Below are 110,866 nucleotides of genomic sequence, written 5' to 3'. Positions count from 1 at the left end.
AATGTACTGTCATGATGTACTCAGTGCAGCAGATGAAGTGGGCTTCCCTAGAAAAAATAGTTTGGGGCACTGTCATTAAAGTTGCATTGTAAGAATTGCAGAGAGGGGTCTAAATTAAGATTCTGAAAGCAAACTTCATTCTGTAATCTCCTAACTTTTAAGTGATTTGTTTTGTTTTGCAATTATGCAAATGTCAAGTCATTCTTAAATTTATGGGAGGGAAGTGAAAATACTGTAATCTAAAAATATTCTTGCCTTGGTTTTGAATTTTTTGTGTATTTATTGAAAACATGGATTTTTGTAAAGAAATGGTAGACTGTCAGTCCATCTGTTTATTCAGTATGTTATTACTACAAACCCATATTTTAAGCATTTAGGTTATGAATGGAAAACTAACTTGACTCACAGTAAATGTAGGCAAATTTCAAATTAAGGACAATGTCTTTTTTTGTAATTATGAAAATATAGGTTGTGGTTCTAATAATAAGGTCTGGTTTGGGTTTTATACATAAATAATGTTGTGATGTCCCTATCAATATTTTTTCCACCAAATTATGAGTGATCCTTACAAGTACAGATAACATACTCAAAAATTTTAAAGCAAATTGGGTAGTTTACAAGTAAATCGATGCTTTAAGAGACATCACACTTTCTTGTGTTCAGTAGTGGCACTTGAAATAATAAAAACTCTTTAAACTTCACATCCTCTCCCACTGTGACAAGGTTAGGTTTTTTCCCGCTTGCACTCACATTTATGGAGTTTCTCTGGAATTTTGAAAATGCAGGACAGTCATCTATGACTGTCTGAGGTTACATCCTTGAAAACTGTCACAGCTGAGCATATGGTGCTTTTCTGATAAGTTCATGTTCACTGATAAGAGTAAATTAATTCATTCAAAACAAGATGAGGAAGGCTGCACTGTCAAAGAAAACATACCAGGTAAAATTTGTATTTTAAAAACTTGTCCAGATCATACCAGCATATGGAGGACCCACAGGGGGATCTGTTGTACTAGCTCACCGATGTACACTCCAGGCATCTACCTGTGACTGTCCCAGTGCAACACATTTGAAGGGAAGAGCACAGTTTTAAAACACCAAACTAGAGAATGCTGTGCTTTGTGTGTGTTTTCATTTTCATTAAAGCTCACGGAGTATCGCCTTCCTGTGCATGTTTCCCTCTGGCATTATGGTTAATGAATAACTGCACCCTAACTCTCCAGATGTATTTATTTGGAATTTGAAATGATTTATTGAACCCTTAAGATCTTGGGAAATAATTCCCCAGTCCTTTCATGACAAGAAAAAGACTGAGTTAGACCTTACCCTTCTAGATGTGATAGTTTTGATAGAGTTCAGCAAGGCAAAATACAATTTTCTGTTTGAGAACTTTCAAAACTGACCTCCTGCTTATTCTGTTCTGGATAGAGAATTCACCTGCAGATTTCATTACAGGAAGAACCCTCCCAAGTCAAATTTAGTGAAAAATTTAAAACAGAAATCTATCTCTCATATTAACAACTCCTTTGCAAGCAGTACCATAGAGATGGAGCAGTTAGTTCCAGACAAAAGAACAGAAAGGCATTTGAGGCTGTGGACCTCTAACAGTTCTATTAGGGGTACTCAGTTCCATGGTAGTTGTATGTGTTGCTCAGACATCAACTACGTTTCACAGTTCCAAGAATGGAAAAGAATGCTGTTCTAATATGCTTACAAAAATCAGAGCTTTGAAGTCCTTTTTGCTCCTCTGTGATTAAAAGGAATGTTAAAATAACATTTGATCTATACAACACAGGTAGTCACTTACCAATACTAGAATTTCTGCAAACCAAAACCAGTAGCTAATTTTAAGTGACGAGTGAGGAGATTATTTTGCAAATGCTCCAGTTACTTCAGCAAATACTAACTCTGTTGCAAATAAAACTCAGCGAAAGTCTGAGAGTACTGCAGAAATAAAAACTCTCTGATTACTTTCTCATATGTGATCAGTGGTATATGATTTTCTGACAGGATTTCTGGATGTTTATTTTTGGAGAAGACAGACTTAAAACTGAGCTTGATGAAAAACCTGTGTCAAATAACATACTTAGTTTTAGCAAATAAATAGTAATAATAATGTCCAAGTGTGCTCTTTGGACTTGAGCCTTAGTGCACAAACTCAGTCTAGATCTAAAATTTATACTTTAAAATATCTCAAAAGTCTTGCATCGGCAATTTCTTGTCTTCAATAATTATGTGTTTTTCATCTCACTTTCCATAAAGCTCATGAAATGTGCTTTGACAGTAGCTGCTCCTAGGACAACAACTTTTTGATTGCAGTATTTAATCCACCATGAAACTACTCGGATGATCTAAAAACTGTCAAAAAAAAGGGCTAAATGCACCATTAAGCAGCATCTGTATTAAACCTCCATGCTCTGGGACACACTGGTTTTATCTGTTCTAGCAATTTTGCCAGCTCCTTGTTAACAGCACATCTCACCTTCTCTTTCTCACTTTCATCACTCTACATGACTTTTAGACTAGCAGGTAATCCAGTAAGCCCCTATTTTAGCTGTATGAACTTAAACCAGATTGGAACTCTTCATTAAGCATTTCCCAAAAATGCACTGTGCTTTGCAGAATCATAGATACATTATATGAATGACTTTTCTGCTGTGTTGTCTTCCTTTTCTATTCTCTAAAATTTCCTGTGATTGATTTTGGGGAGGAGTAGTTTGCCTGGGTTTCCAAAATCCTCACCAAAATGGGAATTCAATCTCAGAGAGCATACGGATGGGTGGACCAGAAGGTACTCCCCATTACTTAGCTGTTCTCAAATATCTTTAGTAATTGGACTACAAGAGAAAAAAAAATTAATTCCATGAACCTCCTCTTCATTCTGCTCCTATCAGTGTCTCACACAATTGTATTTCTTAGCTACTGCTTCTGGAGTGTTTCACAAATAAAAGCTTCAGCATAAAATTTTGAGAACAAAACTTAAATTTCAGGTGCACCCACAGTAGCTTGTTGGAAGAATGCAGACATAAAGTGACAGCACTACATACCTGTCCCAACACAGTTCAGTAAATGTCCTAGTTAGGACAACTGAGACCAGTTCATCAGGGTATGGGTGTAACCCAAAACTGTGTATTCTATAGCCTTCCATGCCATTTCCCAGAAACTGTTATCAATGAACCATTTACACCCTCTGCCCATAGAGCCTGACTCCTCAGGCTATAAACTAGGTGTTAAGAGGCCTGTGAGATAGGAGGATGCTCCTGTCCTCACACCCTTTGTGGAACTCCCCGCCCTGAGGGAAGTGCTGAGCATTTCTGCCTGAACTGCAGGATATATAATCTTGGAGTCTTGGAACATTTGGAACCACTCTGTGGGATCCAGAGAAGGACTGCGGCTCATCGCTCTCAAACAGACTTGGATCACCACCCTATACTGGACTCCAATCACCACTTTGACCAGACTGCAACAGCTCTCCCACCAGCAGGTTCTTCCCCTCTCCCTTTACTTTGGACTCAAGCGGGGCCCAAGGAACACCACGTTGTTCATGCCCCAGGGTACTGGGTTATACATTTGGGTTTTGTGGGTTAAGACCAATTGTTTGTTTGTATGATTGTACTTACTGTATTATTTTAGTAAATTGTTATTCTGACTTATAATCTCTCCTTTGAGTTGAGTTCATTTCCCCTGCTGGTTAACTCTTAAACCAGTACAGTAAAACAAACCTTGTTTAGTACAAGTGGATGATTCATGACCAGGTATTACTGATCTTAAGACTTACTACTCTCTAACAGAAGGAAGCAAGAGATAGTCTGCATTTATTTTTGTAAAGGACTTTATTTCAGCTTAGTACACAAAAATAAGCCAGGATTTAATTAATTTGTTGGTCAAATAAAACTAGATCATGGAGAAGATTGCAATAAAATGTCTCATCAAGACGAACTCCGTTAGTGTCTTCAGTCTTGCCAATCTTTCCAAGTAATGGTGAGGTAATTTTCTGCCGAAAATAACTGTTGCCACTGAAGACAACGCTAAACGTAACACTGGAGATAGAAATAGCTCCTTAGAACTGCCTTGCTACCAGGCTACTTCACTGGGATTTTATAAGGCAAGTGGAATCCTGCAGCCACACAGCAAGAGCTGTAGAAGTGACAAGATCCATTTGTGGATGACAAACTATCACACAGGGACAGAGCAAGCCAATCGAGATTCAGAAATAGGGAAGACAGGCATCAAAGATACTCATCAGGGAGTCAGCGTCTCAAAGGGAGGTGTGGTGGGTCTGGCTGAGCAGGAATTTATTCCCCATAGTAGCCCTCACAGTGCCATGCTCTGCATCGGTAGCTAGAGGAGTGTTGATAATACACCCATGTTTTGGCTACTGCTGAGCACAGCACCAACACTGTAACATTTCTTCTTCAATCGAGGGTGAGGTCCTGGGAGGGGACACGAGTAGGCCAGCTGACCCACACTGACCGAGGGGATATTCCAGACCATATGACATCAACCCAGGTATAAAAGCTGAGGCAAGGAGCAGGACCAGAGGCATTAATTGTCTCTGATGCCTGCCTGCTGACAACTGTTACGTGTGCTGGAGCCCTGCGTCTCAGAGAAGTGGCCGACCATCGCTGTGTATGGGAAGGAGAGATTAACCACTGGCTTCTGCTTTGTGTGCGCGCACATGATGCTTTTGCTTTCTTTTTTGCATAAATATAAATTGCCTTATCACAACCCATGATTTGTGTTTTCTTTTCTCATCTTACTCTCTCCCCTGTCCTGCTGGGAAGGGGAGGGATAGAGCAGCTGGGTGGGTATCTGGCATTCAGCCAAGGTGAACCCACCACAGGAAGTCAAGGCACTCTCCTTCTGTAGGAGCATCATGTTCCTGCAGGTTCCTCTTGTGGTTGGTGCTTGAATCCTTTCCAAGTCCTGTTGATTGTGGTGAAAGGCTCTCAGGACTCAGGAGCTGAGTGCTCCTCAGACACCAGGACATCTGCACTGAGAATCAAAATGGGGAAAACACAGAGCAGCTGCGAGCAGGCAAATGATGGTCACATCATATCACAGCCCCTGACAACTAACAGCAGCCTGAACGTGCATTTCCCTCTCCTTAAAACTAAGAGCAGCACAATGTTTTTTAATGTGCTTTTTCAGACTGACCAACAATCTATTCTTTTAGGTAGTACTGGGAATGGTAGACTAGAAATATGCAACAGGATTAAGATGGAAATCTTAGACTTCCACGTGTGGTAGATGACACCAGAATCTTTTATCAACAGCTGTCTGAGGAGTTCTCTCGCAATCATCAGAAATCTTGCTTTCCAAAACCTCTGATAGGCAACACTAGTATCTGATGGATGCTTCAGAACTTGACACACTGCTTGGAGACTGTTCATTACAAATGAACAAAGGAAGGATCAAATTTATGTGCATTGACTGAATGATAAATGTCTCATTTGCAGAGGATATGGGATTGAATAGTAAGATACACCACAACAGGCCTCATAAGCAATGGACTATCAAACTTCCAATCATCATCATGGCTAGGCTTTGAGAATGAAGATTTGGGAAGGGCTCTACCCACACTTGCTACAAGCGCGCTGGTGGCTAAAAAGGCCAATGTGAGATAGGCAAGACAGGCTGCAAAAGGCACAGCAGAAAGACTCCTTAGGTGGTACTGACAAGACACGGTTCTTTCTGCGTTGTCTTTTCCAATACTTACAATTTAATGGAAAACAGAGGGGAAAAATTAAATGGAGGCAAATGCGATTTGTGTATCTGTAAATATGACTGAATAAAAGTTACAAAGCCCAAGTAGACTAATTCCCAAAGATCTACATAATCAAAACCACCAAGTATTTGAGAGACCTGAGGTATCTTCACTGCAAACATCTGCAGACCAACCACAGTGACGCTGGTCACAGTGAGTGAGATCACAGTGCCATAACAGCTGAACTGGTGTAGGCTTGGGGGGATGCCCTGTCTGTGCTCTCCTGATGGATCTGTACAGCACTTCCTGAGCAGGGAGAACTGGGGCAGGGATCAGAGATACTCCTGCTTCTAGATTTTCCCCCCTGGAAGTGGAAGGTGCACAACCTTATCAGACACCACTCTGCTGCCTAAACACTGCTGCAGCCATCAAGCTTGAAAGCAGAACAACTCAAACCCTCTAGACCCTGTCATGATGAGGAGTTAAGAAATGAAGCAGCATTAATTAACCAAGTCCCCAGCCTACACACTAAATGAGCTTAACACTTAATGTGCCTACACTGAGATCTAAGAAATACTCCATGGACAGATTTTTGATTCTATATTGATGCTTTCATACAAACCTGTCTAATTGGAAAAAATGTTAAACATTGCAAGAGCGGAATAAAACTAGAGCAACAGACACAGCTCCTGCCAAATGATGCCAGGCTAGGTATTCTCCCTACTTGTCACAAGGATTAAAAATTTAGTACTTTTAATGTTTTTATGGGTAAATGTGAGAAAAAGTAACACTGTAGAGAAAAACATAGGAGAAAACTACGAGACCCACATATCCTTTTAGTTTAAATTTAATTTGTCAGATAGAAGTTATCTATGTACAATCAGTGTGCATTGTAACAATTCTGTCAATAAAGTCATAATTCAAATCTTCTAAAATATTAACTAGCTGCATAGCACATTTGACATTATTGCCCATGTCGAAGAGGGAACACAAATGAATTTACAATGAATTTTGACTGATCTGGATACTGAAGTCTTCTGATACTTAACATTCCTCCTTTAAAACCAATGCACCTGAAAAGCTTTCCAGAGCACAGTTTAGCTGGGTATTTCTTACCATTTCATTACAAACAATCACAACACTGACAATTTAATAGGGAAAAAAAACCCAAACAAAACCCAAAAAGTGTTTCTAAAGTATCCAATAAAGGGAGCACTAAGTGGAATAAAATGTTCCCTTTCCCCATTTTTACATTCTGAGGAGTGGCTCCATCAAGATCTTTTATTGAAACATATAAGTACACTGATTTTATTTCATACTTGTGACAAGAAGGCCTGAGTTGGTGGGGAAAGGAACAGTCGAAAAAAGCCTGAGGGGGGGGAAAGCTCATTTAATAAATTTACAACAATTTACAGCCATTTGTTTGTGTTTTGCTTTTTTTTTTTATTATTTGTTTGTTTGTTTTGTAAAAAGGCATTGTAACTGATCACAAACAGGAGAAATCCTGGCTATTTTACAGTTATAGGTACAGAATTTAAATATTCAAGCTTGTGATGAAAAGCGGCAAGGTGGTCGCAGTGTACAATGTAAACAAGTAGCTTTGGAAAGTGAACAAAGTCCTTGAGAGTTCTTTACTAAGAAAAAAAAATAATCTCCCCATTCCCTCCTGAAATATGAGCACAGGTCAGTGTTTAAAAGTTCGTTTACAAACATAACTTAAAACATTATCAGCCTCAAACCACTTTGACATGAAGAGTTTTATAGTAAGATCCAGTCTGAAATGGGCAGTGTTGAGGTCCCTGTAAAAGTAAACATCTTCCATTTCTTAAAAAAAGTGCCACAGCATTTGCAGCACAGTGCAGCATAAACTTTAAATACAAAAATATTTTTCTTCTGTTGGGATAATAGACCTTGCATCCTGGAAAGAGTAACAATACTGCTACTGATAGAATATCCCGTCTGTATCTTTCAAGTCATGTAAGGCAATTACTGTGTTAGTTTACTGTATATGGCTAAAAGAAGGTCCAGCAAGTGTCAGTCTTTGTTATGTTTTCCGGCTGCTCCATGTATGTTCAGGTGTACTTTTGTGATCTGATGAGTGTTCAAATGGAGATCTGTGACCTAGGGGAGATCTTGAACCATAAGGAGACCTCTGATCCAATGGTGACCTTGGGCCACTACCCGAAGCTCTGTGGTCCATTTGCCAGTCTGAGTGATACCTATAGTCTCTAGGTGATTTATGATGGCTGTATTCGGAAGTGGAACGATGATCCAAGTGTATCCTGTGGTCTGAATGGGAACGGTGATCCGAATGAGCCCGACTGTCTTTTAAACTTCCCTCCAGGTTTGACCTGTGGTCTCTGCTCCTGTAGTCATCTAACTTTCTATGTTTAATATCACTGTAGTATCTATAAAATATGAAATTGTTCATATTAGAGTTACTGAACACATTAAGAGCCACAATTATGTCAAATCGACAGACCGGCATTAGAGACACTGTTGCAACTTTGCATCACTCAGAAGAGACCGTGCAGTGCTTGCTACAAAAACAGGAAAGGAATTCTGACCAGATTTCAAAACTGCTTGAGAAACTGACCTGCTGTCTTGTTTGTAGTGATCCCACTCTCTGTGATCTTTTCCATTGCTGAAGGCTGAATAGGGCCTTTTCCTTGAGTCGCTTTTCTTATAAGTGTCCCCCTGATGCCTGTCTTTGTGATGATCATGGTATTGTGACAAATGTCTGTCAGAAGAGTAACTGTCCCTGCTACTGTCATCGTGGTTTGTATTCTCCTTCAGTCTTTCCACATCTGTTTAATAAAGCAGAGGTTAAAAGGAAGTCTCATAAAGTCTTTACTTCACCTAATTCAAACAGCACTGCTACCTGTCTGATGCAAAGGAGTATGAAAGTGACACGATTTAAAGGAAACAATGTCTAAGCAGTTGAAAGACAAATGCACTAACGCCAGTGAATGGAAAGAAACCTTAAAAGTAAGAGGGAAGCAAGGTGGAATGTAGATGTGTAGGACTTGGAAACTGAACTTCTCAACCTCCGCATTCAGCCTATGAAGCAAAGTGTGGTCCAAATGAGCAGTGAGTAGAGGTGCCTCCAGCAGAGCAATTTTAGATAGAACAGCAGCAACCTCCCCTCTAAGAAGGGAAGGACTTTGTACGGGTAACAGTTTTAAAGGTACACCTTGTCAGCAAAAGAATTCCAGTGGTATTCCCAAAATAGACGATGCTGATTTTAAGGCCATGAAAATTTACTCGAAGTGTTCCGTCACACCAGATAAAAAGAAGTATTACATACGAGAAGGCAGGTGTGCTAACACAGGAAAAAACCCAGTGATTTTGTCAACAATAAAAGACAGCCTATGTAACTAATGACAAACTACGACTGCAAGGAGTAACTTGCCTTCTTACACTGGAGTGACATTACAACAGCTACAAACAGGCACAGAATTTCCAAGAAATTTACAGGTTTTGAGCAGACCTCTCATCCTTCCCAAAATTTAAAACAAAAAATGTTTCTGAATTTTTTTAAAGGACAGTCAAAAAACCCTATTAAGTGCCAGCTTCAGTCTACACTCAGCTGGATTTCATCAGCAAACTGGTGAAACCAGTGAAATCTGGCTAATCGGCCTTTCTTTACGGTACTTAGCAGTGTGGAAAACAGACCTAGGAGACATGTGAAATGAAATAAACATGAAAACTTAAGGTATCTAACACAAGATTATACTTAAGGTTATACTTAAGGTTTCTTACCTGGATTTCTAATTACATGTGTATTCACATTGGTACTAACATTCTGGTCATTGTGTTGCTAAAAGAGACAAGTACAAAAGCATAATGGTAAATCCCAAAGTTCATCTGGATACACTAGAAAAATATCCTAACAAAAGAGACTGCAATGACACAAACACAAATGCTACTTGAACTGTATTTCTGTGTTCCTTATAATCCTTTAAAGATAATGGAAGAGTTATAAAACTTAAAATATACATATATATATATAAAATATATTACTTGAGACTCTTGGCGTTTTTTGATTGCATGTTTATACAGTTTGTGCAGCTTTCTGGCATCAAATTCCGTAAACTTGGAGACAAAAATCCACAGATTTCTGAGGAAGAAGAAAGGAGAGAAGTTATAATTCTTCCATAAATTTATTTTCCCTATATTATGCAACAGAACATGGATTTAACTGAAATAATCTGAACAGTACTTCCGTAAACCAAAAATACTATGAAATCTACACAGTATTGCCTAATTGCACAATAAATACTATGAACCTGAAAAAGAACCCATTTGAAAGACTAATTCCTTTAACGATTAGTCACTTCTTAATATTTTTTGTAAGTACTTCAGACTGCAAAGTGCATGGAAAGTAGTGCTAATAACAATTCTGTTAATTTTCGTGAAATGCTTAAAAATGTAGCTGTCAATCTAAATATGTCTTCTAAATGCTTGTTTGAGTTTTGAGTATTTACCACATTGTAAATAAAAAAATTAAGAAAGAAAAATTAGTAAAAATTCTTTCAAACTTGAAATCTCTTATCTTGACGAACAAGCTTTACTATATGAGAATATTGGGGAGAATTAAGTCTGGTCAAAGCTTTTGAAACCAAGTGAGAACTGTGAAAGACAATGGAAGTCATACAGAAATAAATTTGTGCCTAATCTGTGCTTGAAGGAACCAAAGAAAAACAAATCAGGTCTTGTGTTGTCAGGATGTCAGAATTGTTAAGGAAACATTTGCTTCTATAATCACAGGTATATATATATATAATCTCTTTCAACAGATACAGAATTCTTTTAGTCAAATTTGGAGGTGGAATGCTTAAGAGTCTACAGAATACTGGTGTTGAGAAATATTTGAAGTGTGTAGGCTCAGGAAGCAACAGTCTGCTCCTTCACTGTGATTATTTAAACATAGTAATTTCTGTCTAGAAGTTTGCAAAAGTAGACAACCAGTCAATGCTGACTCTAATGAGACCATTATAACTTTATACAAGTTACACCACTTCTTATAAAGGATAGTTGAGATACGTATTGTATTAATCTACACATAATATTGTAGCATTATTACGAATAATAGCTCTATTTCAAGTTCCCACTTAAAAAATATAACATTTACCAAAATGTAAGACATGGATCTTACTTTTGTATCTCAGATCACCTAAATATTTTGAAGTAAAGATATTAAAATCAGCAGAAGCATTCTACACTAAAAGAAGTCTTCAAGAAAATGCAACCCTTAGCAGAACGGAAGCACAGGATGTACTTTAATCTCAATAAAGATATTAAGTGCACATTCTGATAGAAGCAACTCAAATTACATTAAGAACGTAACAATGAAATATAGTTTACAAAGCAAGATTTTTTTTTAAGTTGTCACCTCATAAAGATGTAAACTCTTCTCTCACGTTTAAAATGCATCTGAGCACATTATGATAAATACTTTTATCAAGTCATAGTTAATATGTAACATGTAATTATTTTAGAATACATTTTTAGAACAATAAAGAATTCTGTAGCTCAGAATCATAAAAAGTTCAACACAACTGTAGAACTGTGTATTTTCAGCAGGAATTATAAACCACCAAAACCATTTAAAGTTGAAAGTTGAAAAAGTAGATCTTTAAGGGTAAGAATGCTCTTCCACTAAACACAGCTTAGTGATGAGTTCCTCAGTGTCTGCTTTCAGCATTAAGTAGTGAGATGTCTCCACCCACTGAGCAAAATGCACTGATGTGCAGCAAATGCTTAATGTCAATCCATTTAAAGTCAGAACAATGTATAATCACCTTTCTATAGATTCCTATTTAAAAGAGCAGAAAGATACAAGAAAGAGAGGAAAAAAAAAGGAGAAATAACTATTCTGCTTAATAGAAGCAACTACAGATTTCCCTTTTTCAAGCAAACCTAAGGAGAATAAATAACTTACTTTCTCCACTGTTTAATTTGTTCAGGATTTGTGTACTCTTTTAGACATTCAGTAATGTGATCCCCAATTTTGATAAGACACTGTCTAGTGTGTTCCAGCTGCTCTCTTTCAGAAAGGCCCTTCTCTGGTCGATCCAGCTGTTTCAATGCTGCTTTGACAGGTCTCATTCTTTCTTTGCACTGTAAAACGGAAAAAAATTAATCAAATGATTCAAAATTCAAAATATCAATTCAAAAGGAAAAAAATATTCTAAAACATGATCCACCTTTTACTGTGATATATATATATGCAGGTGAAGACAATATTGTCAAATGAAACACAAGACTTTCTCACAGCTCCTGAAAATATTTTGCAGGTTTCCTTTGGAACAAGTTGTATTATAAACCAAATTGGAAATTTATTATCTATGAAAGATTGTATAAAATACAGATATCAAGGTGTAGAAGCCTGGAAGATAAGGGTGCTAATGTGTACGTCTCAAACACCGGTAGCTGGACAGCTGTGGAGCCAGCAAAGGATTGTTGTGGCTGGAGAAGGGACCCATACAGAGTTAGGGCGGCACTTTTCTGGGACAAACATCCTTGTTCTGGCTCCTGAAGATAAGCACAACACAGTACTGTGCAGGCACAGGAGTGAAGATGAGGCATGGACTGTCAAGGGGGCAACAAGACCACCCAAGACCCCCAGAGCCCTCCAACCCATTTCCAGTAAGGCCTGGAAGGACTGACTGCCCATGGTAACTGATGTGCGTAGTGAGAAACTTAACCTCCAGGGAGGGAAAAACTTATCTATAAAAAGGTTGCCCCACAAAGCCCAGGTGTGTGGGCACCCCAAGGGCCCTGGATACCTTGCTGGATCAATGCTAGAGCCAGGACTGCTGATAGCTGTTTTTCCTTCCCTTTCTCCCCACCATCTGTTCCTTTCTCGCTCCCTCCCTCTCCCTTTCACCCCACCCCTCTGTACAAAAACCCCTGCAGTGGGTTTATCTGGCAGGTCACGGACTAACATACCAATTTCCATGTCAAGGGTATAATTTAGTAAAAAAATATTGTAAACTTTTGCAGACCCTCTGACTTCTGTCATTCTTTTTGACCACGAGCATCTATGAATCTTGCGCACTCTCTTCCCCTTAAGGGTGGGATGCCACGCAAGCACTGATTTAATATACAGGATTTCTGTGGAAAATTATTACATTATTACAAATGGATTTTACAATTAAAACTTTAAGCACAATCATGTAGGACAAGATTTACACTTTTTAGCACCTAGAAAGCTATACAAACTCAATGGCAAAATTAAATATGAGAGTTTTCAGTACATTTCAAACAAATACTTTCTGCAACAATTACACCTGGCATCCAGCAAAGGATCAAAATCGCTTCTATAGACATTTTTCAAACCTCACTCCTATGCAGATACTAGCAGAACTTGTGCTACCTAGAGGAAAGCTAGTTTGGGTATAGAACCATAAAGATAAACAACCTCCAAGATCATTAAGTCCCATCTTTAACCGAACACCACCATACCCACTGAAGTACTATGAAGTCCCACATCCAGTTATTTTATTTTTGAACACTTCCAGGGATGGTGACATCACCACCTCGCGGGGCAGCCTGTTCCAGTGCTTAACCACTCTTTCAGTGAAGAAATTTTCCCTAATACCCAACCTGAACATCTCCTGGCACTACTTGGGATGCTTCTTCTCCTTGTCCTGTCACTGGTTGCCTGGGAGAAGAGACCAACCTCCACTTGGCTACACTTCCTTCCAGGTAGTTTTAGACAGCAATAACGTCTCCACTGAGCCTACCTGTCTCCAGGCTAAACACCCCCAGCTCCCTCAGCTGCTCCTCATAAACCTTGTGCTCCAGACCCTTCGCCATCTCCATTGCCCTTTTCTGGACACACTCCAGCACCTCAATGTCCTTCTCAAAGTGAGAGGCTCAGAACTGGACACAGCACTGGAAATGTGGTCTCATCAGCACTGAGTAGAGGGGATGCCTAGACCAGCAAAAACAGTGATGCCAACTCAGATAAAGGTTGCGCATTCTTCAGTTTTCACACCTGGAATCCAATGTTCTAATAATAAATCCAGATAAACCCAGTTGGCAGGGTTTAAATTACAGACACTTGCTTAGGAATAGTATCGAAGTACAGTGGCATGGTAAACGTGACATGCATTTTCTGCTTGTCATAATGAGTGAAGTAAGTTAAGCCGGAACAACTCAATTCGATTTAAAAGTGCAGTTAAATGTTTAATTAGACTGCACCTGACCATGGCAGCTGATGATAAACATACCTTCCAGAACACTCCCCCCCCTTCCCAGTGCCATTTTTGTATACGCTACCAAACCTAGAAAATCAAACAAATATCTGGAATGGAATGAAATGAAATATTACGATTACCATGTAAGCATCTAGGGACAACTCAGAAAAATTGGGGATGCTGTTCAATTGCCAGCTCATGCCACTAAATTAATTAAGCATTTGGATTACATACTGCATTAGCCACAGATTAAAGTAGCCTTTAAAAGGACAGCTTAAACAGTGCACTTCTTAAATAAAGAAGTGATCAGAAAAATATAACTTATGATTTTCTGTCATTAGCCACACAAACATATCCACCTGAATTACTGAAGGTCAATGCTGAAAATCACAAGTGAGTTACTTGGAATGTTCAGAATAAAACCATCGACCAGTCACTACCATACTGAAGAGAATCCTATTGGCACGTCACAGCCAGCACCCACAACAGCCTGAACAGATCTGGCTGGCAAAAACACACAACTGTTGCAATCTGAATGACAAAAGCATCACAGGAGAACAGCTGCTCAAAGTAACTCATTAATACTCTCCCAAAGGCCCCAGCTAACCTATAAAACTTCACATAAACTGTGTGTACATACATTATTCTCAAATGTTAATTCAGTTCTTAGTCAGAATTAGTGATTAAACAGAATTATTTTAGTGTCATAGACATTACTTCAGCAAGGTATTTCTAAAGGCTTTAGCATTTTTTCCTTCCTGTGTCTACTAAATGAAGTTTGCAGACAAGTGCTGAAACCTAATTTTTCTTGCTATCTAACAAAGAAGAAAAGTATATATGATAAGGTGAAGCCAGAGACTCCATCAATTGCTTTTAAGTTCATTCATGTCTCCTCTTTAAGAAGAAGGATACACAAGTGACTCCTGAGGATATATCTGTAGAGTTTATTCATCACACAAACCATGGGATATTTTTTTGTACTATCCTGAGTAAATACAGTAAAAAAGCAAAATAGAAGTGCTGGAATGCAGTAAAAAATTATTTTTGTACACTGTCAATAGCATTCATTGATCTGAGACTTTATCTGGGAAAGATCACCTGCGCTACTGTGCTCAGTAAGAGTATCAGGAATATCAGAAATTGTCCTCATTTAGACTATTAAGTATATTAAGTATAAACTTATGTATAAACATAAACTGACTTATCGAAAGGGGACTTACCACACTAAAAGTTTTCTGATCCAGTTCTTCAGATTCTTCTGATATGGGAACTGGTTCACTAGTTGCAGTAATATGAACTGGAGTATCCAACAATGGAATTTTTTTAGTTTTTTCTTTATTTTCAGATTTGATTTCATTTACCTAAGAACAAGATAAAAAATATTTAAGTACACTTTATTCTGGCTCTGGAATTACCTTATAATATATGACAATCCCCATAACTACTGCATTCTCTTCAGTAGTAAGAATAAAATTTATGCTGACATTCAGTGACAGTACGTTTTACTTTCTCTGGGATGGAAATGGAAAATGGAAAAGGAAAAGAATAATTTTTGCACACACTTGTACTATCAGTCCAACTAAGGGATGTATCATCGAAGATGTACTTTCCCATTTCAAGTGCCTGTCCTCATGGTTTTAGGTAGGAAAAATAAAACTTCAAATTATGTAAAAGACTATAATGAAATGACAACTGATCAGATCCAAAACACCTTTTAATCTCAAAATCATTCACATAAACCTAGTGGCCTTTTCTAGTGCTATGTAAGACAAGTAAACCTAGTTACCTTCTCTTCCTTTACTTCTTTTTCTTTCTGTGTGGATTCTTTTACTTTGTTTTCTCTCTTTTCTTTAATATCCTTTTCTTTTAATTCTTTCTTATCCTCTTTTTCTTTTTTCTCCCTTTTCAAATCCCTCTTATTTTCCTTTTCTTTTGTCTCTCTTTTTTCTTCAGCTTCCTTCTTTATACCAGTATCTGGCTCAGGCTTTTCTTCATTTTCTTTCTCTGCTTTAAATTTTTTATGCAGATGTTTCACTGAAACAATCTCATCCTGCAATATGCAAGCATATATGTCACATCAAACTGAGTTCCTATCTATACAGTTTCACAACTATCAGATTAAAACACTTTTTATCTGTTCATTCTTTCTTTTGGGACACACAATTTAACATCTATCAAATAGAACTGAATGCAGTTGCAAAGACAGATGAGAACTACGCACTCACTTCCTTGATGTGACAAAGCAAGTACTGACTTGGCACAGGCACTAGGTGTGAGAAATTGTGTCCATTTAACTTAGAATTAACTTCAAATTCAGTCCCTTTAAAGGTACTTAGACTGAAGAGCTAAAATCTAAAAAGAGGTACGTCTTGCAAAATTGAGCTGATTGGTCAGGACACTCAAGTGATGGGGATGTTAGAAGACCTCTGATCTAGTTAGGTTTGTCCTAGTAACTTTTTACCAATCCCATATTAAACATTCACAGGAGAAGGTAACAGAGTCCCAAATTTCTCTTTTCCAGAGCTGTTTGTTTTTATTAGGCTTTAAAAAAGCATTAGTTACAGACTGTCTGATAGGGGCCCATTCAACTACTTGAAGGTGAAAATCTCAGTTCATGACTTCAAAGTGTTCACCTATAAGGCCGGTGACAGAAACTAAAATCCTTCCAGACACAAGAAAAATATGACAGTAAATAACATATTGTAACACAGGTGCAAGAATCATTATCATCTCTTTAAACACACGCTGGAAGGGCACATATAGAAACTGTTGCAGAAAAGCAGGCCAAGGAATGTCCAATACCTTAACTGAACAAGTACTTAGATCAGGTATGAAGTAATCAGCCCAAACAGGACTCTAATGTTTAGGTATCATGGAAACCTTCTAGCAACAATCCAGTGACTTCAGAAGTTTCCTGATAATTCTAGCAGTTAAATAGGTAAGTTTTAAATCATGTATGCAGTATGGCAGCTAAGTAGCTGAGGCCAATCATTTAGGTGTCTCTTGTATATAGTCTAGTTTTCAGGAATGCAATTGATACTCAATGTCCAAAGGTACTGAAGTGATGAATACCTGTTATTAAATACACAAAAGGGGACAGCATTCTAGGCAATTTCCCAAAACACAGTAAGTCAATCAACTGGCTGGCAGTGTCTTCTGAGTAGAGATGAAGTCTTAACACTTATTTTTAAGTGGTATGAACCCTTTAATCTGCTTAGTTTTAGGGTTTAGTTGCCCGCATTAATTTACTGAAACTAGTTGACACATACAGTTCTTAAGTCTTTTCATTCCAAGCAAATTATTTCAGCTATAAACATAAGACAGTCTACACTGATTTTTTTTTCCTCTGGCTTTATATTTTGTTTTCATTGTACAATTTTAATACATACAGGAATGCTTTAGTTAAAAATTACTATAATTTTATAAATTTATCATGGTCCTTCTAACACTGAATAAATTTTAACTTTGTTTTTCTGGAAGTATTTTTTCCTTTAGAACAAGTAGACAATTACAATGGTTTGTAATAGTTTACTTTAAAACTAGTAGGGAGTAAATTATTGGTACATATAGATTTCCACTGATTTATTTCAACTACTTTCAAAATCCCAAAGTTAGCTGTGACATAACCCTAACTTTTTATGTCTACTGGTTTTCCTGTGTGATAAATGACAAAAATAAAAAGATCTAAGAAAAGCAGAGGCCTAAAGAAATATCAGAAGCAACAGAACACAAAAAGATTAAACATTTGATTAAACAGTCTTTTTGGATAATGAGAGCCGTGATGTATACAGGAGCTCTGGCGTGCAAGCCTTGAAATATAATTTTTTCATGCTGCTCTTTCTAATTGAGCCTGATGATTTTCCAGAGCCCGAATAAAAAAAACTTTACTTTAAGAATCACTGTCAGTAGTTATAACACACTAGCCAAAACACTTAGTTTCACAACTGTGTGATACATTAGGCTTCCATTTCTATCAAATGCAGTGTTGAAATCCGTAAAGAATGCTGAAACTGAGCAATACCACCAGTAACTAGACAATAACATTTTTTATAAAAATTTGGAAAACTACTCATAACTTCTGAGTTATGGCTTATCATTAGAACAGATACAATTTTCCATGTGCCTGCACTGATACAACATCAGTCGTAGTGGCCACAGGAAAAGGACGACGATCAGGTGCTTTAATTTTATTAAGCCAAGCAGAAGACAAAATACATATTGATACTAACAGGAAAAACTAAATAGCCATCTTTACCATGTGAAAGATACTCACCTTATTATCCTCCTCATCATCTTCATCAGATTTTTCTGAGGGCTGTGGTGAAGAATCACTTTTTATTTCTTCTTTTATTTTTGCGGCCTTTAGCATCTTATTCTTTTTAGTTCTTGCTTTCCGCCTCTTTGAATTGCCCTGAAAGCAAATTGACCTCTTTAACAATGTCAAATGACAAGCATGTTTGCACAACAGTTGCAAAAAAAGTATTTGTTTTTACATCAAAGAGAGGGTTCCTTTTATTTATTGCCACTAATGACCACTGCTTTTTTCAGGACTGGAGACAGAGCATAGTGCAACAGTAGAGAATACACACAAATAATAAGACAATAATATAGTGTGAAACTTGCAATAAATTTCCTGAGTTAGTCTCATGTACTATGATTAGCAATAGAGTAATACTACACAAATAAAAAAGAGCAGAACTAAAAAAAGAAAAGGATCAGCAGACACGACTAGAAGTATATTGTTTTATTTCACTATTGAATGCCAAATTTTACTTACTGCTCCAGCAAGCCTTTGTGCTTCCTTCCTTGCAAGGTCTTTATTCAGTAATTTAATGAGGTAGTCTGCACGGGTCTGCAACTGCTTGGCCTGGGGTTTCTTATCGGGATCATCAGGCAAAATCTGAGGAGAACAATGGTAGTTTCACAGCTGTGAGTACATATTATCAATCTTAGATGTTAGCCTGCAGCACACAGAACAGAAAAACCTCTGCAAAAGGAAGTGGTAAACAATTCACTCCAACTATACCTAACAAATATGCCAGAATGCTTGGAGCAATGGAGAATTTCTTAAAGTTTTCACTCCTCTCCGATCAAGCAACTAATGTAGAATCTTGGAAATTGTCTCACAGTCTAACATTAGCTCAAAAAAACAGACTCAGATTTCTGTCTCCACTCTGACAGTTCATCTAAGAAATTCTGGGCACCTATACCAGTCAGTCACTGAACTCCTGGCTCTGACTCATTCATCTTCTAAATGCAGAACTCACTACAGTATATTGCAGATGCCAAAAATACAAACATATGGTTTCAAAAACCAGACAAATTAATGGAAGGCGGGAGTAGGTATCATTATTAAACAAATGTGGACAGAGACCTGGCTCCTCACATCCCAGATCTATAGGCCGGTGCCACAAAATTTACTTCATTCACCCCAGTCTTTCCCTCAGTACCTGTCTCTCACTATTGCTAAGAGGCTACTGCACTAATTCTAGCATGGCTACTCTCAATGTTGGGAGAGAAAACAGCTTCAACTGAGGAACCTGGGGACTAAGTGGAGAGAGGGAAACTGAATCAAATTTCTAGAAAAACCTCCCTTCTCAAAAGTTCAAGAACACAAAATTAACAAAACCAGAACATCCAAAACAGAGAAGGAAAAGACTTGAAAAGAAAAATTCAAGTGACAGATGACCAGCCCCATGAGAACATGGCAACATAACTGACTGCAAGAAAGATACTGTAACCAAATACACGAGACCCTAAAATATAACAATATAGAAGAAGGGTGATCTGAAGTATAACTGATGTATAATATAACTGCAATTTCATTTATTATAAAATAAGCTCTTTCAGTAACTCTACTTAATAGTATCACTACTTAAACAAATAGTCCTTAATGAAATGTTGTAGATGACATACCTTCTGTGTCAAACTGAGATCAGGATCCATTTTTATCATTTCCCAGCTGCCATAACCATATTCATAGATGCCTATTAACAAGTTGGAGTCATCTTCCTTACCCCATTCTATATCAAAATGAGCAGCCTTCGTGTGGCATGGGATGACATATCTAGAAGAAATGGATTAGAAAGACAAATAAAGGATTTTTACATCTGAAACTTAGTGAGGGAGAAGGGAACATCCTAGAAGTGATGTAACTAGATTTATTTTCTCTGCTAACAAGCTGGTAATTTTAAGAAATTAATCCAAGTGTTTATTATTATATTTTATTAATATTTCCATAAAGTATTTATTGAAATCAGCACTGAAATGTCTTTTAAAGTTTATTAAGACTAAAATATGAAAAACAGACATCTGTCTGTTGCCAGAAGCTGCATTACAGAGTTTCTTAGCCATGAATAAAAGCAAAAATCATCATCCAACTGTAACCGCTAACTAAGTGGATAGTTTGGAAATTGTGATACACAAGGTGGCAAGGGAAAAACTTCAGAGAGCAGAAACAACTACTGCTATGCTTTGAACATTCCTCCCAAGCAGAGGCATTTAGCAGCACCTGAGCAAAGCTGCATTCCAGTCCTAATTATTATTAGTAACTGAACACAGTTCCTAGTGAATACAGTTGAGAAGTCAAAGCTGTTACTGGCTTCTATAGCAAGGGAAGAAAGGATGAAGTACCGATGTGGAACAGGTTACTGCTGCCACTTCTTACGGGGATTAGAGGGACAACGCTTTTAACAGTCTGCATTGAGTCCAAGTTGTCAGAAAAACAGTAATAAAATTTAACAAGTTTTCTACATTACTGCGCCCTTTAAAAAATATAAAAATCAATACCTTTTTCTTTCTTCTGGATCTGAAGGAATGGATTTGTGCAATGGTGCCAATTCTTCTTCATGAGAGATAACTAGCTTTGCATTCACCTGCACTCCTGAGATTCGGAATGTTGGGCCTTTAACCTTCCCAAGTCTCCCTCCTAAAAATAAATACAAAGCTATTAAATTATTTACCTTTACAAATACCATCAGAAAAATGTAAAGAAAACAATTATACCAAATGACCTTTTCTTAACTAAATGCTTGAAGTAAGCTCCAGAATGAAAGAATCTTCCAGATAACAGGATTATTTTTAAATTTCACAGCAAAGCAAAAACATATTGCATTCTCCAGTGACAAGTCACACACAGAAAGGGAAAACAGTCACCTTACTATAACCCCTTTTTTAAATCACCCAGTATGCCAACATTTTTGTATTTTCCAACAAAACTGTTTTCTGTTATGATTAGAGTGTATGAGTAATTCAGTCTTCTTGATGCCTCTCAAGCCCCCTGAACACTGTACCTGCTCTTTCTTGTCCAGATGAATTGTCCTTTAAGGCTTTAATGCATCCATTATGTACAAGCTCCCCCAAACGTCTAAGATCTGTCTCTGATTTATCAACTAGCTCAGCATCTCTAGCTACAGCATCTAACCTGTAATAAAACAAATACACATTTTTATACCTCTGAAACTTTGGCAACTTTGAATGACTCCTTCAGACTTTGGTACTAGAAAAATGATCAAATAAGTTACCAATAATAATATCAAATAAGCCACCTGTGCTTTCTGCACTCTGTACAATTTTGAAGCAAGAAAAAAAAACTGTATATGATTCAGGTAACAAAGGGTGGTAAAAAAGGAAGTGTAAAGGACACTAACCCTAGTGTTGAGTTAAATTACTGCACATTTCTTTAGAAAAGGAATCATATCATATATATATATATATATATATATATATGTATCATATTTTCATATGAACTATTAATATTTTTAATGAAAATAAGGTTGGGAAGTTTTTCTTAAAATAGGAATAATGAAGAAATATGAAAATTTCAATATGAAAAATGCAACATTGACAGTGGGTAAACTGATAGGCTTTCAACAGGTTATCAAACATGACAACTGAATGACTATCACAAATGAAGATAAATCAGCAGGTAAACATAAAGAAAGAGAGTAAGTATTCCTGCAAATGGAAAGGTCTGTTGGGTAGCTGTTTGCACACATACCGTACACAAAAAAGTGAAAGACTGCCAGCTAAAGTCATGCTATATTCAAGGCAAAAAACTAGATGATGTATTTTCTCTACTGCCTAACGTTTCATGGTACATTCCAATTTTTATGAAAACAAGATTCCAAATTGCTACACAAATAATCGTCAAACAACTTTACCTTTCAAGAGGGCCACCAAATTTCTTGTAACTCTTGATAAACCTAGTAAGAGAAAATAATTTTGCCATTTAAATAGATTCTTAACAAACTACATTGCTTTTAAAATTGTTTAAAAATTATATATTGGCAATGGGGAGGAAGGTACAGTGAGTAGGGCAGTTTCATATACTTGGATAACCCAAACAAAGTCAGTTTTATCAGTTTAAGAAATGATGTAAATAAAACAATAGAAGGTATAATTTATTTCAGAAATTACTTTATTAATTTCAAAACTCCAAAGATTCAGCAGCTGTATGTATCTAATCATAAAAACTGAGTGCGGATTTACAGTATATCAATGTTTCAGACATTATGTTATGCATTATATAGTGATATAGTTCTTAAAAGGAGCAATCTGCAACAGGTTAACTGGAAGATTTTGGAAAATGACATGAAAAATACTCTGTGTTGAAATGTCTAAGTGATGGAAAGAAACTGGAGATACCCAGAATAGAAAGACAATTAAATAAAAATAAATAAAAATAATTTAAAAAAAGAAAGAAAATTTCCTCAATAACCAAGGTCTCAGATTGCTACTGCAAGCACGATAATAGCCTTGAAAAAAGTCCCAATTCGTTGTCTTGTCAGATGACATGGAAATGCAAAAAGGATTTTAAAAGTTATTCTTCAAATCAAAATATTTTGAAAGCTTTACAGCATTTTAGAGAAACATGCATTTCAGAAGTAAAGTAGCATTTCACAAACCCAAAAATGTAAAGCAAAACAATTCCTCCTACTACCAAAAATATTTTAGCAAATATTTAGCAAATACTGAAGGGACCAATAGTAGTACAAGTTTCAAATAAGATTTTATATATTTTAATTTTAAAAAGCATGATATAACAATTCAATTACAGTGCCAAGAATTTAAAAAACCCACAAAATCCACTCAATTTTTTTTCATTTGTCACCAAATAGATTTACATATTCTTTCAGCACTGCAGTTTTTAGATAAAATGGTGAGAAGCAGACTATTTTGCTTATTTTTTTACAAAAGAAAAGTTCACTCATTGTAAAATCACTGTCAGTGATCACACAGTGAAATCACTGTCTTCATGCGTTGCAGGAATTAAAATAAACCGATCAAGAGTATTTTTCAAACCTAATTTTATACCTCATTAAAATGGGTTCAAATTCTTGCCATGACATTTCACTATGTCAGCACCACAAAGTACAAAAGGTAAAAACATTAAATGCCTAGAATAAAAAAATTTCAGACAATTTCCATAAAAATAGACTGCCTTCTGTATTTTCAAGTCTAATAATAATAAACATGTTAATAATAATGGTAATTTCTTGCCCCTTCAAACATGACTTGTGGTCCTGTATCTTACCGCCTGATCTCTGCATCGCTAAATCCTTTAATATTTTCTCGAGGAATAGTTCGTGGTCTTCCACGTTTTTTTGGCCTTTTTCTTTCTGAGATGGAATCACTATCAGATCCAGAGTATCTTCTGCTCCTACTGCGCCTCCCTTCACTTCCATTAAAGCTTATCTAGAATTCCAGAATAAGTAGTTAAAAGCTATGTGATTAACAAACATAAGTAAATTTTACTTACCCTGTCAAAAAAATGTGTTCAGAAAAGGAAAAGAAAACCCAAATCCCAACAGCAACAAACTAAACCAGCAGCAACAGAGTCAACAACAAGTCAGAACTAAGAGACACCTGTTTTGCACAGTTTCTCATCCTTGGGAGCATGTATATTTCTTCAAGTTCTTTCTGTCTTTCTTCCTCTTCTATTCTTCGCCTTTGGACCTCTGGAATTATTTCTTCCCAATTTCTTGAATTTCTTTCTGGTTCCAGCTCAATATCATCTTCATCCATATTGGAAAAGTTGGCCACCTTGTATGTCAGAATATACATATTTTCATCAAATTAACACATGACTCTATTTGAAAAAGACTGATCAACTACTATTTTAGGAACACAGAGTTACGGATGGCATATTTTATGCATTTATACATATTAGATATTTATAGTTCTATTTATATATATGCTCTTGTTTTATAATCTACGTAAAATTTACACATAGAACTTGCTTCATGAAACAATGAAACAAGTCTCTCATGAAAGTATTTTTCTTCATTTAGGAAAGATAAACTCCTTTCAACATGGGTTAAGATGAGAAATGAGAATCTTTTTCTTCATTTAAAAGTTGACTAATATGGATGCACAGTGAAACAACTCCCTTGTGGCTGTATGATTGTTGTTTAACCTCAAAATAGGGCTAACAACATTTGAATGCCTGACTTAATGTGAAACTATAACAACATAAAACTAATCAAACATTAATACACTGTAGATATCAAAATATGTTGTGAATAAGCAATCAGCAGGAGAGTTATTTAATAATCTCCGGAACTAAACAAATATATCATGCTTTGCTTTTTTTTTCTGTACACATATTTAATGTGTTTAACTGATAACACTCAGAAATACCTGATGTTCAAGTTTACTTCAGGGCTAAAAGCTACTTGGAGAAATTATCAACTACGAAACACACACTATATATTGCATTCAGTGATACTAGAGCTGCTTGACAAAGGCAGTAAATAAAACACATAACTACTTAGAAGTCTAATAATTAACACACCCATAAATATATCTTTTTATTATCAAAATACAGCACATATTTTTAATTGCTTATACTGGTGGTAGGTACCATGTATTGGTGAAGATATTTTATTAGGAAGTGATAGAGAGTTGACTCACGCATCTATTTCCTAAGAATGAAGAGACAGATAGGTACACAAAAGAGAAACGGTACTGTTTATAAACGAAAGTATAATTACAGTAGGAAGGAGAGAACAAAGCCATACCTTGAACTGTGAGAGCAACTCATCTCCTACAGTTAATGGACCTGGCTCATTTTCCCGAGTTTCAGCTCTCTTCAAGATTTCATCTATATCCATTTCCTATGGATAAAAAAAAACCCAAAAAAACACAGAACCCCAGAGAAGTTTTTCTTTACAGTTAAATAATTCATACATACTTTTGGCTGTTTTATCTATCTAGTCCAGTAACACTGCTTACTTGGGGCTCCTGTTCTTCCCCTTCAGGTTCTTTAAAAAGTTCCTCAGCACCAAACTTCAAGATCGCTGATAACTCCTCCTTATTAAAAGGTGTTGAGCTGAAATAAATGACATTTCAGGAAAAACACTTTAACTTATTAACTTGAAAAAGTTCTCTACAATCATAAGTCATTTAAGACTTTTCACTGTTAAATAAAAACTCTCCATATATTTAAGATATATATTTAACATGCAAATAAAAATCTACAAAGACTTTGCATCTAATTTAACCTTATTTTGCCTTTCATTAACAGAGTGAAATATTCCTAAGGGTGGGTTGGTATAGAAACAAACACAAATATACCTTGAAGGAGTAGAGCCAGTATGTAGTACAGTTTTCCCTGTAGTGTCCATTCTCTGAATTACTAAATGATCTAATACCATCTTTTTCTTGGCTCGTTCAAGAATATCTTCTTCCACTGATCCTTTTGTGACTAGTCGATAAATATTTACCTGTGTGTATTTAAAAAAAAAGTAAGCAACAGCAAGGAGAAATCTCAGTCTTCACGGCATATCTTCAGAATTTATTGATGGGTTTCAAATATGAAATACTGGTTCAATCATGTTACCACAGTCTTTAGAGAAACATTTAAAAAATCTCAGATAAGTAAACTCTTACACCTATCTTTCATTAACTTCAGTGACTCCACACAAGCATTGCTACAGGCAATAATGTCATATTTCTAATTGTTATGGTATGTCTTCTGCAAGAAAGAAACAATCCTGAAGAGAACTAAGAAATTCTTAAGCAAGGGGGATTTGTCTGATATAGCAGCTATCTTCTACAATGACATGATGCCAAGACAAGCCCACAACTCTTCTCCCTCTCCCTCTCCCATCCAAATACCATAGTTGCCATATGATTTGTCCCTATATGGAGATTTAGAAAAAAAAGTGAGCACTCCTAATAATATTTGGCCAAATGCAGAAAGTATTAGTTATTCTCAAAAATACATGAAGACAGAATAGTGCAGCCAGAGAGTAAACAGCTAATGTACATAACCCTGCTTTAGGTCTGGAGCTTAAAGCTGAGTGTGTATACCTGTTTCTTCTGTCCAATCCTGTGTGCTCTAGCCTGTGCTTGCAGATCGTTCTGGGGATTCCAGTCAGAATCAAATATAACCACAGTATCAGCAGATGCCAAGTTGATACCTAATCCTCCAGCTCTGGTGGACAGTAAAAAGCAGAAGTCCTGAAATCATAAAGTAAGAAATAGTTTTCTATCCAATGACTGTAATATTCTTAAAGGAACCAATATAACACTTATTTATGCAGTACGTAGGGTAGACTACAAAATCACATACTACCAATTCCATAACTGTTTTATGGTTAAAGCTTTTTTAAGTATAAAGCAAACACTGATTATCATTTTCTTTCATAGTTAGTTACTGACTTCTCAACAGTTTAAAGGAAGTAGCATCCTAGAAGATGACCACTGTCATGGGTTTAACCTGTGGCTGGGTTTTAGTAGCGGGGGTGAGGGGGCTATTAGGGCGGCTTCTGTTAGAAGCTAGTAGAAGCTTTCACTGTCCTGTGAAAAGCCAATGGTAGCCAGTTCCAGGAGGGATTTCCTGCTGCTGGCCAAGGCTGAGCCAATGAGATGGCGCTTCTGTGAAAACATATTTAAGAACGGGTGAAGAGAAGGTTGTGGCGCAGAAGAAATTCCAGTCCGGGAGAACAAGCAGTCACCAAGGCTGGTGCAGCCGGCGGGGGGGAAGAGGGAGGGATTTCCCCCCCTCCCCCAGAAGCAGGCCAAAGACTTAAAGCTGAAGACCCTGCAGCCCATGAAGAACCATTGGGGTGCAGAAAACCTCCTGCAGCCTATGGAGGAGTCCATGCTGGAGCAGGTAGACATGAAGGAAGCTGTGAGCCCCTGTGGGAGGCCCAAAATGGAGCAAAGTCCTGCTGGAGACCTGTGGCCCGTGGAGAGGGAAGCCCATGCTGAAGAAAGCTTTTCCCAGGTAGGACTTGTGGCCTCAGTGGGAGACCCACATTGGAACAGCTCAACCCATGAAGGACTGCACCCCCTTGGGGAAGTCATCCACGGGGCAACAGACTGAAAAGAACAAGGGGTGGATGGACTCACTCTGGAGAGGTTCATCAAGGACTGTCTCCCGTGGGAGGGACCCCACGAAGCAGGGAAAGGACTTGGAGTTGCAGAGACACCCCCCTGTAGCCCGTGGTGAAGACCATGGTAACACAGGTGTCCCCCTGTGAACTACGGAGGACCTTCGGACTGTAAAGAACCAGCTGCAAAAAGCTGCTGCCCAAGCGATGGACTCAAACAACAACAACCCCTCCTTTCCCTGGGGTTCCCCGGCTACCTGCACAGCAGGGGGAAGGAGGGAAGACCTGAAAAGGAGGCAGGGGGGAAGGGGGAGGTGTTTTAAGACTGTTTTATTTCTCACTTTTTAGCTCTTATTCTGTTAGTAATAAATTTAATTTTTATCCTCACTCTGAGTTTGTTTTGCCTATTAACACTGCCTTCTTTCAATCCTTATCTCTACTCATGAAATTTCTTTGCTGGTTTTTTTTCTTCCTTTCTCCTCTGTCCAGCTGCAGAGGGAAGGAGGGAGGGTAATGGAGTGGTTTTAATAGGCCCCTGGCATCTGGCCAGGGTCAAACCATGTCAACCACTGACCAAAACATCCCAACAAAACAAAAGACTGGTCCAAAAGTACAAAAACCTTACTCTTAAAACCTCGAATGTCACAAAGACCCCCTCCTACCCTCTGCCCCAAGCCCTGGAAGACTAGGCAACCATGTCAGAGCAGGGAAGGTGCTTGAGCCCACACGTAACTGGTTAAGAGATAGGAACTAGAAGTCTTCTGCCAGGTTTAATGCTGTTCAACACACTCATGAATAATATGAAAGTGGGATGAGTAAAGTGAAAAAAACCTGTGACAATATGGAATTACTGAATCACAGATAACTATGAAAGACTGCAGAAGGATCTTGATACATTGAATAAAACAATATATGAAAACCAAGATGAAATAAAACAGGTTAAAAAACACAAACACAATTTTCAGTACAGTTACAGGAAACAGCAAACGATTACGCTCAGGAAAGAGTCCTGAAAATTGTTTTAAACATTTCCAGGTACCCTTAGCCCAGTAACATAAAAACTACACAAAACCCATACAAAATGTTATGAAATTTTAGGAAACAAATAAAAAATAAAATTAAGAATGTGATTTTTTTTGTTGCACAAATGCATAGTTTGCCTCAATTTTGGAAATGCATGGTTTAAATTCCTCTTCATTTCAAAAAACATACAATGTAACTGAAAAGATTTCAGAAAAAATCAACAATGTCTAGGTAAGAAATCTGAAACAGAATTAGCTTCTGCATTTCACAAATGGAGGTCAGTCCTTCTCCCTCTACAATGCAGAAACAAGCTCAGAAGCAACTAACAAATGCTATCCTTCAAATACCAATTAAAAAAATCAAACAAACTGAACCCAAAACCCAATGACCAGTCAAACCAAAACAACCTCCCTTCCCCCAAATCTGCAAGTAGGACAAAAGATTAAACCTGAGCAAAGGTATGGAATGGCTTGCATAATAGGAATGCTAAATAAGCTGCCAATGTTCAAGTTCAGAATCTAAGGAATCACAAGAGACACCTACATATTCACAGGCTGCTCACAAAGGACTGCTAAACATCAGTTCTTTACTAGATTTCTTCCAGGGCAAGTAAACAGGTGGCAACAACAAAGATAATAGAATTCATATTTGAAACTATTCAAATATGGTTGTCTGTGCAAGGATATATGAAGTCAGTTCTGCCCACTGTCAAAGGAATTTTTTGATGCTAACTGCTTGCCTAAGTTCAATGCTCTTGTAAACACTGTTAAGTTCTACACAGGAACAAAGCTGAGGTTAAAATTCTGCACCATTTACAGAGTACTTCGCTACCATTTTCCTAATTTATGTTTTCTACTTAACCTCTTCTTAATAAAAGAGTTTATATAAACCTTATATGCTAGGCAGTATCAATGAATTTTCAACACTGCTGATATATTCCTCACTCTTCTCAGCCTTCCTTTTTTGTGAAATGTTTTCTTGTACTTCTTGGGAAAAAATAAAACAGATCCCTCAGGAAAAAAAATACCATACCTCTGATCCTTCTGCATTAAAATGATCCAGTGCTTGTTTCCTCAATTCCCCTTTTATTGATCCATCAAGTCTCTAAAGAAATGAACAATTACATTTAAAAAGTAATTCTTATACTATATTCAAAATCAGAGTAACTTAATTCTCAGCTGCTAAAGCTGCTATGTGAAGGGAAAAAAAAATAATCAAACACTCCACATAATTTTTAACTAATCTGTTAAATTTCAAGGTACTATTTATCACAGAGCAACAGCCAGTTAGAAAAAGAATACATTTTATTCCCATGTTTTCTTAAGCCAAGGGGTAAAGGTCAAAAATCACAAACAGTTTAGGCTGGAAAGAACTGCCAGGGTTCATTTTGTCTAAATGCCCTACTCAGGCAGGGTCATGTCCAGGTATCCTTTGAACCTCCAGAGGGGATGGGGATTTCTTAACCTCTGGATAATCCTGTTCCAGTGCTTGGGTACCCTCACAGTAGAGAAAAGATTTTTCTTATATTCAAGATCAAAGCTTCTCACTGCTACTACCACCAAGATTCTTACCTGAAATGGGAATTGACGGTATTTCAGATATTCTGCCAGGATGTCCAGCATCCTCACCATCTGTGAGAAAATCAGAACCCTGTTGCCGCGTTCTCGCAGACGAATCAGTAGTTTGTCAAGAAGGATTAGTTTCCCGCTGCTACGTATTAAATGCTACATAAAAACAAGAAACACATATTGCAAAATAAATTAATCTCAACACCAATATACTCTGAGGTTGGTTATAAGGTTTGCTTTTCTTTCTATTACTGTGAGCAGAAAAAAAAAAGGCAAATTTCAACACTCTTAAGACTTCTACAGTTTAAAACATTTATTATGATAATACGTAATTGAAACTAGGGAGATTTATTGAGTCAATTCTCTGTTAATTATTCAGTTCCAATTAAGAAACAAAAATTACTTCAGTGTAAAAACCCAGCATAAACATTTTCCAACTCAATAAGAATTAATAAAGTGCTAGAGCACTATAAAATTGTGTGATGTAAAACGTTTCTTTTTTTTTTTAATTAAAAAGTGACATTACCTGTAAGGCCTCCTGTTTATTATAGAATTCATTATCATCTGGTGGTTTAATGAGGTAGCAATGGTTGCAACACTTCTTGAGTTCCATCATGATGTTCAAAAAGCCTGAGGTACTGCCTTTTGAACCTTTGCTGAGGGCTTTGTAATTTCTGGTTAAAATCCACCTATGATATAAGAGGTACAATATTAGTAACTTCTAACCATATGTGGAAGCAAGACAGACGTAAACTCTCAAAATACGAACAAGGTAAAGAAAAAGAGCAGCTCCTAAAAGAATGTCTAAATATTCCAAAGAAAAGAAACTACGTGAATAGACATTAGACCACCGTAATTCCTGCGCCCTTGCTTCACAGATTTGTCTTGCTGGGAAACCCTGCAGAAGCCTTGACTTCTGTACAGTATAAAAACCATTATAATTCAGGAAACTGCAGGTAGACGTATCACTGAAACAGCACAATTTACAACGAAATGGTACATACTTGTAGTATTGCTTCTGCAACGCACTCATTTCCATTCTCAGAATTTGCTCAACTTTAGCAGGTAAAGATTTTTCTACATCTTTTTTAACTCTTCTCAGCAGAAATGGTTCAAGCTCTTTGTGAAGACTTGCATAACCATACTCTCTCCCTTTGCCATGCTCCTCTTCAAAATCTTCCCACGAGGAAAACCTTGAACATAACAGTGCATGAGCACAAAAGTGACATACTGTAAATAACATAAGGTAAGAAAGGTAACATAAACACACAACATGCATAAATATATCGTAAGAGCACACACACATTCAGATTTCTTCCCTACTCCCTTCTGTTTTGTTTATTAATCTACTTATGTGTTGCAGCTTGTAAGGTCTAGCTGAAGTGTAGCTGTGGTCTGTGTTAACAGACTAGGACAGACTTTGTGATCAAACGAAGCCACTCAGCCACAATAGCTTTGCTTGTAAAGTTCCAAGAAGTCAGTACAATCCATGGCTCCAAGAGAGCTATGGCGCTTGGCACTTACAAGATGTCTGACAGGAACACGCGCTTTTACACACAAGTTCTAATTTACCCTAGGTCTAAACAGATCAGTACAAAATAAGGTCAATACAGTAAACTTACTGTATGCAAAACATATGGGAAAACCAGTTATCTGACTGAACCACAGGATACTGGGCATCTTGGTACAAATTTGTTTTCATTAACAGTGCTAACACAGAAAAAATTCCATTCTGCTTCCCCTGAGTAAATCCATGCAGTTCTCTTCTTGGGCTAAGATGAAGCCTTTTTTCTAGGTTCTGATTCATCAATCCATCATTTTTGTGCACTTTTGATAAAATGGGAAAAGGTGACAACTTCTACCAGCGTTATTTACTTGAAGCAGCATGAAAAGATAGGCACCTACTTTACACAAAGATTATTTAAATTACCTTTCAGTAGAACTCTCTACCTCTACTGATTCTCAAATCACTACTCTACTTCACAACAACAAACCTGACAGAAAACTCTTTCTTACTTTTCTGGCATGATGAAGTGCAACAAAGACCAAAGCTCTTTGAGGGAGTTTTGCAGAGGGGTTCCAGTAATAAGAAGACGGTGGTTAGACTTGAAGTCTATTAAAGTTTTGTACAGAAGAGAGTCGTCATTTTTTAAACGATGCGCTTCGTCAACTCCTATGAATGCCCAATTCAGACCACCCAGGAATGACTTAAAGAAATGGAGAAGGGGGGAAACATTATACAAATGAACATATTACATAATTTTCCACACTATATAATCAAGCTATAAACAGCATCATTTCTTGGTTTATTTCAATAAATTATGGACAGCTATATGTTTTTAGTACTAATTATGGCTTTTACACTTGCCAGGTTCAATGAAGAGCATACAGACATCCCAAGAAAGCCAAGTTAAATTTATAATTTAAAAAAGTGGCCAAAAGTCTGACCCAAAATAATATTTACACAGCGGGGGAAAAAAAATCACTATTGACTACTACTTCCCAGCATGTACAAAGGAAAAATGGTCTGCTTTCTGAGTATCTGTAAAAATTTTCACATACTGTTAGGAGGATTAACAATAACTCTGTGTGCTGCCACTACACAGACAGTATTAATAAATGAACATGTATACCGTTTGCACAATATCACAGAATAACTATATGTGATTTCATATTTCTGTATCATATTTGGGGCTAGGGGTTGAGTTCTTTTTCAGCTCCTTGAGAGTAGTCTGCAAAGAAGTAGAGCTTGAAGATGGGAGAGAATTATCACAGTAATGAGACTCAAGAAAACTGGAGAAAACAAAGTGTTGCCCACCTCACAATATGGAAAAGGGCTGAAAGCCTTATCATACATACATAAAATCCTGAAGTGCTTAAAAAAGAAAAGTCCTTCCAAGAAATAAAACTCAAAACCCCAAACACTCTCCATAAATTTAATGATCCACAAACGAAATACATGCAGGTCTAAAGAGAATTCTATACTAGAGAAATTATTTTATCTCCCCAAAGAAGTGCGATTACCTTATCCTTCAGCAAAATCTCATATGTTGTTAGAAGTATGTTAAACTTTAATCTCTTGGTCTGTGGATGCATCCATTCATGAGTTCTTATCTACAAAAAGAATCAAACAACCTATAAGCTACAGAAAAAAGGTCTTGTTGACTGGAATCAACACTGCAGTGATGTAGATGTTTAGTAGCGTACATTAACATGATAACAAAACAGAAGGCCAAAACACATATTTACATTTTATATATATATATGTATTCACACACACACACACATATATGACATACACAATAATTTTTTACTTTCATGGATAGGATTACTAACATTAAGAAAACAAACCAACAACCTTTCAGAAAATAAACTAAGCTCATGACTGGCTTTCTTATTTATTTTTACTATACCCACCTAAATAATCACACAAAAGAAGACAATTAGTTTTCAAATGCAAGAGTAAATTTTTAATTCTGTTTATTATTAAGCAGAAGAAATTTCTCACACACATTTACATCAAATCAAAATCTAAGCTTTCAATTTGCATCTTAAAGTCAGGGAATATTTGCTCAGTCCTAACCAAAAAGGTGAGTCTTTTTATGTACAAGACTTTCCAATGATAAAGAGAGACACTCACCATATTTCTGCTAGTTATATCTCCCAAGTAAACTACAGCATTCATCTGAGGAGCCCAAGTTTGAATTTCTCTTTGCCAAGATGTCAAGGTAGAAAGTGGCACGACCAGTAAGAAAGGCCCATACAGCTGATGTTCGTGAAACAGGTAGTTCAGGAAAGAAATTGTTTGTATTGTTTTACCCAGACCCATTTCATCTGCGAGAATACAGCTATTCCCCCTAAACAACAAAACAAAACAAAACAATTCAGGGGATGTGTAAAGAGGGGGAAGGATTGGATAAGACGAAACTATTCTCTTTTGAGTGTAAGACCCACTGATGATCCACGTTTTCAAGATTTTGCAACTATACATTCTGAAGAAACTTACTTCCATTCTTTTTCCATAAAAGCTAATTCCAATCCCCCCCCTCCTTAAATTAACAAAAAGCTTGCAAGTATTCCCTGTGAGTATTATTTTAAAAGTATAACACTAACGTTGACATTTCAGAAGAGCTTGCTCTGGGTTTTCTTGTTTTACTGTTTTAGATTTGTTTGCTTTTCTAAAAATATGACATCATATAGAAACTAAAAGCAAAGTAACAACAGATCTTAGTTGGGTTTTTTTGAGAACAGCTACAGAATGGTAAGCAAAACCACTCCCCTCAGATCTGTACTTTGAGCTTATGGTATGAAAATGTTTTACAAATGCTTACAACTTACAAACAAACAAACTCATTTCAGACTATACTTACTTGCACCATGAATGAGCAAGCCAATTCAATCCATTTAACTGATAATCTCTTAATTCTAGATTTTCATGTCCTCCAATGTAAGACGGTTGCTTTTTCAGTGCAACAAACCGTGGCCTCTGTTTTAGAACCTGTGAAAAACAAATTGATCACCAGTCCTAGTACTGGCTGCAGTTACCAAAATGACTTCCTACAGAAAAAATAACAGTAGGTATCCACTAGGTCATCAACTCTAGTTTTTATCCATCAAGGCCATATAAAACCACCAAGTAATTTGCAAGTTGAAATTACTTTGATTGCTAATCTAAATTTCACAACAGGAGTGACTCATACAAAGTCTACTTTCAAAATACACTACGATACTAAACAAACCCATCTTTGAATGCTAGTAAAAATGCAGGGGACTGGTATCTACGAAAAACTACCCTTAGTGGTGCTATTTTCCATACGTAGTACTGTACATCATTATTGCTATTCTGAAATCCTTCCAGAAAAATTCATAGTATGTATCTCATATCTACATTCATAGAAGAATTTCACCCTTTTACTATTGCAACTGGTGTGTTAGCTTGAACCTGGCTAACAATCTGTTGGAACCAAGCTGCCAACCAGTTGCTTGGTTTTCACCCGAGAGACAGGGGAAAGAACTGACAAAGTGAAAGTGAGAACAAAATTGTGGGTCAAAATAAGAAGTTTACCGGGTGAAAAATAAACCACCCACGCAACCAAAATAAAAAACCATGAAGAAAAGAAAACCCCACAAGTGACAGAAGGCAAGTCACACATTAATTCACCAGCAGACTGATGATCAGCAAGTCTCCAAGCAACAGCCACCTCTTGCTGAGCCCACCCAGTTTTACTGCTGACAATAATAGCACCAAGTGTCTCTGGTCAGTTGGGGGTCAGTTGTACTGCTTTGTTGCCTCCCAGCCCACTCATGGTGAGGATGACACAAGGCACAGAGAAGGCCTTGATACAGTGCAAGGGCTGTTCAGCAGCAGCCAAAACACTTGTCTGTTGTCAACCCCGTTTAGGTCACGAATCTAGAACACAGGCTGTAGAAGCTGCTCTGAAAAAAATGAATTCCATGTCAGTCAGACCCAGTACAACTGTTTATAAATCCATTGTGAATTACAAACTCACCTTGCAATCCTTAAAGGGAGTGGTCTTGGATTGATTTCTGCTGAAGTACTCATCAATGCGTGCCTGAAACTTTTTGGCAATGAGAGCTCCATCTTCCCAGCTACATTCTGAGTAAGGGAGACCCTGCCATTTACAGTAGTAGTCTGGATAACCAGCTGCTGATTTCTGATTTGAATGAGCTGCAGAAAAGTACCAGAGAGATCTGATCAGCTTTTTACTTCTATACTCTCATGAACACGTTCATTTTAGGTAACAATACAACAGAAGCTAGCTTCACGGCACAGACAGTATGACAGCTTTTCTCTTTATCTGAAGTTTTGTATTGGATTAGAAAGTTAGTGATACCCATATTCTAAATTTCTTAACTACCAATACAACATAACCTGAGAACATACAGAATTCTTGACCTTGTTTTCTGGCTGCAAGTTTGTAACATACCAATTATTCTTTCCACTATCTGATATTGTTTATGTAGATCATCTGTAAGCTCCTGCTGGCAGTTGTAATATTCCACATCTTCTGGAGATGCATTTTTCAGCCTGTAACAGGAATTAATTTACAACACTTAACATGCTGTATAGTTCTAAAACTAAGAAAAATCAGGAACTCTATAGCTCTGAATGTAACCATCATAGGGAGTCTTCCTTATAAAGCTTTTTGGAAGGGACAACATAAAAATTCCTACTACAAAGTGGCTGCATCTGGCCTAGGTGCCTCATCATTAATGACTGAGAATACTTATTGTTGAGAATAAGTATTCTCCATTAGCTGCATGACTAATACCACTGGTAGCTGCAGGACTTGAATCTCTTGACAAGCAGTGTACTTTACAAGGTATTTTCATGGAACAGTATTCAGGGTGGCTCACTCTGTAAGAATCCATCTTATGATTAGTTGCCAAAAATCCCACCAGCATTCACTGAATATATTAAATATAGTAATAAAACTGAACATGAAAAAGGTGACTTTAAAATGCATGGACTTCTTCAGGTTTTTGTTCTCAGGCTTGAACCCCAGGTTTGAGCCAAGAATTCTTCAAAGTAATCAAAAATGGCTAATGCACCAAGAAAACACTGAGCCCTGCAGCAATTCCTGGAGAACTCTGATCAAAGTATAATGGAAATATTAGTAAAAGGTACAATTTATTATTTATTTTTAAACATTTACCCTTCTTGTTAAAAATCCATTTAAAACACACAAACACAAATCAGGTTCAGAAAATTATCTTACAGGAACATATTAAAGAGGCTTCAATTTTTAAAGTTTTTGTCTTCCTGTTGCACAGACACTCAAAATTATGTCCTCAAAACCAGGCAATAGGTCTCAGAAGCACAACAGAGCATCTATATTGTTTCAAAATAAGTATCATGGAAGTCTACATAAAAATATTCACCATCGTTTTGTTTCTTGATCCTTTTTCTTATAATTGTCCAGTTTCTTCATTCCTTTAACATTTTGTTGCTTCAGTGTTTCCTCAGTTTCCCAGGTGTTATGGATGTGTGACCAACCTTTCCATTTAATAAGATACTGTATTTCTCCTGGCTCCTTTGACTTTTCAAACCCAGCATTTGGGTCACCATCTGCTTCAACTGCATAGATGGTGGTTGCAGCACCTGTGGCTGAGAAAGAAACCACATCATAAGCCTTGAGTAAAGTGTGCATTGCCATAAGTTAACCAGTTAGAAATGCAGCAGAGAAAGTAACCGATGATACTTTAAGACGAGCGTATAATTCACTAGCATTCTACAGTACTCGTGATTATTTGAACAATTATAATCTAGGTGTGTCAACACACACACAAGTAATCAAAAGACAACCAAAAAAGCAACCAAAATTTCTACACCTATCCTGCAATATCTTATCTTTCCTCATGAGAATTTTATTTGGATTCCTAGTTTCTAAAGAAGTCACCAGGGAATGCTCCACTAACACTGTCATCTTCTGTTATATTACTCCCATCTCTGAGCATACAAAAGATGTTCTGCTTGGTCAACCTTGAGACGTGGCAAACCTACTACCAGAGACACTAGAAATCTGTTTCTTTCTAAACATGTTTCATTACTTTTTCTGCCTCTGTTATCTTACTGGGGAAAAATGTAAATTAAGTGCAGACTGTATTGCAGCAGCAGTAAACAGGCTCCTTTTTGTGAAAACAGCCTGATAAGGAAATGAGCCCCAGCTGCTGGGGCCAGATAGTCACAGAGAGAGGCAACACCAAAAAGCATCACAAGCAGCAACATTATCCGGGCAGGAAGAATGTGAGAAGCTTAGTTCTTAAGGTTTTGACCACAGTAGTAACACTAAGCACTGGAGGAGGATACGTTGAATTATGGGACAGCATTGGAGAAGGAATTTGAGAGGAAGATTAGAAGTTCTGAGAGCGGTCAAAAACTTTAGATAGTCGATATAACTAATGCAGAAAGATAGCCCTGAAGTGCAAGGGGCTCAGGGTTTACATGGGAGGTTTTTTGTGTGTTTGTTTTTGTAATTAGAATCCTAGTATGGACCCTCAGGGAGAACCAGTTACCTAGGACATGGAGAAGGCAGAGGTAACTCAACAACTGTTTTGCCTCAGTCTTCACAAGCAAGTGCTGCTGCCACACCAAATGAGGCAAAGGCTGGAACTGGTAGAATGAAGAATCACCCGCTGTATGAAAAGAGCAGGTCTGAAACCAGTTAAACAAACTGAAGGTGCACATGGATCAGATCCATGGGATCTGATAAGATACTTTGTCGAGTCCTGAGGGAACTGGTGGAAGAAGTGGCTAAACAAACCACTATCCATCATCTTTGAGAAGTTATGGTGTTTCAGTGGAGTTCCCACTGACTGGAAAGGGGAAACATAAAACTTCATTTTTAACACAGGGAAAGAAGGAAGACACAAGGAACTGAAGGCTGGGCAGTCTCACCTCAGTGCCTGGCAAGATCATAGTGCAGATCCTCCTAGAAACTGTTAAGGCACGTGGGAAATAAGGAGGTGACTAGTGACAGCCAACATGGCTTCACTAAAGGCAAATCACCCCCAACAAGTCTGGTGGCCTTCTACAACTGGGGTTACAGCAGTGGTGGAGGAGGGAAGGGCAACAGACATCTTATAGCTGGACTTGTGCAAAGCATTTGACACTGTCCTGCACGACGTCCTTGTCTGTGAACTGGAGAGATATGGCTTTGACAACTATACCATTTGGCAGATAAAGAAGTAGGCAGATGTTGCATTCAAAGAGTTGTAGTCAACAGCTCAGTGTCAGCTGAGGACATGGAAGAGTGTCATTCCTCAGGAGCTGGTATTGGGAACAATGCCATTTAACATTGTCGTCAGCATCATGGACAGTGGGATTGAGGGCATCCTCAGCAAATCTGCCCATGGCACTGAGCTGTGTGGTGCAGTTGACACCAAGCTGGAGGGAAGGGATGTCATCCAGAAGGAGCTGGACAGGCTTGAGAGATGGGCCTGTGTGAACCTTATGAAGTTCAAAAAGGCTAAGTGCAAGGTCCTGCACCTGGCTCGGGGCAATCCCAGGCTGGGCAGAGAATGCATTGAAAGCGGTCCTGGGGAGAAAGACTTGGGGGTGTTTGGTGGATGAAGAGCCCCATAGGAGTCATCAGTGTGCACTGGCAGCCCAGAAAGGAAATCGTGTCCTGGGCTGCAGCACAAGCAGAGTGGGCAGCAGGTTAGGGGAGGTCATTCTGTCCCTCTGCTTTGCTCTTGTGAAACCCCACCTGGAATGTTGCATTGAGCTCGAGCCCCCAACAGAAGAAGGATGTGGGCCTGCTGGAGCATCCAGAGGAGGCCACTAAGATGACCAGAGGGCTGGAGCACCTCACCAATGAAGACAGGCTGAGAGAGTTGGGGCTGTTATATCAGGAGAAAAGGCGGCTCCAGGGAGACCTATAGCACCTTCCCATTCCTAAAGGAGGCCTACAAGAAAACTGGAGAGAGACTTTCTATATGGGCATACAGTGGTAGGACAAGGGGTAAGTGGTAGGACAAGGGGTAATAGCTTTAAACTGAAGGAGGGTAGGTGTAGGTTACGTATTAGGAAGAAATTCTTTACTGTGAAGGGGGTGAGGCACTGTAACTGGTTTCCCAGACAAGGTGTTGATTCTCCATCCCTGGAAGTATTAAGGCCAGGTTGGATGGGGCTCTGAGCAACCTGGTCTAGTGGAATGTGTCCCTACTGATGGCAGAGGGGTTGGAACTGATGATCTTTAAGGTCCCTTCCAACCCAATCCACTCCATGATTCCATGATTTTAACTTGCAGACTCTAATACAAAGCAGAACTGCTAGACACTCCATCCCATTATTACTGGAAATATTACATGCCTACCATTATTCACATACAAGTGCACCATTGAAATTTTAGATGCATTTTGTAGCCATTCCACACATTGTTCTGCATTTGTACAGCAATAACTGAATTTTTTTTCAGTTTTCAGACTATTAGTCAGCTCTCCCATTTAGTCCACATTCTCCAGTCCACTGCATATAATTTATACAGATCAAGTATCACTGAAGTGTACAAACAGTGGCAAAACAATATGGTGTGCATTTATGCAACACAGAGCTATCTTCAATTTTTATTTTCTACTTAGGTATGCAATTTTTCTATATTTCTCTCTGCAATACTTAGAAGGGACTTTAAAAAGGAACATCTTTATGAATATGAAAGGCTAAACAATGTGACTTTTTGGTATCTTTAAAATTATTGCTGTTTATAAACCTCACGGGTGACCTATAGCTGAGAAGATTTGCTGAAGTTACTACAATGCACACCAGGATCTTAAGAACACTGAAAAAAATACCTCCTTTTCGGCCAACTCGACTATCCATAAACTTTTCTATAGTTTCAAATTCATCTTCTTCAGGTTGTGGGACATCTTCTCCACAAACTTCTAGCAAATCATCAGAATCCGTCTTGGTTTCTTCAGCTTCTTTGTAACTGATGTTGACTGTTGCTTGGCGACGAGATCCCCTCTTATCATAATCGTCATCATCATCATCTTCCTCCTCCTCATCCTCCGACGAATCAAGTTGTCTCTTTTTTGGTCCTGTGCTCTTTTTGCCACTTTTTGGCTTAATTCTTAAAGACAGTAAGATATGACACAACAATGCATCAAAAGCGACAACAATAAATCTGCTACATTGCTTTCTGAATACCCATATTTCATGCACGCTCAGTTACTCCACTTTCACTTAAAGCAGACAGGACAAGATATTCACTAAAAAGTATTAACATGTTATTATTATTATTATTCTTTAAAAAAAGGGTACTTTTTTAAAAAATAAACATTAATGTTTTCAATCACATGTATTGTGTAAATACTCAACTGCTTATTAGAAATAGTATCAGAGTATCCAAATGCCTGACTTCTTACCTGGTTGGAGGTTTCCGGCTTTTGACCTTGTTTTTTGGCTCATAGTCAGATTCGCTCTCCTCACAACTGCTTTTCTCATTATCTTCTGCCGATTCAGAATCAGAACCAGTTCCTGATACCGACCCGGATCCTGACATTTGCCAGTCTTCACTGTACATATTGAAAGACAAAACAGTAATTTACATTATTGGGTTTTTTAGAATAGTCGTTCATCCACGAGGGATCTGCTGTAATTTCAACATTCTTCCCAGAAATAAAAATCTCGTAACAGTTATTTCAGCTAAAGAGACAGAAAATTGTCATCAATAAATACTAGATAATTAAAAAGTGACCAATGGGAGTTGGACTAAGTTTTCTGTTATCAAGTAGATTTAAAATCTAAAATAACAACAGTGTAAATTTAGCATGACAAATGAGTTAACATGACATTAAGAAAACAGCACTTAACAAGTCAAACTGGAAAGATACACAGTAATCAGAAATAACATGTGTTCAAATTATAAAGTCCTGTCATATTATATTCTGGAGAGACCCATACTGTCTAATGCCTATGCGACCCATGTGAAGAATCAGCAACTTTTGCATGAGAACCAAAGAATAATAAAGGCAGTTTTGAGAAACACTCAGAAAAAAACTGAACTGCAGTAACCTGTGAGTGGCACTGGCTCCCAAAACTTCCCACTAAGCTCCCACATCAGCCTTTCATAGGCAGGCAAGGTATTATGAGTAAGACACTTGTGACTGACCAGCAGGATCTCCTTATTTCTGCTTAACTGAGATCTTCTACTTCACAACAGGAAAGATGTACCCAGTGATGACAGTATCTTGACTCAAACTCTGACATTATACAGGTGAATTTAATCTTAATAGCTTAATGTACAAGAAAAAACAAAGAGTTGGGCATACACTGCTGAGATACTGATAAATCTTTATACTAATATCAGGTTTAGGTCTACTTGACCAGTGTGCTAGAGCAGTAGTACTGTTCATCAAAGGTGGAATATTACTAAGAAACATCTTCCTTAAATTTCGCATTGGGAAGCCTAGGAATGAGCATTTTGATCCCTCCTCCCTTTCTTGTCTTTCAGGACGTTGTCTCCTGGAGGAAATTACATTCTCATTGTTTCAGTCATCCCAAATACATCTACTGTACAGATGACACATGAACAATGATACAGAATGTCTTAATAAACAGAATGGTTTGGATTGGAAGGGACCTTAAAGATCATCTAGCTCCAACGGACCTGCCCTGGACATGGACACTTCCACTAGACCAGGCTGATCAGAGCCATAACCAACCTGGCTTTGAATACCTGCAGGGATGTGGCATGCACAGCTTCTCTGGGCAACCTGTTTCAGCACCTTGCCACTCTCACAGTCAAGAATTTCTTCCTAACATCTAATCCAAATCTACCCTTCTTCAGCTTAAGGCCATTTCTCCTTATCCTATCACTATATATGTCCTTGTGAGAAGACTCCCTTCAGCTCTCTTATAGCCCTCCTTTAGGTACTGGAAGGTGCTATAGGGTATTTCCAGAAATCTTCTCTTGTATGGGCTGAATAGCTCCAACTCTCTCAGCCTGTCTTCATTGGTGAGGTGCTCCAGCCCTCTGGTCATCTTAGTGGCCTCCTCTGGATGCTCCAGCAGGCCCACATCCTTCTTCTGTTGGGGGCTCGAGCTCAATGCAACATTCCAGGTGGGGTTTCACAAGAGCAAAGCAGAGGGACCTCCCCTAACCTGCTGCCCACTCTGCTTGTGCTGCAGCCCAGGACACGATTTCCTTTCTGGGCTGCCAGTGCACACTGATGACTCCTATGGGGCTCTTCATCCACCAAACACCCCCAAGTCTTTCTCCCCAGGACCGCTTTCAATGCATTCTCTGCCCAGCCTGGGATTGCCCCGAGCCAGGTGCAGGACCTTGCACTTAGCCTTTTTGAACTTCATAAGGTTCACACAGGCCCATCTCTCAAGCCTGTCCAGCTCCTTCTGGATGACATCCCTTCCCTCCAGCTTGGTGTCAACTGCACCACACAGCTCAGTGCCATGGGCAGATTTGCTGAGGATGCCCTCAATCCCACTGTCCATGATGCTGACGACAATGTTAAATGGCATTGTTCCCAATACCAGCTCCTGAGGAATGACACTCTTCCATGTCCTCTACTGTGACACTGAGCTGCTGACCACAACTCTTTGAATGCAACCTCTATCTAATTTTTTATCACATATCCTTCCTGAGAAGGCTCACATTTTCCCTAGTCTTTCTTTTACCCCTGATGTACCTAAAGAAGCTTTTTTTGTTACCATGGATATCCCTGGCAAAATTTACTTCTGCTGGTGCTTTAGCTTTCCTAATCAGACCCCTGGCTGTTCAGACAATTTTTCTTTATCATTCCAAGCTACCTTTCCCTGCTTCCATCCTTGGTAAGCTACCTGTTAAAGTTTGTCCAGGAGCTTCTTGTTCACCCATGCAAGCCTCCTGGTGTTCTTCTCTGATTTCCTCATTAGAGGGATGCATTACTCTTGAGCCTGGAGGAGGCAATCCTTGAATATCATTCAGCTCTCCTGGGTTCCTTTTCCCTATAGGGCTCTGTCCCGTGACATTCTGCCAAGGAGATCCTTGAAGAGAGAAATCTGCACTCCTGAAGTCCAGTGAGCTTGTTGTGCATCCTCTCTGCTGCCCTGAGTATCTTGAGCTCCACCCTTTTATGGTCACTGCAGCCCAGGCTACTCTTGAGCTTCACATTCCCCACCAGCCCCTCCTTGTTGGTGAGAGTAAGGTCCAGTATAGTACCTCTCCTTGTTGGCTTCTCTATCACTTGGAGAATGTGAGGCTGCTCCTCTTTGCCTGTAGATGGCCTCACTGGCTTGGTCTTTCTGGTTAGGCAGCCCACTATAATGGGCAGACCCTCACTATAATGTCACCTGTCCTTGCCCTCCCTTTGATCCTGATCCCTAAGCTCTTAGTCATCCATCTGCAGGGGGAGCTCCATGCACTCCATCTGGTAATTGACATGGAAGGCAACAGCACCTCCTCTTCTTCCCAGCCTGACCTTCCTGAAGAGCCTGTATCCTTCCAATACTCCAGTCATAGGAGTCACACTGCCAGTAAGACAGAGCCCTGCAGGTGTGCACACATCTCTCATTTCTCCCATTTGTTCCCCACACTGCTTATGTTAGCAGATAGGCATTTACACTGGGCCCCCAATGAAGCTGTCTTTCTGTCTGGAGTGACTGGAATTCCTTGGTGCTGTCCTTAAAAAATACTTTTTCTACAAGCAGTAAATTAAAAAATAACATGAATCCACAACCTGTATTTCTTTTGAAATGTAATAGACAGAAAGCACCATCCTCTAAGGCTTGAACATGGACTGATTTATATATTGAGAAATCTCTGATCTGTCTGTCAGATAACAACTACAGACAGACTTTCTCATGTGAGCCACAGGATAAACATTCGAGCAATGGATACATGAAGTGATTTGGTTACAGTTTCCTAAACTTTAATATCTTTCTTGAATGGCGTATGCTATTAGATGCAATCAAACTCATAACTAACAAAAGAGTGTGAATAACAGCTCATTGCTAAGGAAGTACTATTTTGCAGAGTGCTTTTTTTTATGTCTCCTTTTTTTTTTCCACTCAACTAACATTTCCTGAAGACATTATACTGGCAGCCCTTAACCCTGAAGTGATTTATGAATTGGGAGACAAAGAATGATAGAATGGCTCAATTTTTACACACTGCTCATAAAAAACACAGGTCACTGATTCTCCATAACTGTCACAATTACAACATATAACCTATCATTTAGAAGGAGCTACTTTCAGTAAAAGCAGTTTGCTAGTTAATAAAGTTATTTACTATCAAAACTATAAAAACTTTTAAACATACCAGAGAGGGAAAAAAAACCCAAAACGCAAACAACCCAGCACAAATCCAAACAAAAAGAATCTGGCACTAACTGAGGGATTATAACTTGAATTTCCTGTGAGACAACCCATTTCTACATGAATTTTTAGGGAAGGCCTTCAGTTCAAAAACAAACTGCAACAAAGTATTTTAAAAATAAAAGCGTTGATTAATGTTTTCAACAGTGTAGACTCTTTTTATAAGAAACTAATATGATGTTCATTTGAGAGTCTATTTTAAAAACTGCAAAACTGGATATGAAAGATCAAGACGAATTAAAAAGGGAACATAAGCACTTCAAGGATGAGGAAGTGAAGCATAAATTATTAGCACATGTCTCTATGATAAAAAATCTGTGCTATTACTTATGAAAATATCTTACTCTTTATGTTTTTTCTTCTTGTTTTCACTGGATGAGTCATCTGCTGAATCTTCACTACTTGAAGAGTCCTGCAGGTGAAGGAAAAAAAATCCAAACCCAATTCATTACCACAAAAATAATTAAGTACTTCTAACATTTAAAAGATAAATCAGCTTTTACCTCCATACTGGAGGCATATGATTCATGTTTTACCCTATTCATCCCCCGCAGTGTACTGTTAATACAGAATGAGATAAAGACTGCTATTGTTTTTGCATTTATCCATCTATGAATACATTGTGCCACCACAGCTCTGGAGAACATCAGAAAAAAACCCCTTCTTAAAAAATTAACATTGTGACTACACACATGGTCATGGTTTAAGCAGCCTCATGTTAATCAAGACGATTCTATCAAAATTCTAATAAAATCTCCTACTCTGAGAAGGAGCCTTCTCACCTTCCATATTCTTTCATATTAAAATAGCAGTTTAAGAAAACTCTCAGAATAGCGTGCTTCTTCTTTCTTTACACTCAAAGAAAAAACAAGAATCCTCTTAAACTTAGATTTTGCTAACGCCAATCTCATCAGCTTAAGTTTAGATTTAGATTAACTTTTATCCTGAAAAATATCTTTCAGGAAGAGAATGCTTAACCGGTGTAAATTAATGTTTTAATGACAGGTGATTAAATTTTAAGTTGAAATGAGGAGCTGCTAAATCACATAGAACTAGAAATCCAACCAAATGACTGCAATATCTGGCATAGCCTTTGTAATGAAGGACAAAAAGACTGCTTTGCAAATAATTTCCATTTCATAGTTCAGACTAGTGTTCTTAAAAGATGTTCATATAGCATGAAGTTAACATTTCTTTAGCCTATGATTTAGATTTTGAAACACCTGAAACACAGGCCTCACTTAAAATACAAGAATTCTTTTGTGGTAACTATTAGAAAATTTATAAAACCGTAGTTTTCTACTCTACATGGAATATTTGAAAACTGCAGCAGCCACTTTATACAGAAACAAACTGAAAAAATACTTTAGCATTTTTATCTGTCTTTACAAAACTCAAGGAGCCAAATATTCAATGTAAGGCAGTACTGTGTGGCTTAAGACAACACAGAATATCTATCTAAAAATAGCATGGAATCGAGGCTGCTCTAATTTTGAGACAACTCACTTGAAAACAAGTAACTAGAGATATTTTTATTTTCCTTATAAAATTGCCAGTTATTTGAATATTACTGTTACAGACTAAACCCAGACTTGTACGCACACTCAGAGAATAGCAATTGGCCCTACTAATTTTATTCTAACATATAAGACAATAAGACAGGCATATTTACATTTTAAAAATCTAAATTATGCTAATCACCTCTTCTGAAGCACTGTCTGACGAGGCTGCCTTTTGTTGTTGCTGTTGTTTCTTGAGCACTGCTGATCTTTGCACAGCAAGTATACTCGGACTAGACTTCCAAAACTAAACAGGAACAGAGATGTCAAGTCAGTTAAACATACTGAGTATCCAGTTTACCACATATTTACTTTTCCTAAGTAGCATCCTATTAAGACTGATCTTTATCAATTAAAAAGTTCATTACAAAATACTGTATTAACTAATAATATCAGCTAGCTTTTTAAAGTAGTAAGATTTCTGCAAAATAGAATGTTATATGCTGATTGCCAGGACAATTACTACAATGATTTAGCAACAGTTGTGTAGGTATTGTTAAGGTAAAACATTTAAAAGTTTTAAAGTTAAGTTTTAAACTGACACAGATGAATTCTTTCAGACCACTTAACTGCTAAGTTTTTGTTTCATACAGTAATACCAAAGTACATAAAAAAAAATAACAGAATTCTTAACAGTCTTCAATTCTTGTGGTAACTAATAAACTACTACCTTTCATAAAGGTACCTTTCATAAAGTCCATACAACATAGGAGAATGCAGGTAACTCTGACCCACTGGATTAAAGGGATTTCTAAACACCACTTTTTCCTGCCTTTAGCTGACTTACTGATAAAGATGGCCAACGGTATGTAAGCTTGACATTTTTATACCATCATTTACTGATGCAAGGAAACCAAGCATTAGAGAAAAAAATGTAAATTATTGATACAAGGAAACCAAACGCCGGAGAAACAATGTAAAAATAGAATCTCAGAAATAACATTACATGTGTCTTTGTCTTCTGTAAATTCCAATAAATTAGGGTATGCTTCACTCTGATGAAATTTAGGTAGGCTTTTAACTCAAAATACTTAAAAATGTGAGAATTCTAAAAGCACTAATTCAAGTATTTACACATGAGAAACTTGCCCAATGTTTAAGGCAGATAAGGAAATGCATTCACTAATCCAATCAAGTTAAAATCTAATTAAGAACACTTCATTGTGTTCTTTTATTTTTTAAATGAACACTGCTCTTGAAACTAACTGCACAGAAAGATTGTTTTTAATATTCCCCCGTCCTTTCCTCCAAAGGGTTCATTTCTGTGTCTTCTTTACCTCAGATCCATCAACTTTTGGTGGTTTAGATTGAATTTGTTTCTTCTCTCTAGATGTGTCAGACTCTGATTCTGACTGAGAGCCTGACTCTGAACCAGAGTCAGAGTCACTGCTGCCTGACTGGCTGCTGCTTCCATCACTGCTGCTTCCAGAGCTTGAACCAGATCCAGAACCTGATGCTGACCCGGAATCTTCATCTGATCGGCTGCAATGGCAAGTTAGTAGGATATTACACAACTGCCAAGGTAACAGGATTAAAAGGAAAAAAAAAAGTTGCCTTAGCTTCACCTATAAGTCAACTGTTAAGTTAGACCAGACATATAGGTAGCACAAAAATGGATGCAGACGATTAAATAAGTTCAGATGAATGAAGTTAAAAATATACAGGATATAAAAATTCAAAGTGTAACCAGATACTCTCTGTGAAGCCAAAAAAAGGAAAGATAATGCAAAAACATTCAAATTAATATGGCAGAGTCAAGCAAGGAAAATAAAATGTGACAGAAATGTTTTTTACCCACACAAACTGTCCACCTTCACCCCCTCCAAAATCCTTGCTTAGCTTCATCAAACCCCATTTTAACAGTTAAATCTACTCCATAAAGACCTGTCCAACTAAAGATTGTTTTCAATCTTTACAGATTAGCAGTACTCCTTAAAAAAAAAAACAACCAAAAGGCTACACAGACCATGTTTTTCTGTTAAACAAAAAGACAATTTTCCCATACAGACAATTCTGAATTTGTCATGTGTGCTATGACTTGTGCCAAGGCACTTTCCTTGGCATACACTTGAACTGTCAGATTATTTCACCTGTATATTTGTTTTACACCAGATTTAACATACTTAGAATGCCCAATATTTATTTTATGACCATTCAAAAACTTTACATTTGTTTGTCTAGAACAACTTCACAGAGTAGCTGAGTTAAAACTTCAGTAAGATTTCTCAGTGAATTAATACTACTAATTTCAAAGATATCGTGAGAAAAGAAACATCACATAGCAAAACAACTTTAAATTATGTACACATTGACTGAAAATGCTTAAAAACCAGAGTAAACATGAAGCAGAATCAAACATGTTAAAAAGTGGTATCAAAGCCCAGCCAATCTCTGCCAGCACAATTCATCTGACTGACAGTACAGTCAGCTGGACATGGGGCAGGGGAGAGGGAAGACTGATCATCTGCCCTAGAGCACACTTAACTGACAACATTTTAAAGCTACAAAACAAAGCAAACCCACTCCTCTTTCTGCTTTTGCTGGCACCAACAAAATTGTGCCAGTGCAGAAGAAATGAAGCTATTCATAAACAGACCGCTGCAGGCTGCACTTCCATCAGCCATCTGCAACTGGTAACGCTGAAAGAAAGAGAGGCAAACAGACACACCATGGTGAAACTTCCTTGCCCTGGAGGGGGAGATGTGGAGAAACACACTGCTACTGGGCTTCCTTGCACCTGCTGAGAGGAAAACTGGGAAACAACAAGGCTGCTCCCAAATTTCCAGTTTCCTTCATCAAAGGCTTACTTCAGGCATGGTGCTGTAACACTGACCTCACCTGCTAATAAAGCAGGTCATCCACTACAGAACATGACTGGAGGTTAAACTGTGCCAGAAATTAATGGCACTTGATGACAATTGTTCAAAGAGATTTTCATTGTAATAATGTTTCTGTACACAAACGTTGCCTTACCTTAAATACTGGGTAAATCACACCATTATAAAACAACTGCATTTCTCAGCAAAACAAAGTGCCATAAATGTCAGCGGGACTACAGAAGGCAGCACTAACTATAAATGAAGAGAAATAGAAAAAGCTCAGCATGAAGAGACACAAGTAAATACCAGCCGAAGTTACGGTGATAAAAAGTCACCAAAAATGTGTAAATCCTACATAACCTTGCAGGAGGGGAAAGGAATCAAATACCTCCATGCAGGACAAGACTTGCTTAAAGAGGACAATAATAACGTGCAAAATACTAAGCCATATGGATGGTAATTAAGTCAGCTTTCCATACAGCAGTAAAATAGTTCACACACATCAATGCAGTGCTGACTATAGGTTCAATTACTCAAGGAGCCTGAGGCAACCAAAACAAGGTAGTGTTTTCTAAGGTAGCATGGGGAAACTAACACTGGAATAAGCCACCTTGGTCAACTTGCTAACATTATGAGAAACATGTGAACAGGAGACAATGGTGGAGGGAGAACAAGGAAGAAAAGAAAAAATAAAATTTACAGTCTATTTAGATAAGTAAGCAAAAATTACACTGACTAGACAGAATCATAGAATTACCAAGGTTATAAGAGACCTTCAAGATCATCCAGTCCAACTGTCCACCCAGCACTGTGACTGCAACCTCTAAACCACTAAACCAGAACACCCAGATCCAGACCGCTCTTGCACATCTCCAGGGACAGACAGTTGATGAGAAGTTTTGTTTGTTGTTCTTCCCAGGAAGAACTGAGTGGTAATTTCAAAACCAAATGGACTGAGATAAGGAAAATAAAAGTCTAGTGGATAATGCTATTTGCTGTAGAGTTGGACGCAAAAAAACTAGCTAGTGCTAAATCTTATTATTTACGAAGAGATCAGCTATCATCTAAGGTCTCTGACAAATAATACCAACAGATGTGGATCATATAATATTCAGAGAAAACACAGAGACTCCTTATTTTGCCAGCTAGCTCTCAACAAAGCTGGGATTCTGGTAATGAATTCCCATTAGGCTTATGAGAAGGACCAGCAAAGTAAGAGCAATTCCATAATCTTTGGAATTGCTCACAATAGATTGGCCTGATTTGGACAAAGCAAACTCATACAACTCAACTGCATCACAGTAACATCTGATGAGAGTAAAAATTTTAATTCAACCACGTTACTAATAAATGCAAGACTACAAAACAAATCTGCAGGTAGAAGTAAAAGGGATGGGGAGAGAAAGGACTGAAATTAAAAGAAACAAGAACAAAGAACAAATAGCAACATTCACCACCGCTAGTTTAGAGCTCCCCTAGTGATACCATATATGAAGGATGTCTACCAGAGACTAATAGCTAATTGGTACACAGAATCGAAAAAAACAGCAGTATGAAATTCAAAGGCCTTAGTCAGCATCAGATTAGCAGAAGGAAAGGTAAAAAGACAAACCAAGTAGCAGCAGGTAATTTTAAAACTATGGAAACAGAAAGGACTTGCTGAAATATTTATCAAAACTTAGGATGCTACAGCAGTATACGCACATGCATATTAACTCTTAGAAAGCACTACAGGAGTTCCAACACACAAGGCTAGTCTATGCTGGTCAGAGCCTCCTTTAACTATAATCATCCAAAGTAATGCAGACGCGTGAAACTACTAGGTTCTGCCTGTACACTTCCCCATGTGCACCACATACTCTCTGACATCTTCAGCGCATACAAAAAAATCAGGTAAGATTAACAAATACAGCTTCATTTCTACTGAATTGTGAAGAACTTTGTGGATCACTGGCCACAGGACAAGGAACTAACAAGCTCTGAGGATTAGAAATGGATTGTTTATTTTATCTTGTCCTTTCATACAAGGTTGCAACCTGGGCTTCAGCAGAACACTGACTTGGAGGCACTCTACAACTCTACAAAGACAGCACTGTAACTCAGAAACGTAAAGCTCCTGTTTGCAAAGGAAGTAGGAAGTGGAGTAATAAATAAGTAAACTCTGCATGAACATATGCAATAAAGGCAAACTGGAGACCATTAAGACAGTACCAAGCAGCACTGTATGATATGTAACACCTATAAATCCCCAAATTTTGATATGTGGACTACACCAGTCCACATATCAAAAGACTCTCCTCTTGAGAAATTTAAAGGCTTTGAATGAACAGTAACAGTGATGCAGAGCCTAAGGCAAAAAACACACCCTACACTAAGAGCTACAGAGTTCAAGTGCTCAGTTTTCAGCGTATAAAGTATTTTCACTATTAGAGAGAAAATTAGTATTTTTCGTCTTATCACTTAAGTCACTGAAAAGATCCAAAAGAGAACATGTTTATGCCAAGATTAAATTATTATATACTTCTCGGTGAAGACTGTCCTCTTCCTTTTTCTACTCTAAAAAAAAAATTGTCTAGCACTTCTCATAATAATATTTTGTGTAAAGGCAGTTTAAAGAAAACCTTTTTGTATCAACACAACAAAAAACCTCGAAACCCTCTACTGTCTAGAATTTTTCAGCCTAAGAGTTACTTAATTATCTCTAAAGCTCTGTATCTACAAGGCAGAAAGAAAGAACAGACTTGATTACCAACTGGTTTTTTTCTGCTTCTATCTCATGTAAAGCAGTTTTAGACTAACACCAGAGCACACCAGTGATCAGCTTCTGACATAAAGGAGCGCCTTATTTGTTTTTTTACAAAATACCTGTAAGAAAGCAGCAGCAATAAAATAAAAACACAGACCTATCTAGCTTTTTCTAAAAATCAAGAAATCCACCAGAATATGCAGACTTGTTTGAGACAAAGGAAGATGAGTTGCATAAAGAGGAGAATAAAGAGCTACCTTTCCCCTTGTAACAAATGGAAAAGTGTACCTGTGGCATTTTCCAGCCACGTCTCTTAACCTGTGTCCATAATGAAGAAACGAGGCACTGAAAATAAAGTCCTACTGAACCCCCACTGTAGCAACGCGTTGCCATTTCAACTTCCATTCAGCATAGATACTAGCCGTTTACTATATCATATCAATTCAACATACAGAGACCAACTGTTACTAGCACTTTGCCTCCGCAGATATAACATCGCCAGGACTTTGTTTGTACTTTTTATCTTTTTTTCACCTGTAGTGCTGATCTACACAAAACTTAACAAGTCATTGCTTCCCATTATCAAAAGAGCAGGGTCCAGTGACCCTGCCTCAGGACTTAACTGAGAATCTACCTCTGAAAGCCAGCCTCCCTAGTGAGAAAGACAATCCATACTTCCGCTAATTGATGTGAGGAAAGCCAGGATTTACCTAAAGGCTTTATCATCCTCTAAGGAACCAATCTTTTAGCTACACTATTTGCCCTTAAGGTGTTCACTGAAAGAGAAGCAGCTTCCCGCTCTTCCAGCCTGCACCTCTCTGACAAGACAAACCACTGAACATGAAGGCAGTCTTCAAAGAGGGGTGCACACAACCAGAAGGTGTGCAAGACAACCAACAGGATATGTGAAGAACATACTGGAACTTCTATTTAGATTTATTTTTATCTAAAACAAACAAATGAAGTAAAAAAAACCTACCCAAAACGAAAGCCACAACAAAGTAACAACCCAGGAAATAAAAAAAAAAAACCAAACCCCAAAAAAACCAACGACAAATTCACCTTTACAAACATTTAATGTATGGTTTGTCACTGGTAAGCTCACTCAGTCCACAAATCTAAGGGCCCTGTGTCAGGTGTGGGATCCCGAGGGAAGTTTGTGCTCCACAACTCAGAGCAGCGACAGCAGTGCAATCATTCCATTCCTATTCTGTGCAGTGAGATGGACTTCAGACTGTCTCTGCCTGATTAGGTGTATTTATGGATAGTATTACTTAGCTTTAATGAAACTAACCTTTACAAAATGGAGAACTGGTTTAAAAAGAGCCCTGTAAAGAAACAGTGGAAGGTAACACTAATACTGTGAGTGCAAGTGAACAAGAAAATGGCAGAGCTGACACTTCTCCTCTTCCTCCTGTACAAGCTCTTCATCAGTCACACTACAAGGTAAAATACAATGACAATCTAATGGCATCTGACAAGAAGTTGGTTAAAAAAAGTTTCAATTATCAAGACTATCTGAAATAGGTATTTACATCCACCATTGCTAAGAATTACTCTAGCCCTAAATGCATACTGTGCCTTGAGACACTGGCCAATGGTAGCATGAAGCCATCACAATCAGCAAGACATCTGAAAACTAACCATCCAGAACACAAAGACAAACCTTCATTTTTCCCAGCAAGGTTTTAAGTCATGTGATATTCAATCTTGCACTTTACGAAATTTCACTTAGTTTAATGATAAATGTGTAGCAGCCTGAATTCTGAAGTTATTTTACCTAAGATAAAAGGAAAAACATGCCACATGCCATCAGAGAATTTACTTTTTGCTACTGTAATAATGGCTAAAATAACGCATGGAAACCTACAGCGACAAATTGAAGTGCATTTCTTTGTCAGCAAATGGTGTTGAAAGACAGACAGAAAACAGTGGAAGATCTGAAGAAACAAGTATTAGAAGAAATCATCCACTGTAGGAAGTTTGCTCTATAGCTGGATGAAAGTTCAGATGCTTCTATCACGTCCCAACTTCTGGTATTTACTACTTTCTCTTTCAATAATGAAATACACAAAAAACTACTTTTCATGAGCCACTGAAGGAAATGTATTAGAGAAGCTATGTTATGAACAGCAAACTATTTCTTTAATTAAAAAAAAAAAGTTTTATGGAAAAACTGTGAAAACGTAACCAGCAATGATATGGTTGCTGGAATAAAAATTAGAATCTAGTAGGGGTGATAGATATTGCAGCACAAATGAAATTCATCCATTGCAATTTATTGCAGCAAAGAATCCGGAGCAAGAAGAGAACAGGATGTCACTGATGTTCTTACTTTTATGAAAACAAGACCACTAAACAGTAAAGTACTTACAATACTTTGTGATGAGATAAAGAGTGACCATTAGAAAGTTTTATACCACGAGAAGTTCAACTGCTTAGAAGCATTGTTGACCATGAATATTAGTTTTTGGTGGCCTCTGGGAGTGTTGCTGGTTTCAAAAAGAAGTGTTTCAAATACAGTGACTGTTTCTGTGGAATCCATTTGTTACCAGTAGCATGCTACATAACAGACATTTTTGAAAAAAATAAACAAACTTTGTGTACCCCTTCCAGGTGAAGATGACATTTCAACAATAAAAAAGCAACTGGTTTTCAAAAGAAACTCATGCTATAGAGATAGCATTTTGAAAACAGATATTTGGAAATATTTCCATCATTATGTCATCTTATTACCAAAATCAATGCATGTCACCTATAAATGCTATTGTATTTGTACATTTTAAAAGCTAGGAGACAGAAATTTCTAATCTGTTTGAAAATCTTCCAGAAAGTTTCAGTGGGTTTTGAACCCATTTGTTAAAAACACTCATCTGGAGGGATTGTAAAGCTTTAAATATGCAAGAACTGGTTGACAAGGTAGATGGAAATTTATTAGACAAAATTTAAGAAAAACCTTTACACAATTAGTTGATATGATTTAAAAAAAGGTACTGTGATTTAATAAGCGCAGTCAACAACGCACTTCTTCCCCCTGAAGCCATTTATCTTTAGCTATCTTCTTCAGCTGTGTCAGTCATTAAAACAAGATTTTCTTTTTATCTTACCTAAATAAACTTAAAGGAGAACCATACCTTCAAACCACTGCACCACAAAATGTTAAACCAAGATTTTAATTAACAAGAATATTCTTCATAATTTTTTCAGTGAGTGTTAAAAGGTTTTTTTTTTACCAATAAACCCCCAACATTTTCAAAAATTATTTAATCTTTATCTCATAATTCTAAATCTTCTACTTCTTGTGTACATTTTGTAATGTAGGTACCAGTACAGGTATTACTGCATGTATATAATTTATAAATGAACTATATATACATTAAAGATGTGTGCTTAAATATTGATAGGAGTGCAAAAACAAGAACTTTGGAAATCACTGCACTAAGTGATAAAAAAACAAGGAAGAAAAGCCTTGATTTCTCCTTACCCCAGACATAATAAGCAAGCCTTGGCTATTAAAAATGAACATAGATCTGTAATCCCTTTTGCAGAATTAACTACAACTTTCTTCCACGTGAGTAGTAATTCAAATTAAATCCTAGTATGCTAGATGCTAAGCCTAAGAGTAAAGATGGAATTATTTAAGAAAAGGTACACACATTTACATACACAGAATTCAAGAGCATTTACATCTGTCATCTCTTCACAGTAAAGGGGGAAGGTAGAAACAAAATATGCAGAACTGTAGAATTTCTCCTTAACTACTCCTACCCTTGCTCTGAGTTAGAGAAATTTTTGCACAATTCAAACACCACTGGAAACAGTATGAGCTATAACACTTTGAAAACACACTCAGTCCTCACCAGTGTGTTCATTTTTATTGCTGCCCTCTTTATTTTCCCCTATGGTGTCAGTACCACCAATAGGAAGAACAGATAAACCATTTTAAAACAGTCTCTGTTTTCATAAACGTTCAAAAGTGCCTATGGAGAGGGGGAAAAAACAAGCAGGAGTGAACAGACAGTATTTCTTGAGACTCCTGTCCTGAAACTGAAGTATAAGCCACTAGAAATCAATAGAGAGTTATTAAAAAAAGCTAAACAGACTTCAAATGAAAAAGGTATTTTTGGTATTTTTCAGTTTTAGTACATGCATCCACATTGAATTGTGACACATTGCAAGTCCTTTTCCAAGTCTTTAAACTACTACGTGGTGTAATACCTTCTCCCTTTTTCCATGAAGCGTGGTATTGTGGATGCGACTGAGAAAATGAGCAGCAGCACGCAGAACTCCCAACACACTGCATTGTCTACCAGCATCACTGCCAACTTAGAGAGCCTGTTCACCAGAGTTTTTGAAATGCAATTGAGCTTTTGAAGTTTGTAGGAAAAGACAAACATGGTCCAGAAGTTTCATCATATTTATAGTAACTCAGCTGAAATTTTCCTATCTGCTGAAGCGGACACCCTAGCAGCCAGCTATATACCAGGGCAAAAATAATCATAATAGCCCTGAGAGAGGTCTAAAAGCTTTTTCAGAGCTTGAAGACAACTAATCTCTTATTTTAACAACTTTTATCAGCAGAATTCCAGAAATGGTTTATCTTCCTTGAAAAGGAAAGGAGATGCAAAATAAGAAAACGTGTATTTTCTGTAAGTAGCAAAGGAAGCTACCATTGCAAACCAAATGATAAGTGAAGACATTTCACACTGTAATAAAATTTGATTTTTAAAATCATTGCTGCATTAAAGACAAAAACCCTCTGTCTGATAGCAAGAAAGTTTACTTGCATTAAAGAAACAGAACCTAAGCTCTGCAAAAAAGATGTTAAAACATAAATTCAGGGAGCTAAGAGCTGTGAGGTCATTATAACACCCTTGGTTGCTTTTTTGTCCACTTTTGCCTATGGGATTCTTTAATTTTACACCTGTGTTTTTTGAAACATAGTCTATAAGCAATTTATTTTCTAGCCAAGGAGCTTTAAGTGTCAGCTGATGTAGTCTAACTAGGGTCCGTAATCTGACTAACTTTCCTTGCAACAAGTAATGCCTATTCGTGCAAAGCAGCATCACTGACCTCCAGAAAATTAATCACCTGAATTGGCATTACTAATTAGTAAGATTCTGGTATCATATCTCTAGGAGTAGGATACAAGGAACATTACATATTTCCTCAATGATGGAGTATTGTCACAATTAGCTATCTCCTGCTGTTTAATGCTGTTACATAAATACTGTCTCAGGAACAGTGCTTCCAGTCCCTTCTCTTCAGAGTCCCCCTTGCAGAAAAGGAGATGCACAGTGTGTTATTTCTTGACAATTCCTCTTCCTGTATAGGCCAGGGTCTTTGCTTAAAGATGATCCTATTGGAAACAGTTCAGCAAAACACAAAAGTGGTTATCTTACCATGCTGCCGTAGACATTTAGGGTAGAGTAAGAGAGATGGTTTGACTACAACCTAACCAGTCTTTTTTTGTCTGTGCTCTGTGCAACTGTATCCACCTCTTTCTTCCAAACAAAAGCCTGATTAAAACCGGAAAGTAAAAGAAAACCTACGTTATTTTCAGCCAGTTAGCATAAATGAGGATGTTTCTCTCTCCCCCAGCTCTTCCTAACTTAGTCGAGAAGGTCTCTCTGCAGGAGAGTCCAGAGCTGGAACCTGCTTTTCTTCATTCAACTCTTCTGGAGAAAAGCCACACTTATATAATCAGCCAAATAGCCAGCATACAAGACTTCTTTCTCAGTCAACTGAGAATGTTTGCCATAAACCTGTGTTTGTCAAAATCACCCTATTTTACTGTGTCACATCATGTCTTTTTGCTCTGTTCTTGTACTGTTGATGTCTTCTAACCAACTTTACTTGGTGGTCCAATTTTTTTTTTCCTTACCTTCTTCCAAGATTAATGGATTCCAAGAAGCAAAATGCCTAAGAAATTATAAACACCATAAAAAATAGAACAGGAAGTGTAGATGAAAACAACGGGGCTACAAAACAGAGGTGGTGTTAATATAATAGATACAGTAAAAAAATGTTTACCAAGATTAACCAATAAAGACCATTTATGCTCTTTTAAGATACTTAACTCCATTACTCAAAATGAAATTACTGCTTTTCTGAGTCGTCTTTCTGTGCATTACATAAGCCTTCTTCCCTCCTCCAGCTCCAGGCAAATTAAATATATTACTTATTAAAAAAAAAAGGTAATATGAAAATGGCATGCTCCTGAGTAAGAAACCTTACATTGCATTCACTTTATTCAAAAGAAAAGGAAAAAATGAACACCCAAAAAGCCAAAACCAAAAACACCAAAATAAATAAAGACAGTACGAAACAGTGGACCATCATAAGGCTAAGGAAAATAGAAACAAACATGACTGATAAAGCACCAGTGATGATCTCAGTACTGCTGCAGTGAGACTTTTTCTCTATCCTGCAAACAAACCACGGCAACGACTAAAAAGTCAGCTGTCACTAATAACTTTCAGCAGCAGGCAACAGTATACACTGAAAATGAGTAGCAGTTCTCAGGATGGAATTTCTACATGAAAAATTATAGTTTCATGCATGTTGACAAACTGAGGTATAAATTCTAGAAAGAGCACCCTTCAGGACATATTAAGAAACCTCTTACCTCTAGTCCTTGATAGTTGCATTTGTACACAGCACATGTCAAATCTGATCTGATATGGAAGTCTGACACACTGAAGGAATTTTTCTGTTGTTTTTTATAAACACTGTTTCTGGCTAGTCCCTACATATTCACAACAAATGCATGCCTGAATGCAGTATTTATTTGCACTCTTTTGAAAAAAAGCACCATAGCTTAATGAAGGTATCAGAAGAGGTAAAAGGTTAAAACAAACATGAAATATTATCTTTTTTTCCAAACTACCACCCCTTAAAATGAAAAAGGGGAATGTTTTGGGGAGATGACAGGCTTAAAGCAAGTATCCTGACACAGAGCCATTAGCTCTTTTCAATAGTCTTAAGTTTAGCTTCACTAGCTTATCCCTTAAAACAAGGTGCCCCTGAGAGGATCACACAATGAGGAACTAGGCACCAGAAATATAAATCCTAAAATGGAAAGCTAAACAAGTCACATTGCAAAAGAACTGGTTGAGCATTTAAGCTCCCGTGTAAGGTCTAGGATAATAATGAATCCAAGAGCGGGTAGTTTATTGTCACAGATTTTAAGTGCATTCATTAGGTGAAGCTACCTTAATAATGTTCTTTTTCAAGAACAGCAGGAGAGTACCAAGTCATGCAAAATAAAGTTCAACATACTAAAAAAGAGATTACTTTCTGCAGGGCCTTTGATAAGCATCTGAGACTACAGCGGACTATCTGGTTTTTGTTTGGTTGTTGGTTTCTTTTAAAACAAGCTGAGGACAGGCAAGCATTTGAATATGAAATGCACAGAAGTAACAGACTAAGTACCAAACTCCTAAAATTGCAAGTTCACAAGCAAGTTTCTTTAGGCAGATATCATGTAAGTGGAGCGTTTCTTAATTTTATTTTTTGCAAGAAATCTTCACTGTTTGACTTAGATGCATAAGGATGACTTACGTTATTTATTACTGCCAATAAAAAACAGAGGGCACAAAGAGTATTATGTTCGATCTACCAAATGTTGCTGATTACCTACCAACTTTCACGATGCTATGAACCACATTGCAAGTCTTTGAGAGACACAAGTCACACATCTTAAGAGCAACCTTCAATATGCAGCTGGACTGAGACACAACACCACGATGTCTCTCCCAGAAGCTCCTTGCAGACCACCAGCAAAAAAGTATTAAACAGAATTTAACTGGGAAAAAAGAAGCCACTTGAGGGGCCACATCTGAATAGGTCTGGTGTATAGACTGCCTGTTTCACAGAACCTCACTCTGCTTTGAGGAATGCAAAAAGTTTGCATCAGCTAAAATCGTGAAACTCACAGAATGGTGGAATTGCATCTATAATATGTGGAATAGGTATCTGCCATTCAGTTAGGTTAGACTATAAGCAGGACCTGGATAAACTCAGCAGGAGTCCCAAAGCCAAACTTAAAACCATGTGTATGATCACACCTGGATCATGAGTTTATAATTTCTTGTTTTAGCTGGAAAGGTTTCTAGACAAAAAGCCCCAACAAACAAACAAACAAAAAAGCCCACACCAAAAACCACACTTGGGTTTTAATACATGTTCTATCCGAACTCTTCCAAAAAGAAGTCAAAAGATGTTTTAATTTGGATAGTGACACCTTACCATGCTTTAGTACGCTCAATTCTGTAAGAGATCACTCCTGATAAAAGAGCAATTTGCTAATTAAAGGGAAAAATACTGCTAACAGAAGTGAAGAGCTTGCTTTAGTCACTAGCTGTTTACAGTAAGTTCTACCAATAGTTTTCTTTACCATTCAGGTTCTTTTGTTGATCTGAGAAATCCTGTGCAGTAAGTATCCATCTACACACATATAGTTTTATGTATATGCTCTCTCTTGCTGTATACACAGACTTTTATTATGTATTAAACTACTATCAAAAATAATCCAGTGCATAATTCTGCTTGGTCAATCTCTGTTTTAACTCCCAATTACATTTCAGGAAAGCAAGAACCTGAACTTGTGACTTTTATTATATCTTTTTTCCTTCCTATGAAAGGTATGAATTTATATAGTGAATTGAAACCTGCTGACAAAGTCTTTGGTCTTCACTTAATTACCTTTTGTGGTCCACAGACTATTCAATCCACAAAGTGAATTAAACCCACTGAAATTACTATCTTCTATTAGCAATGACTTCTAAGTGTGTAAACACTTGTAGAAGTTTTTGGTGTTAGCAGCTGCCCTCTGCTTACTGCAAAAATGGGAGAACTACACCCCAGGTAGCTACCATCCAGTTATACTGCACTGAGCACGTCTTACTACCTACAGAAAGGAAGGTTTCATCAAGGCCTCTATACGTTGGTCCGCAAGAACACAGGAAGAGCAATGAGATGGGAAATCAGATTGTTATTCAACTAGCACCAATGTTTCACTGCTGCAGTCCCTGTTCTACCTGGTACTTACCTTGCAGTTCAGGCATAACTGCCCTTCCTTGCTGATTAAGCTTTCTTATTACTATATAACTTGAATGTATTTATTCATATTGAAGGTTGTAATGGAGCTCTTTTCAAGAACACTACACAAAGATGCTTCGCTTAGGAGTCAGCTTCGCAGAATACTGCTGTAAACTCTGTGTGTCTACACTCGCTCTCCAGACGAACAGTACCTTTGATATTTTACCTTGAGCTATTTAAAAATACTAGAGTAGTTTTTTCAAGTAAACAAGAAGCTGGAGAATAGAAGCCACGTGATTATCGGACAAAAATCAGAACACCAACCAACAAGACTAGGTAAGTGTTTATGATAGCCTTCAATTTCCATCATGTTTGGTTCTAGTACTGATCTAGAGCTTCAGAGGTTGCTGAAATAGGCAAGGAAAGTCCAAATAGTGTGGCCATGCACTCTTCCACTTGTAACAAAACAGAACTTCAGGATCAACACCTGCAACAAGGGAAAGTTTTCTAGTCATCTAGCAGACAGATGAACACATGCAACCCTGGCAAGGTGTGCAGCAGAATTGCAAACTGGTCATTCCTCTCACACACTTCAGAAAAAAAATCATCTTCACAGCCAGACACAGTGAGTTAAGGAGAGCTACCATTCTTTACCACAAAGCAGATCCATGCATAGTCGAAGGTTTATGATCAACCTTCTCCAGCCCTTGTACTGCTGAGAATACTAGAGACTTTCCACACCTTTTGCAAGTCATAAATATTTCCATAAAACAATATGATGCTGTGTCCTCTGCCTGTGTATTTTTGCAAATGCAGCCCTGATCCACTGCTTAACTGTCTAGAGTTATGATGGTGGCTCCCCTAAATCAGGCTGTATTTATTATCAAGACTGTCACTCCAGAAGGATAGCCACAGGAGTTTACACCAGACATGAAAGGCTGGTGAATGGCTTTACTGCACTTTTAAAGTGTTAAATTTGTAAACTGACACAAGTTTTCAAAGACTTCTTGTAGTTATCACCAATGCCGCTGCCCAGATTATCACTGGTTTTGCCCTCATCTCTTCTTTTATCCTACCAATTTTTGAATTTGATCTTCTTTGCAATTTACTGCCATTAGCAGTTCTCAATTGTTTTCTTCACTTGTTTCACTTCCCTCTCTAGCATTCTGCGTGGAATGGGACCACTAGAAGCTTAGTAAACATATTCTGTTAGTGACCTCTACTTCCATTCTGTAAAATTCACGTTTTCAGATTTGAAGGCTAATTACCGTAACACTTCCCAAGTTACAGTTAGCTATCTGTCTGCAGCTCGCTAAGGCAACCCCCCTTGGAGTGAAAACCATCTCGAGTACTGGAAATCTACAAATTAAAAAGAAAAAAAAGACTAAAAACCAAGGGCAAGTCATATAAGGATATTCCGTATTATTTTAATAATGGAACTAGGTTAGATAGGACAGAGTTCCATCATGTAAAATGTAAAGTTTTCACATTTCATTTACAAGAGTGGTTTCCTGATAATGCATGTCAAACACGAAAGTAAGCTTTCCAAGACTTGCCTGTGAATTAGGCTATGGGGTTAACAAGGGACACAAGCCCAGGAAAAAAATAGTTTTTTGCATTTTAAATCTTTTTGAAGTTTTAAAATGTGCTCAGCAAGACATTTAAGATGAAGGACAAAGTCCGGCTCCACAGGCAACTATCAAAATTTGAGTACTATGTATCCTTCTGATACCTACTTTTCATTAAGCTGCTGAGAACTTCATGACATTTTACTTGTTTAGTCTTTTGAACTGCTACAGCTTTTAAATATTTTTGATACACTGGTATTTATGGGCAGTCACAGTTCAATACAACATAGTTTTTCCACAAATCTTTAGCAAGGTGGCTTGTTTCAAGTAGTAAGAAAGTTCACACACAAAATCATCAGATTTGTCCCGGGGAAGTTCAAGTTTGTTGGAATTTTTTGTTGTTTGGTTGGGTTTAAGTAACAAGGAATATTTTGCCCCTCACCAGAAGAACTTCAAACTTGTTTGCTAACTGAAACAATATCAACTTTTATGAAAGCAGACATTTTCAAAAATTATTATGTATTAGAACGTACAAATTATTCACAAGGTTGAAAGTTTACTGTCTTTCTGGGACAATCCTGTGTACACCAGGAAACTTGACATAAAAATACACAAGAATTATTAAAGTATTTTCTGTTTTACTGTTCATACCTTGCGATTTGCACCTAGAGTCACTTAAAACACTTCTTTCTTCCCCTTCTTCCCAGTCCATCAAACACTGTGGTAAGCTGCAAGCTTAATGGCCAGCACATGATCAGCTGGCAACTATGTTCTTCTTGCACTTCTTTATTTGAGACAATAATTTAGATCCCTCTCTACGCAACTGGAAGTTTCCACAAAGTCTGCAGAACATAGTTTTCATTATGACTGACAGAATTAGCTAACCAGTTCACCAGGCTGTGATCAGACAGAGAGCGGAGCAGAAAAACAGCATGGTCACAATCACCTCTTAGAACAGAAGCCTAAAACCCACCTTTTATTTGCAAGTTGACTTTTAAACCTTTAGCGTTCATCATATTTCTAGTTTTAGAAATCTAAACTTTGTAGCGCAGGAGGGACTTTTTGAACTTGGAACCATTCTAGTAAAAGAACTTAATTCCACCCCTAGAAATTGGCTGTCACTCTACATGGATGCGAGGATGTTCTAATCAGGCTTTTCCGGACATGTGAACCCTTAGCACTTGCTGTAAGAGTGTAATTTGACATTAGAGGACTGATTTTTATTTCTTTTATTTAAAAACACAACTCGAAAGAGCACTTTCACTTCGGATATAGCACTTGCAGTTATACTACTGTGACAGTTCTGAAGACTAACAGAATCATGAAGTACTCCTTACCAAAAACTGAACAAACCACTACCCCACCTAGAGACAGTCTAGTTAGGGTTTTATACAACACATATTACCCATGTGTGCCTTGCACTTTATAGACGGTAGCTTTAGTTTAACATTTGAATTCAATGTTTCCACTTTTGACACTTCACACACTTTATTTCCTCAGAAGAGTAATACTATTCTGTTGGATGCTGACGTGGCTTTAATACTTCTTAAGCTTTATTATGTAACATGTATACAAGATCATTCCCATTCTTAGCTGAAACCATGTGAATGTAACAAGCAGATGAAGCACCTGTAAGAAAGCATGTCCAGTCCTCCTAACTATGATCCACTTGTTAACCATGAACCTTTAGCACTAAGTTCAAATATAAACTAGTTTTAGTAAACAAAGTATAGGAGCCTACTATATAATCAAGAATAACTGAAATGAGTGAGTGCTTACCTTGACTCTCCACTACTGTTTCTTACGCTTTCTTCATCACTGTGCCCATTCATTGTAAATAGTAAGAAGTATAAAAGATAAATAAAAGTCCACTCAGGTTACAAGGTGGATATTAGGAATCCACTTCTTGGTACTCTGTACGTCTTCCAGACTCTGTACGTGTTTGCTTTAGTGTTCTCACTGGGTATTCAAGATTTCTCCAAAAATACCTAAGACAGTAAAGAAAAACATTAACACAATTTTAAAGTATGTTTGCAACTAAAGAGATACCAAAAATAAGCTGGTTTTTTCACTAACAGTGAAAGGGGGCATGTTTGACATCATGTCTGTAATTCAAAACCAGCTTTTTTTGTGCTACCTGTTCATTGCCGATTCATTTTATCATCATTTTCTTGTCTGAGAAAAAAAATTGTTTTTCCTGCTGTGAAAACAAACAAAAATCAGGTCTTTTTATTACACTTTAAAAAAATGGAAGAGCTAATTGAAATATAAAAAAGGCATAGAAAACCTGTCCAGCTTTTTGTCTGACTGCATCTGGGTCCCAACATACACTTCTTTATGCCATTATGCTTCTTTATGAAACTTTTCACGGATGATGCTATGAAGATGGTGATTTCTGCCAAACCACTAGCTGCAGAATAGGAAATGTTATGGAAATTACATTTTCTTTAGCTTTTGCAGGGTGAGAAGAACAGTTTACTGCATATTTGTACTATACCTCATGTCTTAACTTTTGCCATAGTATTGACTTCAGAACAAAGTAAATCTAAATTTTAAAGAAAAAAATGCCTACTTGTACACGTAGGTAAAAACCCATAAATATTAAGGTTCAGCTAAGGTTTGCTTAGTAAAATGTATTTCATACATAAAACACAGTGGAGGCATTTCCAGGTACATACATAATGCTTACATACACCTGTGGGCAGCAGCAGGAAAATTAAGACTGTCCCCACTAAAGAGAGTCCCCACACAAGAGTCCCCACTAAATCACACCAGCAAGATCTCACAGATGGAATGATAATTATTCCACATACATGCGTATATTAAGTCAGATCGCTGCAGTCAGTATCCGGTGAACCCAGAGAAAGTTTGGGCTCACGGGAAATGGGCCGCAAGTATAAACTCACTGATAATCAGATCAAGAGTTGCGCCCTCGCAATCAACGGTGTGAAGGCGATTAGGGTCTGCCTGCCCCGGGGTGCTCCCCTCGAACACGCCACAGCCCCAACCTCGGCGGTGAAGGGGGAACCCTCGCTGAGGGGCGGGCACTGCCCTGCGCTCGGGCCGCTCCGGCCTGTGAACAATGGCGATGAGCGAGGGCAGAGCGACTAGAAGGAGCTCCGAGCCCCGGCGGGGCCGCGCAGCGCGCTCAGGGATCCCGCGGAGGCGACGGCGGCGACCTGGCCGCTCCCGCGCGGACAGCGCCGCGCCCGCAGCGCCCCGGGGAACACCGCGGGCGGCGACAAACTTTCTCCCCGCCGCCCGCTCCCCGCTGATCCCGATCCCTAGCCGTTCGTCCGCAGGGAGTGCGGGCAGGGCCGTCCGCCTGCCCCACTCTCGGCGCGGCCTGCGCGGCCGCCGCTCCCTGGCAGCGCCTCCAAGGCCGCCGCCGCCGCCCTCCACGATTGCCTCCCCCGGCCCCCCCACGGCCGGAGCGGAGCCGCGGCCGCTCTCCGGCCGCCCGGGCGGCTCCGCACTGGCTCCCCCCGCAGGAGCCAGCGGGAGCAGCTCGACCCCACTGCCCGTCTCGGTCCCAGCGGATCCCTCCCTCCCTCCCTCAGCGGACAACAGCGAGCGGGCCCAAGGACCCGGCCCGGCGCCGGGCATCCACCCCTCCGCGGCCGGCAGCGCGCCTCGGGCCGCATCTCCTCCGCACCGCCCCCCCGCCCGCTCCCATCCCCGGCAGCTGCACGGCTCCCGGCCGGCGGAGGCAGCGGAGGAGCCATGGCGGCCTCTGCCTACCTGCGGTGCGCGGGGCCCGGCCGGCCCGACCCTCCCCGGGGAGCCCCCGGCCCGAGGTCGCTCTGCGCCCCGCGGGGAGCTCGTACGCAGCCCCGTGTCGCGGGCGGCTCCCGTGGCCGCGGCGGGGCCTGGGTGGCCGCCGCTCCTCTCGCCGGCTCCGCGCTGCCTGCGCCGCGGGCTCGCTCGCTTTGCCGCTCGAACAATGGGGCCCGGGTCGCGCTGGGAGGGGCGCAGGGAGAACCGGGGTGGGCGCCTCTCTGCTCCGCCGCCGCCGCCTCCTCTTAAGTGCTGCCGACCGCCGCCATCACGCCGCCGCTCCGCGCAGCCTCCCCCTCCCGCGGTCGGATGGAAACCCCGGGCGTGATGTCAGCCCTGCGCCCTGGGACCGACCGGCAGCGGGAGGAGGAGCCTCGGCCGGGGGTGGCGGGCCGCACCGCGGGGCCTCGCACAGCGCGGCGGAGGTGGGCCCCGGCCGGGCGCTCGGGGAGCTAGCGGGGCTCGGCGGCAGCGCCCGCCCGCCATCCTGCCGTCCCTCCCTCACTGCCTCCCAGCCTGGCGCGGGGAAGGGGCTCCCATGGCGGTGTGCGGGCGCAGGGCGCGGCCCAAGGGGCGCCATGGCCCGAGCGCCGCCCGGCGCGGTTCCGCGCTGCGCGGCGCGGGAGGTTGTTTGGGGTTTGTCGGTGTGAAATCACAGCCCGGCGACAAACGCGGCCGCGTTTCTCAGTCCAGCGACGCTGTCAAAAGTGGTGTCGGGGCTTGCACTGTACCCTGGATGGGGGCTGGCCTTCCTCCTTGAGTCCAAGGAGATACGCCGGGACCTACGCCCATGCCTTGCAAAGTGGTCAGCGTTAGTTTAACGAGACTCCCGGTAGTTATCAGAAAAAAAAAAAACAAACCAAAACCCCAAAAAACACACACACAAAAAAAGCCGTTTAAGTTGCGTGCCCAAAAGCTCCCAGGGCGGCAAAGGAAAGTAGCAGCTGAATGAGGGCGTGCTGTAAACAACACCGCGCTGGGAAGAGGAAGCAACTTACCTGCCCTCTGCCAGGCGCAGGCACACCCGGTCATAAGGCTCTGTCGCTGCAAGAGGATTATGGGGACATTACTGCCTGACGTCTGGCACCAGACCTTTGAACACCTGCAAGGGTGCAAGGAGTCAGATCACCAGGAAAACACTGCTCATCAACGAAGGGAAGCTTGAAGGAAGCCAGTCACCGTGTGGGTATACGAGAGGAAGGTGGTCACAGCAGCTATCAAATCAGTTCAAGCTTGAAGAGTTGTGTTGACCAGGACCCAACATCAGAGCCACAGGCTGTCAGCTGGAGACCTCTGGGGCCTATAGCTTACCTCATGGCTGCCCTTCCAGGGTGACAGTGCTCAGTGGAGTGTGGACAGCTGATGTACCCACTACCCTTCAACTGAGTTGCTGGAGTTTCCTGGAGCCTACCAAGGAGCCTTCAGCCCACCTGGCCCAGTGTGGAGTTGGCTGTCATGCACTGAGGCACTGCAGAGGCCAGATGAGGCATACACACGAGCCCAGCTCTCAAGTACTACGTAGGAAATTACCACAAAATCTCAGTGGGGGATGGCAGAGAAAAAAAATATACCTGTAGAGTTAAAAAAATTGCATTAGGAATTGGTCAGACAAGAAAACTGCTTCAAAATTTACAAGAATGATATAATTACACTATGTTTCTTACTGAAGAACTTAAGTTTGCCCAAATCAACTTGAACGAGAATATTTTGTGATAGACAAGCTCTGCAAGAGCAATGGACTGAAGTATAAATTCAAGAGTCTCAAAATGAAAGTAACTGTTTTAAATTAAGGTAATTAATAACAAAATAATTTACCTAACCCCTGCCCATGGGCAGGCAGGTGTTCAGCCATTCCCAGGAGAGCAGGGCCCCATCACATGTAATGGTGATTTGGGAAGACAAATACCATCACTCCAAGTGTCTCCCCATCCTCCTCCCTCCAGCTTTATGTACTGAGCATGATGCTGTGTAGTCTGGAATATCCCTGTGGTCAGTTGGGGTCAGCTGTCCAGGCTGTGTCTTCTTTCAACTCCTTGTGCACCTCCAGTCTGCTGACTGATGGTGCAGGGTGAGGAGCAGAAAAAGCCTTGACTCTGTGTAAGCCCTGCTCAGCAGTAACTAAAACATGCTTGTGTTATCATCACTGCAGCACAAATCCAAAACATAGCCCCATTCTAGCTACAGTGAAGAAGATTAATTTTATCCCAGCCAAAACCAGCACATCTACATGTTTAGTTATATTTTACTCCTGGATTCTTTGGTTTCCTTCAGCTAGACTCCTTTGGTAGAGTTTCTCAGCTGGCTTGGAAATCCCTTTTGAAGGTATGGTTTCACAGTGGTTTAAATAACTGGTGTTAGAACTGCTGTGATTCCATCCTTATCTGCCATATGAGCCAAAAACTAGCCCCACTCAAAACCAATTGCTTTCTGGTCCCTTAACTTTCTGAACTGGGTCACGGCATAGTTGCACATGCAGCAGTTGTTATTTACAGTGGTTAAAAATTGTCACAACAGTATCTGGAGATCTTTCTCCACATCTGTGTGAGAGAAGGGCTTTTCTTTCACATCAGAGCTTCTTCATATCGCATCTTTAACCAATTCTTTCTTTCCCAGATGGATGATATTCCTATCTTAGCAGCATTTTACACCTTATTACATAAGTAATACTGACTTCTATTAAACACAGCCTTCAGTCTGCATCAAGAGAGAAATGTGACACACAACATTTTAAGGACAGAGGGACAAAGCTTTTTGTTATTACAGAAAGCTACCACCCATGGGAATAAGCTGTCTTCTTCTGAAACCGTATTACAAGTTTCTGTACCTCACCAGGATGTGGGCAAGAATATTTATTGTACCCAAGGTGTCACTGATTTACCCCATACCTCACTCCATAGCTGTTCATGAGTTGGATTTTTGCTTGTAGACAAGTCAATCAATACACTGTCCAAGACAGGTGCACTGTTTTGCAATTAGCATAATCCATTTCAATGTCTATGTGTTCAGGCTACTTACCTTAACGTATCTTTTTAATAGTGGTAGTCGTTCATGTTTATCATAGCATTTATATTTATAAGCAAACACAGTATATTTAAGAAAAGTCTTTGTGTTAAGAAAAGTTCTGTTCGTAGCATTTAGAAGTTCTTCTGGACAAAGAAACTTTCTCCATTATAAAGTTTGGAAGCTTTAAATACTGGATCTAGCAATCTTTACTGAGGCAAGATGGATACAAGAAATATCCTTAAGTTTTAACTACACAAGAAGTTATGTACTGGTTTTTTGCTTTTTCTTCTTTCTGAACAACTCCCTTACCATACTTTGATTTTGTCCTTCTGCCCTTCAGTTAGTTCTAAAACATGTCCCAGAGAGCTCAAATACAACAACTCGAGATATAATACACTAACAAATATTTTCCTTCTCTTCAGCAGACATTATATGCAGCAGGCATAGCCTAGTTTGCTTCTTTTCATTAATTTTTTACCCCTACAGTTATTCTATTTTATTTTACATTCTCTCTTCTACTAAAAAAAAAAAAACAGTTTATGTAAGCCATTATCCTATGACTTAAATACTACATCTTTCTTGACTTCTTCACCTCTGCTAGCTCTCTGTTGTTTTTTTTTACCATGCTCAGAATCCCTTCCTCACTGGGGCCTCACCACCCAGCAAGCTGAACAGTGTTAAAGATTATGGAGATTGAGAAGAAAACAAAGGTAACAAAAAATAACTTATTTTATAGAATTAGCTAAAAGAAAAATAAATGGATTCAGTTCTAGGAGAAAAAGCTAGTCTAAACTTTTTGTCAGTTTAGCCTGTGGGCCATTTTCAGACTAACCTTGTTAGAAATGAGTTTGGGTTAAATCTGGTACTTGCTTAGGTCTTGTTTACACATACAGCTCATCAGAAGTAGTTATGTCAAAAGAATTTTGTGTAAGATACAAAGTCTTGTTAGAATTAAATTTCATTAATACTTAATATTTAAAATGCAGGTAGGTTTGTTAAATGCAGTGCATAGAAACTGAAATTATAGAAGAAAAAAATTAACTGGTGACTAGTTTAAATAAATTGGCTAAGTTTGACCAACTAACTATGGTTTTTTTTATAATTTAATTATAAATTTCTTAAATTATTTGTGCAATTCCTTTAAAAATATGTCAGTACATCATCTTCAATTAAATGATTTTCAAGTTTAAAAAGCCCGGCTTCAACTGGTATATGTATACATAAAATTTCTTAACTGTATGAGTTTGATTAAAGTGAACAACAAACTAGTAACTGGACAAGCATGATTCAAGGCTTTACTTACACCTGATCTATAGTATTATCAGGTAAAGTTTGAACAGATTGCTGCCTTGTCTGAATAGAGTATCTGTACGTGATTAGAACATTTCAACAGAAACATTGGATCAATGCAGCATTGGCTGAATATTTTGCTGAGAAGATCAGAGAAATAGTTTAAACAGTGGCATTTAAATGGTTATAGTGAGACTTTAAAGTTAGCATCTGTCAGGACAACTAAGAAACTTTCACAGTTTTCTTTAAACTACTGTTTTGTAAGGTCTGTCTAAATTACTATTGATTTGTTGGAGGCATTAATTCTCCAAAAAGCAGATTCTGGGCTTTTTGGAGACTTTGCCTGCTTTATATGCATAGTATCTATTAATGTTTTCTTCTCAATGTTTAGCTAACAAAAGTGTAAACTGAGTTTGAAGCAAACTTTTTTTTCTGCTGCTTAGGTGATAACCCTTGGTATTTTCAATGTAAAGACAAACCTGTGACTATTTTTTTACAGTAAGCTGCTTTAGACTATGTTCTGGAGCAGGAGACGGAAGTTATTTACTAGAGACTTACTTAATCACCGTAACCACTTAAATGTTTGTGCATAAAAATTTTGATTATAGTGTTTAGAGTTAAAAAAGAGTCTTACAGTAATGATTCTTCAGGCCACGAGTAGTCTTTGTATAAAGACTAGCATTGTCAGATGCTAGTTTTAAATGTGTCTGTTTTCTTGTTATCATACTATTTTTATAGCCTTTTTATTTCAAGTCAGAACGGTCATAGTAACTCTTTCATTTAGACCTTAATTTATAACCACACACTTGTACTTTCAAAATCCTAACACTTTTGATAGATTGAACTTGCGAGCTGATTTCAAAAGTTACTGCAGAACAAGATAGTGAATGAAAAAGTAAATAAAGTCAATTCAACCACATGAGTGTTTTTCATTAGGAAGCTCTAGTAGAAGAGTGTCAGTAATGTTTGGCAAAGAAAGTAACCAGTGTTTTAAAGATACTCTCTAATGTCACCTTACGAAATACTCCTAAAAATCTATGTTTAAAGTTACCTAAAACATCCCTTCAACAATCAAAATATGTCAGCTCCTACATGTAGACTTAAGACATCAGAATTCTGTTTTAGAGAGCTGTTATACCATTTCTAGGGCAGATTGCCTTTTTTCAGGGTTTGCAACAGTATTATCATACAAGTCTTGTTCAACTGGCACCTTTCTTTCTTCCCTTGTTTGCTTGCTGGTGTATCATGTGCTTCTAGTGGTCTCGTTCCTCATCCGTCTTCCAAAATTCAGCTGGTTGGCCAGCTGGACTGGTTTGTATGGCATTGGCCAGATCCACATGGCAGGTGGAGTGCAACAGCAAAAGGCATTGTACTGGGCAGCTGTCATGAAATATGCACCTTTGCTTAATGAGCTCCTTCCATAAGGTGTTTTCTGTGCTGCAGGCCCTCTTCTGTCACCATGTATTACTTCGAACCAATTTTTCATTTGATAAGCGCTGTCACGTGGCCCTATGCATAAAATGCCTATTATTGGTAACATGTCACTGTAGCCTTAGATTTTGTAATTCACTGGAAGTTAAGAAGCATAAGGTGAACTTAGCTATATGCTACTGTATATAACACTGTATTTACATCTGGAATTGTTGTTTGCACAGCTATTTCAGTCACAAGCTTCCCCTACTCGTATTCCAACCTGACATAACTTATACTACAAGCGTTTACAATGCAGATGTTTGGAGCTTCCTCTCTGCTGCAGGAATGCCAGTCTTAGGTGTCAATTTTAGTAAACTAATATATTTTACTCTAACATAATAATTATACATGGTCAAAACCTTAAACATTGTGCCTCGTGTACTGGAGTAATGCAATTCTCTCACTAGAGCAAATGAAATCATGTACTGTGTTACACTTGGTCCAAGTTGTATATGACTGCTTTTTCCTTCTTAGTTATAGTAGTATAATGGTAGGTTATACCAATGATTAGTCTTTTAGTACTTCAGTACTTTTAGGTGTAAATAAGTTTATAAAAAGTAACTGAGTGTTTTCAGTGTTTGAGCTACTATAGTCTAGGTCCGAGAAAAACAGCTAGGAGTGTGCAGAAGTCAGCTCAAAGCTAAGGTTTGTTCCTTCACCCTACTGCTGATGGGAAAAACAGACCAAAGAAATTGAAGGAATCATATGTGAACTGTTTATTCCAGTTACTAAATGGAGAATAAACAGGAGTTCTGTCTGAAAGAGGAGTCATCCTTCTGTACTTAACCATATAACATACAAACCATAGGGAAGTCTACTGAGAAGGCCTGCACTATACTGCTGGGTAAAACAGTGGCTGTTTGATGTAGGGAGTGGTGGAAAGCAGAGATTTTGAAGCTGAGAAGAGTTGTGAAAATGCAAAATATATTCATTCCTTTCAAGCATTTGTACTGTCACTAAGAATGTAATCCTCAAAATACTCCTGCAAGGCACAATAAATGAGAATTAAAATGATACAATAGCAGCAGGAGAAAAAGGCTACAAACTGTTAACTGCAGAAATTTTACAGCAAGACACTAAAGACAGAACTGTCTGTGTTTCTGTGTCTTTTTTCAGGACACTAGTTATGTAGTCCATTTACTCCTAATGTAGATAAAAGAATGGCAATGGGACCTTCTCAAATTTTTGAGGCCTTATCTGAGATAGTTCATTCATGTATTAAAATATAGATCCCTGTCTTCAGGTTTTACCAACAAGATGAGATAAATGTTCTGCCTGAAATTAGTGATATTAATTCTTCTACCAAAAGATTAGAAGTTAGTGACTGTAGAGCTGAGCACTCACTATAGTAGAAAGAAACACTTAGAGACAGGAATCTGTTAACTGAAGTAAAAGAGAGCTAAGTCAACCCTGAAACTCAAAGAAACGTAGGAGAGATATTTCTGCTGTCAGACTATCATTTAAGACTCCACTGCCCAGTCTTACAAGGCAAGGAAATAGGAAGAGACGATTTACATCATGTGCTAGAAAATATTAAGCTGTATGTGAGGGCACGAGCAGAAAAGATAAAGTTCTGTGAGTTCATGCTAAGTGTGAACTGTAGAGAATACTTGGCTCATAGAGGCTCATAAGCTTGCTTAGAAGGTGATATGAGTGAGGAGAAATTGTAATGTGAATTTTACAATTTTCTTTTTTGTTTGTTTCTTTCTGCTACAATCTGTGATTTTAAGTGAACAAGTTATTTTTGTCCTTATAACTTGTCTGTCAATGAAACTGGATCCTTTTATCAGACTGTTCTGTTTCTTTGTAGGGACAAATTTCCACTGCATATGGTGCGTTGGCCTTGACTGCCTGCTAGATACCCACTGAACTGTTTTCTCCCTCCTTAACATCAACAGGATGGGGAGAAATCATGAGTCAAGATAGAGAGAACACTTACTAAGTACACAGGATGAACAGACTAGCGTTGGGAAAAACTAATTAAAATAGAGTTGAATGGGGAGAAACAAAGACAAAATATTGATACTGCCTTCTGTTCACCCTCTTCCTTTTTCTCAGGCTCAACTTCACTCCTTCAATCCTGACTCCTCTACCTCCTCTTCCTGAGTGGTGCAGGGGTATGGGAAATGAAAGCTGAGATCAATCTGTAACAGCTCCTCTCTGCCACGTTTTCATTCTCACGCTCTTCCTGTACTCCCATGTGGCTCCTTCCCTTGGGATACAGTCCTTTGCAAACTGCTCTAACATAGGTTGTCCATGGGCCACAGTTCCTTCAAGATAAACCTGCTCCAGCATGGGCTTCAGGGGAATCACTGCTCCATGTCTGGAGCACCTCATACCCTCTTTCACTGAACTTTGTGTCTGCAGAGCTGTTTCACATTTTTCTCACTTCTCTCTCCCAACTGTTGTGCAGCATTTTTTACCATTTCTTAAATAAATTGTCCAAGAGGTGCCACCACTTTGGCTGCAGGGCTCAGTGTGTCCATTGGAGCTGACTGAACCACTTGGGGCAGCCCTCCTCACAGAGGTTGTCCTTGCAGTTCACCCCAGCAACCAAAATGTTGCCTTGTAGACCCAACGCAATAAGATACCAGGTCAGTTTCACAGTAACAAGGGCTCCACTATCTACAAAAACTTTCATATTGTACCCTCACTGAGCTGCTCAGTCTCCTTGAGAACTGTGCTCCATAATACTGAGAATAAGAAGGTTTTTCTGATGGCTGACAGTAGCTGGATATACATCCAGGTAACAGTGGCATTTCTGAGCCTTACAGGGAGTGTGTAGTATTTGTGCTGAGACTGAATAGTCCTTTTCAGCACAGCTTGGGAGACACAACTCAGGACTCATCTTTGTCCCATGAAGGGCCATGAATTATGCATGCACCAAGTTATGCAAAAGAGATTTAGCAATTTTCCTTTTGATGGCTCTGACAAAGTCATTTGCTGACATGCTTCTCCGTTTCCTGAGGAAGTCCTAGTAAATTGCTAGCTGTGTGGCAAGGCTGAGGGATCTGATGACTGGAAATAAGAGCACTGTATTGCATTGCAGGAAATTGTGTTCTTATATCTTTGCATATATATGTGTAAAATACAAAAAGCCTTGTAGCAGCAGAAAGCAGGAGGTATAGAGCTGACGGAGAACACAAGCTGTGCCTTGCCTGCCTTTCTGTCACAGGAGGCTGGGAACAGCTGGCCCCTCCACAGCTAACTGAACTTCTTGTCCTTCTTCAAGACATACAAGATCTGGAGGGAACTGGTGAAACTGTTCAACCTGTTTCAAACCTGAAAAAGACTCAGTGTTTGAAATTTAAGTCAATCACCCTAGAGGGATCCTGTAAGGAGCTGAGAAACCATGTATTGTTTTATACGTCTCAATGTCCGTAAGGTTGGACACGTGCTTGCATTTAGGCTTATACTCAAGACAGCAACATAAGTAAACTTGTGTATTGGTATAGTGGCAGATCAGATCCCAGACTTTTCAAACTATGCATGCAGAATTACAGGACATCTTCTCTAACTTTCTGCAGTGTGACTCTTAGGTGCAGAGTGGAAGTGAAAGTGCTGGTATAACTCAGTGAGATTTCATCAAACTTAGTAAATTATTATGAAACAGGAAGATGCAATAATATTGTTTGCTAAAGAAAAGCATCACAGTGAATTTATACTTTCATGTTCATGGCAGGAGCACATTTGGCCATTCCATGTTTCTAAATTGAGGACATCCAGTGATATGGATACCAAACATTCCTCTGCATACTGGGTAAAGCAGCAGTGTCATATCATTTCAATGTATGACTGTCTTTAAGAAGCCCATAGTCATTTAAAGAAACGGACAACTTAAAATTCAAAAAGTGCCCAGTCAAGTATATATGGACCGTCTTAATCCAATCTTTTAGTTGGAAATTAATATAGAAATACAACTGCAAAAATACATGTACTTTTTTTGGAATATCCGTTAAAAGGAAGAAAATCTCAAACCCAAAAACTTTACTATTGATGTAACTGTTGTGTTTTTTTTCATTGAAGACATGAGGAATAAAATAATATGACCAAATTAGAGAACCGTGCCAGGCATCTTTATTTAAATAAATCTTTAGTGCTCTATTGGTTAGTCCTCCTGATCAGTGTATGGGATCCTGATGATTCTAACTATTATTGCAAATATAATAAAAGTGTTCACATTAAATGACACACCTCAATTCAACTGGTCACACAAAATGCTGCTTTAATTTTTTTGTTGTTGTTGATTGAAGATTCTTTCATACACCAGAACTCCATCACATCTTTCTGTAAAGACAGATATAATAAATAATTATATTAAAATAATTAAATACAAATAAATAAAATACATATACTCTGCTCTCCCCTCTCTCCTCTTCAATGTCAAAATTTAAAGAAAAAAGTAAAATCAATTATTGAATTTGGAATAGACTAGGTACTGAGTTTTAGCTGAAGAAAAGAAAAAGGAAGTTTTAGATCAGGATAAAATGGCAATTTCTATTTTAAAAGTCCAGGAAATGTAAGTCTAATAGTAATTTTAAGTTTGACTTTGCAGTGAATACCATACAGGAAAACATTTTCAGAACATTAAATATCATGGTATTGTAGAATAGGAATGAATTTATTTTGATTTCATATGGTTTACCAAGCAGTTTGATAAATCATTTAAAATATATGCTGACATTAAGGAAGTACATGCATAGTCAAAGGGAGAAAGCTATTTACTTATGCTGTGTATTACTACATTTTATTCCTGAGCTCCAAAAACAAGAGAAATGTAAAGACTAGTGAGAAAGACAGAGTGCTCCAAGACATAAAGAGAATATATGTATGTGCCTTGCTTTGGTGCACTCTGTTGCTATGAAAAAATTCCAGAGTTGCATTTATGAGTGAGAAGATAAATATGAAAGTGACTGTGAATTGCTTGAGATCACACAGCTGTGTGAGACAGATCTGGCAATTAGGGAAAGTTTTCCTGGATACAGGAATAGTGACGGATTATGTTTGATGAGAAACCTTCAAAATCATGTGATTAAGGGTGTCTTACATGGATTTTTAAAATATTGTCTATTTCAAAACTTTCTTTTTTTTTTTTTTTTAACTAAGTATATCACAGTCATGAGTTGCTTGGGGCTCACGATTCCAAAACATGAATTCTCCTGTTGAAAAATAAAGATACTGGTTTGTATAAAGCAAACCAAGGAGTTGAATGAGCTTGTCCTAAATGGTTGTGTATAAAGAAAGAACTATGTCTTAAACTCATTGCTCAACTAGGTAAGAAATATTTGCTATTGCAGTACTGGGTGTGTGTGTGTGTGTGTGTGTGTGTGGTTTTTTGTTTGTCTTTTTAAAACTTTTCTGAAAATCAGCACTTCAAAAAAAGGCTTAGGGGCCCATGTACAACTCGTAAATGAGAGTGACAGTATATCTGTCTCTACCTTTGGTAGAGAAGCCTGGATTATACAGACACATGTTGCTTCCTTCAATACACACTAATTCTTTCACATCTTTAAAGGATCTAGGATTCTGAAGTAATGGTATCATGAAGAAAGAAGCATTGTGGAATTTTGCTTACAAATGACTATATCAATTCTGGTTCTCCTATATATTTACATAGCATATCTTCACCAAAATGATACAGAAGAAGATGTAGTTTTTTCCTTTCGTAAGAATGTAATCTTGGGAATCAGCTGCCTGAGGGGCAAAAAATGTTTAAGGAAGGGAGAAGTAAGAGTAATCAGAAAAGTTAGTAAATCCATTGTTGGGTCCTCAACTGACATTTAAAATATCAGTTTGATTCTTTGGTCTCTGATTCAGAAGTGGAATTTGCACATGTGTTTTCCTTGTGTGGGAACCTAGACATTAAACTGTGAAGCAGTCATCAATCATTCTTCTAGAATCTAAGATATATCACTAGTGGGTTTTTTGCATTATAAAGTTAAAAACAGTGATAGTGAAAGGCCTTATTTATGGCAAAACATAGCACCCAATACTGGTAGCTCATGGGAAAATCTTAGAGCAAGGGTATTCCCTAAAATCTCTAAAATAAACCAAATTTTAGTCGAAAGTTTAACTTAAAATTCTTCTTTGCTACTGTAACTGAAGTATAAAGCCTTATAAAATTGCTGCTGGACTTAACCATACTGAATTTGTTAATCAACACTTTTTTCTTTAGTAGAATAAAAAATGGGAAAAAAATATTTTCTGTATAATTAATTTATTTCTTTCGAGGAGATGCGAAGAGGCTGCATACTACTTTGACGTAAAAAGTAAATACATCTTCTGTCCCAACCCCCACATTCCCATCCACTGGTATGGAAACTTTTCAAGATAATCCATGGACTGAATTAAAGAGGTGCTTCTTGCTTTTTGGATAAAGAAGAAGTTATGGATTGAGATAAGGATAGTCTAGTAATGAACAAGAGAGGAAAAATCCAGCAAGTGATGCTATGGCAATGACTTGCCATCTCCAGCCAGCACATAAATGCCTAGCTTGTATCCGAGGATTGGCTACTTTGGAAACACTGCACATCCAGTTTTGACTGCTGAGCATGTCATTACATGGCACGTGGAGTTTGCAGTTGGTCAGTTTGGGTCATCTGTTCTGGTTGCATCTCCTCCCAGACTCTTGCTCACCCCTGGCTTACTCAGAGAGAGAGTCAGAGAGGCCTTGACTGTGCAAGCCCTGTTCAGCAACCAAAACACCGGTGTGTTATCAACACTGCTTTGGTCACAAATGTACAGTACAGCATCATACAGGCAGCTATAAAGAAATTTAAATCTATCCCAGCCAGAGACAGTGCAAGTTACATTTACTCCCAAATGATGTTTTCAGACTCTAATGCATAACTCTGTTACTACGGTGCAACTTATTATTAGACAGTCTTCACTGCTTAGTTGCTACTTCCTCTTTTCTGTACGTAGAGAGCTTTATTAGATCTCAAAAGTGCTTTCAAGCACAGTTCTGTTATGCAAAGTAGGTTACCGTTCCTGTAGGGTTCACTGAGAGAGCTTCCTTAAAAAGCATCCCCAGCTGCATTGTGTTTGCACTGAAGACTTGGGCATTGCAGAAGTGAGTGGTGGGGGAGACAAGGCTTCTGCTGTTGTGCCTTGGAGAGGTGTTCTGGACAAGGAAGCTGTCATCAACAGAAACGACTAGAAAGTGCTCTTTAGCATCACTAATGCAGTGGAAAGGCTGGAATGAGTGTCATGAGTCATTAAGTTCAGGGAGCTGAAGTTGCACTGGTAGTTAATATGCAGACACTGAATGTGGATTAACAATCTGACACTGTCCAGGTCTGAAAATTGATGGGATTCTAGATACTAAAGCCAATGTTATGTATTTATCTTTTGGTTTTGTTTGTGCTAAGATTAGACTTGAGTGATGTTTTAAAGTACTTTAAACAAGTGTTACCTGCCCCTAATTCCAATCATCTGTAGGGAATTTTCATTTTTACATCCAAATTGTTTACATTATTTCATGAAACCAACCTAAAATCTTAGCAAACTTTGCAAGTGCTTGCAAAGCACAAATGCAGTGCAATGTAGATATCATAGTCTGCTTTCAGCTTTTGAAGAACTCTGTCTAACATATTTTAAATTAACTTAGTTATGACTTTACTGTCTTTCTGCTACACTAGCAAATCTATGAGAGTTACTTTCCCTGATAAAGAGTAATTACTTTCCTACTCTCTTGCACATTTTTCCCTTCCAGGACAATGAGATTGGATGAAAGGTAAAACTTGTTTAGGTAAGTAAATTGAAATTGACTAACAAAAAACCCACTCTAGTAAGGAACACTAGGAGGTATTTTGATGGGAGCATTAACAATTCCCCCAGAAGATAGCTTGATAATTTCTTTCATTAGAACCCAAGGACTTGTTACTTTCAAGACTAACTTCTTTTTTTTTCTTCTTCTTCTTCTTTTTTAATTTTCTAATGTCATAGATTCATAGAATCCTAGAATGGTTTGGGTTGGAAGGGGCCTAGTTCCAACAACAACAGCATTTTGCTTCTTATGTCCCTTTCATATAGAAAATAACCTAAAGAAACAGCAGTGCAAGGTGGTGTATGCATTAGGGTTGATGTGAGCGGTTGTTAGTCCTAGATAAATTATCATAAACAGCCAACTATAAAACCAAAGAGAAGAGCAATCTGGATAACAAATGAAAACTAAACTGTCTTGGTATAAAATTTTTTAGAGGGACATAGAAGATTTATAGCTAAGAAAAAATAAATTTTATTTTCAGTAACCCAAAGGCCTTAATATTCAGAAGGTATTAAGGGGGGAAAAAAGGAAAAGAAGAAAAGAAAAAACTGAAAAAAACTTCCAAACTCCTAAGTCCCCAAATCCAGTTCTTTTATTCTCTGTATGAAGTCTTTTGCCAGATAGAAATCCAATTTAGTATTACAACAACACTGGAATGATCGTAGATAACATATGAAAAAAAGCTTTTTCACACAATCAAAATGCTGGAGGAGATAAGTTATTCATCCTAAAGGCCCATTTGAGCATTCTCCGTGTTACACTTGAAATTAACACTATGTTCTCCAGCTGTAATCTTTTGTACATGGTTAAGCCAGGCTTGGCTGTGTAGTTTCCTGTATGATGGCTTAGCAAATGCTGCCTTTGGGTTACTGCAAAATGTACATCTCATGCGTCCAGGCTGCACTAACATTGCACCATGGCTGATCCTGTTCTCAAACTCCTCGTCAGCTCTGAGGCCTCATACAAAATCTTTCTGTGAGAAGGACTGCTAAAGTTGAATGATGAAAGACTTACTCTGGCTATTTGCTGTAATGTCCCTCATACTTCCATATAATCCCTATCCGTGCTTTGCCTTGGCAAAATTGAGTCTCAAATATACCTGTCCAATAACAAGTATTAGCAATGCACTCTAAAGTTGTCATGTGTTGTAAATTGTTTTCTGTCACTGAAAACAGAGATGCTGAGACAGCCCTGTTCTGAGCATGAATTAGTACATGAGATGATTAAATGTAAAATAACTTCTTCACTAGTGCTAAGATACAAAAGAATAACTTGTTGTTATATCCAAGACTTTATGTTTAGTTGCCAAAATTCCTGTGAACTTGTACTAGCAGGAATAAGCCAGTATCTTTTTAATGTCCTTTTTTTAAATCCTGCAATAATATATTAGTGTTATTAATAATAAAACTAATATTCCTGCAGTTGCACATTTATCTTTACCACAATAACTGCTAACATAGGACTAGACTGAAAACTTGGAAATATCAATACTTAAAACTACGTATTTAGGGATTTTGGCTCCCTCTAGTGAAAAAAGGCGTCAACGTTACGGTGGCACATTGGCTCGTCCGTTCAGATAGGAAAGGGAAAGATCATTCCAGGATTTTTAACTAATTCCTTGCAGCGGCTCCAACTGCTACACAAGGCGATCAGTGTGGGACTTGGCTGACATAAAGTGTCAGTACTGGATGATCTTAAACTCAAAGACACCTACATTTTTCTAAGGAGAATTTTTAATTTTTTTTTCTGTACAAGTACATAGAAGGAAAAGCTGCTGTAAGAATGACAGCTGTTAGTGTGGGGTTTAGTTGTGGGGGGTTTTTTTGTGTTTATTTGGTTGGGGTTATTGTTTTTCTTTTTTGTGTGTGTGTGTATGGGGGGTTTTGTCATTGTTTTTATAATTTTTAGCAGCTATTCCTTTTGCATTAAATTACATGTGAATACTCAAAATAATAAAAAGAATCAAAAGAGGAGGGGAATTAGCTGGAGTGTGGAAAAGAAGACAGAATGAAAAAAACCAAAATCAGATCCACTTCTGGATAGTAGTGGACTCTGGGTACACCTATTCTAGCTGCCTTAAATCAACTTAATTTTTCTTTTCTTCTTCCCCCGTTTTTTTTTTTTAAAGTAGAATAGAAAAGCCAAGTGAGAGTGAAAAACCGAGGAATATAGCAATACAACATGTCTAAAGAGAGAACAATAACATTGTCAATGAGACAAGATAATGACTATTGTTGCCAAATGTTCAGCTGAAGAATGGCTTGTCAGATCTCAAGCTCTGTTGGTGTGGTTTAAACTATTTATTTCTCCTAGCTGACACAGCTTTGCTTAAAGTGATTATAATAAATGGCAGAGACACAAGAAGGTACCTTTCATGTTGTCTGAGCAGGAGAATTCTATTCTTTTTCGTAATTTGTCAAGATTTTTTTAAATTTCTGTTTTCTTTTTAATTTTTTTTTTTAAAGTCAAGGCATAAAAAGTAAAAACTCATTTCCAGTTTTCTGCAAATATCAAGAGAAAATAGGCCGTCGGGGGTTTTGTTCTTTTCATTCCAACCTATTCAGAATTTAATAAAAGAACATTTTAAGCAAACATAATTTTTCACAAATAAGCTTTATTTTCAAACACAATGACTAGCCATCCCCAATATATTTTTCATTGTATTATTCAGGAACATAGAGAGTTTAAAAAAAAAAAAAAACAAACAGAAGAAGGGTGAGAAAAAGGACTAAATTCATTACCTGTCTGAATGCCCTTTTTAATTTCCTTTAGATGCATCTCAATTAAATCCAGTTCCTTAATCTACTGTTAATTGTCCAAAGGCATATATCAATTTCAACAGATGACTATTTGAAGGGTAAACAAGCATGGTCATTTTCTTGGCAGGTGCTCAGGTTTTTCTTTAATGGTGAAGTTATGGCAATTTATGTGTATTATGCAAGTAAATTGCTCTTTAATTTGGGCTCCTTTGTAACATACATACATCAGAGTTAATAAACTACCTTGAATTTGAACACTTAAGTGTTCATAGGACACAATGGAGAAAGTAGGAGGAAGTAAATGCTGGAATAAAAGTCCACAGAAACATGTATCAAGGAGAAAAGCTCAGAACTTCCTAATGTGGTAACTTATTTATAGGCATTTGCAGAACATGTGGAACTGCTTCCACGAAACGGACTGTTTTTTCTTCTGCACCACACAGGACTAAGAGTGCACAAGCAGAAGTGTCTAGGCAGTGTTTTTCTTTGGGTGAGAGAGAAAAGCTTAAGCCTGGTTTTGTCAGAAAACTGATTACCTAGTTTTAGGAAACTGCCTGTCCACAAGTGAAGGTGTCAGTAAGAAAGAATTCATGATGCCCTTTACCTGTGGCTGGAGCTGCACTTTTTTTTTTTTTAAAAAAAGGATAAAATTGGTTGTTCTACTAGGAACTTGGGAAGGGCTTATAAGAATGTTGCAATTTGAAGTCTCAGATGATGAGCTGCTCACGACAAGCTGTCCCTTTTAAGTAAAGGCGCAAGAACAGACTTGGGAACTTGGCATGTTTTCTTCAGAGACAGAATGACAGTGCTAGGTTTTCCTGCTGTATAAGTAGGAGTGAGTTCAACAGAATGAAAAGAATTTTATAGGAAATAAAAGGTAGACCAACTGAAAGCTTTGCCTGAAAAGGCTATCAATTTACGTTTGCTGCTTAGCAGAGCATAATAGCTGTTGACAGTAGTATACGGTAGAGGAAGGTTGAACACTAAAATCAAGTTTGAGTTAGGTTTCAATGTAGTCAGTGATTATAAACATGCAACAAAAGAAGTTTTTCTGACAGGTGAGATTTTCACAATTAATAGAAATCAGGGAAGATGAAATCATTGTGTAACATACTGAAGCTAGATTGGAAATTATTCAGTAAAATACTACAGTGGATTTTAAACTACTTAAACCTGATGTGATTTATGTGGGGTGATATAATAATTTCTAATAATATTTAAAATTTTAATAAAATAACTTGCCCAAGGTGCTTTATTTTCAGCTAAACATTACAAAAAAGACAATTAATTTTCCTCTGTTGTTTCTAAGCTTCAGTTGTGCAGCTGAATTACACTTTCTCCATAACTGAGGGACTAAAACCATGTCAAGGAAGCTAAAAGTAGAGTTTGTGAGAGAAATAACAAAGGCACTATAGCTCAGAATAAAAAAAGGCAAATGTTGTCAATGGAGAGTAACCAAAAATACAGTACTTGTGCACAGTGTAATAATTCCAGGTCTGTGGAATATTGTTAGTCATTGACCATACATATACATTCTCCATTCATTCAGAAAGTGAGGCCTAGGTTCTATTAACAACTGCTGTTTAAGAAATAGGGAAACACATTGCAAACATTGTTGGTGTTTATAATGGCCAAGTAATTAACGGGACAAATCTAAGAACTCTGAATAATTGTTGACTTGAGCCACATGGGTAATATCTTTCCTGTAATTACTCAGAGTAAAAGAAAATACAGACACTCTAATAATAAATTTAAGACAACTAGACTTTCTGAAACAGTCACTTTTGTCTCTCCTAAACAGAAGCTTTTCCCTTTTTGTCTTCCTAAGAAATATGAAACTATGAATTTTTAAAACCATGAGATGATGTATTTTACCTGATTTCTGGCTCTTTTTCCATTGATATGGTTGTACTATAATTTAGAAGACTGAGCAAATGCCCTGTAAGGAAAGACTGAAATAGCTGGTAGAACATCTTTTGGAGAAGAGGGATGAGGAGCAATGCAATCAAAGCTTACAAAATCATGAAAATGATGGATAAGGCACATACAGCAAGTACTGTTTTTGTCAAGTCTTGGAATAAGAGGCACTAATTGAATTAGAAGGAAATAGCTAGGAAGAAAAGCATTTAAAACTTAGAAAACAAAGCACTTTTCTTTTTTCCTACAAAACTGGCAGTAGACTGTAGAGACACATAACATCAAGAAGTTCAAAAGGGATTTAAAAAAAAATCACAGACTATGGTCTGTATTGAATATGAAGTGGAAAAAGGTAGAGATATACCCTAAATAACCTCTGTTTTTTACTGATGTCAGAGACAAATGGAGAAGATGGACCCCTATCAGCATTCTTAATAACTCCTCTCTTTTTCTAAGGAATCCTTTGTTCTTGGACTTGACTTCCAACACACTTGTTTTCCATTGGATTCCTCTCTATCTTCTTCAGGCTGTCATGTTGCCAGTGACACTGTTTCTTTCTCATACTTATGTGCTGTTTGGCTGGGATCATCTACTCAAAAGCAACCTGGGTAACCAAGAAGCCTGGAGCAGATGCCTAACCTGTTTGAAACACCTTTCTGCTACAGCAACAAACAGAATTGGCAGTAGGTAGATCTGGGATATGTGTGAAGAAAAGTGTGTGAAAATGTAGATCTGCTGTCTACTGATCTCTGTTCTTTATTTTCTATCATCTGCAGTCCATTTCTTCTACTTGTAAGCAAACATACCCTGCTGCACCTTTTTTTTTTCTCTCTCCCCTGTAACATGAAGGTAGTTTGGGTTTTTCTTGGCGCTCCTTGACATCGTAGAATAATTGACACAGAGATTTGAAGAAAAGCACAATTAGAGCAGGGAACATCCTTGGGTAGAGTAGAATAGACAGCCTCTTTGTGAAATTGTTGCATCATTAACCTTTTAACAGCTTACAGTCAAAGAACTGCAAGGAAACAGGTCTAGGTAACACAGTAACTTCTAGTTCTTCCTATATGATATTGTATCTAAGCTCCAGGCTATTTGGAAGCAAAGGTATTCAGGTACTGTTTACATTTAGTGGACTACCTTATTAGAGCTGGATTCAAATATGACTTTTTTTCACTGAAAATGAATGGTCAACATGAAATAGGCTATTTTTTATATTAGCAATAGCAAGTAGACACGCAACATTTGGATATCTGTATAACATAAATCATGAAGTTTTAGGAGAGACTGAACTGATTTCATGTTGCAACTTATTTTCTTCCAGCGATACAGAAGTAAACAATTATCTTTGACTTTAGTATCTTAGCTTAGATAGTTCCATAGGTAACTATGTAGATTTTAAAATATCAACATATCTACACTGTGTCAGCATTTCTAAGAGAATGTCTACATAAAACTTGCAAAATAGACTTATTAGTGTTTCTTTGATTTTATATGGGTTTTTTGTATCCTTGGATTAATATTTTGAAGACCTTAGTTGGATAGTATTTTGCACAAAAAATCCCACTTAGATATTAAAATGGGATTAGAAATTGTCTTAATTTTGTTCTGTAGCTTCTCAGCTGAGAGCATCAAATTCCCTTGTGAGGAAAATGTCTTTCTTAGACAGTTTTTATTTCAAAAAGGAAGACTGATTATGGTTTGATCAGGAGTTGCACTACTGAGGTGCACAGCAGAACAGTCAACAGCAGCTCTGTTAGAGTGAAGCATCTGTTTGCTGTTTCAAAGAAATTGTCTTTTCAATTTTTCTGAGTTGAAGTTGCAGTGTTGGTCCCTACTCCTGGGGTTGCTTAACCCATGTTACATACTACAATCACTCAGACTCTGCCTAACCACCTTGGGACTGAAATTTTGAGAAGGTCTTCTGCACATGCAATTGATGTTACTGAAAGGGACATTTTGGTTTTCCTCCTCTGACACCAGCCTTGCCTCTTCACCAAGTTCATCTAACTCACTGACATGGCTCTTCTCTACTAAATAAATTCTCCAGCATTTTTTTTCAGTTAGATAGAAGTTAAGTTGTGGTACCATGAAGCTGAGAAGACGGGGAAATGAGGAAGAAGTGGAATGTTTTCCCCACGGCTTCTTGCCTTGCTCAGCTCTACTTGAAGGTGCTTCTAAACACTTAGAGAGAGAATAATATGTCTGATCCTAATAGATATAGGCAGGGAATAGGCATAGGCAGGCATTAAGTCTAGGTTGTTGATTCCTAGAGAGGAAAACTGAAAGTGTCTTGCTGCTTCATTTGAAATCTTTTCTGTAGTTTAATATCTAAATCTCATAATTTCCCAATGTTTGCAATGATACTGTGAGGATAAAATGAATTTGACTATCTGAGAGGGCTGGAAAGGAGTCTGATGATATATAGTCATCAAAAGTTTCTGCGATTACAGGTTGTCAGGCTGCAGATAATTCTTTATCAAGTTGCCCCTAGCTTACAAAATAGTACATTAGACCATATATACACTTCTGAACAACTGTGGTTTTTTGTAAATAAACAACAAAGTGATTTTACAGTGTTGCCAGTATTTCTGCAAATGCAATCTAGAGAATCAGCGCTTAAAATAAAGACTGATAATTTAATACTGAAACAGTGTGCTACATAAAGCCAAGGGAAATGCTGGTATTATGTTACCATGTTATGTTCTATAGAATTGATTTCTGCATGAGACATTAATAATCTGATTGGTATCCATAATGTGGCAAGATTTTGTCATCTTTTTCAAGTTTGTTAAATGTCCATTTTCATATTTTATATTTAAAACACCTTGGAAAGAGAGGTATTATCTCAAACAAAACCAGGCTTTCAAATAACTTCTTCAAAGGTGAAGGAGGAGTCATGTTTGACACTCAGCAGTTTCTGATTCTTTGATTTCATGCAGTTAAGTGGGCTTCTAGGGCTCCTTGCTGATGTGAATATGAACTGCTGTTTTCTCCTTACCCTTCAGATAGGATTGTATAGTTATGGTTTAGTTTAATTAGGCCTACAAGGAGCAAGGAGTTGGGCCCAAAGATCTTTATGGGTTCCTTCCAACTTGAGATATTCTATGACCTTGTAATTCCATGTGTGCAGCCTGGATGTCACTGTTTTGTCAATCGGTTGTAAGAAAAAAGTAAAAAAAAATGCCTCTCCATAACCGCAATCAAGCACCTAACCACAGTAAAGGAGTACCACAGCTACTTTACATGCTAATCCTCACACAGTAGCATTGGAGAACCTAAAACTTGGATTGTAGATCGCAAAAACGGGAAAAAGGAAACTAACATGGCATATATACCATCTTAGTTTACAAACATCTTGTTCCCATGCTGTTGTGTGTTTGTAGATAACACACAGCAAAGCATGTCCAACAGAAACACCATCATCATCCTGCTTTTTCTTGTTTCAATGCTTTAAGAAGTAAAATAATGAAAAGTGCTAGGCATCAAAATGACTCCTGCTTACAAAGAGGTAGATCTTGACTTGCTAAAGAGCACATTCAGAATATGGAATGAAACAGAACGGAATTTTCAGATCAAGATAAAATGTTACTTGCATAAATGGATAGTTCATCATGACAATTAGAAAATGCCTCAAAATTCTCTTCACTAAAGAGAACAAAGAATTTTAATTTAATGGCGTAATATAAATCCAGGGTATTTAGCACAACAGTGCTAAACTTGCCAAGCATCTCAAAATACTAATTGCTTTGCCTTTTAGTCTGTGTATACATATTTCTATAATCTTTGTTCTGGAGAGTGTGTCAGGACACTCTCATCTTCTGTGACCTCTTAAAAAGATGACATTTCATCTTGCTCGGCACTTTTTTTTTTCTTTTTCTCTAGCCTATACCTATCCCTCTAATGAAAAGCTGTGGAGTTTCTTTATGTGAGGTGAAAGAGGGATGAAAGAAGGCCTAGAAGTCCAAATCATGATTTGTTCAGTTGCATCTCACAAAGAGCAGCCATATGTGTTGTGTTTCTTTTTAGGGCAACCTTACTACTTTTCCCAGTTCTTGGCCAAAAACCTTCTTCTTTATTCTCTGTATTATTCTTGGAAGAAAGTAAAACCTTAAGTGCCTCAAGATCCTGTCTTACAAAAGTCTTTTGTCTCTGAAGGATGCTAAATTTGGAAAGAAAACTAGACTTAAAGCAAAATTACATTTTTCTTTTCCAATTTTATTGGGCAGGCTAAAACAGGTGAAACTTCTGACATATCAAGATTGATTGTCCACTGTGAGTTTTGAATATCTCCACTCCTGAATGAATTACCTACTGAAATGTTGAGACATGATTTCACTAAAGGTAAGTTGCAAGGATGTGTTAAATCCAAATCAAAAGTTTCAAAATAGCATGCCCACAAGAGTCCCCATAGTCCCTTCCTCCTTGACCTGACTCCTCTGGAGTACAGCAGAGGAGATCCTTAGTGCAGATGATATAGGTGAGAAACTGGAACAATTCTCCTTTTAAAGGAGAAACATGCAACCGGACATGCCTGTCTCGTATTGGCCTTTTCAGCCACCAGTGCACTTGCAACAGACGTGGGTAGAGTCCTTCCCAAATCTTGGTTCACGAAGCCCAGCCATGATGAAAGGAGAAACAGTGATTTTTGAGATGGCAATGTCATGGATGTTCCTTTGTTACTAACATGCCTCCTCCTTATTTGTAAGTATAGGCAAACCATCTCCTGCTCACTGCTGTTTAAAGCAGTCATGGTCTTTGTAGCTGAAGTGAATATCAGCAGCTAGTCAGGTCAGAAATGAACCTAAAATACCAGCACAGGCCTCTCCAAGCCTGTTGCTAACCTTTCAAAGTCTGGGTGGCATTTTTTTTTTTAAATTCTGGATTCCAAAAAATAATATAATGTACTTTTTCAGAATTGCTAACATTTTTAGATCTTTTATAACAAAGTAAAATGTGTTTAATTAAAGTTAGCATAACTTAAATCTTCCAACTAGTAGGAGAGTAAGGATTTTTCTTCATGTATGATTAGTGAAAGTAATTTCCCTTTCCTGACAAGTGAATTTGATTTGTTCACCTTTAACTAGACCATGAGATAATTTGCTTTTTATGTGTGAGGGGTTTGGTTTGTTTTCTAGGAGGTTAGGTTAAGGCTGAGAAATCAAAGGGAGATAGATGGGAAAGGCATGTTAAAACTATGTGGGACCTCTTAATTGAACTCTTTAGGATCCTTTGCAATTCTGAGTGCCACATGTCATGAACACGTCTGTGTCCATAGAAACGAGAGACCCCTTGACTCTACAGACAGCTGATCCTCAGGACTGTTCAGCCACTGAGTGCTTCCAGGATGTGTCAGATTGCTTCCATTGGATGGCAGCATTGGCAGGTTTTACCAGCACTGCTGGACTGAACTGGGATGGTGGAAGTGCAGGCAGGCATTTGTGTTTTGTGTCACACAGGAGAGTAAGGCCTGGCATAAAGAGCTGGAATTATGTTTTAAGGCCCTGCAGCAAAATTCCCATCTGTAAAGTACTAACAGAGCCTGTGAAAAGACATTTATGAAAACTGGTCGGTAGAAGTGACATAAGGTGCATCTGTCATCTGAGTGGAGAAACTTGTGAGAACACCTCTACAGTGCTGTCATTTCTAGACTTTCCACAGTTGCTTCTTTTTGTGGTATTTAGAAATGAGAGCTCAGTGCAATTAGTTATTTTATCTTCAAAAGTGTTATACTTTCCTTCACACCCCTGTTGCCTTTCTGAGAGTGGCTGTGTTAAATGTGGAGCTTGGTTGACTGGAAGTAGAATCTAGTATTTTTCACTTTAGGGATTATTGTCTGAAGAATTTGTGAATTTTCTTCTGGGATCTCTGTGTGATACAATAGGATGATGATGCCCTTCATACAACCAAAATGAAATATTCTTGTCAGTTTGGTCAGTAGGTGGCATTTGAGTTCACTAATAAAGCTCAAAGCTTCAGGCAACTACTTTCAAATCTATTCCCATTGTGCCCTGTGAGTCCGTAAATATAATTTTTATAACTGTAGTACTGTTGATCTGATTTTATTAAGCAAATTTAATAGCATCACAAGAAATATAATTTACAATTTTCATGTGTAGCTCATATTTCTGAAGACCACTAATCTCTTTGGAAGCAGGTATTATAACCTATGCAAATCAATTGTGTAATTTTAATTTTTACTTTCTTAAAAATAAAAAAATGCAAACATTTTATACCTTTACAATTGATTTATACCTTGCTATACATTTCATTAGTAAGCAATTTTTATACAGTATGGTAAAGCTGATATTTGAAGTGGAATTTATATTGACTTGAATAGCCTGTAGGCTAGTAGTAGTATGTTGACATTTACTCTTAAGCTTTAAAAGTTAATAAATTTATGAATGAGATGTCTCATGAGCCTTCCAAGTGGCTCAGTTTGGAAATTGCATGTTAAATCATTGAAATGGCAATTTTAAATTAATTGTACTCTGTGCCCAAAGAAATGCATTAAAATAGGTACCTGGTTCCTATTGGATTATAAATTGATTACTGGTATGCAAGATGTTGTTTCAATAAGCTAAATATGGAGCTAAATAAGTGCAAGGAAGACTCCCTGGTCTTATCTAAATGCAAATATATATGGTTTTATAACCTATATGATCTCTGCATTGATGAGATTCACTTCTTGTTTGACTGCCTGAGCTGTGCTCCAATCATTCTGTGCAGAAACCTGGAATTCTTCTCTGGTCAGCCAGGAGCTTTTTCCACTGAATTTTGTGTTGCTGATTTGCTATGTTCTTAACTGTGTTGCTGGTGTTCCAGTGTGGATTCGCACACCTCTGTTTTTTTGGTAGTTTTGGACCATGGCTGGGAATTTATTTTGTCTCAAACTGAAATAAATGAGACAAAAATTTATTGTTTTCCATGTCAAGCTTTTGAAGTTGTGCTGCTCTGCTGATAACAGAATGTCATATCTGCTTCTACGAATGTTTTTGGATTGATGGATCATTCCAGCTGCCTTCTCTGCTGCTGATCATTGAGTCACTCTTGCTACCAGCTGTCTCTGCCCACTCAGGACCCTGTACATCTTTGGCTAACATGAGCTTTATTATATTTGCTTTGTTTGTAATGCAGAATTAAGAAAACCTCAAAAACAACCAGCTTTTATTTGGTGCTGAAAAATTTTAGGTTTTGGTAGTATTTCTGGCTTGCTCCTGTGTAGTTCCTGCAACACACCACAATTAGCCAAAGGCAGGTCAAAAGTCTCTGGGTAAGAATCAGAGACTGAGGCAACAAAGGCAGCCTCATGGTTGGTGTCTACGCAGGCTGCCCAGTGAAGGGGAGCCTATTGATGAAGCCTTTTATGCTCCAGCTGCCAGAGGCCTCATGTTTGTATACTCTGGTTCTACTGGGGGACTTCGGCCAGGAGACTCCTGAAATGCATGGAGCATGAGACCACCTTAGGAACCTGAATGTAAATAAGCCTGTGGGACCTTATGAGATTCATCCCAGACTCCTGAAGGAATTGGCTGATAGAGGTGCTAAGACACTCCTGATATGGAAAAGGTATGGCAGTCAGGTGAAGTCCCAGGTGACTGGAAAAAAAGGAAACATTGTACCCATCTCTAAAAAGCGTAGAAAGGAGGACCCTGGGAACTACTGACCTGTCAGCCTGACCTCTGTGCCCGGGAAGATCATGGAAGATCCTCCTATAAGCTCTGCTAAGGCACATGGAGAACATGGAGGTGATTAGAGACAGCCAGCACAGCTTCACCAAGGGCAAGTCCTGCTGGACCAACCTAGTGGCCTTCTATGATGGAGGGACTACACCAATGGACAAGTGAAGGGTTACAAATGTCATTTATCTGGATTTCTCTAAAGCCTTTGACACAGTTCCCGACAACATCCTTCTCTTTAAATTGGGGTGAGAAGGATTTGATGAGTGGACTGTTAGCTGAATAAGAAAGTGGCTGGACGATCACATCCGGAGGGTAGTGGTGAATGGCTCAGAGTCCCGATGGACACCAGTGACAAGTGGTGTCCTTCAGGGTCCATACTGGGACCAACATTATTTAATATCCTCATTAATGATATAGATGAAGGGATCAAGTGCACCCTCAGCAAATTTGTAGGTTACACCAGCTGAATGGTGCAGCTGAAGGACAGGATGCCATCCAGGGGGACCTGGACAAGCTCAAGAACTGGGGCCATGGAAATCTCATTTGGTTTAACAAGATGAAGTGCCAGGTGCTGCACCCGGTTCAGGGCAAACCCCAGTATCAACGCAGGCTGGGGGATGAACAGATCAAGAGCAGCCCTGATGAGAAGGACTTGGGGGAGCTGGTGGGTGAGAGGCTGGACATGAGCCATCAATGTGCACTTGCAGCCCAGAAAGCCACGTGTGTCCTGGGCTGCATCCAAAGTGGGATGAGGGAGGTGGGCAGGAGGTGAGGGAGGTGATTTTGCCCCTCTGCTCTGCTCTGGTAAGACCCCATTTGCAGTGAAGAGCTGCATCCGGCTCTGGGGCCCCAGCACAGAAAGGACATGGACCTGTTGGAGCACGTCCTGAGGAGGGTCACTGTGATTAGAGGGATGGAGCACCTCTCCTATGAAGAAAGGCTTAGAGAATTGGGTTTGTTCAGTCTAGAAAAGAGAAGGCTTTGGGGTGACCTGATTTCAGCCTTTCAGTATCTGAAGGGAGCATACAAGAGAGATGGAGAGAGGTTATTATTACAAGTGACAATACAAGGGGGAATGGCTTAAAACTGAAAGAGAATAGGTTTAGAACAGATATTTGAAAAAAAATCTTTACTGTGAGGGTGGTGAGGCACTGGCACAGGTTACCCAGAGCAGCTGTGGATGCCCCATCCACGGAAGTGTTAAAGGCCTGGTGGGATGGGGCCCTGAGCAACCTCATGTAGTGGAAGGTGTCCCTGCCACCTGTCAGGGGAGTTGGAACTAGATGATCTTTAAGGTTCCTCCCAATGCAGGCTATTTTATGATTCTATGAATTCCAAAATCTCAAAGCATGTACATTTCTCTGTCATTCCGTGACATACTTTACTAGCTGTAATTTCCATGAGACATGAAATGGATGGAGGGAAGATAGCATCAAGTGAATTTTTCCATTTTTTCCCTTTCTTTTATGTATTTTATAGTTCAGAAGTGAATGTTGTTTGTAATAGGCCAGGCACTGGGGAAAAAAATACTGATTTAGATGAAGATTGACAGCTAAAAAAGATCTGCATGTTCAGTTGGTTACAGTCACTAAACAATAATGTGCTATTTTTATCAAGGTAGATTAAGCCCCTGTGCAACTTAAAATAATGTGCTGCTGCTTGTGAAGAGAGAGTGTTAACCAGAAAAAAGCTTTAGCTCCTTCTAAGAGCAAGTCTCTTTTCTATTTCTTTTCAGAAAATTGTTACTTCACCCTTTATTACCTTAGTTAAAGATACATGTTTTTTTCCTGTCAATAAAGATAAAGGCTTTATATGATGAATACTGAAAAATAATTGAGAATGGCATACCAATTCTATTCTTTCACATTGGGTTAACACTGAAAACTTGGAGAAAAATCCAGACTTAAAAATAATTATTGCTAGGAAGCAGTGGAGGGAAACTGTGCAAATGATGGAATCGAGTTTTGACAGATTCATACCAAATCAAATATTTTTCAAGACCCACTTAGTCTGACTGTCTTGAATCTCAGTGTTAGTAGCTGATAAAGAGAACGCAAGGTAGGTAGTTGAATGAATCTGTGGCCAGCTAAGATGAAGAGGTGAAAACATCACCAGAACTTTGGTCACAATATTCAGGTGCTTCTGCTACAGAAAGATTTGCCGTTCCTTATCTGAACTGGAGGCTTCTCTTTAGCTATTATTTGAAGAGAACTTCAAATGCATTCATGAGTAGTCAGCATGTAATTTAATAGATTACAGAAATACTTATGAACACTTATGAACATTCCTTATAGATGCATTTATAATCTAGAACCTAGTCTGTTTAAAGAATAACACTTAAATTGGAGTTAAAGAAACATGGGGGGAAGAAAAGTTGTTTCTCTCCATGTGAAGAAGAGGTAGAATGAAAGCAACACAGGTTTTTGTGTCACTTGTGTGTCAGCTGCCCAAGGTTACTTTGTGTGTTTGCTCAATGGTACTTTTTATGTGTCCAGAGCTATTTTTTCCTCTATGATACGTTGCACAATGATAGCTTGTGGAGGTGCTTACGGAAGGATGTTCTCTGTGCAGTCCCTGGAGTTTACTCTCAGTCCAATATCAATTAGATTTAATGAGCTTTCCAGAATATTGCAAAGACTGCTTTTTTCATAAAATTTATGGGGAAAAGGTGAAGATATGTATTTAATATGCTATTGAGCTAAAGATTTTTTTTTTTTTGAGTTGCTTTTTGCCTAAACTTAATTGCTGTCTTCATTTGAATTCTTAAGTCTTCAGTTTTAAGACATCTACCTTTATTAGGCTAGCTATGTGTATCTGAAGGTACTGATAATATATTTTTACTGGTTCTCTTGGCTTTTTTATGTTGCAACTGATGGTCTAGTTACTGTTGCAGCCATTTCATTGCAGACCTTGATCAAATATTTGGTTTTTCAGCTGGCATATCCCAAGAGTCAGGCTTTTATTTTTATCACTAGTTTTCTGAAGGGGAGGAAATATGTGATACACTTCTAGGGACAAATGTTGCTGTTTACCGCTGAGCTACAGTTCATTGCAAAGGGAACATTTTGAATATTAGCCTAGTTGGCATCATGAGAAGTGCTTCTAGTAAAGAATCTGACAGTAGTTGTATGTAAGATCATCTGAATTTCAAGTAGTACTGTAAAGTCCAAGAAAATGTGTGTCTTTTTTAATATTTATGTAAATGGACTTATGTAACCGTCATAGGTTTCATAGGTTTCATAAACTGAAAGAAAATATGTTCTGCAATGTTTGCAGTGTGTTAGATTCTTTTGAACCAGTGAAGCTGTTGACTTTTGAGTTGGCGTTCCTTTGCCACATGGAAGTATAAAGTATTGGGGGTTTTTTGTTGTAGTATTTTTTTGTTTTGTTTTATTGTTGATTTTTTTTGGGGGGGTGATTTTTTTTTTTCAGAGATGCTTCCAGTATTTTTATGGTAGGTAAGTGTCTCGTTTTAAAGCAGGCAGCATAAAGACCGTGGTGATTTTTGTACATTTATGTGAGCCAGTTAGCCCACTAGCAGTTAACACAATTCTTGATGTTGTTTAGGCAGTTTGTTTTTCATCGAAGAACTGGCTTCCTCTTGAAAATGGAATTAGGATTTTGTTGTCATGGCAACAGATTTACGTACTTATTTCCCACAACTTCTACTTTCTATGTTGCTACAGTCCTGGGGCTTATTATCCACTGAGTTTTAGCCACTGATATTTCTCAGAAGAGGAAGGCAGCTTTCTGCTTGGTGTATATCAAGACTTAAAGTTTTATTTCTGATATATAACTATACAGTTTAAATTAGATAAACATGTTTAACAAGAGTCAGCTGTTACATTATAGCCTGAGTGTTCTAATTAAAAACTACACATATCTACTAAAACACATAACTATTAAAACACATATCTATTAAAACCATATCCTGTGATTTTCCTTTGTGGCTGAAACTAGTAGAGTTTAACCACAGAGTTTGGATGAAATTATAAATATGTTACTTAAATGGAAAGTAACATGGAGAATGGGAGGAGATCATGCTGTATACAAATACTTGAAATCTGATGTCATATTTCCAACTCATGATACTCAGGAAACTAAAATAGTTTGTTAATTTCCAGAAATCAATAAAATTTTACATTCTGTCCTGAATCAGAGGCAAATGGTAAGCAAATTAATGTGTGAGATGAAAGGGGAAATTATTATGCATAACAGCAAACGGAATAAAAAAAGAAGCAAGAAAAGGCAAATATCTAAAACTGTAAAGTACCAGCAATTAGAAGGCATTTCTTAGCCTAGAAGAAACCCAGACTAGGAAGAATCCATGCACTGCTGCCACAGTTGCCTTGAGAGCAAGCTCTGCAGTGAAGCCCCAATGTGATAATCTAGAGCTCTAAGAATGTGTATGTCTTATACAGTAAATCTGTGCCACGTTTACAAAACTCTACATGATTCAGCTTGCTCAGAGCTGCCTTGGTGAGTAAGTTGCTACCTAAATAAATAAATTAATTATAAAGGGACACTAGGCCTACGCTGCAGACCCCATCTCTGGAGGATGGATCTGATACTAGTTATGTATCACATACTGTGATTGAGTTAAAAAGAACCATACATTTAGCCAGTTATTTAATTTTCTAGCCAGGTAGTTTCTTTCAGATGAATATTTTATTTTATTATATTTCTTTTTCTAATCTGAAATCAGTGCTGCCTATTGAAACACTAGATTTGTCTGATATTTAAGAAAACATATTGTTTTTGTAACAAAATCACACATTGCAGGGTCTCTCGTAGGAGTATTTTGTTTCAGTATTTTGTTTTTTGTCTCTCAATCCTTCTAAAACAACATCTGTTATCAGACTTTTACAGACCAAAAAGGAGCATTTCCAAATTCTACACACTGAATACTTCCATATTGTGGTGAGATTTTTCTGAATTATCCATGCAAAACATGAATAAAAAAATGCTCACATTTTTAATTATAGTAGTGTAATGACTTAACTTTAGGTTCAATCTGTTTTAGTCTTTATTTATTTTGCGTCCAACCATGTTTTAACTTTAGAATCTTGTCTATGATATTGGGCTTTCCATGCCTGATCAGATTTTGTGTTGTTGTTGGAGCATAGATGATTTGAATAAATTAGTGGAGATAAGTGCCAGGGTGCTGGGAAAAGATGCCATAAAAATGCTGAAGTGATAATTAAAACATTTTCCTCTAAATTTTTCAATTTACAAGACTCTAAAATGCCTCTATCTTTGATTTTTCCCCCCCCATCTATAGATCTTCAAACAAAATTATCTCTCTGCCATTTAGCATATATAGAAACTCCTGTCTCTTTTTCCTGGTAAGTCTTTCTAATAGCAAGACATAGGTTTCATCTCAAATTTTGGGCTATTTTGTTATTTTGGAGAAGCAGGACGCAAGATGCAACTTATTTTGGTAAGCTGATTGAATGCTGCTCCCCCCCCAGATGGGTACAGGAGTGTTCTTACCATTTTCTTTACCTTTTCCCAGCCTCCAGGGAATAAAATATTGATTAAACCTCATTGACAAGGATTTTTATGCTCTGTTAGATTCAATTTGGAGAAATAAATTAATTTCTTGTTAGTGAGGGGATGTCTACATTAAAATATACCAACTGTATGTCCACAGGAACAGTCAGAAGGACCTTCTGCTTTAAGACCATTCTGTCAGGAACAGAGACGGCCTTCTCCCTTACCTTGCATCGGCTTCAGTGAAATGTGGACACACTGTGTCTGGAGAGTTCACTCAGTTGCCTGAGAATGGACTGAGCCAGAAGAGGAAAACTTTCTTTTCCCTGAAGGTTATTACACTGATCTGACCTCCTGCATGGCTACACAGTCACAATTACTGATGCTGCATGTGAGTCGAGGAGAATAATATCCAGGCTAAACAGAAAAGATAGATGTAGCCTTTTTAGAGATTCAAGTTAGGAAGCAGGGAGCTGTGGTTAGTATATGTATATGAGTTAATTTTAATATTACTGAGTACTATTATCTGGGTAGCCAAAGTAACCTACATTTTAACACATGCTGACCATCTGAATATATGTTGAGGGAAATCTTTGTATAAGATTTTCAAAAATATCTTGGCTTGTTTTATCTTTGGTGTACCAGTTGACGTTAAGGACAGTGATCATATTTTCATGCCAAAATGCAATGGGTCATGACAAGTGACCCATATAAGTGCCCAGAAGACTACATATGACATTTCTAAATGGGCTACCAAAAATTGGACATCAGAAAGGGAGTGGGGATGTTTAGGCATAATTGCTCAAGGCTTGGCTTTGGATGACAGTCTGGCCCTCTAAGGGAAAATGTAAGAGTGGGTGTACTAATTTGGACCAACTTCACTCCCTCAGAATCATTTTCCAGCAGGATCAATGGAAAACTACTCATAAGTGGATAAGTGAGAAAGCAAACATCTAATACTTCATCCGAGTAGTCTTCAGCCTCTGACCATTTCCAACTTTGCGGGCAATCTACTTAATAACCCAAAGTAAATATTCAGTGTCCCTTTGAACCCATAGAAACTTTTTTGCACCCACAGCACTCTTATGTTTTTCTGTACTCTATATCTGTTAATTTTCTTTGAATCTGACCCTTAATTATTTTGCTTGAAGTTCCCTGGAACTCGTAGTAGAGGAAACTGATTTTTTTTATCTCATACTACTATTTCTTATTTATACACTTCCATCATTTTGTACCTGAAATATCTCTTTTCCAAACAGAACAGTCCTAGCCTGGTTGAGAATATCTCATATATAGCTGTCTCAGTCTGAAGAGACTGGAATGTTTGCTAAAGAGGATGAGTTAGGAGATAGACCAAACTTCTCTCTCTCAGCAATTGTAAATTCAAAATTAAGGGGCTTTAATCAAGGAAGTGTGGAAAAACAGAAGAGATAACAACCTTTTATTAACAGATATATGTGTGCTGGCAAAAACAGTAACAGAACACAAAAACCCAAGACAGTAGTCCTAGAAAAAAACCAAACAAAAGAAAAAGTCTGAACACTTCTCTGTCCTTCAGCGCAGTTCCAATCCCGGCCGGCAGGGGGCGCTGTTGGATCGCTGGAGGTGCAGAGCCTGCAGTGCTGGTGTTGCCCTGCAGGGGGCGCTGTCGGGCTCTGGCGGTCACCGCGCGGGAGGGGGGTCTGGGGGGTGTCTCGGGTCACGGGAGGAGCCGAAAAGAGAATGGGGACCCTTCCCCCAGTGGAAGGAAAGGGGAAGGGAAGCAGTTCACCCCCACGGGACTCACTGTTGTCTCAGATGACGGTGCCTCCCTTCTTTCCCCGTGGGCACGCAACTCTCCGATGAAAACACAGCAGATCCGGGCTGGAGACAAGAGACAGCTCACAGGCAAGTTGAGGCCAGTAGTCAGAGCTGACCAGGGCGGGAAGCCAGAAAGCCCGGCCTCCAGGTCCCCTCTCCAAATGCACACACACAGACCCCAGTCTCCGTCCCAAAGCTGTCCTCCATCAGGGCGACCAGCTCCCCAAGTCTCCAAAACCTTCCCTTCCTCACTTGGACTAGAAGATAGTCTGATAGTTTGCTGCTGATGAATCAGAGAAATGTATTTATTTTTTAATGAATATGGAGCCATTCAAACTTACTGAAGTGCTTAATGACAATGAGACTATTAGCAAAAATTTCCTTAAATATGATAGACGTCTAAAGAGACCCTTGTGTCTTTTTTTATTTTTTCTTCTAGAAATATTTAATGCAATGTGAGTCATGAAGTTACAGAAAAACTATTCAGAAATGTTATTTAATGAACAACATAAACTGCAAACTCCAAGTTTCCATACCTAATCTATATACTACACTCAGATCTTTGTTATTTTGTATGTAGAATATGGACTTTTCCATAGCATGTGGCCTTACAGTTTGAACCTCTAAGATAATTTTGAACTAAATGCTGTTTTTTAAATTTCTAGGTAAACAAAGTCAGGTACTAGTTGTTAACAAGGCTAACTTTTGCTGTTGCTTTGGGACAGGGAATGAAAAGGCATGCACACAGGCAAAGTTTAATTGTTGCTCTCCTAAAGAACTGAAGTAAAAAGATGTATGTAACCTCTTGTATTGGGTTTGATCTTAAAGGTCATACAGGCTAGTTTGTTGTTCCTTGGATTTCAACATTTTGTGCCTAAAATCTAGACATCATTATAATTGTATGAAATTCTTAGGAGGTCGTTGTCCATCCTAGAAGGGGGAGTTGCCATTTTTAACCTCCATCTCCATTCCTTTTCTTGATATTCCCTTCAGATATCTAGCTTTCCTTCAGATTCTTTCAGAACTCAGAATCCAAGAAAAACTGTCCTGGAAGGATACTCTGTGTTAGAGGTTGCTGAATGTGGTAGTGCGCTGCTGCTCCATGCCTCTAGTCCCAATCAGTAGCAATGCTGTACATGTATTCCCAGAAGTCACACCAAATAGATGTATGTGGTCCACATCATGCAAGGAGGCAACACAGATCATAGGGAGAAAACACACCACTCTTGAAAATTCAGAAAAACATCAATGTCCTCAGACTGTTCACTCTGGCAGATAAATATCTGTTAGTGGGAAATATGTATATGGACAAGTCTAGACCCCCAAGAACTGACTCACATGCTCAGTCACCCCAGTAACATACCCTGGATCTCAGATCTCTCCAGCTTCTGGGACATAGCCGCATGAATCCCCAGGCTGGAGTCCACAGCCTCTCTGATCACCTGTTCCAGCATCTGACCATCTTTGTAGGGAAGAAGTTCATCATTTTCCTGCAATTGCCTTTCAGGTTCTAGGGACAGCCCCTTTGAAGAAGGAACAGTCTTACAAATGAGATCATTTGAGAAAGAAAAGAAAGAACCAAAGATTAGTATTGGTGAACTTTCTCTCCTGGTCTCTTGAGAAACGTTTTCTTGAAGTGGCTTCTTGAAACTTATGCCAATGTTCACAACTAAATTCATGATGCAGACACTGGTGTGGAGACTGGCATGCTCTGTGTGTAGCAGTGTGGCTTTTGCTGTTTTTAATATGATTCTTTCTGACACATTTCATAACAAAAGAAAAATGAAAAGTTAGATAAAAGGTGGTTAACATTTCTAGGGTTTCTAACACCTAAATTTGGTGATTGATATCTCTGCATGGTCAAGAGGCACAGAGTACAGAGACTGTATTATGCCATAGCATCAGTGTTTATAGCTTCAATTTAATTGCATTGTTGCCAGTCCATTCAAGCTATTACAGCATACAAAAACAAACAAACAAACAAAAAACCAAAGATGAAGGTCCAAAAGACTCTTTTATAGTTCTGGTGGCACTGACAATGAAATTGTCTAACATTTCCATTTTAATGAAAATCCTTCTTTTATTAATGAAAGTCTGTGTTTTAACCACACTAATAACCATAAAATATGCATGATTGACTCTTTTTTGTTTTATGTACAACACAGAGTAGAAAAAATAAGATTCCTATATTTAATAGCATCACTCTTCCTCAGGCTTGTACAGTGAAGTGACTGTGAATAGTTTATAAAAATACCTCCTTTATACTTTAAGTGCTGTGGAAGATGAATACATAATTTGAAACTTAAAAGTTTGACAAAGCTGGTGGCTGAAACTGAGAACTTCCTATTTGCTTTTGCTTTCTTGACTCTTGTCTTGACAACCTTGTGCCAAGAGCTATGGCAAAGCCCTTAGTAGTTTTGAAATTCTTTGCATTTTTAAATTTCTTTTTAGGTTGATTAGCTTGAATAGCTACGAGCTAAGAGAAGTCAATGCATATTCAGAATTCCACACATCAACATCACAGAATCATGCAATCACAGAATGGGTCAGATTGGAAGGGACCACAGTCCGGTCCAACCTCCTGCTTAAGCGGGGTCATCCCAGAGTACATCACACAGGATTTTGTCCAGACAGTTCTTGAATATCTTCACTGAGAGCGATTCCACAGCCTCTCTAGGCAATCTGTTCCTGCATGCGATCACCTGCATGGTAAAGTTCTTCCTCATACTCAGGTGGCACTTCCTGTGCATCAGGTTCTGCCCATTGCCCCTTGTCCTGTTGCCTGGCACTACCGAGAAGAGCCTGGTCCATCCTTTCGACACCCTCTCCTCAGGTACTTACAGACATTGATAAGGTTCCCTCTCAGTCATGTCTCCTTGAGGCTGAACAGGCCCAGAGTTTTCAATCATTAAAAAACCTGACAACTACCAACAAAAAAGCCCACTTTTTTTTGTGAAGTATTTCGGTAAGCAGCGAGGCCTTCATCAAGTGACTCCTATAAACATCTCCAGAGAATTTCTATTTTTTAATAATATGGCACCTTCTTCTTCTATCTAACTCTTAATGTTTCTGATTTAAGATTCAGAAATAAGAACTGTATTGACAACTTTATTGTTTTAGTTGTTAATGACCACTTTTCACTAATCAAGTCTTGCTACAAATTCTGTGAGCAGTATTATTGAGAAGGACAACCCTCTGTCAATGGACAACCCCCTGTCAATGCAGTGAGTCAGAGCTGGTTTTGATAAGGTTCATTATTCACCTGCTTTTCTCTTGTGTATTGAGAGATCTGCTTTACTCATTCTGTTCTGTTTGATTGGATTATCTTAAATTAAACAGTCTTCTGAAATAGAGAAGAATTACAGCCCCCTTCCCTCTCTTCTTACTTGTTTCATTTTGGAATATCTCTGTACTCTTTTTTGTATCAACATGCTTAGTGACCTCTTCAGTTAAACAGCAAAATTTTAGCATCAGCTCATTTCTCAAAGCTTTTGGAGAAAAAGAAATGTAGGAGGCAAAAGGATGATAATTTTTCCAACAGGGAACTTGAATAGTTTATTTAAAGATGTTGAGAGAACAAAAGTCCGTCGTTCCAGTTTTCGTTTTAGCACTGCAACCACTGACCCATTCTTTCTCTTGTAATCTGCTCTCATATCAGCCAAGTGTAATCAGTGATTTTCTAATTCAGTCTGGCTCTCCAAATATTTATGAGCGCGTAAGGTAGTTTGTGTCTTAAATTTAGGCTATGAATCATTTCAAAGACAGAATCTTTTCATTTGTAAACTTTCTCTGTGATGGAGTTGGAAAGATTAACCACCATCCTAACATAATAGTTAATTAAGATCCACTTGATTAATCTAAAATGGATAGTTTATAATGTAAATAGCAGTTGTTCTCTATGGTTCTTCTTTTGATTGAGGACTGGAAAGGGAAATTTTAAAATCTCACAGTAGAAAATATTTTAAAAGTGTATTTGACTGAATTGAAAGTAAAAGTCATCATGACAGGTGCAAAAACCTTTTTAAGGGTTTTAGCTTGTTTTTCATGACAAAGAAATACAGTATCTCAGCAGAGCTTTGAATAGTTATTGAAACTGATTTTTTAAAAATACTTGGCCACTTGCCCATTGCTGCTGTATGCCTCATTCAGGAATATACCTATTTTCAAAATAATTATATATACCTGGTTTAAAAGTTTTCAGGCAAAACTTACTTTCTATCATCCACTATTGAACTGAAAAGCATATTTTGAGACAGAGCTGTATGTAGTTATGCTTTTTACAGAACTGTCAAGAACAAAATAATTATTATCTTCAACAATAACAGAGGTCTTTACATAACTGTTCTAGAGTTCCTATTATTTACCTTTTCATACATCAGGGGCTGCTCAGTGACTTTCTGCACAAGCATACCTAGCTGACGTTTTGATTCAACACTTACATGTTGTTAAAACCAGTTGAAACAGTCTTTTAGTCTCATGGCGTAATTTTCTCTTATGTGAATGTTTTGAATCCAAGATGGTAGAACAGTGTCTGGAATTTTTAATTCATAGGGACTTCTAAAATGCACTTTTTCAGCAGTGAACCAATACAGCTTTGTAAGTTTTATGAACTTTTATCTCTTGTATACACTTCACTTTGCTAAAGTGAAGTGCCAACATTATGGCATAATGGCATAATGGCAAAATACTGGCATTATGCCATAATGGCCTTATTGCTCAATATTTTGGTTGCTTTTAGTTTGTCCACGTGAGTTGCTCAGTAGCCTTTTTTCTCTTTGCACTTGACCATTAGTGCATTTTTAAAAACGTAAATTATCATCAAATCATGGAATCATAGAATTTTAAGGGTTGCAAGGGATCTTGAAGATCATCTAGTTCCAAACCCCTGCCATGGGCAGGGACACCTTCCACTAGACCAGGTTTCTCAAGGCCTTATCCAACCTGGCCTTGAACACTTCTAGGGATGGGGCATCCATAACCTCCCTGGGCAACCTGTTCCAATGCCTCACCACCCTCCTGGTACAGAATTTTTTTCTAATATCCAGCCCAAATTTTCCCTCTTTAAGTTTCTACCCCTTACTCCTTGTCCTATCACTATAGTGCCTGACAAAGAGTCTCTCTCTGCCTTCCCTGTAGGCCCCCTTACTTGGGGTTTGCGATACTGGAAGGTTGCTATGAGGTCTCCATGCAACTTTTTCTTCTCCAAGCTGAACAGTCACGACTTTCTCACTCTGAATCAATTGACTGTGTAGGGCTGAAGTCAAAAAAACTTCTCACACTTAAATCTGTAATCGCTAAATTTCCTGTAAACCCTCAGAAAATGTCAGAATTTCCATTTTCCACTCAACAGTGATTTCCCACCCCAGTGACTTTTTACCTTTAATTTATACTAGAAACTGATAAGGTGCTAGACAGTAATCTGCAACTGACTGTGCCTTTAGATGGGTTGTTTTGCCTCAGAGATTTCCACCAGAATTCTGCCTCTCTGTCATATGGAAACACATGAGAGACTGTGGCCAAACAGTTTAAAGCTACAGAGTAAAACCTAATCCTATCAAATAATTTTGATGCTGAGGAATACTATGAGACATTTGAAAATTCTATGCAAGTAGGAGGCAATACCCAGGAAAAAAATCATCAGGACTAGAAAAGCCAATTATTCATGCATGAATACGACTAGATTTTCAAAGTCTTTAAAAGTGAAAATTTATTTATTGACTTCTTAAAGAAACACAAATATGCTTCCACTCACACTTTGCCTTTTGTTTACTTACTAAAATTTCAGCTAGAAATGCACCATGTACGAGATGAAAAGAAAAATTAATCAATAGCTCAGTATCTTGTCTCTATTCTACAACAAGACAAAATGACTTAGCAGCCTTAAAATTACCATGTAGAAAGGGTTAGAAGCATTCTTCAGGTGACAAACTTGCTCTTCTTGAACAGCACAGAATATAGGTCACAGTCTTTTAAAGGTTAGAGTTTTATTTTTGGAAATATTGTCCTAGAAATTAAAGGTCTTCACATTTAAACTCAGAAAGCTTTCCTAGTGATGAGTTCTAGTAGCATGCTAGTCAAGTTTTAGTTTGCTCTGTGATACATACAGTTCTCAGGAAATTTCAGAGTTCTACCTGGTTGTTTTTACCCAATATTAGTGGTTTGAAAAGATGTCTCCCTTCAATATTGGTATGTTCAGGAGAGGACTCTGATTTACATAATGGAAGAGGCAGTGCTCTGCACTGCACTCAATTGATTTTGTTTCAGGAATTTGAAATTATGTAGTGTAAATGGCTGCACAGAGATTTATTTCACAGATTTAAGAAGGAACTAAAGCAGCTGTACAACAGCAGCCAGGAGAGGAGGGAGAGTATGTGAGAGAAGCAGTTCTGCAGACATCAAGGTCAGTGAAGAAGGAGGGAGAAGAGGTGCTCCAGGTGCCAGAGCAGCCCATGAAGAAGACTATGGTGAGGCAGATGTGCCCCTGCAGCCCATGGAGGTCCATGGTGAAGCAGAGATCCACCTGCAGCCTATTCAGGATCCCATGCTGGAGCAGGTGGATGTTTGAAGGAGGCTGTGGCCTTGGGGGAAGCCTACAATGGAGCAGGCTCCTGACAGGACCTGTGGCCCTGTGGAGAGAGGAGTCCATGCTGGAACAGGTTTGCTGGCAGGAGCTGGGGACCCAGTCTGGATCAGTCTGCACCCCATGGCCCCAGATTACATACCATGGGATGGACCCATGTCGGTGCAGTTTGTGAAGAATTGCAGCCTGTGAGATGAACCCATGCTGGAGCTGCTTGTGAAGTCCTGTCTCCCATGGGAGGGACCCTACATTGGAGCAGCGGAAGAATGTGAGGCAAAAGAAGTGGAAGAGACCATGTGTGATGAACTGACTGCAACTTCCATTCTCTGTCCCCCTGCAACACTTGGGGGAGGAGGCAGAGAAATCAGGAGTGACGTTAAGTCTGTGAACAAGGAAGAGGTGGGAGGAAGGTGTTTTAAGATTTGTTTTTATTTCTCATTATCCTACTCTGGCTTTTGATTGGCAAGAAATTAAATTAATTAAGTCAAGTTTGTTTTGCCCATTATGGAAATTGGTGAGTGATCTCTCCCTGTCCTTATCTCAGCCCATGAGCTTTTGCTCTCTGCTCCCCAGCTGAGAAGATGAGTGACAGTGGCTAAGTGAACACCTGTCATGCAGCCAAGGTCAACCCACCACAACAGTACATGCACACATGTTCAGTTACACAGATAAGACACACAGACTGTGAACATGCAAACACAGGCAGCATCAGTGCACCCTTTCTGTTCCCCTTTCTGACTGATCAGGATGGAAGTTCCAGGGTCTGCCTCACACCTGCTGGCAGTTGGACCTCCTACACACACACAGACACACACACACACAGGGTCTGGATACCAGGGCTGAACCCCTCCCTACTATCAGCACTCTGTGCTCCTTCGTGGAAGTTTTTAACAAATAATCTGATATCATAAATAATTTACTGAGGACTTTAAGTACTGCCTGTAGGAACTTGGTTGTCTGAAAATTTTCAGTGTTGCTGGAAACCTTTGACAACTGTGTTAAACAGACTAATAAATGCCCATTCCTCATACGATATTTAAGGATTTAGGATAAAATGTTTTTCATTCTTATCCTCAGAAGAGTCCTTTAATGTGATAACCTGACCAAGCTCATTGAATTTCTGTCTTACCTCTTAGAGCCTTTTAATTAGCTTTCTTATCCTTTTTTTCTAAACCTGCTGTAATTTACCAGCTTCCTTCTTAAAATTTAAATACACTTCCACCTTAATTTTTTTAAATAATGAGAATCCTTTTATATAAGCAGCATTCACTTTAGTCTCTTTGAACAGTGTTACACTGAGATGACATTTATCTGATTAACAACTTTGATGCCCAGTGTTTTATACAGTTAATGCTTCTCATTTTAGACTGCCCTCTCCTGTGGTGTATTAATATAATACATAAATAAACCATACAGACCCGGCTAGCTTGTTGGGGGTTCAGAGCTAAATCCTCTTTATTTTTATATGCACGTGACTTTTTATATGCAAAATAATGTGACTCCCTTGACCAGTAATCAAGGGCATCTCACTGCTCATGTGTGGAAGTACTTCGGGACTTCATTTCCCAGGATGCCTCATCCAGCATCCTTCCTGTAACCCGACGCCTACATCGCCCCTCTTTATTATTATGAGGAAGTACAGAATATTGCATATAACAGTACATTGTAAACTTTGTAAACCCCCTGTGTCACAGTGACTCCGCTCACTGCTCACCTTGGTATCTCAACAAACTTACTTATTTGAACCTTTATCTGTAATCCTTGAAACTTGCTTGACATAAATTTGAACCTGTATTTCCTAAGGGTTTGTGTTTATTTGGGATAAACAACAACTTTATTAACCTGAGGGTTTTTGCATAACCGGGCAGAACATCGACTCCCACTTCCCCAAGGGCCTGCATGTAACTGGTAACTTTATCTATCTGAGGGATTTTGTGCAACCAGGAGAAGTTCAATTCTATTTCTATTTCTCTAAGGAAATGACCCTTAGAGAACAAGTGTTATTGTGAGAAAAATCTCTTTTTTTTTCAATTTATAAAAAACAGCAAAAAGAAAAACACTTGCAGGACAAGGAAAGTTGCAGCAAGAAATCCCTTATTGGCAGCGCTGGGTGCAGTCCCAAGCCACACACATGGAAAAGCACACCCGATTCGAAAACCCGCCCGCCCTTTGTACTCTTGGCCACCTAAGATGTTGAATATTCAACAGGTAACAGGTATTTTACCTTAAAAGGTAATTTTTCGAACTCGGGAGGGGGGTGTCGCCCTCCCACCTGATTGATTGATGACGCACCCCCCTGTACGGCACAGGGGGCTCTTTTTGCATACAAAGACCTACCACGTGGCCAGAGTAAATTTTTCATTTTTATATATTGTACCCTACCTCGACCGCAAAATTCCTTTGGTGTCAAGCCCCGATGGGGCTTTTTCACCTTACAATCTTTGCGAGGTGGCTAAAATTCCTGAAATTAAATGAAAGATGCAAAAAAATTCCAACACCTCCTGCTGTCCACTTAAATCAATTTACTTATAATAAAACCGGATTATTTTATTTCTCATATTATGATACAAATGTAATTTGTTTAAGGCACATGAAGCATGAAATATCTACACACATACATGTTCACACAGCTTCTCTCGTTCATACAGAAGTGGCCACTTCAGTCATTCTCACTTCACACATGCATACTTAGAATTTTTATTATGTCTCTATTTAAATCACAGAGTTTGGGTTTTTGTAGTGGTTATTAGTTGTATGTTTCTCAGTTTGTCACTTCTGGTAGTCATGTCTGACAACTGTACCTATTTTGAAAATTTGAAAAGGAATTAATGCAAGGAATATAAGGCTTAACAAACCTAAATGTCTTACCTGATGTATCTCTCCCCCCCCCCCCCCCCCCCTTTTTTGTTATAGAAAACCAGAAGTCAATAAATTCAAAGATGCATACACAAGTTACCATCACAATATGTTAACATAGCTTAAAACTCAGCATCTCCTGTAAACAACAAGACCAAGCTGTCCTCAGTGTCCGGAACGCAGTTAATTTTTCAGTCTTTGTCCATCCATTTCTGTTAGCTGCCTTTTGCCCTTAGTAACAATTTAACAAACATGTTAATAATAATTTAAACAATCTCAGGTGGCTAGTATGGTAGAAATAGATGTAGAGGTTAGGCAAACATGCAGTTTCTCTGGAGATTTGTCTAGGAATGGCCTTTTGAACTAAAGCAGTAGAAGTCATTTGATGGCTTTTCAGTGTCTTTTACTTCAAAGTTGCCTTTTGCTGGTGCTTGAAGCAAAAGCAAGAAGTCATTTTATGCTTTTATTGTCTTTTTACCTCAAGGCTGAAGGCTGTCTGTAACTCCATGTGTTGTATGTTTTAATACTGTAAGGGCAGAAGGAATCAAATATGTGTTTATCATTCTCAATCTTCACATGAAATCCTATATAAGTCTTTATATAAATTATCAGGGAATTCTTTCACTTGCTGAAACAATTATTAAACAGAGAATAAACATTTTGAACATTATCTTAATAACAAAATCAAACCCTTTACCACGTTGGCACTAGAATCATTCATGGATATCACAGGAATCAGAAAAGTTTTCTTCATTCTCACTGAAAGCAGTTTGTCTTGTTTGCTGTGGCAGGCATCTAGTGTCCTGTTTTTGTGGAGATAAACTCAAAAGGCAATTTTAAAGGTTTTAGACAACAAAGAAAATCTTCCCCCATATTGATGTAAGTTGTACAGTTAATAAGAGTTAAACTGGGGGATGGGGAGATTTCAGTTTGTTATGCTTTGTTTTCTCTCCTCTAGGACAGGGATTTGAACAACAGAATCTCTCTCCACCTAGTTGCCAGGAAAAGCTTCACTCTTCTTTCCCCTCCCAGAGACAGGGGCAAAAACCAAGAAAATTCACCTTCTGTGGCAGTAATGTGAATACATTAATTAACAAGACATGGAGATGCTTAAGAACCTTTTAAACACATTATTTGAACTACATTGTCACAGTAACTGCTTCTATTCAGGTGCCTTTGAGGACTTAACAACTTTAACAACCTGAACAATCTTACAATTTAAGCAAGTCCTGGGGAACGGATGAAAAATTCCTGTAGGGGATTCAGTGTAAAGTCTGCTGAAGAATTTATAATTAAAACTTAAAATATTACTTAGATTTTATGCTGTGGTAGTTCCACGTACTTCAAAGGGAAGTTTTACAAAGGGAAGTCCTAGTACTCCTTGAAAGAGAACAGTCTGGGATACATGATAATGATTTTTCTTAAACTACCACACTGTTTCTGAGGAAAATTTCCAACCACATGCCTCAAATGTTTTTACCTGTTTTAATTTTTGGCCTGTAAGTTTTATTTTCAATGACCCAACAATCTTTGTATAGCAAAAAAGTGCACCAATATTACAAATATATTGTTGTCCTAAAAGGAAGTATCTAGTTTATCTCTATCTACAACTGAACTTGCAGATCATTTGAAGTATCTGAATTCTTGAGACTGGTGATCAACATCTCATAATTAAATCAGATGTTGAAAAGGATGGACTTTTTACTTCTTCACAGATCTCTTTTCTTACTATATTATTGTTACATATTAACCAAATAAAGTCGGGGAAAAAACCTTCCACCAACATAATTTAGATAACTAGAGGCAAGAAATATTTTTGCTTTGTTCTGAAAAATATCAGAAGTTAAAACTGTATAACTGGAAAAGACAATCTCTTATGGTGTCTCTGCAGTAAAGTGAGTGGCCTTCTTTAGGAGCAGGTAAGCCATTTTTCCACTAAAGAAAAAGAATTAATATGAACTTCATAAGATAAAAGAATTCTGCCATTCATCTCTTAGGCTCTTACAGCAGGTAGGCAATGTCACCAAAATGTATGAAATCAAGTGATATCAGTACA

At 38.3% G+C, this 110,866-nt stretch overlaps 2 protein-coding genes across 4 annotated transcripts; one reads left to right on the top strand and one right to left on the bottom strand.

Annotated features, from left to right (window-relative positions):
• Positions 1 to 6,538: 6,538 nt before the first annotated feature.
• Positions 6,539 to 66,502, bottom strand: CHD1 (chromodomain helicase DNA binding protein 1). Of its 3 annotated transcripts, none has more exons than XM_027718975.2 (37): positions 66,157 to 66,502; positions 64,195 to 64,403; positions 47,518 to 47,722; positions 46,383 to 46,487; positions 45,026 to 45,093; positions 40,733 to 40,882; positions 40,160 to 40,437; positions 36,749 to 36,974; positions 35,794 to 35,894; positions 35,356 to 35,534; positions 34,216 to 34,343; positions 33,486 to 33,702; positions 32,870 to 32,959; positions 31,862 to 32,052; positions 30,850 to 31,038; positions 30,372 to 30,534; positions 29,849 to 30,001; positions 29,310 to 29,381; positions 26,230 to 26,379; positions 25,492 to 25,640; positions 25,150 to 25,246; positions 24,936 to 25,031; positions 23,782 to 23,958; positions 23,450 to 23,610; positions 22,077 to 22,118; positions 21,207 to 21,337; positions 20,704 to 20,842; positions 19,831 to 19,981; positions 18,692 to 18,814; positions 18,188 to 18,325; positions 15,701 to 15,964; positions 15,135 to 15,275; positions 11,652 to 11,830; positions 9,731 to 9,827; positions 9,470 to 9,527; positions 8,304 to 8,514; positions 6,539 to 8,115 (listed from the first exon to the last, which is right to left on the bottom strand). In XM_027718975.2, exons 2-37 carry the CDS (start codon positions 64,245 to 64,247, stop codon positions 7,752 to 7,754), a joined length of 5,436 nt encoding a protein of 1,811 aa, XP_027574776.1. In that variant the 5' UTR covers positions 64,248 to 64,403; positions 66,157 to 66,502; the 3' UTR covers positions 6,539 to 7,751. The 3 variants fall into 3 exon arrangements, with proteins under 3 accessions (XP_027574776.1, XP_039239590.1, XP_027574777.1); XM_039383656.1 differs by lacking the exon at positions 66,157 to 66,502 and adding an exon at positions 65,322 to 65,382; XM_027718976.2 differs by lacking the exon at positions 15,701 to 15,964 and having other exon boundaries at positions 66,157 to 66,498.
• Positions 65,299 to 70,150, top strand: LOC113986865 (translation initiation factor IF-2-like). Its single transcript, XM_039383678.1, has 3 exons — positions 65,299 to 65,490; positions 65,718 to 67,983; positions 69,827 to 70,150. Exons 1-2 carry the CDS (start codon positions 65,299 to 65,301, stop codon positions 66,840 to 66,842), a joined length of 1,317 nt encoding a protein of 438 aa, XP_039239612.1. The 3' UTR covers positions 66,843 to 67,983; positions 69,827 to 70,150.
• The last annotated feature ends 40,716 nt before the right edge of the window (positions 70,151 to 110,866 follow it).

This window comes from Pipra filicauda, unplaced genomic scaffold (assembly GCF_003945595.2).
Source record: "Pipra filicauda isolate LSUMZ 115617 unplaced genomic scaffold, ASM394559v2 scaffold31_size4109673_pilon, whole genome shotgun sequence".
NCBI lineage: Eukaryota > Metazoa > Chordata > Aves > Passeriformes > Pipridae > Pipra > Pipra filicauda.
The sequence above is the reverse complement of the archived record's forward strand: the minus strand, read 5'-3'. Positions and strand labels throughout refer to the sequence as shown.

Bases quoted from the DNA above. Each gene is read 5' to 3' on its own strand.
- LOC113986865 (XM_039383678.1), top strand. From the start codon at position 65,299: ATGGGCCGCAAGTATAAACTCACTGATAATCAGATCAAGAGTTGCGCC. The intron at 65,491-65,717 runs GTGAACAATGGC...GTTCGTCCGCAG, and splicing joins CGCTCGGGCCGCTCCGGCCT to GGAGTGCGGGCAGGGCCGTC.
- CHD1 (XM_027718975.2), bottom strand. From the start codon at position 64,247: ATGAATGGGCACAGTGATGAAGAAAGCGTAAGAAACAGTAGTGGAGAG. The intron at 19,982-20,703 runs GTATTGATTTTT...CATTTCTTCTAG, and splicing joins GATCCAGAAGAAAGAAAAAG to ATATGTCATCCCATGCCACA. The intron at 15,276-15,700 runs GTAACTAGGTTT...TCTTGTTCTTAG, and splicing joins AAGAAGTAAAGGAAGAGAAG to GTAAATGAAATCAAATCTGA.